The following is a 115,849-nucleotide window of genomic DNA, read 5'->3' on the forward strand; positions in this document are numbered from 1 at the left end:
CTGCCTCCCAAAGTGCTGGGATTACAGGCGTGAGCCACCGCACCCGGCTGATTTTTACATTTTATAAAATCATCTTTTTAAAAATTTTCCCCTAACCATTTAAAAGTGTAAAAGCCAGCCAGGTGCCATGACTCATACCTGTAATCCCAGCACTTTGGGAGGCTGAGGCGGGCAGACCACTTGAGATCAACAGTTCGAGACCAGCCTGGCCAACGTGGCAAAACCCCATCTCTACTAAAAATAAAAAAATTAGCCGGGTATGGGGTGCACACCTGTAATCCCAGCTACTTGGGAGGGAGGCTGAGGCAGGAGAATCGCTTGAACCCAGGAGGCGGAGGTTGCAGTGAGCCAAGATCATGTCACTGCACTCCAGCCTGGACGACAGAGCAAGACTCGGTCTCAAAAAAACACAACAACAAAAAAATTGTAAAAGCCATTTCTAACTCAGTGTACATACTCAGGTCTGTGTACTCCTGCTCTGAGGCGTACCTGAGAAGTAGAGTTGCTTGGTCACGGGGCATATACATTTCTAGCTTAACTAGACACTACCAAGTTGCCATCCAAGGAGGTTTTTTTTACAATCTACACTCCCCCCAGCAACAAATGAGAGTTGCTCCAGATCCTTTCCAAAGATGCTCTAAGCCCAGTACCAGATGAAAACAGGAAGTGGGAGGGGAAGCTGCCAGCCACTTCTAACCATGAAGAAATACCTGGGAGAGCCTTCTGGATGCTGGAAGGATGACTAACGGGGGTCTCTGGAGCCTGCCCCCTGTCAGATCACTGTGGCTTCTGAGCCTCCGGTCCAGCTCAGCTCCATGTATCATGGCTGGTGGTAATGAGCCCTTGCTCTGTTTGGTCTTTATTCTCCCCCATGTGGGGCTGAAGTCTGGATTGAGCCATTATTCAAGATGTACAGCTTTCTTGACAGGAAAGTAGTATCACAGAAACAGCAGGGGCTTGAGAAGATGAGCTAACTGCAAATCCTACCTGGCTCAGCCACCAGCTAGTTCTGTGATCTTGAACAAGTTTTTTCACTTCTCTGAGGCCCTCCCTTGGCTACAATCCACCAGTTGGTTGTACACCTGTAATCCTAGCACTTTGGGAAGTCAAGGCGGGTGGATGGCTTGAGCCCAGTTAGAGACCAGCCTGGGCAACCTGGTGAAACCCCCTCTCTGCAAAAAAAAAAAAAAAAAAAAAAAATACAAAAATTAACCAAGCGTGGTGGTCTGTGCCTGTGGTCCCAGCTACTCAGGAGGCTAAAGTGGGAGGATCACTGGAGCCCAGGAGGTGGAGACTGCGGTGAGCTGTGATTGCACCACGGCACTCTAGGCTGGGGGACAGAGTGAGACCCTGTTTCCCCCCACAAATAAAATGGACAAAAGTGTAATAAAATGTGCCGACACAGTGGCTCATGACTGTAATCCCAGCACTTTGGGAGGCCGAAGCGGGCAGATCACCTAAGGTCAGGAGTTCGAGACCAGCCTGACCAACATGGAGAAATCCCATCTTTACTAAAAATGCAAAGGTAGCTGGCTGTGGTGGCAGTGGTGGCACATGCCTATAATCCAAGCTACTCAGGAGGCTGAGGCAGGAGAATCGCTTGAACCCAGAGGCGGAGGTTGCAGTGAGCCGAGATGGCGCCATTGCACTCCAGCCACTCCAGCCTGGGCAACAAGAGCCAAACTCTGTCTTAAAAAAAAAAAAAAAAAAAAAAAAAAAGTGCCTGACGTGTAAGAGGTATGCGATGCAATGGTTGCCAGGCAACATGTTTAAGAATGTGGAGCTCCTGCCTTCCATGGTCCTATTAAAAACCCACCCTCAAGGCCAGGGGCAGTGGCTCATGCCTGTAATCCCAGCACTTTGGGAGGTTGAGGTGGGTGGATCACCTGAGGTCAGGAGTTTGAGACCAGCCTGACCAACATGGTGAAATCCCACCTCTACTAAAAATACAAAATTAGATGAGCATGGTGGTGCATGCCTGTAATCCCAGCTACTTAGGAGGCTGAGGCAGGAAAATCACTTGAACCAGGGAGGCAGAGGTTGTAGTGAGCCGAGATCGTGCCATTGCACTCCAGCCTGGGCAACGAGCAAAACTCAGTCTCAAAAAAACAAACAACAAAAACAACAACAAAAACCCACCCTCTACTCCCAGGGAGCTGGGCACTGAACTGGGCCCCATCACTGCAAGGTGCTGAGCCATGGAACTGAGGCGGAGCTGCAGGACAGGGGACCAGATGACAGCGTGTAAGCGGATCAGCAGGTGATGTCCCTGCCAGTGGTGACCACCAGGGGGCCCCCAAGCACCAGAGATGGCCCCACCTAGTCACCACGTCCACCATCCAGAGATGTCTGTTTCTTGGCAGGCTGAGGTAAATTAGGACAGAAAGTGACAGTCTTGGGTGTGGTCAGTTAGATTGTCCCAGGCAGGCCCCGTGGCCTGTAGAAAATGTTCAGGCCTAGGCTGGGCACAGTGACTCACGCCTGTAATCTCAGCACTTTGGGAGGCCGAGATGGGCGGATCATGAGGTCAGCAGATCGAGACCATCCTGGCTAACATGGTGAAACCCCGTCTCTACTAAAAATACAAAACATTAGCCTGGTGTGGTGGCGGGCGCCTGTAGTCCCAGCCTCTCGGGAGGTTGAGGCAGGAGAATGGCGTGAACCCGGGAGGTGGAGCTTGCAGTGAGCCGAGATTGCACCACTGCACTCCAGCCTGGGCGACAGAGCGAGACTCCATCTGAAAAAAAAAAAGAAAAAGAAAATGTTCAGGCCTGAGCCAGGGGCCCAGGCTGTAATTCTGTCGCTTACCATGACCTTGGGCAAAGCCACTTCCTTCCCTGGCACAGTTCACAGGGCTGGAATCAACTCCAAGGTCCCTTCCAGCGTGAATGTTGCATGGTTCTAGGATGAGAAGATGGGGACAGTTTCCCCCTCTCAGCCCAGCCCATGTCCACTTCAAGGTAAATGGCCAGGGAAGTCACGTGTCCCAATCCCTCAGTTCCAAAGCCCTTGGGGACCCTGCTGTCAGGGTCGTGCACGAGGAGGTGAAGGTCAGGTGAAAAAATCTCCTAGAAGGGTCTTGCCTCATTTGGGACAGACATCCGGTTTCCTCTGGGCTCTACTGGGATTCCAGGGGCTTAACTGAATGAGTCATGGGGTCAGGAGGGTTTCTGGGGGAGTTCCCAGCTAATCAGCTTGGGTCAGGACAGCCTGGAACTTTCGATGGTGCCTATCCAAGTGTGGGGTGGGCACTGCAGCCAAGACCCAATATCCTTATCTCAGGTAGGGACCCTCAGGAGGTCACCCAGACAGGCAGCCTCTGGAGAGTTTGGGGGTAGGAATGGGGGCAACCAGTTTCTTTCTCTCTTAGAATGTGGGGGCTTCGGGGGCAGGCTTGAGAATCCCAAAGGAGAGGGGCAAAGGACACTGCCCCCCCAAGTCTGCCAGAGCAGAGGGAGACCCCACTCAGCTGCCACTTCCCTACAGGCTGCTGCCGCCTCCAGGCGTCTACCAGCGGCTCAGCCTTTGTTCAGCTGTTCTGTTCAAACACCCTGGGGCCATTCAGGCCTGGGCGGGGCAGCGGGAGGAAGGGAGTTTGAGGGGGGCAAGGCGACGTCAAAGAAGTATCAGAGATTCCACAATTTCACAAAACTTTCGCAAACAGCTTTTTGTTCCAACCCCCCTGCATTGTCTTGGACACCAAATTTGCATAAATCCTGGGAAGTTATTACTAAGTCTTAGTCGTGGCCCCAGGTAATTTCCTCCCAGGCCTCCGTGGGGTTATGTATAAAGGCCCCCCTGGAGCTGGGCCCCAAAACAGCCCGGAGCCTGCAGCCCAGCCCCACCCAGACCCATGGCTGTACCTGCCGCCCAGAGCCCCGTGAAGCTGATGGGTGAGTGTCTTGGCCCAGGATGGGAGAGCTGCCTGCCCTGGCATGGGAGGGAGGCTGGTGTGACAGAGGGGCTGGGGATCCCCGTTCTGGGAACGGGGATTAAAGGCACCCAGTGTCCCCGAGAGGGCCTCAGGTGGTAGGGAACAGCATGTCTCCTGAGCCCGCTCTGTCCCCAGCCCTGCAGCTGCTGCTGTGGCACAGCGCACTCTGGACAGTACAGGAAGCCACCCCCCTAGACCCTGCCAGCTCCCTGCCCCAGAGCTTCCTGCTCAAGTGCTTAGAGCAAGTAAGGAAGATCCAGGGCGATGGTGCCGCGCTGCAGGAGAAGCTGGTGAGTGAGGCAGGCGAGAGGGCTGTAGCGGGAAGCCCAGTGGGGAGAGCTAAGGGGGATGGAACTGTGGGCCGACATCCTCAGGAAGGGACGTGGGAGCATATTAGGAGCGGTGGAGCTGGGGAAGGCTGGGAAGCGACTTAGGGAGGAGGACCCTGGTGGGGACAGTGCTCGGGAGGGCTGGCTGGGATGGGAGTGGAGGCATCACATTCAGGAGAAGGGGCAAGAGCCGCTGTGAGATCAGAGGGTGGGGGTGCAGGGCAGAGAGGAACTGAACAGCCTGGCAAGACATGGAGGGAGGGGAAAGACCAGAGAATCGGGGAGGACCAGGGAAGGAGGAGCGGCAACCTGGCCACGGCGAGTCTCACTCTGCATCCTTCCATCCCCAGTGTGCCACCTACAAGCTGTGCCACCCCGAGGAGCTGGTGCTGCTTAGACACTCTCTGGGCATCCCCTGGGCTCCCCTAAGCAGCTGCCCCAGCCAGGCCCTGCAGCTGGTGAGTGTCAGGAGAGGATAAGGCTGATGAGGAGGGGAAAGGAGAGGAGGGACACCCATGGGCTCCCCCAGGTCTCCAGGCTCCAAGCCGGGGGCCTGATGGGAGGGTCTCAGGCAGCACCCCCTAACTCTTCCGCTCTGTCTCCCAGACAGGCTGCTTGAGCCAACTCCATAGTGGCCTATTCCTCTACCAGGGGCTCCTGCAGGCCCTGGAAGGGATCTCCCCTGAGTTGGGCCCCACCTTGGATACACTGCAGCTGGATATTGCCGACTTTGCCACCACCATCTGGCAGCAGGTGAGCCTTGTTGGGCAGGGTGGCCAAGGTCATGCTGGCATTCCGGGCACCGCAGTCGGGCCTGTGTATGGGCCCTGTCCATGCTGTCAGCCCCCAGCATTTCCTCATTTGTAATGACGCCCACTCAGCAGGGCCCAGCCACTGATCGCAGCTTTCCTCTACAGATGGAAGACCTGGGAATGGCCCCTGCCCTGCAGCCCACCCAGGGTGCCATGCCAGCCTTCACCTCTGCCTTCCAGCGCCGGGCGGGAGGCGTCCTGGTTGCCTCCCATCTGCAGCGCTTCCTGGAGCTAGCGTACCGCGTTCTACGCCACCTTGCCCAGTCCTGAGCCAAGCCCTCCCCATCCCATGTATTTATCTTTATTTAATATTTATGCCTATTTAAGCCTCATATTTAAAGACAGGGAAGAGCAGAACGAAGCCCAGGCCTCTGTGTCCTTCCCTGCATTTCTGAGTTTCATTCTCCTGCCTGTAGCAGTGAGAAAAAGCTCCTGTCCTCCCATCCCCTGGACTGGGAGGTAGATAGGTAAATACCAAGTATTTATTACTGTGACTGCTCCCCAGCCCTGGCTCTGCAGTGGGCACTGGGATGAGCCACAGTAAGCCCCTGGTCCCGAGGGTCCCCACCTGGGGCCCTTGAGAGTATCAGGTCTCCCACGTGGGAGACAAGAAATCCCTGTTTAATATTTAAACAGCAGTGTTCCCCATCTGGGTCCTTGCACCCCTCACTCTGGCCTCAGCCGACTGCACAGCGACCCCTCGATCCCTTTGGGTGTGAGGTCCCTGGACAAGCAGAGGCAGCCAGAGCTGGCACGCATGACCCTGGGGTCCCACGAACTTGCTGGGGAATCTCGTTTTTCTTCTTAAGACTTCTGGGACATGGTTTGACTCCCCGCATGAGGAACTCAGGCATCACCGACGTGTCTCCTGTTTTTCTGGGTGCCCTCGGGACACCTGCCCTGCCCCCATGAGGGTCAAGACTATGACTCTTTTTAGGGCTGGGCAGGTGCCTGGACATTTGCCTTGCTGGACGGGGACTGGGGATGTGGGAGGGAGCAGACAGGAGGAATGATGTCAGGCGTGTGTGTGAAAGGAAGCTCGACTGTCACCCTCCACCTCTTCACCCCCAACTCACCAGTGTCCCCTCCACTGTCGCATTGTAACCAAACTTCAGGATAATAAAGTGTTTGCCTCCAGTCATGTCCTTCCTCCTTCTTGAGTCCAGCTGGTGCCTGGTCAGGGGCTGGGGAGGTGGCTGAAGGGTGGGAGAGGCCTGAGGGAGGTCGGGGAGGAGGTCCAGGGAGAAGGGGGAAGGCTCTCAAGTTCGTCTGACATTCATTCCATTAGCACATATTTATCTGAGCACCCACTCTGTACAGACGCTGGGCTAAGTGCTGGGGACACAGCAGGGAACAAGGCAGATGTGGAATGAGCAGCCACAGCCGCGCAAGGAAGACAGAGGCACTGGGACCGTGGGAACCCGGAAAGGAAGAGGGCATGGGGTCCAGGTGGGCTTAACAGGCCAGACACAGCCAGACAAGATGAAGCCAGGGAGTGCTGAGCATCTGTACCAGGCTTGTCATTTACCATCTTCCATAAACTTGAGCCCATCCATCAAGTTGGAGTTTCTCTCCTCCTCAGGCTTAGTCTCTGCACTTGCCCCAGCTCGTCACTTCCTGCTTACAGCAGCCCCGTAAGCTGAAGAGCGCTAAGCTCACAGCACAGAAGGGTGCGGAGCTGTGGCAAGTAGGGGGGCCAGCGACCACACCGCAGGTGTGAGGCCTGCCTGCAGCCAAAGACTCCTGTGTGGCTTTGGGGTACCCCCACCAGCCCCCAGTCCACTATCTGCCCAAGCCTTGTCCTCCTCAGCTCCTCGGTCCCTCCCACCTCCCCAGCCTGTGGCTCCTCGGAAAGCAGGGTCAGAAGTGTCCACTGCCAGCTCGGAGTCATCCATCTAGGGGCTCGGAGATGTGTGAGGCAGGCAAGGAAGGGTTAAAGGAAGGTCCGGCCCTCATCCCCCCGCTTCCCATCCCCCAGGCTAGTCAAATCCCAGGCTAGTCAGAGTGTGGGTAGGGTTGGGCCAGGTTCGGGAGACAGCAGAGCAGGCCACCCTGCCCCAGCACTGTGGGGCCCTGAGCCAAAGCCTCTCCCCTTTCAGGGTACAGCTGGCTTTGCGGGAGGGGGCAGCAGGCCGGCCAACTTGGCTCCAAGGAAGGGAAGCTGCTTTCCCCTGGCCCTTCCTTAGCTGAGCAAGTCCACATAGGACCCTGAGCCCTGCCACCTCTGCACCTCTTCCTCTTCCTCCTCACCACAGGAGTGAGCTTTCCCCGGCCACAGCACAGACAGTCCAGGGAGAGAGCACTGTGCCCTGCCCCGGGTGACACTGACACCAACAGCACCCACAGTCGCAAAGGGATCCACGAGGAGCTTTATTTACACATGAACAAAGATAGGTTTCCCTCACATATTACAAAACATACACACACACACACACACACACACACACACTCACTCTGCGTCTAGAAAGTTCCTCAGAGGTAAGACTACTCCTGGGCTGGGGTGGGCGCACACCGGGGTGACCACTGGGCTTGTGGTCCAGACTGCTCACACTCCTCAGGTGCTGGCAGACGGAGAGGAAATTTCGAAAGAGGAAACCAGGAGACATCCTGGAGGTCAGGAGTCAGGAGCGGGGAACTGGAAGCTGCCAGAGGCTCTTGCACCATGTGGAGCGGATGTGAGCCACGATGCCTCATCTTTCCTCACTGTTCCCCTTGGAGGCGCCTGGGGCTGCGCCAGTCCCCAGCCCCTAGCCCCCACTGCGGCCATGTCAAGCCCCTCAGAGTGCAGCAATGGCTTTAGCAGCCACCTGGCGGCCCAGGGGCAGGCTGAGGTCCGTGATGGCCAGAACCACCTTGGGGCTGGACATGGCTGACACCTTCACCAGTTCCGACACCTGCCACAGACAGAGATGCTGCTTGCTGGATGGCTGGTGGTAGGCGTGCTGTCCCAGGGGGAAGGAGGCCCCTCCCTGCTCCAAGGGCTGCGCCGAGGCCCCAGCACCAGCAGGAGAGCCAGGAAGGTGGTACTCACGGTGGTGAAGGGCATGAACTGCAGGACACTGCCACGGCCACCCTGCTCCAGGCAGTCCACACACTCCTCCATGAACCACTGCACGAACTGGGTGTGGGGGCCAGCGGTGCGTGACCCCAGGATGGAGGAGATAAGCAGGAAGAGGTTGGCTGTGGAGAGTGACAGGAGGGAGTTCCATGAGAGGGGGTGAGGTCACACTCTGGGAGAAGGTGGGATTGAAAAGGGAAAAGAAATACATGCTGAGCATGTCCCCAAAACGGGGTGTCAGAGAGAGAAAATAGGAAAGGCAACCGGGGAGGGGAGGAGAGGAACTAGACAGGAGCCTGGGAGCCAGGACAGCCAGCAATGAGGGGCATGGAGGGAGAAGGGAGGGGCACCATGAGGCCCTTTCCAGCTGACAAGGTCGCCCAGCCTCCATGAGGAGAGGGACTCATCCAGCTTAGCCCCAGGTTCAGCAGCAGGGGTAGGGAACTTACCCAGGACTCGGTTCAGAGGGTCCCGCATGTTGACCGTGTGGAGCTGAGAGGCTGAGAGGGAGCTGCTCATGGACCGGTCTGCTGTGGGACGGAGCAGATGGAGCGCTGGGAAACAGCCTGCTGAGTGCAAAAGCGGCGCTCCCTGGGGATGCCCCCACCCGACCTTCACCCATCAGGAGGTAACTGGTACATGGAAAGCCCAGAGAAAACCGTGAGATCAAGAGCACAGAGGGAGGCTGGGTGCAGTGGCTCACACCTGTAATCCCAGCATTTTGGGAGGCCAAGGCAGGAGGATTGCTTGAGCCCAGGAGTTCGAGACCAACCTTGGCAACTAGCGAGACCCCATCTCTACAAAAAATACAAAAATTAGCTGGGCATGGTGCTAAAGCCTGTAGTGCCAGCTCCTTGGGAGGCTGAGGCAGACTGCTTGAGCCTAGGAGAACAAGGCTGCAGTGAGCCAAGATGGTGTCACTGCACTCCAGCATGAGCAACAGAGCAAAACCCTGTCTCAAAAAAACAGGCTGAGCGCGGTGGTTCATGCCTGTAATCCCAGCACTTTGGGAGGCCAAGGTGGGTAGATCACCTGAGTTCAGGAGTTCGAGACCAGCCTGACTAATATGGTGAAACCCCGTCTCTACTAAAAACACAAAAATTAGCTGGGCGTTGTGGCAGGCGCCTGCAGTCCCAGCGATTCAGGAGGCTCAGACAGAAAAACTGCTCAACCCAGGAGGCGGAGGTTGCAGTGAGCTGAGATCACATCACTGCACTCCCTCTGGACAAGAGAGGGAGACTCCAACTCAAAAACAAAACAAAACAAAAAAAAGGCACAGAGGGGCCTCGGATACAGAGAGATCCCAATAGAGATGAGAGAGAAAAACTAACGTGTGGCGAGCACACAGCGCCAGGGGCCGGTCTTGGTACTTCCTAAGCCACTTACTCCTCACAACCCCCATTTACAGATGAGGAGACCCAGATGGGGGCTGGCTCAGTCACTAAAGGTCACAGCACTTGCAGCTGGAGCATTTTTCTTCTGATCAAGTGTATTATTTGTCCCCTAGTCCCTAAAAGCCTTCAGAGAAAAGTTCAGGCTCAGGAGAAATCTCTGGAAACAGGAAAAATGCCACAGAAGGAGCCCTTTGCAGTAAGTTTGGCAGGGAGGAGAGGACAGTGAGAAGGATGCCCTCCAGGGAAGAGAGGGGTGGGGGGCTGTGCTCTTTAGGCAGGAAGGTGGGGAGTAGTCCCAAGTCCCAGCCCGGGCCTCTCCGGGCATGTTCGGGGGAAGGAAGGAAGGTCAGAGCTGGTGAGTCAATGGCACAGGCTGTGCCTGAGGCGATGAACTCACTTGGGTAGCTTGTCATCCCCTCAACCCTGGGGTAAGGGAGGGGGCAGGAGGGTTGCGGGGTGCGGGGGGAGAGGGGCATGGGGGAACAGCTGTGGGCTGGGCTGGACCTGGGCAGAGGAGCTTCAACCCTCAGGGAGTGAGAACAGCAACCTCTTCCCTAGGGGCAAGACACAGAGCACCCGCCTGGGGGCTAAAACAGCAGGTCCCTGCCACACCCTCTCTGACCAGCTGCAAAGATGCCCGCAGCTGGGGCAGCGGCAGAGTGGCAACATCGGGGAATGAATTCCCAGGAACGGGAGCGGCGTGCCGCCAGCCCACACACTCACTGGGGCTTGAAAGGATGTTGGCATCATCCTCATTGGAGCTCAGCAGTCGCATCAACTTCGAAGGCTGCACATCGTCCAGGGGAAAGAGGCTGATATAGTCCTAGAGGGTGTGAGAGTCACTGTTACACACTCCTAAACCCCCCAGCTTCCAGCTGTCAGGGAAAAGAGCTGGAGCTCCGATTTGAGTGAGGTCAGCATGGCCAGCAGGGACTCAGTCCCTCTCTGCTCAACCCCTCCCACAATCCTACAGACCCTTTGTGCCCATGGGCAGGCACACAGATCACCCATGCAGATTCCTGACCAATCATGCCCGGGCACAGCTGCCCCAAGGGCAGGGGGTACATCTGCTTCCCTTTGCCTGGGGAATCCTCAGGAAATGCTGAACAAACCAGTGAACAAGTGAAGCCGGCGGGGGCAGTGGGAGGTGGGGGCCTACCTCGATGTCTTCACGGTGTCTCTTCTTTTGGCGGGTGGATGCCTGTCCCTTGTGGGAGGAGTAGGAACTGAGGGCACACCATACGGCCAGCCTGGCAAAGGGTTCCAGAAAAGGGGACAGTGAGAGGCGACCCCGGAGCTTTCTGTGTCACCCCAGGGTGGCACTAGGTGAGGAGTGCCTGACCCTGGGTGGCAGGAGCAGGGCAAGCTCTGAAGAGAATCTTACTTGGCAAGAGCAGTGCCTGGGGGGTCCATGAGGCTGTGCCACTTGGAGGAGTCAGTGAGCAGGCCAGGCAGGATGTGGCCCAGCAGGACCAGGGTCACTTGCTGCATGTCCAGGCAGAAGATGGAGTAGAGCAGTTCCACTGCCCGCAGCGCGTGCTCCTTCCGCGTCTCCTTCAGCAGCTCCTAGTGCACAGGAAGCGGGGCAGTTCAGGAGCTGGGGGCCCGGGATCTGGGGCTCTGACACCCTACCACTCCAGCACTGGTGTGCAGGAAGCGGGGCAGTTCAGGAGCCGGGGGCCTGGGATCTGGGGCTCTGACACCCTGCCACCCCAGCATGGCTGTACAGGAAGGCCCGCAGAAGGGTTCCAGATGTTGTTCCGCCCCTCAGGCTGAATCCCAGTCTCTGGCCAGAGCTCCCCAAGGAGGCAACTCTGAGGCGAGGCATCCCGGGGAGGCCACCTGGTTCACAGCAGCCTCTTAGGGAAGCCTGGCAGACCAGGCCAGGTGTGGGGAGCCAGGGGACAGGACCATGTCAGCCCACAGCCACTCCAGCCCAAGTACCTTAATCAGGTTGTTGCAGAACCAGTAGACGCCGCCCATGTGCAGCAGAGTGTCGAAGATGTGGATGGAGCGGCTGTCCACCCAGCCCTTCTCCAGCACTTTGGCAAAGATGTCCGTCAGCACCTCCTTGATGGGCCGCTTGGGGGGCAGCAGGTTCCAGTAGGGCATTGTGTCCACCCCGGTGGAGGGAAACTTGATCTGCGTGGCTGTCTGCTGCAGCACGTCAGCACACATGCGCTCCAGGATCGAGTTCATGATCACCACCCTAGGAGAGGGCCGAGAGGACCTGAGGCTCAGGTGCCACTGTGGGGTGGGGAGGCAGAGGAGGGAACAGCCATGCCAGACTTTCCCCTGGATTTGGGTTACAGAAATCTCCCTGGAGCATTAACTCAGTTCTGTGCTGGGGGAGGGTACACCCCGGGGTGACCTAGCTTTGTCTCTGCTCCTGGCAGGTCTCTCACCTGGAGGACACAAAGCCTATAAACAGGGACTGGGCAGGGACTTTCCTCCCCCTGGCCATTCCAGCCAGATATTCACATTTTTTTTTATTCTCCAACTTCCCCCATCCCCCAGGCCTGGGCCCTGCCAACCTGCCACATAATAAACACAATCACTTCCTCCTGGGGTGAGTGCTTGGGGGTCCCCGCCCAGCCCTGGCCTCCTCCCAAAATAAACTGTTCCTTCCAGGAGAGGCCCAAGGGCTGCCCCACAGGACTCTTCCCGGCCCCTGGTAGCTGGGCAGATAAAAGTGTATATCCAGGAATTTTCTCGTGGAAAGAGGCTTCGGAAGTGAATACCGACCCAGGCTGAGTGCTGACCGTTCCTGGAATGCAGGGTGGCTCTCGGAAAGTTGCTATGACTTTTAGAGCCACTTTTCCCACCTGCACAATGGAGTCACAGACTTCCCACTACCCCTTACCCAGATAGGACTCAGGGTGCTTAGAATGGGTTACACCAGAACGAGTTCCCTATTTGGTAGGGTGGGGGGGAGGTAGCAGGGAAATGTGGGAAGAAAGGAAAAAAGAAGGAAGCAAGGAGAAAACGAGATGTGCTTTTCCAGACCCTCCAAACCTCATTCAGCTCAATGCTTCCCCTTCTCCCTATTAAGACATCCTCAGGCCCGGTGCAGTGGCTCACACCTATAATCCCAGCACTTTGGGAGGCTGAGGCTGGCAGATCACCTGAGGTCGGGAGTTCGAGACCAGCCTGGCCAAGATAGTGAAACCCCATCTCTACTAAAAATACAAAAATTAGCCGGGTGTGGTGGCACATGCCTGTAATCCTGGCTACTCAGGAGGCTGAGGCAGGAGAATCTCTTGAATCCAGGAGGCAGAGATTGCAGTGAGCCGAGATCAGGCCACAACACTCCAGCCTGGGCAACAGAGCGAAATGCCGTCTCAAAAATAAATAAATAAATAAATAAACAAGCAAACAAATAAATAAATAAATAAAATAAAGACATCCTCAACGTTGCCATAAAGACATGGCAACACCCAAAACGTATTGGCTGGTAAACACCCATGTTCACAGCAGCACTATTCACTATAGCCCAAAGGTGGAAGCAAGTGAAGTGTCCATTGACAGAGGAGGGACCAAGATGTGGTATAGCTACACAACAGAGGTTTTGTTTTTGTTTTTGTTTTGTTTTTTGAGATAGTCTCACTCTTTCACCCAGGCTGGAGTGCAGTGGCACAATCTTGGCTCACTGCAACCTCCACTTCCTGGATTCAAGTGATTCTCCTGTCTCAGCCTCCCAAGTAGCTGGGATTACAGGCGCCTGCCACCACTCCTTGCTCATTTTTGTATTTTTAGTAGAGACAAGGTTTCACCATGTTGGCCAGGCTGGCCTTAAACTCCTGACCTCAAGTGATCCACCCGCCTCGGCCTCCCAAAGTGCTAGGATTGCAGGCATGAGCCACCACACCTGGCCCACAACAGAGTATTATTCAGCCTTAAAAAGGAAGGACATCCTGTCACATGCTACTACATGGATGAGCTTTGAGGACATCACGCTGAGTGAAGTCAGTCAATCACGAAAAGGCAAGGACTGTATGATTCCAGTTAAATGAGGCATCTAAAAAGTAGTCAAATTCAGCAGGGCGTGGTGGGTCACGCCTGTAATCCCAGCACTTTGGGAGTCCACAGTGAGAGGATCACTTGAGGCCCAGAGTTCAAGACCTGGTAATATAATGAGACCCTGTCTCTACAAAAAATAGAAAAATTAGCTGGTTGTGGGCCTGCAGTCCCAGTTACTTGGGAGGCTGAGGCGAGAGGATCACTTGAGCCCAGGAGTTTGAGGCTGCAGTGAAACTCACTCTGGGCTGGGCAAGAATAAGACCTTGTCTCAAAAAAAAAAAAAAAAAAAAGTATCAAGTAGTCAAATTCCTAGACACAGAAAGCAAAATTGTAGTTACCAGGAGCTGGAGGGAGGGGAAAATGGGAAGCTGTTGTTCAGTGGGTACAGAGTTTCAGAGATGTAAGAAGAAAGTTCTGAAGACCTGTTACACAACAGTGTGAATATACTTAACACTACTGAACAGCACACTTAAACAACATGGCTAAGATGGCAAATCTTATGTGTGTTTTACAATAAAAAAAGCAAACAACTTATTGGTTGGGTGAATGAACTCAATGTAGCTGGTCACCACGGAAGTCCTTCAAGCCCTTGAAGAGCCAGGGCAGGAAACTGTCCTAAGAGATAACTGAGGGTGGGGGATGGCCTGTAAAATCTACAGTTTCCTAGCTCCTAGACAGTCATGCAGCTTTCTTCTTTTGGGAGCTAGTTGTCTAGAACTTGAGTCTCTGCGGGCAGACCCTGTTTGGGTCTGCATTTCTGACACACAGCAGGTGCTGGCATATAAAACGCTTCTGCCACAGAGACACAGTACATGTTTGCCGAGTCAGGTAAGTGAATGCATGAATAGGAAAGTGAGTGAGCGAATGATCGAGCAGCGTGTTTGCGAAGGTCAGAAAAGAGAAGGGTGCTTGTTATTGGATGTGCTGACTTCTCACAACACACTTGTAGGGTCTGAGAAGGGAAGGTGGGTTACTGACCTCTCATTGTAGAACTGCAGGGTGTTCTCACTAAACAGCGGCCCTGCCAGCTGGCGGATCATCTGCAGTGACTTCTCACGCTCATCCAGCCCTAGCATCCGGACGTGGGCCACAAGCCAAGCCACAGCACACACCGCCAGACTGCATACCTTCCCTTTGATGTTATCAGTGATTTTCTAGGGGAGAGGGAAAGGTGATGGGCTACCATCTATCTCCCTTTCCTGAACCACCATCACCTTCTCAGCCTCTGTGGGCAGCTAAGTGCAGCGGGTGGAGTCCCGGGCCACACTCCACACAAGTTTGATTTTCCCAGAGCTACCTGGGCCAGAGGGAGTGGCTAAGACTACAATTACACAAAAGATCGATATCAAAACATGAGCTCCTGGATTAAAGGTCTTTTTGCCCTTACGAAATATAACAAGTCGTCACTGGCCGGCTCTGTGTCTCAGGGGAGCGAAGGCTGCTGGGAAGGCGGGGCTACCTGGATGGACTCGAAGGCCAGGACCCCATTCTCCCAGGCATTGAGGATTTCCAAGATGGCGGCTGAGATGCTGAGACAGGCCTCGTGCCACTTCATCTGCCTGTGGGAGTGCAGAGAAGTCAGCACAGAGGAGCAGGGGATGGGCTTGGGGAGAGGGTCTTGACCCTGCCCCCACCGCCACCCTTGGAGTGGGTGCCCGGGCCACTGACACCAGCTTCATCTCCGAGGAGTTGTTGAGCAGGGCCACCAGGGACTCCACTTTGGTGGAGTCGGGGCGGAAGCAGGGGTGGTCAGGGTTCAGGATCTTGCCCTCCTCAGGCATGCAGGTCTGCATCCAGGTCTCGAAGAAGGGCACCTCAGCTCCTGTGCGCGACTCGGACAGAATCACCTGGGAAAGGGGAAGGGGGGCACCAGCCGAGTGGGGATGGCGCGGTGCCTGCCAGCGCTGGATCTGGGGCTGCACCGTTTCCCGCCAGGCTGCTGCTCCAGCCCAGCCCCAAGACTGGGGACGAACTGGTCTAAAGGAGCCAGACGGGGGGCAATGCTGCCACCTAGTGGTCAGTGTGAACATGGGGCTGAAGGGGCCGTCTGGGTGGGCACCTGGTTTCTGAGGCCCACAGAACTAACTGGCTGAGAGGCTGTGGGGGCGCAGGCGGTGAGGTGGGGAGAGTTCCGGGTTACCTTCTTCCCCTGAGCCCCCGTCCTCGTTGCTCCCCTCTCTCTCACCTCTGAACCATAGGTCTGGGCCACATGGCACAGCATGAGGAAGGAGATGTCAAACAGCAGGGCCCGGACGGAGGCCGGTTTGGCTGTGGAAGGACAGGAAGGCTGAGCTCCCAGACGAGGGCATGGGGGAGTCCGTGTCTGGGTCGACAGGGATCGGGATTTGTCTCTAGGAAGGTCAGGGACCAAGTGGCTCCTTCAAAGCTCTGAGGCTCAGAATCCTTTTCTTGAGTCTCAACTGGAACATCATCCCTTCCTTGAAACCAAAGACCCCCAGCACCCTCTCCTGGCATACCCAACCAAGTCATAAAGGGGTGAGGGCGGAAGGAGACACAGGGATGGTCTGGGAAGAATACTTTTCCAGCATTACCCACTTTGAAGCTCTGTGGAAGCTTCCATTGGTCATGGCTCTGAGGAGGGAGCACAGCCTCCCCCTGTTGAGCCTTGGAGCCCTCCTCCCTCCCACACTCTCCGCCACACCCCTCCTCAGGGCCCACTGGGCCTGCAGATGCGCAGGGCTGACTTACTGCTTTCTTCGCTGCCATAGGTTGTGAATTCATTCAAACTGAAAGGAATGGAGACAGGTTGCATTAACCAGGGCATGAGCTGAGCAGTAGCTGGGTGCTGGGGACTACACATGCTCAGAGAGTGGTCGCGAGAGTCTGAGTTACTGGTTAAACTTAAAATGAGACACATTGGTACAGGAAAAAGAAGGATTTTTCTTTTTTTTTTTTTTTTGAGATAGAGTCTCGCTCTGTTACCCAGGCTGGAGTACAGTGGCACAATCTCCGCTCACTGCAACCGCTGCCTCCGTTCAAGCAATTCTTCTGCCTCAGTCTCCCAAGTAGCTGGGATTACAGATGCCCGCCACCACACCTGGCTAATTTTTTATATTTTTAGTAGAGACAGGGTTTCACCAAGTTGGCCAGGCTGGTCTTCAACTCCTGACCTCAGGTGATCCGCCCACCTTGGCCTCCCTTAGTGCTGGGATTACAGGCGTGAGCCACCACACCCGGCCAGAAGGATTTTTATTGCTAGAAGATTTCCAAGGCCTAGAGAATGGCTCACTGAATGGAACCATGTTTTATATATGTCAAATTCCAGGACAACCAAAGGCAACCGAATTTGAGAGCCCCTTATTAATAACTGGGCATACTCAGAATTCCTGCATGCCCAGCATGCCCAGTGTTCAACACCTCAACCCTTACCCTCATCCCTTTACCAAACATGTCCACTCCATCCTCAGCTGAAGAGAAAGGAACACTTAGGTCGCAAGAACAGGCCCTTCCTCCAAGATCTCCAGCCAGGATGCTCTGCCTAGGCCCGTGGGTCTCTGGATGAGACCCAGACCCGTACCTGACTCCTACCCTGCTACCTCCTCCCAACACGCGGCCTCCCTGCACGCCCTGGGGTCAGGGGCTTGGCCTTCCTCACTTGATGAATTTCCGGGCGAAGGATTTCAGCTTTCCAGTGGCAGCAGCGGCAGCCAGCAGCAAGTCCAGACTCTTCCCGGACAGCATGTGGCCCAGGACTCCCAGCAGTCCCTCCGGGGACTTAGAGTGGTCTGCATCCATCGTCTGGGGACAGGACAGGAAATCAAGTCCTGAAGAACACTGAAGACCCCCCACCCAAGATACAGCCTAGCCACATTTTCTCTTTTTCACAACCTGGAATGTAATCTACATCTTTCCAACTTCGATCTGGAAAAGAATTCCTAAAACCCACCCTTGCTCTCCGATCCATCCCTCTCATCTACACTGGCATGCAGGTGGTAAGGCTGGAGTGGGCAAGGTCACAGCTGGGAGCTTCTCTGTTGTTTCCTTTCTTTTTTTTGAGATGGAGTCTTGCTCTATTGCCCAGGCTGGAGTGCAGTGGCGCAATCTCGGCTCACTGCAACCTCTGCCTCCCGGGTTCAGCGATTTTCCTGCCTCAGCCTCCCAAGTAACAGGGATTACAGGCATGCACCACCACATTCAGTGAATTTTGTGTTTTTAGTAGAGATGTGGTTTCACCACGTTGGCCAAGCTGGTCTCAAACTTCTGACCTCAAGTGATGTTCCCACCTCAGCCTCCCAAAATGCTGGGATTACAGGCGTGAGCCACCGCACCCACGTCTCTGTTGTTTCCACGTGAGACGGCCTAAATGAAAGTGCCTACTGCGGTGCCTGGTGTACAAATGAAGGTCCCACGGGTTAGCATTCGGTGGCAGCTGCCCTTGCCTCCCCTTTCACTACCTCCACAGCAACTATGTATAAAAGCTAAAGGAGACAGAGGTCTGTGGCCTGTTTGTTTATCTGCAAGCAGAAGGAGCACTGGGAAGAAGAAAGAGAAGACTGGTGGCCAGGGAAGGGCACACTCACCTTGAGGATGTTTGTGACAGTGGGCTCTGCCCGGAGGATCAGCTGGATGTTGGGCTGGATGTTGGCATTCTCTCCCGATTTCTGCTGGGGTGCGTGCTCTCGGTCTGCTTTGCTGTGGACATCACCAGTTGGCCAAGGAAGGGAAGAGGAATGAAGAGAAATTCTTGACACATTCCCTCGTTCAAGCCCAGAAGGAAATGAGCAGAGGAGGTGGGAAGCATGTAAGAATCTCCAGGTTGGGGTGAAGTTCTTTTTTTTTGAGACAGAGTCTCGCTCTGTCGCCCTGGCTGAAGTGCAGTGGTGTGATCTCAGCTGAAGTTTATGGAAGCATAGTCAATGTCGCAATCACTGATTGATCCTTAGTCCTCTTTTTTTTTTTTTTTGAGACAGGTCTCACTCTGTCGCCCAGGCTGGAGTACAGTGGTGCAATCTCGGCTCACTGCAGCCTCTGCCTCCCGAGTAGCTGGGCACTCACCACCACGCCCGGCTACTTTTTTACATTTTTAGTAGAGACAAGGTTCACCATGTTGGCCAGTCTGGTCTCAAACTCCTGACCTCAGGTGATCCACCCACCTTGGCCTCCCAAAGTCCTGGGATGACAGGTGAGCCACTGTGCCTGGCATTTTATCATTAGTCTTTTGTTTTTTGAGACAGAGTCTCGCTCTGTCACCCAGGCTGGAATCCAGTGGTGCAATCTCAGCTCACTACAACCTCCGCCTTCTGGGTTCAAGCTATTCTACTGCCTCAGCCTCCTGAGTAGCTGGAATTACAGGTGCATACCACCACGCCCGGCTAATTTTTGTATTTTTAGTAGAGATGGGGTTTCACTATGTTGACCAGGCTGGTCTCGAACTCCTGACATCATGATCTGCCCGCCTCGGCCTCCCAAAGTGCTGGGATTACAGGTGTGAAGCATTGCACCCAGCCTATCGTTAGTCTTAAATGTTCTGAAAGCACATTTAAGATTAAAGGAAGATTCAGGATTTTTACTTTTTTTTTTTTTTTGAGACAAGGTCTCACTCTATCACCCAGACTGGGGTGCAGTGGCATGATTTCGCCTCATCGCAACCTCTGCCTCCTGGGTTCAAGCAATTCTCATGCTTCAGCCTCCAGAGTAGCTGAGATTACAGGCACGCACCACCATGCCTGGCTGATTTTTGTATTTTTAGTAGACATGGGGTTTTGCCATGTTGGGCAGGCTGGTCTTGAACTCCTGGCCTCCAAGTAATCCATCTGCCTCCGGCCTAGGATTTTTACTTTTATCACAAAGATGGGCATGAGTTAAAGAGCAATGACTAAGAATGTAAAACTCTGGTCTGAAGATACCCATGCTTCTTTTCTTTTCTTTTCTTTTTTTTTTTTTTTTTTTGAGACAGAGTTTCACTCTTGTTGCCCAGACTGGAGTGCAATGGCATGATCTTGCCTCACCACAACCTCCATCTCCCAGGTTCAAGCGATTCTACTGCCTCAGCCTCCCAAGCAGTTGGGATTACAGGCATGTGCCACCACAGCTAATTTTTTATTTTTAGCAGAGATGAGGTTTCTCCATGTTGGTCAGGCTGGTCTTGAACTCCCGATCTCAGGTGATCCACCCGCCTCAGCCTCCCAAAGTGCTGGGATGACAGGCGTGAGTCACCGCGCCCGGCCGGTACACCTAGGCAAAGCCCCAGTCACTTGCAGCTCAAACTTTAGACAGGAGGTTGAAAGGCACCCAGCAGCCCCACCGTAACGAGAGAGAGGTCAAGAGGCTCTTGGGGTAGCCCAGGCACGCTCACACTTACCGCTTAGCCATAAGGTTGTTGACACTGGCCTCAGACAGAAGCCCCTGCTTGCCACATTCTTGGAGCAGGAAGTTTGTACAGTCACAGCTGTGAGGGAGAAAGATGTGGAGGGAACTGGGCACCTGGCTGGGAGGGCGAGGGGTGGGAGTGGCAGGTCCCTGAGCAGCATCCTCCCTCTTTCAGGATGAGGAAAATCTGGAGTGCCAGAGGGACAGTAGAGGGGTTCTGGGGACTTGGCAACTATGGGCTTCTGCTTCCTGCCCCTGCCAAGGGGAATGAACAAGGAGACAGAGTCCCCTGAGGCTTCTCTGGCACAGAGATCAGGGAAAGAACCCAGAACCCCTTCCAGTAGGGTGGGGGTGACCAGGGGAGCTCATACTTGCAGCGCTGGTCAGCTTTGTCCAACAAGGGTGTGAGTTTCAGCAGGAACTCAAAAGCACAGTTGACATCCTCAGTGAAGTCCTAGAAAGAGGCAGAAGTGTCCACCTGGTTTCTGGGACCACCAGGCCCTGATCATCTCAGGCAACCTTGTCTGCTGGAGGCATCAGCCTGAGCTGCCTGGCTGCCTTCTGCCTGAGCCTGGGTGTATGCTGTGGGTGCACACACATGCTGAAGCACACACACTGGCTGAAGCACATGCACACACTGAAGCACACACATGCTGAAGCACACACATGGCAAAGCACACACATGCTGAAGCACACACGGAAAAGCACGCATACACTGAAGCACACACATACACTGAAGCACACACGCTGAAGCACACACATGGCGAAACACGCACACACTGAAGCACACACATATGCTGAAGCACACACACATGCTGAAGTATACACATACGCTGAAGCACACACACACGCTGAAGCACACACTGAAGCGCACACACACTGAAGCACACACACGCTGAAGCACACACACGCTGAAGCACACACACACGCTGAAGCACACACACGCTGAAGCACACACGCTGAAGCACACGCACACGCTGAAGCACACGCACACGCTGAAGCACACACACGCTGAAGCACACACGCTGAAGCACATGCACACGCTGAAGCACACACGCTGAAGCACACGCACACGCTGAAGCACACACGCTGAAGCGCACACGCTGAAGGACACGCACACGCTGAAGCACACGCACACGCTGAAGCACACACGCTGAAGCACATACACACGCTGAAGCACACACACGCTGAAGCACACACGCTGAAGCACACGCACACGCTGAAGCACACACACGCTGAAGCACACACGCTGAAGCACACGCACACGCTGAAGCACACACACGCTGAAGCACACACGCTGAAGCACACGCACACGCTGAAGCACACACGCTGAAGCACACGCACACGCTGAAGCACACGCACACGCTGAAGCACACACGCTGAAGCACACGCACACGCTGAAGCACACACACGCTGAAGCACACACGCTGAAGCACACACACACGCTGAAGCACACACGCTGAAGCACACGCACACGCTGAAGCACACGCACACGCTGAAACACACACGCTGAAGCACACGCACACGCTGAAGCACACGCACACGCTGAAGCACACACGCTGAAGCACACGCACACGCTGAAGCACACGCACACGCTGAAGCACACACGCTGAAGCACACACACGCTGAAGCACACGCACACGCTGAAGCACACACACGCTGAAGCACACGCACATGCTGAAGCACACGCACACGCTGAAGCACACACACGCTGAAGCACACGCACACGCTGAAGCACACACACGCTGAAGCACATACGCTGAAGTGCACACACGATGTAGCACACACACTGAAGCACACACGGCAAAGCACGCACACGCTGAAGCGCACACACGGCAAAGCACCCACATGCTGAAGCACATACACGCTGAAGCACGCACACGCTGAAGCACGCACACGGCGAAGCACATACATGCTAAAGCACGCACACAGCAAAGCACGCACATGCTGAAGCACACACTGAAGCAGACACACACTGAAGCACACACTGAAGCACACACATGCTGAAGCACACACACAGCGAACCACGCACACGCTAAAGCACACACACGGTGAAGCACACACACACTGAAGCACACACATGGCGAAGCACGCACATGCTAAAGCACACATACACTGAAGGACACACATGCTGAAGCACGCACACACTGAGGCACACATGGCAAAGCACGCACATGCTGAAGCACACACACACTGAGGCGCACACACTGAAGCATACACACTGAAGCACACACACGCTGAAGCACACATGGCAAATCACGCACACGCTGAAGCACAGACACAGCAAAGCACACACACTGAAGCACACACATGCTGAAGCACACAACACAGCGAAGGATGCACATGCTGAAGCACGCACATGGCAAAGCACACACACACTGAGGTGTATACACGCATTCGGCTCTCTTCCAGGCATGAGAACACTGCCCAGCTGGGGCCTGAAGGACCCTCCCCTTGGCCCTTGTTTCTGCTCCCATGTCTCCATCTTAATCCTCAACTCAACTCACCTTGTCCCCATGAGAGTACTTCTTCAACTTCACCAAAACCTGTGGAATCTAGGGGGTGAGGCAGGGGGAAAAACAGGAAGATCCAGTTCTTTTCTCTTTCATCTACCCCTGAAGGCATCCCCCCGACCCCCTGCTCCAGGAAAAGACAGGAACACTCCTACCCTGCGAGTGAGAGCACACTTAGTGCTGAATGAAAAAGCCAATAGGTGCCCAAGCCCCTGATGCCCCCAGGCCTAGGCACAGGACACAGGGACCCTGCACCTCTGCTAGCTCAACAGAAAAAAATGCCATAAGCAAAAGTGGATCCCCAGCTTCAAGGAGGACTGGGGCCCCATTCCCTGGCTCCCTTCACTCCCCTACACCAATCTGTCTGATGACCAAGCTAAACTGCACCTCTGTGGTAAGAAAAAACGGAGTCTGCCAAATGGGCTAAATATAGCCCTGGCACTTTCAGAGAAAATGATCAATGGGAACTTGCGCTGGGATACCTGGCAGGCTGGGCCCAGCACCCACAGGGAGGAACACAGGGCAAAGGTCCAGGGTGCCGCTGCTCTTCCTGAGAACCATTCCTAGACTGGCTCTGCCCCTCCCACGTCCCCAGTACCTTGAGGAAAGTGAAAGCTGTCCACTTGAGCTCCTCCGTACCCTCGGGAGACTCAATGAGCCCCACGAAGCAAGCTTTCCAGATCTCCAGGACAAAAAGTGGGGTGGGGATATGCTGTGGGAAGAGCCAAGGATGAGGCCTAAGAGGGTGCCCATACCCCGTCATCCTTCTGTGGACTCTGAGGATTTGGCTGGCTCAGAGACTGCATGGCAGAGTCACTGCCCAGCTGTGTGCTGAGAACCAGGAGCGTAAGGTCCAATGACAGAAGTGTGCACGACTAGCACCCACTTTCCATCATGGAGCAGGAGAAACCCCACTTCTCCCAGGGAGGACTACAATAATCCTCCCTCCTGCCCCCAACAGGCTGGCCCGCCTTGGGGAGGGGAGAGCCACTTGGCCCCTCCCACCTGCATGCGCTTCACCATCGTCAGCTGCTCCACCAGGGACTGTGTCTCGCCTGTCAGGTTCATGGTGCCCTCGAGCAGGATCACGGCATGGACGGTGGGGAAGCCGGTCTTATTCATCTGCTCCGCATGCACAGACAGCATCATGGGGATGCTGAGGGGTCACAAACACAGGGGGCAGTGTTTGGGGGGCCAAAGGTGGAGAGGATGGCACCAGGTGCCACATCTTCCCACCCCAGGGCGTGTCCTCCCTCTCCCTCCACCACCATCCCCCAGGGAGCTGGTACCTCCTAATGAGGGTGCCGCACTGCTCGGCCTGGCTCCGGAGCTGGGGGTTGCTGAGATTGGCCAGGATCTCTCCAAGTTTCAAGAGAGAATGCTCGATGGCAGTCCAGGAAGCTGGCAGAGGGAAAGAAGTGCAGAAACGTGATGGGAAACAGGGGAGAGGGAGCGCCTTGCCCCGAACTCCTCGATTTTGGCACCCCCTCTGGCACATGAAACCACACAGGAAGGCTTTCCCTGAGAACGACAGGGAAGGAGGGGCCTGAGGGCAGCATGCACTGTTTCCAGAAGGGGAGTGGGCACCTAGAGCTGGAAACCCCAGAGACCATTCCCAAAGACCTGACTTCCAAGGGACACAGCCAGCTGACTTCAGAAGGTATGGCATCACACAGGCTCAGGAGAGAGAGGCAGAGGGAGGCCAGAGCCCAGTGGCTGGAACAGGGAGGGTAGCCACAAATCACTCGAGGAGTGGGCGGATCCCAAAATCCAGTCTTGCAGAGGCTGTCACTCTCCTCTGGGGGAGCTGGGTCCCTAAATGGCCTTCTCATTCTCAACCACTCCCTCATCTAGGCATTGTGCTTGCTGCCCTCCCCTGCTGAAGGCCTCTCACACACCCTCTCTCAAACTCCCACCATGCTCTAAGCTTCTGTTCAAGCCCCAGTTCCTTTAGCAACTCACCCAACTGGTCTAACTCACTGTTCTGTCTTTCCTTAATGCCCACACTCATGGTCTAAGCCATATCAGTTAGCACTGAATTATGAGTTACTTATCCTAGTTACAATTGCAGAGGGTCAAATGATGAACAATGGCACCAACTAGCCCATTAACCTCCATGGAGCATAAAAGGGGAAAAAAAAGACAAGACCTGAGATCCATTAAAATTCAGTATTCATCCAATTTTCAGCCAATAAACATTTATCAAGGGCCCAAGGTAAGGAAGAGGTTGTCAACACAGTCCATTTTTATATAAAGATTATGTTTTTGGACTTTTCACAGGCAGTAAAACACACTTGGGGAAGAAATAAATATACTAGTCCTAAAACAAGCTCTCCAACCAGGTCCTGAAGTCTCGTGAGTAGCCCATTCTAGCATTCTTGTTCCTGGAGAACAAGAGATCTGTAGGTGGTCCCAAGCCACTTGGGTTTCAAGGAGCAAGACTATGGCCTTAGGACCCCGTTGCTGGAAATACCGGCATCTTCCCTCCCACCAGGTGATCTGTCTGTTCTCAGGCTCTGGAAAGTACCAACACTTAACATCTGAACTTGAGTCAAGAGGCATATGGTACAACAGGCCCAACAGCAGACAGGCACTGTGTTAAAAGGGGCATTTTAGGTAACATTCAAATACAAGAATCATTTGCTTCCAGACGATGAGTAACATGGAGACAAACACAGTAACGGACACCGTGCTTGTCTTGTCCTCTAGTTTTTTCCGCGTCTGTGATGTATTAGTCTTGCTCCCCACTAGCAGCTATGCTTGATGAGGGCAGGGACCCTGCCACATGCTCCTTTGGTAGCCCCCCGCCCCCCGCCCGCAGCACCTAGCACAGTGCTGGGCGTACCACAATGCTCAGTAAATACCTGTTGGTTGATTGGCTCGGGTGCCACCCTGCCCAAGTCCCTGGGATGTGTGCAATGCTTATGGGGAGAAAAAAAAGGAAGTGGGATGGTTTCAGATCCTCCTGGAAAGAGGTGGGATGGCATCCTGCCTCTCCCTTCTCAATTAAAGGACCGGCTACGGGAGCAGCGGCAGGTGGGGCTCAGGGGAATCAAGGGACATACAGGCCTCCTCTAGTTTGGCGATGTGCAGCAGGGCCCGGTTCTTGGTGCTGCTGAGGGTTTTCTCCAGGCGCTGAAGGCACACGGCAAGCTGCTTCTCCCCAGCGGCTGGAGTGCCGGCCTCCAACCCCTCCCGGAGCCGCTCTGCAGAGGCTGCCGTGCAGCGCAGCAGCCAGTGGAGGGCGCTAAGAAGGGCTCGGCACAGTCCGATGCACTCCTCGGCTTTGCCGTGACAGCTACAGGGAAGGATGCAAAATTAGCCTCTGTTCTTCTAATGGCTGAAATCTGACCCACACCAATGTTCCCCAGAGTCCCTGGCACTCCCCTACTAGGGACTAGGGCTGCAAAGCTAGCAAAGTCCTAGGGAAGACGCTTAGCCCCTTTGGCTTCTACTGGACAAGATTTCAAATGAGCTACTCCAGACAGAGAGGAGGCACTCTGTCCTAAGGGAGTAAGAAAAGGAGGGGACGGGTGAGTGTGGATGGGCAGGTGGGGAGAAAAAACATGGGAACCCAGAGTTGGTCTCGGTCTGTGTGCTAGGAGCTGCACCTCGGCACTAAGACAAGGCTAGAACGTTGTGAGCCCCCTTACCCCGTCCTTACCTCAGACGGTCACAAAACATGTCCATGATGTCTAGCAATGCCTGGACACACAGGTCCCGAGAAAAGTCATCAAACTGTGGAAAGGACAGTGGAGATGCTATGGAATGCCCCCGTCCACCCCCAGGTCTCACATGAGGCAGATGGTGTGTTCGGGACTCCTGCTCCTCTCTCCTCCAACCTTGGGTTCCAGACTCAGCATCCTCAACACTGGACATTGGCTCCCAAGCACCAGCTGCTACTTGCCAGGATCCCCCTCCCATGGAAGGCCAGCAATGCCAGCCAGAGGCATCATGTGCTGCCTATCCAGCCTCATGGGTCACAGGATAAGGGCCGTCAAGGTGGGGCCTTGTCTGTCATCCCCAATCTAGCTCCTGAGTGCCTACGGTCATACCTTACTGATGGCTGTGAGGACAGAAGAGTAGGACACCATCTGGAGAGAAGGAAGAAAGATAATCTTTAGGTAACTAGTCTCCTACAGTTGAGAGGAACAAAAACTGAGGCTTCAAGTTGCTGTAGCTCTCCTGAACCTCAATCCCTTCCAGAGGCCCTCTTCAACCCAGGGAAGGAGAGGCAGTGTCACTGTGCACCACCCTGTTCCTGCCTCTGTCAGACTCACTGCAAATGGTATCAGCATAAGCCCATCAAGAAGATGATTTTGGGGATACTCAGAGGCTCCATGTTTCAGGTCAGGTGCGGTGGCTCACGCCTGTAATCCCAGAACTTTGGGAGGCCGAGGTGGGCGGATCACGAGGTCAGGAGTTTGAGACCATCCTGGCCAACATGGTGAAACCCTGTCTCTACTAAAAATATAAAATTAGCTGGGTGTGGTAGTGCGTGCCTGTAATCCCAGCTACTCAGGAGGCTGAGGCAGGAGAATCGCTTGAATCAGGGAGTTGGAGGTTGCAGTGAGCTGAGATCGTGCCACTGCACTCCAGCCTGGATGACAGAGTGAGACGAAAAGAAAGAAGGAAAGAAAGAAACAAGGAAGGAAGGAAGGGAAGGAAGAAAGGAAGGAAAAGAAAGGAAAAGAAAGAAAGAGAGAGAGAGAGGGAGGGAGGGAGGAAGGAAGGAAGGAAGGAGGGAAGGAGGGAGGGGGAAGGGAGGGGGAGGGGAGGGGGAAAGACAGAGTTTTACTGTACAAACTACAAACTCTTTTTTTTTGAGACGGAGTCTCGCTCTGTCGCCCAGGCTGCTGGAGTGCTGTGGCGGGATCTCGGCTCACTGCAAGCTCCGCCTCCCGGGTTCCCACCGTTCTCCTGCCTCAGCCTCCCCAGTATTTGGGACTACAGGCGCCCACCACTACCCCCGGCTAGTTTTTTGTGTATTTTTAGTAGAGACGGGGTTTCACCGTGTTAGCCAGGATGGTCTCGATCTCCTGACCTCGTGATTCGCCCGTCTCGGCCTCCCAAAGTGCTGGGATTACAGGTATGAGCCACCGACAAACTCTTAATTGTTCTCCAGAACTTACTCTCTAGGACCCATCCAGGACACCTTCCTTGATCAACCCCAACCTGTTACCAAGCTCAAACCCTTCCTCTGTGCTCCCAGTAATCACCTTAGGCTCATCATTACATGGCAGGTGTCTGCAGTCCCCACTAAATCAGAAGCTCCTTGCGGACAAGGATGCTTTTACTCAGTGACCACCACAAACTTGATATTTGTAGAATGAATAAATAAAAACACACCTTTAGCTCAGCATGTCTCAGAGTAGCTTCCAAAGCTGCCCTATCCAATAGAGAAGTCACTAGCCCCATGTGGCTATTTAAATTTAAATTAATTAAAGTTAAATAAAATTTGGCTGGGTGTGGCCGCTCATGCCTATAATCCTAGCACTTTGGGAGGCCAAGGCTGGAAAATCATGAGGTCAGAAGATCAAGACCATCCTGGCTAACATGATGAAACCCCATCTCTACTAAAAATACAAAAAAATTGGCCAGGTGTGATGGCGGGCGCTTGTAGTCCCAGCTACTAGGGAGGCTGGGACAGGAGAATGGCGTGAACTCGGGAGGCGGAGCTTGTAGTGAGCTGAGATCCCGCCACTGCACTCCAGCCTAGGCGACAGAACAAGAGACTCTGTCTCAAAAAAAAAAAAAAAGTTAAATAAAATTTAAAATGCAGTTCTTCAGTCACACTAGCCACATTTCAAGTGCTCCACGGCCACATGCGGCCAGGGGCTTCTGTACTGGACAGGGTAGATAAAGAACATTTCAATCACTGTAGAAAGTCCTGTTGGACCATGCTGCTCTAGAGGTTCTCAGGTTGTTAAGAAATGTCAGGCCAGGTGTGGTAGCTCACGCCTGTAATCCCAGCACTTTGGGAGTCCAAGGCGGGTGGATCACGAGGTCAGGAGATTGAGACCATCGTGGCTAACATGGTGAAACCTCGTCTCCACCAAAAATAAATACAAAAAAATTAGCTGGGCATGGTGGCGGACGCCTGTAGTCCCAGCTCCTCTGGAGGCTGAGGCAGGAGAATGGTGTGAATCTGGGAGGTGGAGCTGGCAGTGAGCCGAGATCGCGCCACTGCACTCCAGCCTGGGCGACAGAGCTAGACTCCGTTTCAAAAAAAAAAAAAGAAAGAAAGAAATATCGCACACACACCCTGAGCTTGTGTGTGACATAAATTTGACAAACACTGGATTAAACATATACAGAGAACTTTACCACAGAGCTTCTCAAAACCATGATATACTCATATACAATGAGAATCTCTAAGAAGACTGATGATAAAACAAAGCAATATTCTTTAAACGTATTTGACCAAGGAATCTCATGTACCTAGTATTTCCAAAATACATTTTAGGAAATTCTGCCTGAACAGTAAGTTCCCAGAGGACAGAGATGGTATTGAATTTATATCTGTTTCTCTAGCATCTAGCCCAAGAACTGGTATACAATAGATCCTCAGGAAGTTTTTATTGCTTGGAATAGATAAATTCTACTAACTAGTTGCCTTCTGGAAAAATCTTACGGCCGGGCGCGGTGGCTCAAGCCTGTAATCCCAGCACTTTGGGAGGCCGAGATGGGTGGATCACGAGGTCAGGAGATCGAGACCATCCTGGCTAACACCGTGAAACCCCGTCTCTACTAAAAAAAAATACAAAAAACTAGCTGCGCGAGGTGGCGGGCGCCTGTAGTCCCAGCTACTCGGGAGGCTGAGGCAGGAGAATGGCGTAAACCCGGGAGGCAGAGCTTGCAGTGAGCTGAGATCCGGCCACTGCACTCCAGCCTGGGCGACAGAGCGAAACTCCGTCTCAAAAAAAAAAAAAAAAATCTTACCTTAAAATAAATTTCTGTTAGTAAAACCTATTCGTCACCATCATAAGACTGGAGATCTAGTTCAAAATAATTTCTCCTAACAAATTAAACCCTACATAAAATCTTGTCATATTAAAAAAATTACAGAATGTTGATAAAATATAAATAATACCATAAAAAATAGTTACAGTGGTATACTCAAAATCAGTGGCAAAGCATACCAAAATACAAAAGCAGGATACAATGACAAAAACTATCAGGACAATCACCTCCTAGGCTGTCTCTGCTGGAGGAGTGGAAGCCTCCAAAGATTTAAGAAGAAAGCTGTCGGGCGGGTGCAGTGGCTTACGCCTGTAATCCCAGCACTTTAGGAGGCCAAGGCAGGCGGATCACGAGGTCAAGAGATCAAGACCATCCTGGCCAACATGGTGAAACCCTGTCTCTACTAAAAATACAAAAACTAGCCAGGCGTGGTGGCGCATGCCTGTAATCCCAGCTACTCAGGAGGCTGAGGCAGGAGAATCCCTTGAACCCAGGAGGCAGAGGTTGCAGAGAGCCAAGATCGCACCACTGCATTCCAGCTTGACGATAGAGCGAGACTCCGTCTCAAAAAAAAAAAAAAAAAATGGAGAGGAAGAAAGCTGTCTGCTCAATCACTTGGATATGGCAAACTTTCCGTCCTGTGCGATTTCCTTCTCACCAGAATACACTGCTCTGTTCAGGCATCTTTCACTAGCACACCTCGGTGAACATGAGCAAAACAGAGAGGGCTTAAATACAATCAGTGTTCAGAACCACCATGCTGTGAGGCCAGAGCTAGTGTCTGATATCCATCAGAAAGCTGGGAGGCTGCCTGGGCAGGATGATCGTAACGTTCCGGCGAGTGTTTTGTTTATTTATAACTGATGTCCCCATAGCGAGTGCTTGGCAAAGAACTGAACCTTGCTGGATACCAACCTGCAGGGGGAGCTAGATGTCCCCACTAAACACTGACCCTCAAATGCCAGGAGAGAAATCCCCAATTCTGCATGTTCTGAGGGATGCCATTCATCAAAATGAATTTACGGTCTTCAAATGCTGAATTCTGTTCAGTAGATTTCTGCTAACTGTATTAATAAAGCACGGCTACTCCAGAGAGCTGAAAATGCTTTCTACATGACGAACTGTTTTACAAAGCAGGAACTGGCCTATTCCAGTCTTAATCATTCTATCACAGTAGCTCTGAACCACCATGGCCCCCAGGGTAGGAGACCCTCTGTGTGGCCACGGCGCTTGTGGCTAGCCCCGCCTGACCCCACAGCTGCTCCCAAATCCTCGCTGCTCTTCTGAATATTCAACATCCCAACTAATCCTAAGTGCCCTCTACTCGCATAACATTGGGCCAAAGAGCCTCTTGACTCTGAAGGAAGAATAAATTACTAATTTTGCACAGTACTTGAGAGGTCACAAAGGTCTTTCATATCTATTTACTTCTCTCTGTTACATCAGCCTCTTTCTTTTTCTTCCCTTTCCCATCAGTGTTTACACATTTCAGGACTTTTCTATTGGTTTGTTTGTTTTTTGAGACAGGGTCTCACTCTGTCACCCAGGCTAGAGTGCAGAGGTGCTCCCCGGTTCAAGCTATCCTCCCACCTCAGCCTCCTGAGTAGCTGGGACTACAGGCACACACCACCATGTTTTATTTATTTATTTATTTATTTATTTATTTATTTATTTATTGAGACAGGGTCTTGCTCTGTCGCCCAGGCTGGAGTGCAGTGCCGTGATCTCGGCTCACTGCAACCTCTGCCTCCTGCGTTCACGCCATTCTCCTGCCTCAGCTTCCCAAGTACCTGGGACTACAGGCGCCCGCCACCACGCCCGGCTAATTTTTTATATTTTTAGTAGAGACAGGGTTTCACCGTGTTAGCCAGGATGGTCACGATCTCCTGACCTCGTGATCCGCCCGCCTCAGCCTCCCAAAGTGCTGGGATTACAGGCATGAGCCACCGCACGGGCTAATTTTTTTTTTTGAGACAGAGTCTCACTCTGTTGCCCAGGCTGGAGTGCAGTGGCACAATCTCGGCTCACTGCAACCTCTGCCTCCCAGGTTCAAGCAATTCTTCTGCCTCAGCCTCCTGAGTAGCTGGGACTACAGCCACATGCCACCATGCCCGGCTAATTTTGGTATTCTTAGTAGAGATGGGGTTTCACTATGTTGGCCAGGCTGGTCTCGAACTCCTGACCTCATGATCCACCCGCCTCGGCCTCCCAAAGTGCTGGGATTACAGGCATAAGCCACCGTGCCCAGCTGCCTAACTTTTGTATTTTTTGTAAAGATGGGGTTTTGCCATGTTGTCCAGGCTGGTCTCAAATTCCTGGTCAAGTGAGCTGCCCACCCACCTGGGCCTCCCAAAGTCCTGGGATTAGAGGTATGAGCCTGGCCTAATTTATTCTATTTTAAAAAGAGCTTCCTGTAGACCGCACACTTCCATTTAACCTACCACTCCATCTCTACTGCTCTTCACATATATAAAAGTTCTTTTTTTTTCAATTTTACTTTTTTTTTTTTTTTTTGAAATGGAGTGTCGCTCTGTTGCCAAGGCTGGAGTGCAGTGGCGTGATCTCAGCTCAGTGCAACCTCCACCTCTTGGGTTCAAGCAATTCTCCTGCCTCAGCTTCCCAAGTAGCTGAGACTACAGGCACCCACCTCCATGCCCAGCTAATTTTTTTTTTGTATTTATAGTAGAGACGGGGTTTCACCATATTAGCCAGGATGGTCTCAATCTCCTCACCTTGTGATCCGTCCGCCTCAGCCTCCCAGAGTGCTGGGACTACAGGTGTGAGCCACCGCGCCTAGCCTAATTTTTTAATTGTTTGTAGAGACAGGGTTTTGCCATGTTGCCAAAGCTGGTCTTGAACTCCTGAGCTCAAAGCAACCTGCCCGCCTCCACCCCCCAAAGTGCTGGGATTACAGGTATGAGCCAAAACACCCGGCCAAGAGAATATATTTAAATCTCTGAAGCAGGAAAGTCTTTAAGCAGACAAAAGCCCAGTAAGGGAAAAAAAGGATAAAACTGACAAAAACATAAAAAATTTCTGCATACTAAGAAAAAAAATTACAGGCGGTTCTCCTGTCCAGCCCACCACCCCTGGACTGTCCCTGCATGTAAGTTCCCCCTAGCAAAACCCTATGTGGCATCTGCTGTCTTCAGGTCCCTTCAGCCTCTTGAACCTGGTGCCATCCCTAGCAAATAGGGGTCCAGCACAACAATTGGTGAGCCAGTCAAGAGGCTGTGGAGAAAATCCCATCAGTCTGAGACAATGGGATCCGAGAAGGGGAAATCCGAAGGGAAAATCTCATTATTAACAACAACAGGCTGGGTGTGGTGGCTCACACCTATAAACCCAGCACTTTGGGAGGCCAAGGCGGATGGATCACCTGAGGTCAGGAGTTCAAGACCAGCCTGGCCAACATGGTGAAACCCTGTCTCTACTAAAAATATAAAAATTAGCTGGGCGTGGTGGCAGGCGCCTATAATCCCAGCTACTTGGGAGGCTGAGGCAGCAGAATCCTTTGAACCTAGGAGGCGGAGTTGCAGTGAGCTGAGATTGTGCCATTGCACTGCAGCCCGGACAACAAGAGTGAAACTCCATACATCTCAAAAATTAAAAAAAAAAAATTAGATTTAAAAAGTGATATAAAACTCAAAAGCATATATAACAAATAAGGATTACAAGAGGATTATATTAAATGACACTTAAAAATCAGTAAAAGCCAGGTGCGGTGGCTGAAGCCTGTAATCCCAGCACTTTGGGAGGCCGAGACGGGCGGATCACGAGGTCAGGAGATCGAGACCATCCTGGCTAACACGGTGAAACCCCGTCTCTACTAAAAAATACGAAAAACTAGCCGGGCGACGTGGCGGGCTCCTGTAGTCCCAGCTACTCGGGAGGCTGAGGCAGGAGAATAGCGGGAACCCGGGAGGCGGAGCTTGCAGTGAGCTGAGATCTCGCCACTGCACTCCAGCCTGGGCGACAGAGCAAGACTCTGTCTCAAAAAAAAAAAAAAAAAAATCAGTAAGAATTCTGGTCGGGCACGGTGGCTCACACCTGTAATCCCAGCACTTTGGGAGGCCAAGGCGGGTGGATCACGAGGTCAGGAGATTGAGACCATCCTGGCTAACACAGTGAAACCCCGTCTCTACTAAAAATACAAAAATTAGCCAGGTGTGGTGATGCATGCCTGTAATCCCAGCTACTTGGGAGGCTGAGGCAGGAGAATCACTTGAACCCTGCAGTGGGGATGGGAGGAGGTTGCAGTGAGCCAAGATCAAGCCACTGCTCTCCCACCTGGGCGACAGAGCAAGACTTCATCTCAAAAAAAAAAAAAAAAAGTACATATGGTGTATTATGTAGCAGTGGTTTAGGGGTGAGTCCCATGGCTCACGCCTATAATCCCAACACTCTGGGGGGCCAAGGTAGGCAGATTGAGCTCAGGAGTTCAGGATGAGCCTGAGCAACAAGGCGAAACCTTGTCTCTACAAAAAATGAAAAAATTGGCTGGGGGTTTTGGCGTGCACCTGTAGTCCGAGCTACCTGGGGGGCTGAGGCAGGAGGATGGCTTGAACCAAGGAGGTCAAAGCTGCAGTGAACCACTATTGTGCCACTACACTCCAGCCTGGGCAACAAAGCAAGGATCCTGACTCTAAATTTTTTTTTTTTTGAGACAGAGTCTTGCTCTGTCACCCAGGCTGGAGTGTAGTGGTTCGATCTTGGCTCACTGGAACCTCTACCTCCCGGATTCAAGCCATTCTCCTGTCTCAGCCTCCTGAGTAGCTGGGACTGCAGGTGCATGCCACCATGCCCGGGTAATTTTTACCATGTTAGCCAGGATAGTCTCAATCTCCTGACCTCGTGATCCACCCGCCTCAGCCTCCCAAATTGCTGAGATTACAGGCGTGAGCCATCGTGCCCAGCCTCTAAAAAAATTTTTTAATAAACAAAAAATCTATGTATCAACTGAGAAATACTATTCAGCAATTAAAAATAAGAAGAAGAATGGGGGGCCGGGCGCGGTGGCTCAAGCCTGTAATCCCAGCACTTTGGGAGGCCGAGACGGGCGAATCACAAGGTCAGGAGATCGAGACCATCCTGGCTAACCTGGTGAAACCCCGTCTCTACTAAAAAATACAAAAAACTAGCTGGGCGAGGTGGCGGGCGCCTGTAGTCCCAGCTACTCGGGAGGCTGAGGCAGGAGAATGGCGTGAACCCGAAAGGCGGAGCTTGCAGTGAGCCGAGATCTGGCCACTGCACTCCAGTTTGGGCGACAGAGCAAGATTCCGTCTCAAAAAAAAAAAAAAAAAAGAAGAAGAAGAATGGGGCCAGGCATGAGTGGATCACACCTGTAATCCCAGCACTTTGGGGGCCAAGGCAGGAGGATCGCTTGAGTCCAGGAGTTTGAGACCAGCCTGGGCAACAAAGTGAGACCCCATCTCTACAAAAATGTAAAAATTACCAGCCCGGGCAACATAGAAAGATCCCGTCTTTACAAAAAATTTAAAAATTAGCCAGGCATGGTGGTGAATGACTGTAGTCCCAACTCCTTGGGAACCTGAGGTAGGAGGATTACTTGAGCCCAGCAGGACGAGGCTACAGTAAGTTGTGATCCTGCCACTGCACACTCCAGCCTGGGTAACAGAGCAAAACCCTGTTTCAAATTAAAATTAAATAAATAAAAAGAATGTACTACTAACATATACAACATAAATAATAAATCTCAAAAACATTTATGTTAAACAAAAGATAGTATAAGAAATATATCCCATCTGACTACATTGCTATGAAATCCAAATAAAGGCAATTGTGGAAGAAGCGAGTGGACTAGAAAGCAGTAAAAGGGAACTTTCTGAGAGACCAGAAATGCTCTGTATCTTATTTTGGATGCTGGTGACATGGGTATATACAATTGCTAAAACTCACTGAATAGGCCAGGTGCGGTGGCTCACACTTGCAATCCCAGCACTTTGGGAGGCCAAGGCAGGCGGATCACAAGGTCAGGAGTTCGAGACCAGCCTGACCAACATGGTGAAACCCCGTCTCTGCTAAAAATACAAAAAACTTGCGAGGTATGGTGGGGGACACCTGTAATCCCAGCTACTCGGGAGGCTGAGGCAGGAGAATAGCTTGAACCTGGAAGTCGGAGGTTCGAGTGAGCTGAGATCGCCCCACTGTACTCCAGCCCAGGCAACAGAGTGAGACTCCATCTCATTAAAAAAAAAAAAAAAAAAAAAAAAAAAAAAAAAAAAAACCCTCACTGAATTGATCTTAAGATCTTGTATGTTCTTTTTGAGATGAAGTTTCGCTCTTGTTGCCCAGACTGGAGTACAGTGGGGCGATCTCAGTTCACTGCAACCTCCGCCTCCCAGGTTCAAGCAATTCTCCTGCCTCAGCCTCCCAAGTAGCTGGGATTACAGGTGCCCGCCACCACACCTGGCTAATTTTTGTATATTCAGTAGAGACGGGGTTTCATCATGTTGACCAGACTGGTCTTGAACTTCTGACCTCAGGTGATCCACCCATCTTGGCCTCCCAAAGTGCTGGGATTACAGGATTGAGCCACTGCACCTGGCCCAAGATCTTTGCATGTTATTCTATGTTAATTAAAATACATGTATCTTTAAGGAAGTCTTGTCATATGACTCCTCCACTTAACACCCTTTAAATGATTACTTGTCACCCTAAAATAAAGCCCAAATTCCTTAGCATCACTCAAAAGTCTTTTATGACCTTATTGTTCTCTCTCTCTAAACCACTCTCCTCCTTAAAGTGCCAGCCTAGCAGTTCTAAAGGTATGCTCCAGGAACTCCTCAGGGTCCCCAAGACCTTTCAGGGGGTCTAGGAAGTCAAAATTATTTAAAAATTACTACTAAGATACTGTTTACCTTTTTGCTCTTTTTCTCTCACAATTGTACAGTGGATTGTCCTGGAGGCTCCATAACATGTGATGATATTATATTATGAAATGCATCAACAATTGAAATGCATCAACAACTATATAACTTAGTCATGGATATTTTCCAAATTACCAATTCATGATGTGACAAAAATCATGCATAGATAAAAGATCTATTCAAGGTACAACAAAAAGAGATCAATTAATTTTATTTCATTTTATTTTTTATTGAGACAGAGTCTTGCTCTGTCACCCAGGCTGGAGTACAGTAGCATGATGTCGGCTCACTGTAGGCTCCACTTCCTGGGTTCAAGCGATTCTCCTGCCTCAGCCTCCTGAGTAGCTGGGATTACAGGCGCGCACCACCACGTCTGGCTAATTTTTTGTATTTTTAGTAGAGATAGAATTTCACCATGTTGACCAGGGTGGTCTCGAACTCCTGATCTCAGATGATCCACCCACCTCAGCCTCCCAAAGCGCTGGGATTACAGGCAGTAGCCACCACACCCGGCCAATAATTTTTTTCTTTTTTTTTTGAGACAGAGTCTCGCTCTGTCGCCCAGGCTGGAGTGCAGTGGCCGGATCTCAGCTCACTGCGAGCTCCGCCTCCCGGGTTTCACGCCATTCTCCTGCCTCAGCCTCTAGAGTAGCTGGGACTACAGGCGCCCGCCACCTTCGCCCAGGCTAGTTTTTTATATTTTTTAGTAGAGACGGGGTTTCACCGTGTTAGCCAGGATGGTCTCGATCTCCCGACCTCGTGATCCGCCCGTCTTGGCCTCCCAAAGTGCTGGGATTACAGGCTTGAGCCACCGCGCCCGGCCAATAATTCTTTTTTAATATTTGAAGAAATTTATTCTGAGTCAAATATGAGTAACCATGGCCCTTCAGGAGGTCCTGAAAGCATGTGCCCAAGGTGGTCAGGTGCAGCTTGGTTTTATCCATTTTAGGGAAGCATGAAATCAAATACAATCAAATATATTTAAGAAAAGTCTCAAAATTTTTAAGAATGTAAAGGGGTACTGGGACCGGGCACAGTGGCTCATACTCATAACCCCAGCACTTTAGGAGGACAAGACGGGAGGACTAATTGAGGCCAAGAGTTCAAGACCAGACTGGGTAACAGAGTGAGACCCCATTTCTACAAAAAATACAAAAAAAGAAAAGGAGAAAAAATAAAAGAAAAAGGAGTCCTGAGAACAAACTCCTTTTCTCTAGCCATACCAAATTATTTTCAGTTCCTGAACAACATTATGTGAGTTTTGCCGCCCACCCTGTGCATATGCTTTTCTCTGCTTTGCACACACACTCTCCTCAATGTGCCTGGCTAACTCCTACTCAACATTCAGGTCTTGGTTTAAATATCACTTCCTCCACAAAGCCTTCCTTGATTTTCAGACTGGACTGGGTGCCTTTCCCATGTATTCCCAAAGCAAGGACAGTCCCAACTTAACAATGGTTCACCTTACAATTTTTCGACTTTATTTTTTAATTTATTTTATTTTATTTTATTTTTTGAGACGGAGTCTCGCTCTGTCATCAGACTGGAGTGCAGTGGCACAATCTTGGCTTACTGCAACCTCTGACTCCCTGGTTCAAGAGATTCTCCTGCCTGAGCCTCCCAAGTAGCTAGGATTACAGGCACTCGCCACAATGCCCAGCTAATTTTTGTATTTTTAGTAGAGACAGGGTTTCACCGTGTTGTCCAGGAGGGTCTCGATCTCCTGGCCTGGTGATCCGCCCACCTCGGCCTCACAAACTGCTGGGATTACAGGTGTGAGCCACCGTGCCCCGCCTTAATTTTTCGACTTTATGATGGTGTAAAAAAGATACACGTTCAAGCTGGGCACAGTGGCTTAAGCCTGTAATCCCAGCACTTTGGGAGGCTGAGGCAGATGGATCACTTGAGGTCAGGAGTTCGAGACCAGTCTGGCCAACATGGTGAAACACTGTCTCTACTGAAAATACAAAAATTAGCTAGGTGTGGTGGTGCACGCCTGTAATCCCAGCTACTCAGGAGGCTAAGGCAGGAGAACTGCTTGAGCCCAGGAGATGGAGGTTGCAGTAAGCCGAGATCGTGCCACTGCACTCCAGCCTGGGGGACAACAGTGAAACTCCATCTCAAAAAAAAAAAAGAGAGAGAGATATGCATTTAGGTCAGGCACGGTGGCTGATGCCTATAATCCCAACACTTTTGGAGGCCAAGGTGAGCGGATCACCTGAGGTCAGGAGTTCGAGACCAGCCTGGCCAACATGGTAAAACCCCATCTCTACTAAAACCATAAAAATTAGCTAGGTGTGGTGATGCATGCTTGTGGTCTCAGCTACCTGAGAGACTGAAGCAGCAGAATCACTTGAGCCCAGGAGGTGGAGGTCGCAGTGAGCAGAGATCACACCACAGCACTCCACCCTGGGTGACAGAGTAAGACCGTGTCTCAAAAAAATATATGAGATACGCATTCAGTAGAAATTATACTTCAAGTGCTCATACATGTAAGCCATTATCCTCAGTGAAATAACTCAGAGATAGAAAGTCAAGGAGGTTGCAGTGAGCTGAGATCATGCCATTGCACTCCAGCCTGGGAGACTCCATCTCAATAAAAAAAGAAAGTCAAATACCACATATTCTCACTGATAAATGGGAGCTACACAACGGGTGTACATACAGAGTGAACTAATAGACACTGGAGAATATAAAAGGTGGGAAGGTGGGAGTGGGGTAAGGGTTGAAAAATTACTTATTGGGTACAACGTTCACTATTGGGGTGATGGGTATACTAAAAGCTCAGCTTTCACCACGATGCAATATATGCACATAAGAAATCTGCACTTCTTGGGCCGGGCGCGGTGGCTCAAGCCTGTAATCCCAGCACTTTGGGAGGCCGAGATGGGTGGATCATGAGGTCAGGAGATCGAGACCGTCCTGGCTCACACGGTGAAACCCCGTCTCTACTAAAAAATACAAAAAACTAGCCGGGCGAGGTGGCGGGCGCCTGCGGTCCCAGCTACTCGTGAGGCTGAGGCAGGAGAATGGCGTGAACCCGGGAGGCGGAGCTTGCAGTGAGTTGAGATCCGGCCACTGCACTCCAGCCTGGGCGACAGAGCGAGACTCCATCTCAAAAAAAAAAAAAAGAAAAGAAATCTGCACTTCTGGCTGGGCGTGGTGGCTCACGCCTATAATCCCGGCACTTTGGGAGGCCAAGGAGGGTGAATCACCTGAGGTCAAGAGTTCAAGACCAGCCTGACCAACATGGAGAAACCCAGTCTCTACTAAAAATATAAAATTAGCCAGACGTAGTGGTATGCACCTGTATTCCCAGCTACTTGGGAGGCTGAGGCAGGAGAATCACTTGAACCTGGGAGACGGAGGTTGCAGTAAGCCAAGATCGCACCACACTGCACTCTAGCCTGGCGATGGAGCAAGACTCTGCCTCAATCAATTAATCAATCAATCAATAAAAAATAAGGACAGGCGCAGTGGCTCATGCCTGTAATCCCAACACTTTGGGAAGCCAAGGCGGGTGGATCACCTGAAGTCAGGAGTTCGAGACCAGTCTGGCCAAAACAGTAAAACCCCATCTCTACTAAAAATACAAAAATTATCTAGGTGTGGTGGCGGGTACCTGTAATCCCAGCTACTCAGGAGGCTGAGGTAGGAGAATCACTTGAACCTGGGAGGTGGAGGTTGCAGTGAGCCGAGATCAAGCCATTGCACTATAGCCTGGGCAACAAGAGTGAAACTCCATCTCAATAAACAAACAAACAACAAATAGGCTTTGTGTTTGATGATTTTCCCAACTGTAAGCTAGAGTGTTCTGAGCACATTTAAGGTAGGCAGATGGCCGGGCATGGTGGCTTACACCTGTAATCCCAGCAGTTTGGGAGGCCGAGGTGGGCAGATCACAAGGTCAGGAGTTCGAGACCAGCCTAGCCAATATAATGAAACCCTGTCTCTACTAAAAATACAAAAATTAGCCAGGTATGGTGGCAGGCACCTGTAGTCCCAGCTACTCGGGAGGCTGAGGCAGGAGAATTGCCTGAACTCAGGAGACAGAGGTTGCAGTGAGCTGAGGTCACACCACTGCACTCCAACCTGGGTGATAGAGCAAGACTCTGTCTCAAAAAAGTGGTAGGTAGATGACCTTTGGCAAGTTATGTGTATTAAGTACATTTTCAACTTATGAGTGGTATATCAGCACATCACCCCATTGTAAGTTGAGGAGGATCTGTACTCTATTCTAACCTTTATCATAAACCCATCTAGTGACTGCTTATTTACATGTCTATATTACCCACTAAATTCTCTGTGTACTGGCATCAAGTCTTGTTCACAGCTATGTCCCCAGGGGCTAGCACTGTCTGGCACATAAAAGTATTCATGAGGCCAGGTGCGGTAGCTCACACCTGTAATCCCAGCACTTTGGGAGGCTGAGGTGGGCGGATCATGAGGTCAGGAGATAGAGACCATCCTGGCTAACATGGTGAAACCCTGTCTCTACTAAAAAAAAAAAAAAATACAAAAAATCAGCCGGGCGTGGTGGCAGGCTCCTGTAGTCCCAGCTACTCGGGAGTCTGAGGCAGGAGAACCCAGGAGGCGAAGCTTGCAGTGAGCCAAGATTGTACCACTGCACTCCAGTCCGGGCGACAGAGCGAGACTCCATCTCAAAAAAAAAAAAAAAAAAAAAAAAAATTCATGAGTATTTGTTGCTAGAACAAGTGAATGTAATCCTATTTTTCTTTTGGTGGTGGTTATTTTTAAGAGATGGAGTCTTGTTCTGTTGCCCAGGCTGGAGTGCAGTGGCACAATCAGTGCTCACTGTAGCCTCAAACTTCTGGGCTCAAGCAATCCTCCCACCCCCGCTTTCTGAGTAGGCGGGGCCACAGGCCTGTGCTACCTGCTACTACTACCAGTAGAATAAGTGAATGTAATATTCATCACAACAAATGAAGTATTATTATTTATGAGAACACTGAAACTCAGTGAAATGATCTGTTCAAACAAATTCATCTAGAAAGTGTAAGCTGACAATTGTAAAACTGCACCCCAAATTTTGTTTGTTTGTTTGTTTCCTGAGACAGGGTCTCACTCTGTTGCTCTGGCTGGAGTGCAGTGGCAGGATCATGGCTCACTGTAGCTTGACCTCCCAGGGCTCTGGTGATCCTCCCACCTCAGCCTTCCAAGTAGCTGGGACTACAGGGGCACCACCACGCAGGACTAATTCTTTGTATTTTGGGGTAGAGACTGGGTTTTGCCATGTTACCCAGGCTGGTCTCAAACTCCTGGGCTCAAGCAATCTGCCTGCTTCAGCCTCCCACAATGCTGAGATTACAGTAATGAACCACTGGGGTCCAAACACACTTCAAGTTTTTTACCCCCAAAACTCTCACTTCTTGGTGGGGGTTTTGGGGGAGCTTACCTGGGAACTAATGGCATACTTTAGGTAGGACAAGATGAGAGGATTGGGGGATGGTCCAATCATGGCCTGCTCTAGTAATGCATCTGCAAGAGGAATAACAAAACACGACTGAGTGATTACAACTTCTTTAGGTTTATCCCTCCCATCTTTCTTTCCCAGTTCACTTGAGACCTGCCAGGTTGAGAATGTCCCAGGTGGCTCCTTTAGGAAAGAATTTCTTCATGTTGATTGCCCATTGGTAGTCACTCCAACGCTCCTTCCAGGCTTGCAAAATGGCTTGCTTCAGGTTGACCACCTTCATGATTTCACTCTGAGCAGGTGGCAGCTGTGGCGGCCAACTTTGAGGTGAAAGAAGTGGAGCTAAAGAAAAGGACACGATGTTCGAAGGAGAACCGGGGAAGGCAGAATTAAATAGAAAGGAGAAGATGCGGTAAGATTTAAGCGAGGCAGAGGAATTTGAAAGAAAAAGAGCTAAAAGGATAAGGTAAGATCCTGTCAGGCTTTCTCCTCCTGAACCGCCCTTCCTTAAACTGGGGCACTAAGAAGAAAGTATCAGCCGAGCGCAATGGGTAATCCCAGCACTTTGGGAGGCCGAGGCGGGCGGATCACCTGAGGTCGGGAGTTTGAGACCAGTCTGACCAACATGGAGAAACCTCGTCTCTACTAAAAATACAAAATTAGCCGGGCTTGGTGGCGCATGCCTGTAATCCCAGCTACTCGGGAGGCTGAAGCAGGAGAATCGCTTGAACCCGGGAGGCGGAGGTTGTTGGGGTGGGCCGAGATCGCGCCATTGCACTCCAGCCTGGGCAACAAGGGCAAAACTCCGTCTCTCAAATAAATAAATAAATAAATATCAAAGGGACTAATAGAGTAAAGAGGGCATCAAGGAGTTAAGCCAGTCCTGGTTGCCTAATTACGCCCTTAGCTCTAAATGCGTCCTTCGGCCACCACTACTCCAAGTCCAGATTTGCTCCCTCATTTCTTCCACCTTCTCCAGTCCTGTAACTATACCTCCCAATTTCCTTTTCATCCACCACCTCCCCAAATTTAAGCCTACCGCACAATCCACTTCTAGGTCGTAGGCATCGCCATTTTGGCACTTGTCAAGAAGTTCACTTTCTATTGGCTGGGAGTAACAAACGCCAACCAATAGGGATGCAGCAAGAACGCCCCGCTGTCTTCTGGGAATGGTAGTTCCTTGGACAGAAACCGTATTTGTCTGCGCTGGCGAGGAAACTAAGGGACTAGTCTAGTCGGCCCGCATTGTTCCTCTCCTTTAAGGGAGGACATCCAGGAGCTGAGACACTACAGAGACTCAGGGACTCCAGGAAGCTCGAAAGGTCGCTTACAACCCAGCGTCGCCCACGACGTCACTGTCGACCGGGCTTCTCCATCATATTCCGACACCCTTTCTTTCGTTGGTTAGCCCCTAGTTAATAGGTGCGGCAAGGGTGTGGCGTTCAGCAATACGGCCTTTCTCTTTTCCTGGGCTCTTTCTTTTCTCCTAAGCTCCTGGGGCTACCAGAGCTATTCTCATTTCCACACCTATATTCTAAAAGCGATACTAAGGTGCCTTAGTTGCACACATATCACCGCCCCCGAATCTGACAGTCCTATCAGCATCTCCAAGCCCTCCAAACAGCTTGGATACAAGGGAGAGTAAAGAAGAAACTAAGGTGAAGGTGATCAAAATCAAAGGAATTCTGAGAAACTGTCACAGCTAAGAGGGCTAAGGAGACCTGATGACTAAATGTAATGTGGTTTTCTGAATGCAATCATGGAAGAGAAAAAGAATACTGGGTAAAAACTAAGGATATCTAAATAAAGCATGGACTTTAATTAATAATAATGTATCAGTATTAGTTCATTAGTTGTTACAAATGCATCATACTAATGCTAAGATATTAATAAAAAGAGAAATTGGGTGCAGAATATGTGGGGACCCTCTATTACCTTCCATTTTTTTCCTGTAAATTAAAAACTATTTTTTTAAGTTTCTTGTTGTTGTTGTTGTTTAAATCTTGCTTATCCCAAAGATCCATAAATAATAATATCCAGTTATTATGCCCAGGGCCTTGGCCATAGCCTTTCCTTCCCCTAGTGAGAAACCCAAAAGCAAATGTTACCCACCTCTGGCTCCAATGTCTGAGCCTTCTTATGCATAGCTCTCATCCTTCCCCATACTATGGACTGGTCATCCCTAACATTTGCAACCAGGAATAAGAGTAAATTACTCATGAGGCTGAGGCAGGAGGATCACTTGAGCTCAGGAGTTCAAATCCAGCCTGGGCAACATAATGAGACTCTCAGCTCTACCAAAAAAATAAATAAATAAACATGGAGGCCTTTAGCCAGGGCCCAATATCCTAGTTCACAAGTTCAAGCTCAATCCATATTCCCCAAAAATGATTCCTTTTTTTTTTTCTTTTTCTTTTTTTTTGAGATGGAGGCTTACTCTGTTGCCCACGCTGGAGTGCAGTGGCGCAATCTCAGCTCACTGCAACCTCTGCCTCCCAGGTTCAGGCGATTCTTCTGCCTCAGCCTCCCAAGTAGCTGGAATTACAGGTGTGCACCACCACGTCAGGCTAATTTTTGTATTTTTAGTAGAGATGGGGTTTTACCATGTTGACCAGGCTGGTCTCAAAATCCTGACCTCAGGTGATCCACCCGCCTCGGCCTCCCAGAGTGCTAGGATTATAGGCATGAGCCACCGTGCCCAGCCTTCAACAACCATTCTTTGCTCACCCTTTGAGTGGCAAAATCAGTCTTTGGGGGGATAAATCTGGGAGAGCAGCCCATTTAAGGCTCTGGAAGTAAAACTGGCCATTTGGGCAGAGAATTACAGTGCCCTGGGTGTCTGGAGCATGGTCTAGACAGGGAGTCAAGGACTTCTGTTCCAAAAGGGAGAGTGTGGCTGAAGGAGGGTCAGATCATGTCCCTCTGCAGTTGGTACTGCCTATGGCCTTTCTTCCTCCCCATACATTCAATCCACACCCCTCCCTTCAGCTCCCTTTGTGCCTGCCCAAGTGACACCACTGGGGAATAGTGTGTATACAAAACAGCTGCCAAATATATGTTGCCAAAGTTTCTAAAGCAGGAAGGAGGGAGAATACGGATTCCTCACCTCACCTTCCAAATGGCCCCCGGCCACTCCGCTCACACTTGAGACTGCCACAAACCCTGCTTCTCCTCAGTCTCTCATGTATCTGACTTCCCCTCTTCTCCCAGGACCCTCACTCTACCTTTGCCTGCTCCCCTGCTGTCATTCTGTGCTTGTTGCCGCATCCTAAGGCCCTCCACCTGGAGCCATTCCTGGATCATCCTGGAGCCCCTGTTGCATACATTAGAGCCCAAACTGCTTCTCTTGGAGAGAAGCTGTCAACTGTGTGTCCAGTCCACACAGGACTGGGAACTATTTGGGCCCTGAGGATGGTGATATTTTGAGCTCAAACTATTCCCTCTGGCAGGGAGCCTGGCAGATTTCTAGGGAGGTGCCTCCTCCCCACTTCGCAGTGACAGGGAGGCGGCTTTTGTAGTCAGGCCATCTGCCTTCTCTGTCTCCCCACCTCCCACCAGCAGCCCTTTCTCTAGGCTTGGCAAGGTTTCCCCAAAGGCTGGACTCCTATGTACAAGGGCTCCCTTAGTTCTGGGCAAGGACCATTTTTAATTTATCCCTTTTGACCTCCCTGCCTCTCTAGTCTGTAAACATCAGAGGCAGCCTTTCCTATACCACCTCTTCCTTCCACACCACAATATCTTCCTAGGGACCCCCTTGGGCTCTCTGGCTCACTGCAAGCACAGGACCCCATGATAATCCTCCAAAGGGTGAAGAGAGATGCTAACATTTCCTTTGGGTGTACAAAAAAATAGCCCCCCAGCCAGGCGCAGTGGCTCACACCTGTAATCCTAGCACTTAGGGAGGCCAAGGCAGGCAGATCACTTGGGGTTGGGAGTTCAAGACCAGCCTGACCAACATGGAGAAACCGTATCTACTAAAAATACAAAATTAGCCAGGCATGGTGGCGCATGCCTGTAATCCCAGCTGCTCGGGAGGCGGAGGTAGGAGAATTGCTTGAACCCAGGAAGCAGAAGTTGCGGTAAGCCGAGATTGTACCATTGCACTCCAACCTGGGCAACAAGAGCGAAATTCTGTCTTAAAAAAAAAAAAAAAAGACCCCCAGCCCATCTCAAAGCCCGGTCCTACTTACCCCACTTTCTTTTTTTTTTTTTTTTTTTTTTTGAGACGGAGTCTCACTCTGTTGCCCAGGTTGGAGTGCAGTGGCCAGATCTCAGCTCACTGCAAGCTCCGCCTCCCGGGTTCACGCCATTCTCCTGCCTCAGCCTCCCGAGTAGCTGGGACTACAGGCTCCCACCACCTTGCCTGGCTAGTTTTTTGTATTATTTTTTAGTAGAGACGGGGTTTCACCGTGTTAGCCAGGATAGTCTCGATCTCCTGACCTCGTGATCCGCCCGTCTCAGCCTCCCAAAGTGCTGGGATTACAGGCTTGAGCCACTGCGCCCGGCCCACCCCACTTTCTTTTGCTGTTCATTTCCTCTCAACAGGGACAGGGGCTGAGCTCCCACCTCTGCCCTCCTAGTCCCGAGCCCCAACCTCTTTCTTCACCTTGTTGGCTACCTTGGCTAGAGAGAGAAGAGGGGCAGGTGGAAGTCAACCAGTCAGAGTGACATGGCAACCCTGGAGAAGTGTCAGAAAAGCAGCTAGGCCAGAGTGGGGTAAAAGGTGGCGAGGGGCCGGGCGCGGTGGCTCAAGCCTGTAATCCCAGCACTTTGGGAGGCCGAGACGGGCGGATCACGAGGTCAGGAGATCGAGACCATCCTGGCTAACACGGTGAAACCCCGTCTCTACTAAAAAATACAAAAAACTAGCCGGGCGAGGTGGCGGGCGCCTGTAGTCCCAGCTACTCGGGAGGCTGAGGCAGGAGAATGGCGTGACGGGAGGCGGAGCTTGCAGTGAGCTGAGATCCGGCCACTACACTCCAGCCTGGGCGACAGAGCGAGACTCCGTCTCAGAAAAAAAAAAAAAGAGGTGGCGAGGAACAGGGTTCTGGGTACCCAAGGGGAAGGGAACATTCCTTATCTATCTAGGCTAGAAAACAGTATAAAGAAAAGTGGCAAGAGTCCAGACCCAAAAACCCAGAAACACCGAAATCGTTGGTAAGCATACAAGGCACAGAGGGTGTCAGCTTCCCTTCTCTCTATAGGGAAACTGAGTCATTCCTTTTCCTTAAGTGGAACATTTTCCTCTGGAAGCTTGCCTGGGTCCCCCCACTATGGGCAGCAGGTGGATGGGAAAAGAAAGACAGTCACTCCCACACACTTATACACAGCTAGCTCCAAACCAGTTTCCTCCTCATACCAGTCATCAAATCAAAATCCCTGCTTTCTGTCTATCTGGGGGAGGGGATGATGGGAAAGAGGCCTGTAAGGTGGCTGCACCTCAGGGACTCAGGCACAACCCCTGGATCCCCCGCAGTTGCCTGTGTCTGTCTTCCTGCTGCCCCAGGACAGTGAAAGGCAGAATTTGAATCAACCCTTGGAAGAGCTTCCCCTCTAACACCCTGGAGGATGTCTTCCCTCTCCATACTCCCAGGACAGAGAAGAGAGGTGCTGTGATCCTGAGGCCCAGACCGGACAGTGGCTGGGAAGGGAGGCCAGCCTGCCATTTCCTTTGTATGGCCCCTCCCTCCAGGCCCTGAGAGGTGCTCTGCTTTTTACTTTTGGCTTCCATATCATACTGCCCTATCCCCTCCTTTAACTGGAGGGGGAGAGCTGCAGAAAAGTAAGCCCCAAACTCTGATGGTAAAGGAGACTTCCCTGCTCCCCCTCCTCTCCTCTCTCCTGTTGGCAAAGACTCTAAGGGAAAGTGAAACCAGAAGCTGGGAGCATTTGGGGAATCTAATACTTGGCACATATTAAATGCTTTAAAAAAAAAAGTGTCAGGCTGGGTGCAGTGGCTTACGCCTGTAATTCTAGCACTTTGGGAGGCCGAGGTGGGCAGATCACGAGGTCAGGGGATCGAGACCATCCTGGCTAACACGGTGAAAGCCCATCTCTACTAAGAATACAAAAATTAGCCAGGCATTGTGGTGGGCACCTGTAGTCCCAGCTACTCAGGAGACTGAGGCAGAAGAATGGCGTGAACCCGGGAGGTAAGCTTTCAGTGAGCCAAGATTGCGCCACTACACTCCAGCCTGGGCAACAGAGCGAGACTCCATCAAAAAAAAAGTCAGATTAATGAATAAAAGTAGGAGAAACCCTGAAAGACAGCCTGGAAAAGGTGTCAGCTTCTTTTTTCATTTCTCATCTCAGCTACCAAAAGCAAGGCTCAGCCAGGCCTGGTCCCTTCCCTGGCTCTCTCTTTTGTGACCTATAGCAAGAGCACCTGATGGGACAAAGGGGAGAATTAAGTGGCTACTTTCTCTTACCAGGGTAATTGCTAATTTGCCAATCTCTCATCTTCTGCCTCAGCCTCCCAAGTAGCCAGGACTGACGGTCCGCACCACAACACCCGGATAATTTGTGGGTTTTTTTTTTTTTTTGAGATGGGGGGGTCTCACTATGCTGCCCAGGATGGTCTTGAACTCCTGACCTGAAGAGATCCTCCCACCTCAGCCTCCCAAAGTACTGGTGATGTCAGCCACCTTGCCCAGCCTGCTCTCCAACTTTCTTTCCTCCATTTGCACCACTCTTTTTGATTCGGAAATCCCTAGGAGGGAGAAACATCTGAGTTTTGAGTTCTCTTGGCTGGTAGTACCTCAGTGTCCTCTGCTGTCTTTCCAGAGCACCCCCAATAAGTCCAGCTCTGTCTGCAGAGTCTAGAGGTGTATGCTGGACATGTCATCACTTGCCGACCTAGGGTCCAGGAGGTCAAGACGAGATAGAGGAGGGGATTTACTGAGGTCCAGGCCACAGAGCTTGTTCCATGGTGGCTGGTAGAGGGGCCTGTCTCCTGTTTCCCCAAACTGCTAGAGATGTGTAAGGCTTTTGAGCAGGGGTAGAGGATGCTGTGTGGAGTTTTAGCTGTCAGACTTTGAAAAAAACCTCTTCAGAAAGATATCTGGATACCTTGGTTCCTAGGGGTCGTATCCTCAAGAAATCTTGGGGTGCTTCCTAGCAACAGTCTGGAAGGAAGGGAGGAGAGACGGAGGGAGAGAGGGAGGGACCTGGGCATGGCTGTTCTGATGAGAGCCCAGAGAACAGGCTGTTCCTGCTACCTCCTTAGAAACGGAAATCTCGGCTGGAGGGGCCATCAAACATATCCCCTTGGAGGGTCTATCCGTCCTTATTCACGCTACCCCTACCCTCCCCATAGATTCGGGGAAAGCTCTGAAGCAGGGGTGGGGAATGGGAGGGGACAGCCCTGGTAGGGGGGTTTCATGACAAGGACGGAACAGGAGCTGAGGATGAACTGAATCTGAGAAGAGCTAGCAGCTTCAAGAAATGGGTGGGCAGGGTGGGTGGGGTGGGAGGACAGATGAGGCAACACAAGGACAGTGGCTCTAAGCCCAGACCTCGGCTGGATCCTAGCACCTGGGGAGAGACCTGCTTTGAAGGCAGTGTGCCCTTCACTTTGCCCTGCCCAGATCTGTCGCCAGTCCATACTAGGAGCCCAAGAAAAAGAGGTAAAGAGAAGATGGGGGTGGCCGGGGACAGTGGCTCATGCCTGTAATCCCAGCACTTTGGGAGGCCAAGGCAGGAGGAGCACTTGAGGCCAGGAGTTCAAGACTAGCCTGGCCAACATGGTGAAACCCCGTCTCTACCAAAAAAACAAAACAAAACAAAACAAAGCCAAAAACCAAAAATTAGCTGGGCATTCTAGCACATGCCTACAATCCCAGCTATTTGGGAGGCTGGGACATGAAAATCCCCTGAACCCAGGAGGTGGAGGTTGCAGTGAGCCAAGATTGTGCCACTGCACTTCAGCCTGGGTAAAAGAGTAAGACTCTGTCTCAAATAATAATAATAATAATAATAATAATAATAATAAATTTTAAAAAGGAGAAGATGGGGCCGGGTGCAGTGGCTCACACCTGTAATCCCAGCACTTTGGGAGGCCGAGGCAGGTGGATCATGAGGTCAGGAGATCGAGATCATCCTGGCCAACACGGTGAAACCCCATCTCTACTAAAAAAAAAATACGGCCGGGCACGGTGGCTCAAGCCTGTAATCCCAGCACTTTGGGAGGCCGAGACGGGCGGATCACAAGGTCAGGAGTTCGAGACCATCCTGGCGAACACGGTGAAACCTCATCTCTACTAAAAAATACAAAAACTAGCCGGACGAGGTGGTGGCGCCTGTAGTCCCAGCTACTCGGGAGGCTGAGGCAGGAGAATGGCGTAAACCCGGGAGGCGGAGCTTGCAGTGAGCTGAGAGATCCGGCCACTGCACTCCAGCCTGGGCGACAGAGCGAGACTCCGTCTCAAAAAAAAAAAAAAATACAAAAAATTAGCTGGGCGTGGTGGCGGGTGCCTGTACTCCCAGCTATTCGGGAGGCTGAAGCAGGAGAATGGCATGAACCCGGGAGGCGGAGCTTGCAGTGAGCCGAGATCATGCCACTGCACTCCAGCCTGGGTGACCGAGCGAGACTCTGTCTCAAATTAAAAAAAGGAGATTGGACTGGTAAATCCTTGTCTTTGAGTGCCCCACTCTGCCCCTCAGAGGAAAAAAAAAAGTGGATCAGGAGGCACCTCATTTTCTATGGCTCTGGGTTTAGGATTTCAGAAAGTCTTCCCCACCCAACACTATAGGGCCTTGCATCAAAGAGAGATATGGTGGGGAAAGCCAGGATGGAAGAGAGACAAAACCATAGCACCTTCCTCCTCCCACTCTGGACCCCATCACTCCTGCCCTGATCCAGATTACTGCTGGCCCTCCCCACTGCCTCCTAGTTCTGCCTTTATGATGCAGAGTGTAAATGTGTCTCATGCATTGGGATTCCCTCCCAGTTCCTTGAGCAGCCCAATCCCAAGGGACTAGTTCCATACAGGGTAGAGTACAGACCCTGAGCACTACACACCGCAGCCTTGCTCCCCAGGGTTCCGGCCAAAACTGATCACCGAGAAGGTGGCATCCACTGGCAGACAGCCACCCTCAGCGCACCTCATTCCACTCACTGCACTGACTCTGCAGGCTGCAGCCTCCTGCCCCACACTGCAGCTGTTGCTTGTCTCCTGTGAGCCCAGACTGAATACAGGTTCGCTTACTGCATGGAGGCTCCGCACGCTGCAGCCTCAATTCCCCATTACAGCTGCCACTACACACCACAGTCTCCCTTCACCCACGGCATGCCCTCAACACCACCACTGCACTCTGCACGCTATAGGTTTCATCCCAGTTGCTTTTCTCATCTCCATAGTTCCAGGGACCCCAAGAGAGGTACCCTCCCCTCCGCGAAGCATTACAAACTCCAGTACCCCCTGTGAAAGAAGTGGCTCCAACAACCCTGAGGATGCAGGTGGCTGAGACTAAGACATGAGCAAGGGCAACCCAACTTGGGTAAGCTGTGGGTCAGAATCCCACACTCGCCAAGTGATTCTGCCCAGTATAAACTGGGCGATTAGCCGAACAGCTCCCCCTAACACACACACAGTCACATACACACACACACCCCTCCCCAAGAGCAGACTGTGTAGCCAGAGCCCCACCCTGAGAGCCGTGGGAAGGCTGTGGCCCCCGCTGGTAAAACTGGGCTAATGACAGCAGGGGAACCGGCGGGGCCAGGGGGGTGCTGGGGTAATTAGGGCTCAGCCTGGTGCTAGGAGATCCTGAGATGAAAGGTGCTCTGGCGTCACTGGGTTGGTTTTATGTCCATGAATGCAGGTGTGTGGTGTGTGTATGTGTGTGCTGGGGGTGGGGCTGGCATGGTGGAGACCTCTCCTTTGGGTTGGGTTAGGGGGTCCATTTGTAGGCAGCCCACCATCTTCCTTAGGTTGACTCTGGTACCATTTGGATTTTTGTGGGAGTAAACATGGGTGAAATACCACCACCCGGGAGCTAGGAATTGAGGGGGTATGGCAGCTCTTGTCCCCTCCCCAGCGCAGGAGAGGGAGCAGATTGTTGGGGAAATGGCTGGTGACAGAGAATAGAAAGAGCCTATATGGAGAAGGGTGACGTTGGAAAGGGGAGGCAGTGGATCGGTATTGATGTTAGAAATGAGAGGGGAGGGAGGTAACGGGGAATGAGCCCCCACAAGGATTAAAAACGTAAGATGATTGAAGTTAAAAGGACATCAGGGGTCACCTGCCCAGCCTTCGCACCTGAAGCTTGAGGAAGCTCTGCCCCCGACAGCAGTGGCGATTTGTCAAGGTCACACAGTGAGTTACTGGCGGAGAAGGGACCCGAACACCCAAACAAACTCTACACCTGCAAGCGTTTGGTGTTTAGACTTTCTCCCCGATGTATAAGGTGCAGGCGGCTCGTCGATACTTCCTCCTCCACCCCCACGGTGCACACCCGAAAACCCCCCAATTCTCCGGCAAGCAAAGGCTATTTTTTAATGACATCTTTTCCAAAATATGTCACCAAGTACCCACTCCTGCGGGAGCCGCCCGGGCGGGGGAGGGCGAGTCAGAGAGGGGCGGGGCAGAAGCGGCCGAGGGGCGGCCGGGCCTCTGGCGGGGGTCCCGGGGCGCGGCAGGGGGCGGGGGGCGGGGGGCAGGGGCGGGCGGCGGCGAGGCGGCCTGCAGGGAGCAGCCGCGAGCCGGCCGGGCGCGCCGAGCCCGAGCCCCAGCCGGAGTGGGGCGGGGGAGGGAGGAGCCAGAGCGGCCGCCGCCTCTGCCGGAGGAGCCGCGGGGCCGCCACACTCGCCCCCCGCCCCCCCCGCGCTCACTCGCACTCACACCCGGGCGCAGGAGGCGGGCGGCCCGGGCCCCACCGGCCCCCCATGGACGCCCCCAGCACGGGGCGCTGAGACCCCCGCGTCGCTGCCCAGCCTGGTCCAGCGCGCCACGCCGAGGTAAGGAGGAGGGAGCGAGGGCATTAATATGCAAATGTCTTGCGATTGATTATGCAAAGCCGCGGGGCTCCGTGGCCAGCTCCCAGGCGGGCTGGGGGCGCCCAGGGGGTGCCCGCTGCCAGCCTCAGCCTTTCCCGGCACCCCAGTGACCCTGTCACGAGCCCGGGAGCGTCAACTGACGCCCTGGGGAAGGGAGGTGTTGTAGGAGGTCAGTGGGCCCCGGGATTCGCAGGCGGAGATGGCGTCCGAGCCTCCCCCTCGAGGGCCCGCCCGGCCTCTGTCCGGCCAGTCTGCTGCGCATTCCCGGGCCGGGCCCCGTTGCCGGCCGCCGGAGCTCCCCCCGCCCGCCGCGCCGCGGTTTGTTTACGGTGCGCCGGAGGCCTGCCCCCCCCCCCAGCCCCCACCCCTGGTCTCTGAGGCCGAGTGGCCTTTGCAAAGCTGCCTCCAGCTGCGGAGGGCAGTATGAATGCGGTGGCGGTGGTGGGCTTGCATGGGTCCTGGGAGAGGGAAGTTCCCCCCCTCGCTTCACCCGCCTCCCAGTTGAGCATGGCTGTCTGGTTGCAACACTCCTAATTGCAAAAACGCGGCTGTTGAGGGGAATGTGTGTGTGGAGGGGGTGTACTTGATGGTGCCTAGATGATTAGGAGAGTTGCTGGCTGGGGAGGACGGGGAGAAATTGACCTGTTTGTGTACCCCACCTTGTTTCCCTCCCCTTGCAACGTGTCTCTGGTGCCCCTTCTGCATCTGGGGCCCTCCCTTGTCCAGCGTGAAAGAAAGGCCTGGGGGGATGACAGGGGCAATTGAAAGAACCATGTTCCAGGGGTGGGGGTGGGGGACACAGAAGGAAAGACAGTGAGATGGGAGCCTGCCCCTCAGTGCTGCCTTTGGCTCCAGGAGGGGGAGGGGATGAAGGGGGCTGTTGTCCAAAATGAGGGGGGGAAGCAAAAGTGACATGCAGGCACAGAGATATGTACACACAGACAGCCACATGCACACCCAGGGACACCCAGGCAGACTCAAGGACAGGAGCTACTGGACACACCCACATGGGGACAAGGGAAGAGGCAGGCTGCTGCTGCACCGTGGAGCTCAGAGAGGTGGGATATACCCACGGGAGACCAAGAGCATGGGGACCGACCCATGCACATACCCACCCACGCACAGGGTCACACGGAGATGCTGTCACACACTGGGGCAAGGAGGAGTTGCTGTCACCCACACATAAAAAGTCGCTGTCACATGCATGCATGCACACAGAGCAATTGCACACAGCCGCACAATTACAAAAGACCCTGTCACTCACAGGCACACACGTGCTCGCATGAGCCCAGTCACACAGACATCATTGCTTGCCGTGACAGTCGCTGTCACTCAGTCAGATGCAAACACAGTTACACATCAACACATGTATACACAACTTAGCAACAAGTATTTTCCTGGACTCTTACTGTGGAACTCTGAGGTTCTGCAGGCAACAAAACCCTTGCTACCAAGAATATTAAATTTGGCTGTATGAAAAGGTGTTCCTGCGTAGTGGTGCAAAGCCTGCATTCCTAATGACATGTTCTTGGTCTCTATCGCTTGAGATACCACCCTACTAGACAGTGAGCTCTTAGAGACCTGGTAGAATCACTTAAAGAGCTCTGGATGCCACCCAGAGCCTAGCACAAGGGCTGCTCTGTAAATACTTGTGAGTTGATTGACTGTGGAACCTGCAGACACAGGTGCACTCATTTGCACATGGTCGCCTGAACTAAGGTACAGAACGAGTTCATGAGGCCCAGGTCCCCACAGTTGCAGGTCCACACCAACAGTCGTGTCCACACAACCCCAGATGCACACAACTGTAGCCTGTGCAGCCAAGCACACACTTAGATGCACACAATCACAGACTTTTCCCCTTCAGCTTCCTCCTCCCTTTTTCCTCTAGGCTCAGCCACTGTGCGGGAATGGGCTGTTTTTTTTTTTTTTTTTCTTTTTTTTTTCTTTTCTCTTTCTTTCTTTTAGAGGGGCAGAGAAACAAGAGCAAAGACAGTGGGTTCAGGGGGGTTCCAGAGGGCCGAGTCATGGGCTCAAAGCAGTATCCAGTGACTTCTAGAAGCTGGGATTCTCTTGACTGCTGGGGGAGGGGAGAGCTGCTCTTCTCCCTACCCTAAAAGCTCTGGGGTATCTAACTGCCCCTGCTCTGAGTCGTTTGCCTGGGCCTTTCTTGGGAACAGTCAGTCACCCCCAGCTGAGTTCCTGCGTCCCACCTTGAGTCTGGCCCTTTTTCCCACCTGGACCCTCCTGTCCAAACTTGGAAGCTTTCCTTAAGAGGCCATCGGCTGGCGAGTGTCTGTATGAGTGATGTGTATTTTTGACTTGGAATTTCTCTCTAACTCTGTCTCTCTCTCTGTTGCTCTGCCTTGCAGTGTCTGATTCTCCCTCTCTCTCTCCTTTTTTCTCTGCCAGTCTGTAACTCTCTCTCACCCTGTGCTACCCCCCGTCTACCCCTGTCCTTGTCTCAGAGCTGGGGACTGGCAGCAATGTTCTTCATACTTTTCCAGTTGTTAATACCCAAGCTCCGCCCATCTGCCCCCCCTGCGCAGCCTCTGGGGTCAGCTTGAGGTTGGGGTGGGGGGCGGGGGGCTCAGCTGGCTGCTCAGGACTTCCTGCACTTCCTTAGTGCTGCAGCTGTGGCCAGCAAGTTTTAGGGGCTGGGAATGGGGGAAGGGGGGGGTCAGCCACTGCCCATGCTGACCCCTCGGGCCTGCATGTCTGGAGACACCAGTTCTGTGGGCACCATCAGGGTGCAGGCTGCAGCCAGCTAGCAGCTCTTAAGCAAGCCAGTTCTTAAGCAAGCCCCCCCACACTGGCCCAAGCTGGAAAAGAACCGCCTCCATGGGCAGTGGGGTAGCTGGCAGGACCCTGCTGAGTTGGGTCCACAGCAGGGCTCACAATGGCCTTTCTCCACACCCCTGGCAGCTGAGGCCCACCTCAGAGATGCCCAACAGCTGTGTCCTCTTTGCCCAGCCTCAGGGCCTGGTTCTGAGGGCACAGCTGCCCAGACTAAGTGTGTGCTAAGCGAGGCCCTCCCACCCATGAGTGCAGGTTCCAGCCTGGAAGGGGTACCTCTTCCGGAGAGGGAATTTGAGGAGGGGGAACTGGGGTAGGAGACACAGAGCCCAGGGGCACCAAGCACTTCTCGCCATGCCCCCCTCTAGCCTTGGCCTATTTGGAGATGGAGGCACTTGGCAGAGAACCCACAGGGCAGCTACAGAGGGGAAGGACTGAGGCTTGGTCTCAGGGAACATATAGCTGGATGAAAGAACAAGGCATTGGGCCGGGCGCAGTGGCTCACGCCTGTAATCCCAGCACGCTGGGAGGCTGAGGCAGGCGGACCACCTGAGGTCAGGAGTTCAAGACCAGCCTGGCCAAGATGGTGAAACCCCATCTCTACTAAAAATACAAAATTAGTTGGGCGTGGTGGTGGGCTCCTGTAATCCCAGCTACTCAGGAGACTGAGGCAGGAGAATCGCTCGAACCCGGGAGGTGGAGGTTGCAGTGAGCTGAGATTGTACCACCGTACTACAGCCTGGGCAACAGAGGGAGATTCTGTCTCAAAAAAAAAAAAAAAGAAAAGAAAAGAAAAGAAAAAAGAAAGAACAAGGCATTACTTCTCAAGCAGGCGATATGCCGCCACAGCCAAGAGCAGGGATGATGATGACGGCGGTGATGGTCATGATTGACCTGGACTGCCTGGGTCTGAATCCCAGCTCTGTCACTCGCTGCTTGTGTGACTCTGAGCAAGTGATTTAACTTCCCTGTTGCCTTATCTGTAAATTGGGGATGATCATATCTACCTCATTTAGCTTTTTTGAGGAAAAATGTTTTTAAAAGTGCCTAGTTCATAACAAACTGTATATGTGAGCGGTTGTGATGGATGCAGGAAGCTGTGGGCCTGGGGTCTCCCAGATTTCTTACAGTAGCTTGGTGGAGAATTGGATCTCCTAGACATCAGTGAGACTGGGGCCTGGGGCAGTGGGTCTCCAATTTCCAGCCTTCTCACCCTCATGTAATCTTTTCCTCCCAGACAAATTTTTGCAACCTGGAATGAGTGTATGGGAAAGAGCCCAAGGCAGGCCCCTCTGCCCCACCCTCCTTTCACCCTCGCCCTTCAGCTTACAAGGAGCCCTTGGCCCCTCAGCCTGGGACACACCCCACCAGCTAGGGGCACCTGCATAAATCTCTGGGCATCACTGCATCTCTGTTCAGAGTCTGAGCTCTGGGGGTGGGAGAGAGAGAAAAGGGAAAGCTGTCCCCTCTCTTTCTTATGTGTGGGCTCGAAGAGGAGGCGGTGCCCTTCCTCCCTCCTGGGACCCCAGCATTGGTCAACCAGGACCCAGCCGTGGCTGATAGGCACCAGATTCCCCTCCCCCCCATGGAGTGGTACTTAGTGTGAAAGGTGGTGGCAGAGAGAAATTGAGGCACTGAGTAAGGACCAGTGTGGTGGGCACAGCACTTTGAGATTCAGCATCTGTCCTCTTTCCCTTTGTGAGTCTGGTGATCAGGATCCCCCCTCCAAACCCCTTTTATTTAGCCCTGCCCTTCAAGGTGAAGCAAGGACAATGGGAGGATACCCTGTAGGGGTGACGGGAAGCCTTTGGAGTGGGAACCAATCTCAACTCTAGTTCTCGGCCGGGTGCAGTGGCTCATGCCTGTTATCCCGATATTTTGGGAGACCAAGGCAGGAGGATCACTTGAGGCCAGTAGTTCATGATCAGCCTGATCAACATAGTGAGACCCCATCTCTAAAAAAACTTAAAAATTAGCCAGGCGTGGTGGCGCATGCCTGTGTTACCAGCTACTTGGGAGGCTGAGGCTGGAGGATCACTTAAACCTGGAAGGTCGAGGCTGCGGTGAGCTGTGATTGTGCCACTGAACTCTAGCCTGAAAAACAGAGTGAGACCCCCCCACACACATATCCTCTCAAAGAAAAACCCCACTTTAGTTCTCATTGCTGTAAAGGTGTCTAGGGGACTTTGGAGAAGTTTTGTGTCTCTTGGGGAGGGAGGCAAGCATGAGCATGGTGGGAATGTCACTGACTGGGAGTTGGGAGGCCTGGCTTTTGACGTTCACTAGTTGTATGACTTTGGGCCTAGGTTTTCATTATCTAGAGACAATGGTTCCTGTCTCACTCAGGGTGAGAGCAAATAACACAAGGTGGGATGACCCCTGTGTTCAATCCATGTTGCATCCTGGCATGGTGAGCAATGCCTGTGGATTCTCCTTTCTTCCCAGAGCCTGGCACATGCCAGGGTGGGGCATACATATGCTGCCTGGAACCAGAGACAGTTCTCAGTCTCTCACTGAAGCATCTGGGGCTGGTGTGTGGTGGGAGCACATGTGGCTGCACCTTGGTGTCATTTGGCAGGCCAAAGCTGGGGTCATAGGGACCTCACTCTGGTGTGCCATTGTGTGAGGTGGTCCAGAGGGAGGGTCAGAAGTTTGCTGGGTAGACAAGGGAAGCAAGATGGGTGTTACTGGTGCGCAGGAAATACTATCCTTGCTTCCCTGTTTTGGGGGTGGGCGTTAAAGGTTGGTACCAAAGGCACAGCCATGCCCCTCAGCAGTGGCTAAGAGCAGAATGATTGAACCAAGCCCCTGGCCCACCTCCTCCTCCTTCTCTCTTCCTCTTCTAAGGAAGAGATCTGCTCTTGGCTCCCAGAGCCCCAGCTGCCTGTTTCTTTTTCTCTTTTACCAGGCAAGGGGGTGGGGGAACAGGGGAACCAAGGCTTTGGTGTCTTTCGGCATTTTTGTACACATCAGTGAGTGGGTGTGTTGTGCACGCATCCATGTGAGAGTGTTTTTGTGCATGTGTGGGCTGGGGAGGGCTCTGAATATCTCCTGGAACGGTACCCAGAGCCCTGTGGCTCTGCGCATGCGGGGTGAGTGTGTGTGTCTGCACGTGTCCGTGTGTGTGCCGGAGACTCAGCTGCATTCACGCGCGCACTCTCTCCCTCCCTCTCCCTCTCTCTCTCTCCCCCTCCCTCTCTCTCTCCCTCCCTCCCTCTCTCTCTCCCTCCCTTCCTCTTCCCTGTCCCTCTTTCCCCCTCCCCCCTCTCTCTCCCTCCTTCTCTCCCTCCCTCTCTCTCTCTCACACACACACACTCAATCTTTCTCTCTTCCCTCCCCCTTCCTCCCTCCTTCCTATTCCCTCCCTCCTCGCTTTCTCTCCCTGTGTCTCTATCTCTGTCTCTGTCTCTCTCTCTCTGCCTCTGCCAGTTCTGCTTGGGTAGGGGCTAGCTCCTGCCTCTGGGGTGCCTGGGAGAACATCCCTGCCTTTCTTTCCCTCTCCACCATTCCCTCCCCTCCTGGGCCATGCTCCTCAAGGCTTGCAGGCAACTTCCTCTACTGCCTTAGATGAGGGAGTGAGGAGGGAGGACCCCAAGTCTTGTGCCCATGGTGCCATCTGCAGCAAGTGCCTTGGCCCCGTGACATTCATGCCTCTAGCATTCAGCTGCCCCAGCTCCCAGCTCCAGTTACCCACTGGCTGCTGGGGGAGGGTGGGGAGAATGTGCCTTGCCCAGCTTGGGGGTGCTCCTGCTTCTGCTTTCTTGGCTACTTGGATCTCCTGCCTCCGCTCCTGAGGGGAATTGGGCAGGGGGGCGTGAAGTTCTATGGGCTGATAAGGAGGGGCTGAGTTCTCCAGTATGCGTGTGGGCATGACCACCCACCAGTGGTCATGGGGGATGGATGTGGCCTGGGACGAGACCTCCAGACCTGGGCACCCACCTTGATGCCTGGCTGGAGCTGGTCCAGGCAGGAGGAGGGAGAGGAGAGCAGCAGGTGGGTGAGGCTGTGGGGGAGCCGGGTGGGAAGCACAGTCTTTGATGTTAATACTGGGCATCTGGCCCAAGTCAAGGCTGCTGTTTATGTCTTTCTGTCTCTGACCTGCAGGGGGGTTTCCTGTTATATTCTTTTGGGGTGGGGTGGGGAGGATCCTTTGTTTAAGTAACCAGTCTCCCCCTTATGAGGATCCCCACCCCATCTCCCATTCTCTAGCCTGTAAGGTCCCACAGTGGCTAGGTGATGAGTCACTGCCCCCCAGCTCCAGACCTGTCTCCTGGGGGCCCAGTGAGAGCTCACCAAGGGGTGCTGCCTCCCCTCCTCCCGTCTCCCCCATGCCTGCCAGGCTGGGGCCCTGAGTCTGTGTGTACTCCTCTGCCACATCACACCTGCCAAATAGTACCTTCCTTCCCGCCTTCACTCCTCCTCTCCTTCCTGGCACTAGGATAACAGAGAGTTGGGTGGGGCAGCTCTGCCCAATCCATACCTGAGAATAGAACGGGGGTATGGGAAAGGAGAGGGAGTCTCAGTCCTAGAGAGGCCTCTGCCCCTCATCGTGGGGGCACGTGTCGCTGCTGCAGCACTGCCACCACCACAGACTCCCAGGGGCCCTTGGTGTGGGTGGCTGCCCGTGATGCCCATGTTGGCAAGGGGGGCAGTGCTACCCACACACGCCTGTGCCCATGCATGCCCATTTATGTGTCTGGGCCACAGCGGCCACCCTGGCCCCTCAGCATCGCCATTCCTGGCTCCCATGGTGGGAGGCTGGGTGATCAGGAGTGGGTGGTGGGGGAGGGATCTCCCCCCACCCTAGCAGCAGGCAGAGGGGAAGGGGAGAGGGAGGTGTGAACCTACCCACAGCACTATTAATAGCCCACATGCCAGGCCACCAACAACCAGCTGTCACCGTGGAAACCATTCCTACGCCCCCCTCCCCCCAGCCTGCATGGGGTGGGACTTAGGGTATGAAGCCCCCCCACCCATCTTTCTTTGTTACCTTTCTCTCTTTGTCTCCCCTCTTTCATGTGTCTCTCCTCCCTTTATCTGTCCTCCTTTCTACCTCATCCCTTCTCCCCATCCCCCATCTCTAGCTCCCCTTTCTTCCTCTCCCTCTACTGCCTTGTCACCCCTAGCTCTACCCCAGCCCTGTCCCATTTCTTTGTTCTTCCCCCTCCTCTCTTCTTCCTTCTTTCCCCCACCAGCCTTTTTACCCCTCCTCTCGTCTTTCTACCCTTTTCTCAGCCACCCTGCCTGTACTGTCCCTGTAGCTGGCAAGGAGGGCTGGGCTTTCTTCAGAGCACTAAGGACAAAGTTCAGGGGCCCCAGAAAGGTGGGGCCAAAGCCCAGAGCAGATATGCAGGAGGGTTAATGCAAATAGTGTTGGGGGTTAGATCCTGGGGACAGAAACTCCCCTCTGGCAGCCCCAGGAGTCCTTTGGGGGTGTCCTCAGATCCACAGGACTGCAAAGTGGGACGGCCCGGCAGTGGGAACCTGGCGGGGCGCCTGTGGATGCTGCATTGGCCCTGTGTCCCTGTCCCCCTATGGCAGAAGCACTTAAGCTTAATGAAATGCTTCCCCCTCCGCAGGCACTTTGCCTACACTGCCACCCAGCAGCTCTCATCTCACAAGGAGGGAGTGGGTGGCCAGGCCAGCCGACAGGTGGGTCTTGCTGTCCTGCTGTCCAGCCTGGGCACAGAACCCCATAGCTCCGCCCCCTCAGCCTCCTTGGGGTGGGGCCTCCCTCACCTCTGCAGAGGAGGTGCTGGGAAGGAGTTTGAGGAGTTAAGCTGGACTCTGGAGGAGGGGAGAGAGGCTGCCCTTCATTGTGGGTACCCCTGCCCCATGCCCCTTACCCGCTGACCTTTTTCTGCCCACTGCTAACACAGGCTCACGTGGTGTATGTCTCCCCGATGTGTGTCTTCCCGCGTGCTGGGCCCTCTGCCTCGCCTCGGTATCACCCCAAAGGCCCAAGTGTGTCCCTGGAGAGATGCCAAGGAGTCCCCAGGGGTTCCAGCCTCTTGCTGGGTACCCAGTGAGGGTGCCCGAGGCAGACAAGGGCAGCACCTTGCTCCTCTGCCCACTACCAGGGGCTGACTGTAGCCTAGGCTGTGCTGACCAGCACCAGGGCACCGTTCAGTTCAACAGAGGGGTAGGGCAGAGAGCAAGCCTGCCCCTCCCCCCAGCGGGCACGTGCAGGCCCTTGGCAGTACCCAGACACATTTGGAGATAAGGCTGGGCAGGAGAGAGGGAAGGGGAAATAAACATGGTGGCTTAGGTTGGCACTGCCCCAGTTCTGCAATGTAGCAACTGGTAAGTGGCAGGGGCCTGGGGGAGGGGGCCCTCAGGAGCCCTGGCCTGGAGCAAGAGCTGCCCATGCCATGTGGTTGCTGCTGGTGTTCCCTGCCCAGCCCGGCCCACAGCAGCCAATGCTCATTCCTGCACACACTGGTCCTCCTCGGCTACCCCCAGGGCCTGCTACCCGGGGCTGCCCCTCTCAGCATGCCCACTCCTGTGCCTGCCTCCTCCCCTCCCCGGGGGCGCTTGGGCCTCCGGCTGGCGAGTGGATTTTTCCAGCTTCTGTAAACAAGTGGTGGCAGTGTGCCAGGCGGGCAGGAGACAGGCGGGGGCAGCACCACAGCCAGGGTGTGCCAAGCACCGAGGCACAGCCTGGGGGGGAGACAGAGACACCCAGACCCAGAGAGAGAGAGACATTCAGACACAGACAGACAGACGTATGCAGGCAGCCTGGCTGGATGTGGAGTCAGAAGATCATCCTCTATTGTCCAGCCCAACCCCTGCAGCGGCCCTCGCCCCCTGCCCCTCACTGTCTGGCTGAGAGCATTAGGCCCCAGTGCCCAGCCCCTGGGCTTCCCCACCCACTCCTTCTCCTCCCCAACCTCCACCCCTTAGGGCTGGCTACGCCATTATAAATTTATAACAGGAATTTCTCCACAAGCCAAGAAAAACTTGACCTACTTTCTTGATGGCTCCCTGGGCTAAGGCTCCCTGCTCACGCCCCCCCACCCCAGTCTCCTGTCCAGCCCCCAGTGCCCAGTCCTGGTCTGGGGTGGGTATCAGAGGCAGAACGGACCACTTTTCTGTGCAATGCCCATGCTGTCCACACCACCGGCTTGCCTGGGTGCAGAGGCCCCATCCTGCTGCTGGCCCTGCCCAATCTGCTGACTTATCTCCCCGCCTCTCTTCCCACCCTGGCTCCTTATCAGCTCCTGGGGTTGGGGCCAGGGGGCCTAGGGGTGAGGTCTCATATGCAGCAGCCACGTGACAGAGGTTGAGGTCATATGTCGGGGAGCTGTACCCTTTGTCCCCCTCCTACCTTCCATACCTGCCTGTGTGCACACAGACAGTAAGCCACAGGTCTACAGCCCAGGGTCAGAGGTGCAATGCTGTGGGAGGTGGGAATGGTGGGCCCAGCTTGGCAGTGCCCTGGACTCCAGGTAGCAGAACAAGGCTAGCATTAGGGCCAGGCCATGAGGCTTATCCGACAGCCACCTGCTTACGAGCTGTGTGAACTTGAGTGAATGATCAAACTTTCTGAGACTCAGTTTCCTCATCTGTGAAGTTCTCCTGCCCACGCTGGATGGCACAGATTATCTCTCCAGTTAACATGTGTTAGTTTCCTTTCCTTTCTCCCTTGCCATCCTGGTTGATAGCAGCTCAGCTAAACCAACTGAGAAGTCTGGTTCTCGGCCTGGGAATTGGGATTCAAGAGCTTGTGTGGGAAGCTCTGGAGTCCCTGAGGGGCCAGAGCTGGGGATCAGAACTTGGCCGGCAGCATGGGAGGTCAGTTCCCCACAGCTTTCAACATTTCTCTCTATTAAGGCACAAAGATGGGGATTCACGCTCACTGTGTGCTGCTCTATGTCCCACCCCGCCTGTGCTCAAAACTGCTTGCCTCTGGTCCCCTCTTACCCCTATAATACAGAGAAATTTCAGGAAAACTTGTCTAGAGGGGTGGTAACAATAGCTAGTGTTTAATAGATGCTCATTAAGGGCCAGGCATTTGTCTGAATATGAAGACTGAGACATATTACCTAGTACGTGAGTGATCTCATTCTCTCCCTCCATTCCTTCCCATGTCTGGGGCTTAGGAGGAGGATCTCTGATATCGCCTGCTGTACCTGTGATCTAAGGGATTATCCTGGTCCCCTCTCTGCGCCTGCCCTTCCTGCCCCCTGCTATCTTGTTATGGGTCCCCAAAGCCCCAAATGTTACCACCAGAGGGATCCTACCCACCTTCCCACCGTGACACCTTCTTACCCCTGCCTCTCTCTTCTGCCCACAGGGATCTCTGGACAGGACAAGACTCCAAAGCTACTCACCCAGCCCACAGCCCGGGACCCACAGACCCAGCTTGCCCCAGCCCTCCCACCTGCCACTCCCTGGCCCCTCCCACCGCCCGCCCCCCTGGGGGCTCAGGGCATGGTGTGAAAGGCCAAGTGCTGAGGCGGGTATCATGGGTGCTGTGCCCTAGGGCCTGGGTGGCAGGGGGTGGGTGGCCTGTGGGTGTGCCGGGGGGGCCAGTGTGCCCACCCCAGTCTCTTGGCGTGCTGGAGGGCATCCTGGATGGAATTGAAGTGAATGGAACAGAAGCCAAGCAAGGTGGAGTGTGGGTCGGACCCAGAGGAGAACAGGTAATGGGTTCAGCAATTAGGTCATGCCAGCTCCTAAGCAGCAGGCATGGGCACCTGGCTGAACTGTCCTTTAGGCACCGCCGTTAAGCACCTCTGTGGGATGGACATGAGGCCAGCAAGCCTTCTGCCTACCTCTGTCTGGCAGATGAGGTCAAGTTCAGATATGACAGGCACTTGGATTGAGAGATGCTCATTTTGAAGTGGGGAGTGATACAGAGCAGAGTAATTACAGGGAGCACATAAGGGGTCCTTCCCTAGACAGTGCTGGGCAATCTCAGATGCCCCCAACATCCCCTCCACCATTGCTGCACTCACCTTGAACATGTGGGATCCAAACAGCCTTGCCATTTTCCTCCTCTCCCTGCCAGCCCATTTACTATCTGACCACAAGTGCGTTGTCCACAGGCTGCGGTTCACGTAGTATGACATTTCAGGGCACATGCACCAGTAACTATTGGTCACAGCCCATGCTTATATTTGGAATCTATTGGGAGCCCCACAAGCTCTTCCTTGTTCATGGCCAAGGGCGGGCACTGCGATGGGGCTCCTCCCAGAAAGTGCAAAACCATGACGGTTTTGCTTCCACGTGGGTAAGGTGTCAGCCTTGCACATACACCAAGGGATGGTTACCTATGATCTGCATTGCCCTGGAGGAGCCCAGAGGGTCTCTGCCTTTTCCATCAGCTCCAAGTGGCACAGAGCTTTGTCCCAGTTGGCACGGTGCCGTGGGAGCTGGGTACAGCCTGTGCCTATGGCCAAGGAGAGGGTAGGGGTAGGGGTGCTCCGGGGAGCAGTGTGGCTGTTTCCTAGGAGATCAGATCCCGAGCCAGGAAGCCAGAGGCCTGGCCAGGCAAAGCCCTAAGGCCCACAACTGGGTCCCTGGAGGGTAGAGGAAGTAGATGGAACTCACAGCTGGGCAGGGCATGGGATAGCCCCCCTCCCCCAAAGCCTCACCCCAGGAAGGACTCTGAGGACGATCTGGCCTGTAGCTGTGTGGCTGTCACTTGCAGCCCCTGTGTCTCCCAGCTTAGGCTTCTGTGGGTCTGCAAGAGTCTGCTCCTAAGGCTTGGAGAAAGGCAGGAATGCCAGTTCGTAGTCCCCTAAGACTGCAGCCCCTCCCCCATTGCCTTCCCCTCCCCCATGTCTATGCGCCACCTTGTGGCTATCTCTAGGACTGCACTCAGAGGCTGTGAGTCTGGTGGTAACTCCTGAAGCTGCCAGCTCAACTGGGACCTAGGTGGCCTGAGTTCCCCTGCACCCAACCCTCTGGAAGGCGTGAGGGAGACCTGACCTTTCAGCCTCGTAGGAAGTAGACGGGAGTAATCCCCAGGGGGCGTGGAGCACAGAGCTGTCTGTGACTGTGACCCTGGCCAAGGTCACTGTGTCAGTGTGTTGGGAGCTGCATCCGGCTCCAGGAGGAAGGGGCCTGCAACATGCCACACACAGGGTGGGTGCGGGAGCTTATACAATCCTTGCATGCATGTAGAGGGTTTATGTAACCTGTGTGCACTGAGGTTATGTAACATGTATGTGGAGAGCCTGGCAACATATATGTGCAGTGGCTGAGGGTTGCTAATAATACCTTGCACGGGGGGCTCAGTCCTGGCTCTGACTCCAGCTCATGGTGTCACCAGGCACAAGTAGGGTCTCAGTTTGCTGCTCTGTTAAATGGAGGCTGTGCAGAGGGTGACTCTAGTGTTTTCTATTGCTGTGGGTTATTTAGCATGTGTGTATGACCTGGAGCTCAAGCAACATGTGCACACTGGCGGGATGAGGGTGGTTTTATGAGGTGCCTGTGCAGAGTGTTGTGTAACACAGGGCCATATCCTAGAGGTTGTATAGCACATTTAAGAATGCCCTGAAAATTTCACAGATATGTCAGCCCTGGTGCATACTCACCATCCATGGGTTTATAGTGAAAGCTGCATGGTTATTCATCTGCGCCAGTGTTATGTTGCATATGTATGTGTGTGTTCTAAAGGTTACATAGCTTTAAGCATATCCTGAGAATTCTTCCAGCGTATTTGTTGTGTACTGAAAGATGAGGATGTCCTGCGGATTATGGGTGCTTCAGGTCTTCTGGTGGGTGTGTTGGGGCTCTAGAACATGCTTGTGCCACAGCCAAGCCCCTTCTCTCTCTCCCCTGCAAATTCCAGATAGCTGGACCCTTTTAAGCATTGTCAGCTGACCCTGGGGGTGGGAGGTGGAATGAGGACACAAAATGGAAAGAATCAGGCCTGGGGGGGATTGTGTAAGCCTCTCGGATGAGAAAGGGGCTACCCGAAGACTGCTCTGTGATTCTGCCCACTTTGCCCATCCAGTGCCAGGTCACCAGATGGAAAGCGAAAAAGAAAGAACGGCCAATGCTCCCTGAAAACCAGCATGTCAGGTGAGGCTGGCTGTGCGCGCCCTTCTCCACGTCCCCGATCCCACCAAACCCAGCCAGGGCTCCCTGAAAACCAGCATGTCAGGTGAGGCTGGCTGTGCGCGCCCTTCTCCACGTCCCCGATCCCACCAAACCCAGCCAGGGCTCCCTGAAAACCAGCATGTCAGGTGAGGCTGGCTGTGCGCGCCCTTCTCCACGTCCCCGATCCCACCAAACCCAGCCAGGGCTCCCTGAAAACCAGCATGTCAGGTGAGGCTGGCTGTCTGTGAGGCTGGCTGTGCGCGCACCTTCTCCACGTCCCCGATCCCACCAAACCCAGCCAGGGCTCCCTGAAAACCAGCATGTCAGGTGAGGCTGGCTGTGCGCGCCCTTCTCCACGTCCCCGATCCCACCACAACCCAGCCAGGGCTCCCTGAAAAACCAGCATGTCAGGTGAGGCTGGCTGTGCGCGCCCTTCTCCACGTCCCCGATCCCACCAAACCCAGCCAGGGCTCCTGAAAACCAGCATGTCAGGTGAGGCTGGCTGTGCGCGCCCTTCTCCACGTCCCCGATCCCACCAAACCCAGCCAGGGCTCCCTGAAAACCAGCATGTCAGGTGAGGCTGGCTGTGCGCGCCCTTCTCCACGTCCCCGATCCCACCAAACCCAGCCAGGGCTCCCTCTGGACCTGGATGTGGAACAGTAGTTCCTGTGTTTCCTGGAGGGAACTTTCTAGAGGGCTTGGGATGGACTTGTCTGGGGATGAGAAAGGTGATGATGGATGTGCCCAGCTTTTGAGGGTGGATTAGGTCAGGAAGGCCTCTTCCCTCCCCCTAGTACTCTCATCTGAGGCCCCACCAGAATCAGGGCCTGAGCTGAAGGACTGAGGGGCTGTATTATCCCCAGTGAGCTGCTGAGATTTATTTTTCCCTCTCCACCATCCTCTGCCTTGTAGATAGAGCAAGAAGAAAGCCCTGAGTGGGCAGTCAGAAGAACTGAGATTCTTCATACTCTTAGGGCAGAGGATGGACAGGTTCACCTCCCGTCTCTCTAGGATTCTACCAGGGAGGCTGGGCTAGGAGAGGGGCCAGAAACAAAAAGTTGAGGGATGGGGAAAAGTGTGAGAGCCCCTCTGCTGGGACTTCAAGCCATGCCTGCCTTCCTCCATCCTTTCCTTCCTCCCAGGGTATATCCCTAGTTACCTGGACAAAGACGAGCAGTGTGTCGTGTGTGGGGACAAAGCAACTGGTTATCACTACCGCTGTATCACTTGTGAGGGCTGCAAGGTATGGAAGCTACCTCCTGCCCCTCCCCTGCCACCTGAGCCCCTGTCTTACTCCCTGTGTCACCTAAAGACCACCTGTTAGGTCGTCACTTTTTTTTTTTCCTGAGACGGAGTCTCATTCTCATTGCCCAGGCTAGAGTACAGTGGCGCCATCTCGGCTCACTGCAACCTCCGCCTTTGGGTTCAGGCGATTCCCCTACCTTGGCTTCCCGAGTAGCTGAGATTACAGGCATGCACCACCACACCCAGCTAATTTTTTTGTATTTTTAGTAGAGATGGGGTTTCACCAACGTTAGCCAGGCCAGTCTCAAACTCCTAACCTCAGGTGATCCACCCGTCTTGGCCTCCCAAAGTGCTGGGATTACAGGAGTGAGCCACCGTGCCTGGCTATTTTCTCTTCTCTTATTCATTCATTTGCTCATTCATAACTCCTCCTCTGCCACTCACAGGAAAATTGCCTAACTTCTTTGAGCCTTAGTTTCAGTTTCTTCATCTATAAAATGGGGATAATCATTCTCTCTACCTTATAGCATTGTTGGGAGAATGAAATAATTCACTTGAAGTGTTGAAAACAGTGCCACCGGGTGCTGTGGCTCTTGCCTAAAATCCCAGCCCTTTGGGAGGGAGGCCAAGGTGGGAGCATCCCTTGATCCCCTGAGTTTGAGACCAGTCTGGCCAACACAGTGAGACCCTGACTCTCCAAAATTAAAGAAGTTAGCTGGGTGTGGTGCCACATGCCTGTGGTCCCAGCCGCTCAGGAGGCTGAGGTGGGAGGATTGCTTGAACCCAGAAAGTCAGGGCTGCATTGAATGGTGGTGGTGCCACTGCACTCCAGGCTGGGTGACAGAGCAAGATTCTGTCTCAAAATAAAACAACAAAATATAAAAAATAAAACAGTGCCACGCCCATAAGAAGCATTTAATAAAAAATGCCAGCCATCACCCATTCATTCAGTGTGTTATTAGGTGTGAGAGTGTAGTACATACCCTGCCTTCAAGCTGCTCACAGCCTGTCAGAGAGACACAACTTGAAACAAGCATCAGCAAACATCAGTGTTATTCAAAATGTGGTTCGTGGACCATCTGCCCCTACTAGTTAAAATGCAGATTCCCAGGCTTCATCTTTTTTTTTTTTTTTTTTTTTTGAGATGGCATCTCGCTCTGTTGCCCAGGCTGGAGTGCAATGGCATGATCTCGGCCCACTGCAACCTCACCTCCCAGGTTCAAGCGATTCTCCTGCCTCAGCCTCCCGAGTAGCTAGGACTACAGGTGCCCACCACCACGCCCGCCTAATTTTTATATATATATATATATATATATTTTTTTTTTTTTTTTTTTGAGACGGAGTTTCTCTCTGTCGCCAGGGCGGGAGTGCAGTGGCCGGATCTCAGCTCACTGCAAGCTCTGCCTCCCGGGTTCACGCCATTCTCCTGCCTCAGCCTCCCGAGTAGCTGGGACTACAGGTGCCGCCACCTCGCCCGGCTTGGTTTTTTTTTTTTTTTTTTGTATTTTTAGTAGAGACGGGGTTTCACCGTGTTAGCCAGGATGGTCTTGATCTCCTGACCTCGTGATCTGCCCGTCTCGGCCTCCCAAAGTGCTGGGATTACAGGCTTGAGCCACCGCGCCCAGCGCTAATTTTTATATTTTTAATAGAGATGGGGTTTCACCATTTTGGCCAGGATGGTCTCGATCCCTTGACCTCGTGATTCGCCTGCCTTGGCCTCCCAAAGTGCTGGGATTACAGGCGTGAGCCACCGCACCCAACCTGCCCAGGCTTCATCTTTTTTTTTTTTTTTTTTGAGACGGAGTCTCGCTCTGTCGCCCAGGCTGGAGTGCAGTGGCGCGATCTCGGCTCACTGCAAGCTCCGCCTCCCGGGTTTACCCCATTCTCCTGCCTCAGCCTCCCGTGTAGCTGGGACTACAGGCGCCCGCCATCTCACCCGGCTAGTTTTTTGTATTTTTTAGTAGAGACGGGGTTTCACCGTGTAGACCAGGATGGTTTCGATCTCCTGACCTCGTGATCCGCCCATCTCGGCCTCCCAAAGTGCTGGGATTACAGGCGTGAGCCACCGCGCCCGGCCCCAGGCTTCATGTTAACCCTACTCGCTCAGAACCCTTTTGTGGGCCGGGCGCGGTGGCTCAAGCCTGTAATCCCAGCACTTTGGGAGGCCGAGACGGGTGGATCACGAGGTCAGGAGATCGAGACCATCCTGGTCTACACGGTGAAACCCCATCTCTATTAAAAAAAATACAAAAATCTAGCCGGGCGAGATGGCGGGCGCCTGTAGTCCCAGCTACTCGGGAGGCTGAGGCAGGAGAATGGCGGGAACCCGGGAGGCGGAGCTTGCAGTGAGCTGAGATCACGCCACTGCACTCCAGCCTGGGCTACAGAGCGAGACTCCGTCTCAAAAAAAAAAAAAAAAAAAAAAAAAAAAAAGAACCCTTTTGTGGAGCCCAGGGATCTTCCTTTTAACAGAATCCTGGAGTGTTTCCAATGCACCTGAAAGAGCAAGAGCCAGTGCTGGGGGTGTAGTGGGAGCTGGGAGCACAGAGGAGAAGAAGACAGCAGGTTCTTCCTGGCAGAGGGGACAACAAGGTCATAGACTTTGGGAGGCCTAACTGTTGTGTTTTGTTTTGTTTCTTTGAGATGGAGTCTTGCTCTGTTGCCCAGGCTGGAGTGCAGTGGTGCAGTCTTGGCTCACTGCAGCCTCTGCCTCCGGGGTTCAAGCAGTTTTCTCTACCTCAGCCTAGGTAACTGGGATTACAGGCCCCCGCCATTAAGCCCGGCTAATTTTTGTATTTTTAGTAGAGATAGGGTTTCACCATGTTGGCCAGGCCGATCTCGAACTCCTGACCTCAGGTGATCTGCCTAATTCTGCCTCCCAAAGTGCTTGAGAGGCCTAATTAGATTTCACTTTGATCCTTTCAGCCTGCATAACCTTTCCAGGATCACCTCCTAAAAATTCAAGGCCTTCCAAGAAACAGAATTATTGAAATCTCAGCACTTTGGGAGTCCAAGGCAGGCAGATCACCTGAGGCTGCACTGTTTTCAACACTTCAAGTGAATTATCTGATTTAATTCTCCCAACAGTGCTATCAGGTAGATAAAATGATTATCCCCATTTTATAGATGAAGAAACTGAGACTCAGATAGGTTCAGCTATTTTCCTGTGCGTGACAGAGAAGGGGTTATGAATGAGCAAATAAATGAATGAGTAAGGTCAGGAATTTGAGACCAGCCTGGCCAACATGGTAAAACCCTGTCTCTACTAAAAATACAAAAATTAGCCGGGTGTGGTGATGCATGCCTGTAATCCCAGTTACTTGGGAGGCTGAGGCAGGAGAATCTCTTGAACCCAGGAGATGGAGCTTGCAGTAAGAGCAGAGATTGCATCACTGCACTCCAAAGTGGGTAACAGAGCAATACTCTGTCTCAAAATAAAAATAAAAAAGAAAAGAAACAGAATTATTTATATGTTAAAGGCCAGGTATGATAGCTCATGCCTGTAATCCCAACACTTTAGGAAGCCAAGGCAGGAGGATTGCTTGAGCCCAGGAGTTTAAGAACAGCCTGGGCAACATAGTGAGACCCTGTCCCTACAAAAAAATGTTAAAAGCAGCCAGGCATGGTGGTGCACGCACACCTGTGGTCCTAGCTACTCGGGCAGCTGAGGTAGGAGGATCACTTGAGGCTGAGAGGTCCAAGCTGCTGTGAGCTGTGATTACGCCATTGCACTCCAGCCTGGGTGACAGAACAAGACCCTGTCTCAAATAAAAAAGGAAAAAAAAGTTAAGGCTTGAAGTTTCTCTCTCTTTCTTGTTGTCAACCAAACCAAGACCATGAGAGATTTAGAGTTCCCTAGCAGTGGCAATACAATGCTGGAAGCAATACAAACAGTGTAGCATAGAGAAAGGATCTTTTACTCTCATGGACATCTGAGTCCCAGGGAAGCGCTCTGAAAAGACAGAGATGCCTTGGCCCCACCCTTGGAGAGTTTGATTTTGTAGTTCTGGGGTGAGACCCAGGAATCTGCATCTTTGGTAGGTGCTTTTGGTGATTTTTTTTTTTTTTTTTTTTTCAAGATGGAGTTTTGCCCTGTCACCCAGGCTGGAGTGCAGTGGCGTGATCTCAGCTCACTGCAACCTCTGCCTCCCAGGTTCAAGCACTTCTCCTGCCTCAGCCTCCTGAGTATCTGGGATTACAGGCACCTACCACCACACGTGGCTAATTTTTTCACTTTTAGTACAGACGAGGTTTCACGATGTTGGCCACGCTGGTCTCGAACTCCTGACCTTGTGATCCACCCACCTCGGCCTCCAAACCAAAGTGCTGGGATTACAGCCATAAGCCAACGTGCTCGGCTGCCTTTGGTGATTTTAATGCCACCTGGAATCTGAGAGCTCAGACCTTGATGTCCCATACCTGAGGCTCAGTTCTGACTCCGCTACCCACTGGCCACATGACTTTGGGCAAATTGCTTCATCTCGCCAACCTTCAGTTTCCTTGTCTGCAAAGTGGAGGCAGTAACAGTTCCTACCCCATAGTGTTGTCCAGAGGGTTCAGAGTGATGTTCCATGAAAGACAAGGCTTATCTTTTGCGAGTTTTCTTGTTTTTGTTTTTTTTTTGAAATGGGGTCTCTTGTCACCCAGGTTGGAGTGCAGTGGTGCAATCATAGCTTACTGCAGCCTTGACCTCCTGGGCTCAAGCAATCCTAAGCAATCCTCCCTCCTCAGCTTCCAGAGTAACTGGGACTATAGGTGCACCTCACAAACCCTGGCCAATTTTTGTATTTTTAGTAGAGATGGAGTCTCACTATGTTGGACAGGCTGGTCTTGATCTTGAACTCCTGGCCTCAAGTAATCTGCCTGCCTTGGCTTCCCAAAAAGCTGGGATTACAGGTGTGAGTCATTGTGCTTGGCCAGCAAGGCTTATCTTTACTAAGTGATTGACACATTGTAAACGTGAAAAAAATATTAATTCTTCATATTATTGGAATCATCTTGATTTTTGAGGTGTTTCCTTTAAAATAAAGGTGGGGATGGGCACAGTGGCTCACGCCTGTAATCCCAGCACTTTGGCAGGCCGAGGTGGGTGGATTGCCTGAGGTCAGGAGTTCAAGACCAGCCTGGCCAACATGGTGAAACCCATCTCTACTAAAAATACAAAAATTAGTCAGGCGTGGTGGCAGGCGTCTATGATCCCAGCTATTCGGGAGGCTGAGGCAGGAGAATCGCTTGAACCTGGGAGGCTGAGGTTGCAGTGAGCCTAGATCGTGCCACTGCACTCCAGCCTGGGTGACAGAGTGAGACTTTGTCTCAAAAAAAAAAAAAAAAAAAATTTAAATTAAAAAAATAAAGGTGAATCCCAATGTAGAGAATTGAAATTTTTCTCTTCCCCTACTAGAGTTCATATTCAGTCCCTTTCCTTGACTTTTTTGGTTCCCCTGTTTTATGAATTCCACCTGCATGGACAACAGGCAACATATATGAGAATGGTTTTTGGGTCAGTGTTGTTTTTAGAGTCATTTAGCAAGATGGAAAATGAGGTTTTACTTGGATTGGATTTCTGTTTTTTTTTTTTTTTTTTGAGACAGAGTTTCGTTGCCCAGACTGGAATGCAATGGCACAATCTTGGCTCACCACAACCTCCTCTTCCCGGGTTCAAGCAGTTCTCCTGCCTCAGCCTCCTGAGTAGCTGGGAGTACAGGCATGTGCCACCACGCCTGGCTAATTTTTTCTTTTTTTTTGAGATGGAGTCTCGCTCTGTCGCCCATGCTGGAGTGTAGTAGCGTGGTCTCGGCTCACTGCAAGCTACACCTCCTGGGTTCATGCCATTCTCCTACCTCAGCCTCTGAGTATCTGGGACTACAGGCGCTCGCCACCACGCCCGGCTAATTTTTTGTATTTTTAGTAGAGATGGGGTTTCACCATGTTAGCCAGGATGGTCTCAATCTCCTGACCTCGTGATCCACCTGCCTCGGCCTCCCAAAGTGCTGGGATTACAGGCGCGAGCCACCACGCCTAGCCTTTTTTTTTTTTTTTTTTTTAAGACGGAGTTTCATTCTGTCACCCAGGCTGGAGTGCAGTGGCGCAATCTCGGCTCACTGCAATCTCTGCCTCCCAGGTTCAAGCAATTCTCTGCCTCAGCCTCCTGAGTAGCTGGGATTACAGGCACACACCACTATACCCGGCTAATTTTTGTATTTTTAGTAGAGATGGGGTTTCACCATGTTGGCCAGGGTGGTCTTGAACTCCTGACCTTGTGATTCACCCACCTCAGCCTCCCAAAGTGCTGGGATTACAGGCATAAGCCACAGCATCCGGCCTCACGCCCAGCTAATTTTGTATTTTTAGTAGAGATGGGGTTTCTCCATGTTGGTCAGGCTGGTCTCCAACTCCCAACCTCAGTTGATCTGCCCGCCTCGGCCTCCCAAAGTGTTGGGATTACAGGCATGAGCCACTGTTCCCGGCGACTTGGATTTCCAAAGCTGCTATTCCTTAAGGCCTCACATTATCCCCAGTTCAAAGCTGCCTGCTCTAGTCATCATTCCTACCTCTGCCACGAACACTACCCAGGCACCTCCAACCCCTCAGCAGCCTGGGGCTGAGGGCATGTATTTCTCAGGTCCTCAAGCCCAGTAATCTTGGACTTGTGGTGTCAGGAGGATGCCAGGTCCCCTCACTGATCTTGCCTTCCTTGCTCTCCACCCCTGACCCCCAGTAAACTGCATGGTTGGTTCAGGAAGGGGAAGCCATGTCATGATCACAGCCTGCTCCATCTCCCCCTACCCCAGGGCTTCTTTCGCCGCACAATCCAGAAGAACCTCCATCCCACTTATTCCTGCAAATATGACAGCTGCTGTGTCATTGACAAGATCACCCGAAATCAATGCCAGCTGTGCCGCTTCAAGAAGTGCATCGCCGTGGGCATGGCCATGGACTGTAAGGGGCCCGGGTGGGGGGAATAGAGCCAGGTGGCCTGGGGTGGGGATGAGTTCCGGGAGGGCAGCTCCCTTCCAGGGTGCCCTCAGGGCCCACAGGGCAGAGTGGCAATCCAGTCTAGGTCAGGCTGAGGGCAGAAGGTTCAGTGTCTTGGTCCCTGCTGCCCTTCTTCCTGCGTAAAAGAAGACAGGATCCTTGTGTGGGCCCCAGTGCCTACCTGCCTTACAACACTCGAGGGCCTTAGAGAGGGGTTGTTTGGTAGAAAGAGCTCCTGGGCACCCACTCTAGCACATTGTTCTTGACTCCCAGCGAAGGAGTCACTTCTAGATGATGCCCACTTCTAGATGAGACAGGGCATCTTCCATTGGCTGGGGATTGGGTGGCAGGATCTTGGAGTAACCACCATCACCATAACCCGTTAGACCAGAACATGATATTCATCTGGATCAGCCCAAATTGTTACTAACATGGTCCTGGGGATTAATCATGATCCAGGTTGTGCTGCCCAACTGCTAGGTCATTTGGGAAGTCACTTAGCCTCCATGGCCCTCGGTTTCCCTAACCTGTACTCTAGGAAGAGTACTTTCCGGGAGCATTATGGAAAGGGGATGGAGGGTGCCATGCATCGGACCTTGTGCCTCTCTGTTAACAGTGGTTCTAGATGACTCGAAGCGGGTGGCCAAGCGTAAGCTGATTGAGCAGAACCGGGAGCGGCGGCGGAAGGAGGAGATGATCCGATCACTGCAGCAGCGACCAGAACCCACTCCTGAAGAGTGGGATCTGATCCACATTGCCACAGAGGCCCATCGCAGCACCAATGCCCAGGGCAGCCATTGGAAACAGAGGCGGAAATTCCTGGTAAGGAGAAAGGGGGCATGGGAAGAGCAGCAGCCAGGTGGCAGGGAGAGGAGATTGAGCTCAGAGTCCTGTCTCCTCCAGGAAGTCTTCTTAGTGTAATCCAACCCAAAATACATACTCTTCACACTTGTGCTGTCCAGATTTTATACACTTGCGTTTGTGTCCTTGCTGTCTGGACCCTGTCTACTCCATCCAATTGGGAGCTCCATGAGGACAGGACCTTGCCTTCCTCATTGAATTTCCAGAGAGCGAGGGTGACCTTGCTTCTTTTTCCTGCCCCTAGTGACTGGGAGGAGATGGTAAGGATACAGTTATGTCACAGTATTTTTGAGTGCCTGCTGGGTGCCAGGCATTGTGTTAGGCCCTGGTCAAGCTAGTTGCTAAGTAAATGATTAGTTAAGGACCAGATGCAGTGGCTCATGCCTGTAATCCCAGCAATTTGTGAGACCAAGGTGGGAGGATCACTTGAGCCCAGGAGTTCGTCTGGGTAACATACAGAGATCCCACCTCTATGAATAATTTTTTTTTTTTTTTTTTTGGTACGGAGTCTCATTCTCACCCAAGCTAGAGTGCAGTGGCATGATCTCGGCTCACCGCAACCTCTGCCTCCTGGGTTCAAGCGATTCTCCCACCTCAGTCTCCTGAGTAGCTGGGATTACAGGCACCCGCCACCATGCCTGTCTAATTTTTGTATTTTTAGTAGAGACAGGGTTTCACCATGTTGGCCAGGCTGGTCTTGAACTCCTGACCTCAACTGATCCACCTGCCTCGGCCTCCCAAAGTGCTGAGATTACAAGGTGTGAGCCACCATGCCCAGCCTCTACGAATAATTTTTTTTTTTTTTTTTTTTGAGATGGAGTTTTGCTCTTGTTGCCCAGGCTGGAGTGCAGTGGCACAATCTTGGTTTGCCACAATCTCTACCTCCCAGCTTCAAGCGATTCTTCTGCCTCAACTTCCCAAATAGCTGGGATTACAGGCATGCGCCACCATGCCTGGCTAATTTTCTATTTTTAGTAGAGACGGTGTTTCTCTATGTTGGTCAGGCTTGTCTGGAACTCCCAACCTCAGGTAATCTGCCTGCCTTGGCCTCCCAAAGTGCTGGGATTACAGGTGTGAACTACTGTGCTCACGCTCTCTACAGATAATTTTAAAATTAGCTGGGCATGGTGGTGTGTGCCTGTGGTCCCAGGTACTCGGGAGGCTGAGGCAGGAGGGTCCCCTAAGCCCAGGAGGTCGAGGCTGCAGTAAGCCATGATTGTACCACTGCACTCCAGCCCAGGCAACAGAGCAAGACCCTCTCTCAAAAGAAGTGGTCAGTTTGGGAGGAGATGGACAGTTGACTCTGTGTGGTGAAGGAAGGCAGAAAACCAGCTCCTGGTTCATGGTGGAGCATGCCAGAGGGTGGCACAGTGCACTGTTAAGGGCACGGGCTCTGATTCCAAGCAGATGTATAACAGTCAGCAGTCAGACTGCCCAAGTTCAAACCCTGGTCCTACCAATTGCTGGTCATGTGACTTTAACCTTATTACTTAGCTGCCCTGTGCCTCAGTTTCCACATCTGTGAAATGGTGATTATTATAATTATTCCTTTTAGGATTACGGTCAGGATGAAATAAGACATGTAAAACATGTAGCCTGATGCCTGATCATATATTAAGTATTTAGTCATTATAGCTGCTACTACTGTTATTACCATTGTTATTAGTAGCTTACTCTGGCTGTGGTCTATCCTTGGCTCAAGGTGAAGGAAAAGCTGTGGGGCTGGGACTCAGGCACTTGCGGCCCTTCTTCCCCAAGCTGCCTTGGAGCTCCCCCTGGTGGGCAGGCAGCCTCAGTGAGAGGCTGAAAGGGGTCTGCGGCCCCAGCTGACCCCTGTCTTTCTCTCTAGCCCGATGACATTGGCCAGTCACCCATCGTCTCCATGCCGGACGGAGACAAGGTGGACCTGGAAGCCTTCAGCGAGTTTACCAAGATCATCACCCCGGCCATCACCCGTGTGGTGGACTTTGCCAAAAAACTGCCCATGTTCTCCGAGGTGAGTGGCAGAAGGGAAGAGAGACGTGGTGCTGTGCTGGAGGGAAACCTCCCCCGGTCACCCAGCACAGGCTCATCTGAGGCTCTCTGGACAAGGAGCAATTCCTGTAGGTCAACACACACTCGGCACACAGGCACACATGCAAACACAGACACAGACACACACACCTAGCACACAGATACAGACACAGACACACAGACACACACATATACACGTACACCCAGCACACAGGCACACATGCAGACACACAGACACACACACCTAGCACACAGATACATACACAGATGCAGACACACACACCTAGCACACAGATACATACACAGATGCAGACACACACATATACACATAACACCCTGCACTCAGGCACACATGCAGACACATACACAGACACACACACCTAGCACACAGATACATACACAGACACACACATATACACATACACCCAGCACTCAGGCACACATGCAGACACATACACAGACACACACACCTAGCACACAGATACATACACAGACGCAGACACACACATATACACATACACCCTGCACTCAGGCACACATGCAGACACATACACAGACACACATCTATCACACAGATACATACACAGACACACACATATACACATACACCCAGCACTCAGGCACACATGCAGATACGTACACAGACACACACACCTAGCACACAGATACATACACATACACAGACACACACATATACACATACACCCAGCACACAGGCACACATGCAGACACAGACACACACACCTAGGACACAGACACACACATATACACATACATCCAGCACACAGGCACACATGCAGACACAGACACACACACCTAGGACACAGACACATACACAGACACACACATACACATACATCCAGCACACAGGCACACATGCAGACACAGACACACACACCTAGGACACAGATACATACACATACACAGACACACACATATACACATACATCCAGTACACAGGCACACATGCAGACACAGACACACACACCTAGCACACAGATACACAGACACAGACACACACATATACACATACACCCAGCACACAGGCACACATGCAGACACAGACACACACACCTAGGACACAGATACATACACAGACACAGACACACATATATACACATACACCCAGCACACAGGCACACGTGCAGACACAGACACACACACACAGCACACAGATACATACACACACAGACACACACATATACACATACACCCTGCACTCAGGCACACATGCAGACACATACACACCTAGCATACAGATACATACACAGACACACACGTATACGCATACACCCAGCACACAGGCACATATGAAGACACATACACAGACACACACATACACATACACCCGGCACACAGGCACACATGCAGACACATACACAGACGCACACCTAGCACACAGATACATACACAGACACACACACACATACATATACACCCAGCACACAGGCACACATGCACACACACACACACCTAGCACACAGATACATACACAGACACACACACACCCAGCACACAGGCACACACACACACACCCCTAGCAAACAGACACACAGATACATAGACACACACACACACACACATACATATACACCCAGCACACAGGCACACATGCAGACACATACACAGACACACACCTAGCACACAGATACATACACAGACATACACCCAGCACACAGGCACACACACACACACACCTAGCAAACAGACACACAGATACATAGACACACACACAGACACATACAGACACATACACACCTAGTGCGTGCACACACGCATATATACCCCTAGCTGTTACCATTATTAGCTGACTTGGAGCTCAGGCTCTGGTCTATACTCTGCTCACACAGACACACACACACATATATGCCTAGCACACACACACACACCCAGCACACAGGCACACACACACACAACCTAGCACACAGACACACACATAGATACAGACACATACACACAGACACACAGCATATAGGCACACACACAGACGCATACACAGATACACACCTAGCACACACACACACCCCTAGCACAGACACATAGACACACATACACCCAGCACACACACACACACATATAGACACACACACACCTAGTACACAGGCACCTTCACACCCCCCCCACACACGGAGACACACACATAGCATACAGACACAGATACGTATACACACACACCTAGTACAGAAACATGCAAATACATACACAGACACACCCTCCCAGCACACACACACAGCACACAGACACACGTATACAGATACACACAGACACATACACACCCAGCACACAGACACACCAAGGTCTAACTGCTCTAAGAAGTCAGCCAGCTCCAAGTGCTCCCCTCCGAAGCCCCTCATCCCTCAAGTCTATGCGGCCACCCAACTCCAGGCAGCCTGAAAGTTCTCATTTTCCAGAGCACTAGTGCTGGAGACAGGCTGCCCTACTAGCCGTGTGACCTGGGTCGAGTTACCTCCATCCCCTGTGCCTCAGTGTTCTCATCTGGAGTGGGCTGGGGATAATGATGGACACTACTCACAGGCATAATTTTTTTTTCTTTTTTGAGACGGAGTCTTGTTCCATCGCCCAGGCTAGAGTGCAGTGACGTGCACTGCAACCTCCACCTCCTGAGTTCAAGCAATTCTCCTGCCTTAGCCTCCCTGGTAGCTGGGACTGCAGGCGTGTGCCACCACGCCCAACTAATTTTGTATTTTTAGTAGAGATGGAGTTTCACCATGTATGTTGGCCAGGCTGGTCTCGAACTCCTGACCTCAAGTGATCCGCCCGCCTTGGCCTTCCAAAGTGCTGGCATTATAGTCATGAGTCACCACGCTGGGTCTCACAGGCATCATTGTGAGGCTTAAATGAAATAGGGCATGCATGTGGCCCAACACAAGGTCAGCCATTCGGAGTCCATGGGGGCCTCGCCGGCCTCACTGCTCCCGGAGGACACTCTAGGGGAGACTCAAGGACACGGGGAGGGTATGCTGAGTGCTCCTGTGGCCCTGCCTCTCCACAGCTGCCTTGCGAAGACCAGATCATCCTCCTGAAGGGGTGCTGCATGGAGATCATGTCCCTGCGGGCGGCTGTCCGCTACGACCCTGAGAGTGACACCCTGACGCTGAGTGGGGAGATGGCTGTCAAGCGGGAGCAGCTCAAGAATGGCGGCCTGGGCGTAGTCTCCGACGCCATCTTTGAACTGGGCAAGTCACTCTCTGCCTTTAACCTGGATGACACGGAAGTGGCTCTGCTGCAGGCTGTGCTGCTAATGTCAACAGGTACCTGCTGATTGGCCGGGAGGGCTCAGAAGCTTCCAGGGGTCCCAGAGATTGGCTGGACCCTGGGCCTGTTGCTCAACTCCCTCCTGAATCTTCTTCCGGGCTACCTCTCTGTCACCTAGGCCATCCCCTGTCCCCTGTCCCCTGCTCTGTCACCTACTTCTCACTTGTTCCCCTTGCCTCCCCATCCCTGCTCTGTGCCTTTTCCTATCTTGCTTCCTTCCTCCTCTCTGCCCCCATCCTCTGTCACTCGCATTCCCCTTTGTCCCCCACTCCCCACTTTGTTCTCAACCACCTTCCATCCCCCATCCCTCCTTTGTCCCCCAGTCCCATCTCTTACCCCTCAGTCCCCTCCCTACCCCCATCGGCACCCCGCCTCTCTAACCACCAACCCTAGTCCTCCCCTCTCCCAGGCTCTTCTCTCTGCCCCAGCCCCCGGCCTGTCCCTCTGTCCTCCTTGCGTTGTCCCATCCCCCCAGCTCCCCCCTGCCCCTCTCCACTTCCCAGCTGCCTCCCTCTGCCTGTGCTTCTCCTGCCCATGTCCCTCAGGGGGAGCTTCTCCCCTCCCCTCCCCCAGCCTCTCTGCTTCTGTCTCCCCTCTAGTCCTTTCTTCCCCCACAACACCTCACCCTCCCCATCTCCAGGCCTTTGGCCGGCCCTACGTCCCTCACGGCCCTCTTCTCCCACAGACCGCTCGGGCCTGCTGTGTGTGGACAAGATCGAGAAGAGTCAGGAGGCGTACCTGCTGGCGTTCGAGCACTACGTCAACCACCGCAAACACAACATTCCGCACTTCTGGCCCAAGCTGCTGATGAAGGTGACTGACCTCCGCATGATCGGGGCCTGCCACGCCAGCCGCTTCCTCCACATGAAAGTCGAGTGCCCCACCGAACTCTTCCCCCCACTCTTCCTCGAGGTCTTTGAGGATCAGGAAGTCTAAAGCCTCAGGCGGCCAGAGGGTGTGCGGAGCTGGTGGGGAGGAGCCTGGAGAGAAGGGGCAGAGCTGGGGGCTGAGGGAGACCCCCCCCACACCCCTTCTCTCCTTCCTCTCGTCCTTGGATAGATTCAGCTCCCATACACACACCCGCACTGCCCAGGTCCCTCCTCAGACCTCCAGCCCTGGGACAGGGCAAACAAATGAACTTGCTATGGAAAGGACAGTGTGGGAGGCTGGGGGAGCCGTGTCCTACAGTTCCCAGGACCCCGTCCTCTCAGAAGGTAGGGGAAGGGTAGGAGGACTGAGAAGAGACAAGCCACCTTGACTGTAGGGGAAGGAGGAATGTGGGCTGGGGGAAGATGCCCTCAACTCACCCCCTACACACACAAGAGAGAGCCCCCACCCAGTTCCTTGGCCTAGGTCTCCCCTCCAGGCTGAGGGCCTCTCTACTTCCCCAGATGCCTGGGTGCAAAGAACCGCTTGGCTTGGCTCCTCCCCTGGAGGTTAAAATTTATAGTCATTCTAACTGCACTTTGGAAACCAAGCAAGGGGAGAAGACAAATGAAGAAAAACTAGACAGAGAAAAATACGAAAAAGAGAGAGCGAGCGATAGAGAGAGATGATATTAAGTTATTAACTGAGGCTGACCAGACGGGAGAGACCCCCCCCTTTACCACCCCATGCACTTTGTGAGCTGCCCTCCTTCCCCCACATCAGAGAGGAATGCCCCCACACCAGAGCCCCAAGGGTAGGGCTGCCGATCAGAGCTGTGAGTTAACACAACAGGGTCCTGGCCACCCCCCTTGCCGTACCCCACCCTCTGTGCCCCTTTGGCACCCCCCGACCCTAATATGTCCTCTGCTTTCTGCCACTCGTGCCCGCTGAGTTCCATCTACCTCTCATGCTGGATGCCAGCTGGCCCCTCACCAGCCTGCCCTGCTGCCCACACAGCTCCCCTTTAAGTGCCCAGCCCTAGGGGCCTCTCCCCATCCACCTCCTCCTTCCACACCTTGGCACCCACCCAGGAAAAACTGTGGCTCCAGCTCCTACCCTCCTCATATCCTGCAGTATTAGCTAGAAACCGGATGCTGCTGCATTGGGTGGTGGCGGGGAGGGCAGGAGGGCTGTGCGTGAGCGTCTCCCAGAACCCTCCACCCTTTTAGCACTCTGTTTCCCTGTTTCCCATCTGTCTTCTGGGCTCTCTCTAACCTCTGCCCTCTCCCCTGCTCCTACTCACTGCACTAACTCTGGGCGGGCAGGCATCGGAATAGGGGTGTTTAGATAAGTGACACTTAGTTGGGGCCCCATGGGAGGGGGTGGTTGGTGCTCCTTTTTCTTTAAAGCTCTTTTGGCCAGCTGCCCCTCTGCCCCAGGACCCCTTCCCCTCTTCTTTTCTCTAATTCAGGGACTTTGGCTTGAGCCCCTCTCACCCTCCTGGTGAGGGTGCTCTGTTGGTCTGCACTTGGGTGAGCTGCCCTCCTCCCCCTCCCTGTGGCTGCCACCCACTCCTCAGGGGAGAGGGAGAGAGAGGAGGTGGTCCTCCCATGGGAGCAGGAGGTGGGGGTGGGACAGAGCAGACCAGAGGGCGCTGGGCTCAGGGCTGCATGTCGGCAGGGATGGATGGGTGGACACAGATGCCCCCGGAAGCCATGGGGATTGGGGCAGGGGGTGGGGGGAGGGGTGCCAGGGCTTCCTGCGCTTTGCACTATTGGGGCAAAAATGTCTTAAGCAGTGGGGAACCTGCCACCCCACCCTGACTCTCAGCCTGCCACAGCCCCCTACACACACACACACACACACACGTACGTGCACACACGGACATGGGAAGGCAATGCTATGCTGCCCATTAGGGCACTGTCCTTTCCCCATCGGTCAGGTGTTCCAACAGGGGTGGAGGGCCTGGAGGAGCACCCACTGTCACCTGTGCATGTTCCTGTCCCACCCTGCTGGGGCCTCGGGCTGCCTGCACTGTCTTTGTCTCTATCCTCTCTCTCTCTCCTGGAGTACTGATTCCTCTTATTACTCCAGTTCCATGGGTAGGCCCTCTCGTACCTTCCTCCCACACCTGGGGGCCCAGTGGAATTCCTGACCTGTCTGCTGTCTTCCCCACCCCTCCATCCCCACCCCAACCCCTCCATCCCCATTCTCAGCCATGGACACGGCAGAGAAAAGGCCTTGAAGAGCCTTGGCCTCTTATAGGACACTTGGGACTCCCCCACCCTCCCCAATCATATGAGCTGTGATTCCCCTCCCCCTCGGTGATGTGGGGTGTATGTGTGTGTTGCTCTGCGTGAATGTGTGAGTGAGTACACATGGTAGGGGAGGAGCCAGGGCGACTCAGGAGTGCCACGCACCTGCTCTAGAGCGGCAGCTGTCCCAGTCCCTGCTGTGGAAGTGGGGGACAGGGCCCTCTCCTGGGGGCCATTGGTGCTAATGAGGGGGATGGCCTTGATGTGGGTGCTCAGCATGCCTCCCCCAGTATTGGCCCGGGGCACTAGGGCAGGCAGGGTGGAGCAGCAGGTGCAGTATCGGTGGGAGGACGGGTTGCTGGGAATAGGACGAGGGGGCCAGGCCAGGACAAGGGGGTGCCAGAGCCATGACCACTACCCCACCCCCACCACTCGCCTCTCCATCTCAGTATTGCCCCTCCCATCACTCATAACACACATACCTCATCCAGCCTCCTCCCTGCTCAGACTTGGGGAGGGTGGGGGAGGAGCCCCTACCCCTTCTCCTGGTGGCGGGTCTGCAGAGCTGGGAGAGGGCAGGGCGTGTGACAGAGACACCGTCCATAAGGAGGACAGTAACTCCTGCCCTGGGAACTCCTGGGCAGCGGGGAGGGGGATACTGCCCAGAGGCGCTACTGAATGTATGAGAAGCTGGTGCTGGGCTGGGGGGAGGGGAGTTGTGGCCAGACACAGGGAAGGAGGTAGGTCTCTTCCCCAGGGAGGGGTGGGACCGGCAGGGGTGACTTGAGGGGCTCCTACTCCTGCCCCACATTGACAATCAGTATGTCTGTTATGTGCGATTTTTCACCCCGTTGTGTTTTGGGTCAGGATTTTAAAGAAAGATATTTTTATGGTAATTGTTGCTCGTCTATTTTACTATATATTTATGTAATAAATATATGATGAAAATAACCCCCTTGGGCACCCCCCTTAGACTTGTGTGCTGTTTCCCTATATCCTCCCATCTGCTGGCAGAGTCCCCACCCCACAAACTGACCAGATGGAGAGGTGGCCCCCCAGCCTTGGCAGTATTTCCACCCCACCCCCCAAACGAGCACACACCACAGAAGCCAGCTCAGCTGTGAACTCTTGGATTTGAGACAGGAACAGAACAAATCAGGGGGCCAGGGGAGGGCTGTGGGGGAGAGAGAGTGGTTTAAATAGGGGAGGAGGGGAAGTTCGGTGATGGGGGAGGGAGGCAGGTATTTACAAGAAGGCTCAGGGGGCCAGAGGCTCATCTTGGAATATTTTATAACAATATAAATAAGATTCTGGTTTGCTTTTCCTTTTCGTCTCGTAAAGGAGAGAGAAGTGCAGAGTTCGATTCTGTACAAGGGGGCAGCGGCAGAAGGCCGGCCGGGCGGGTCACTGGGCGTCCACCCGGAAGGACAGCAGCTTCTCGGAATGCATGTTGTTCAGGGTCCGCAGGTCCGGCAGCTTGAGCAGCAGCTTGGTGAAGCGGGAAGTCTCCAAGGGCCGGTTCTTCAGCACCAGAGCCCGAAGAGCCCGCAGCAGCGTCTCCTGGAGCTGCTCCACCGAAGCGGAATTCTCCATGCCCGAGCGGTCTGTGGGGAAGACGACAGCAGTGAGGTGGACTCCCCGAGCTCCTCTGACGAGGAACCGGAGGTCTGCGAGGACCTGGCAGGCAATGCAGCCTCTCCCTGAAGCCCCCCAGAGGGCCGATGGGTAAGGAGAAGGAGTGCCATACCTTCTCACAGGCCTCTGCCCCGAGAGCAGATGCCTGAAAGCTGGGAGCGTGGGCTCAGCAGGGCTGGTCACCTCCCATCCCGTAAGACCACCTTCCCTTCCTCAACAGGCCGAACATGGCCAGGCTCCCTTGCTTTTTGCTGTGTAGTTCCCTCTGCCTGGGATGCCCTTCCCCCCTTCTCTGCCTGGCAACATCTTACTTGTCCTTTGCGGCCCCAACTCAAGTGTCACCTCCTTCCCCAGCTCCCCCAGGCAGAAATAGTTGTCTGTGCTTCCTTGGTTCATGCTTCTACTGTGACACTTATCTCACTGTTTTATAATTAGTCGGGCATGAGTCTGTTTCCCAAGCTAGACTGTGTCTGAATCATGTCTGTATCCCCAGTGCCCAGTGCAGGGCCTGGCATAGAGTAGGTACTCCATAAAAGGTGTGTTGAATTGAACTGCGTCTGCCTCCTCCCCCGGGTCAGGCGAGAGCCTGACCTACCTGCAGAGACAAGCACCACCGCGGTGAAGAGGCCCAGCTCCTCCTCGGTAAGCGCCAGGGAGTTGAGCTTCTCGCTGAAGTCGAACATGGCATTGAGCAGGTCTCCCATGCCCATGGCACCAAGCTCTTGCAGGCTGTAGGTGGTGCGGCTTAGGAACATCACTGTCTGGTCCTTCACGTTGAACAATGATGCAAAGCGCACCATCAGCACCTAGAGGGGGAGTGGGAACAGTCAACCTGGGTGGGGTGGGAGAAGCACTGACCAAATCGCCCCTGTAGTTTGCCAAAGGGTTTAGTGGTGCTGCCTTTGATTTCTCAGTAGAGTGGGGGTTGTTTCTGAATGGGCAACGACGGAGCCCAGGTGGAAGGATGGCTTTGGGATCCAGTAAGCCTGAATCTGAGTGTCAGCTTTGTTATTACCTGTGACCTTGGGCAAGGCATTCACCAAAGTTAATCTGCTCTTGTCTAGAATGGGGGCAGCACTGTACCCAAGGCATTATTTCAGTGTAATGGGTTGTGATTAAATTCCAGCTGAGATGACAGAAGTCCCAGCCATCCAGAGACAGCAGCAGGAGCAGCTCAGCCCCTTCCACCAATCAGAGGCTATAAGGACAAAGATACTGGGTTCTAAAACCTTTCAGAGGTCCTGCCCACCCCAGACACCAAGGCCTTCTGCTGGATCCTTCCCAAGGTCAAAACAGGAAGTGGCTGGCTGCAGTGGCTCACGCCTGTAATCCCAATACTTTGGAAGTCCGAGGAGGGCGGATCACCTGGGGTCAGAAGTTCGAGACCAGCCTGGCCAACATGGCGAAACCTTGTCTCTACTAAAAATATAAAAATTAGCCAAGTGTGGTGGCGGGCACCTGTAATCCCAGCTACTCGGGAGGCTGAGGTAGGAGAATCGCTTGAACCCAGGAGGTGGAGGTTGCAATGAGTGGAGGCCGCACCATTCCACTCCAGCCTGGGCAACGAGCGAAACTCTGTCTCAAAAAAACAAACAAAAAAACCAGGAAGCATAAATGGTCACTCACCTCAAAAGTGCCAGCCTTAAGCAGGGTGACTTGGTCGTGCTGAGAAAGGTCACGGAAGCCCGGGATGTGCTTGGCAAACTCTACCACCTCCCGCACAGCAGGCGTGAAGCTCATGGAGAAATCTTCCCAGATCTCCTGCACCGTTCGTCCACTGCGTCCATGCGGGTACATGTTCATAGGACATGCCTGGGGGAGGAAAGGATTGAGGGACGGGAGTGTCAGCCAGTCTGAGTCAGATGAATGCCCCAAGCAGAGCTGGACCCCAGATTCTGCCTGGGCTAGGGGCTGTGGCCCTGGAGGATGGGTCTTTAAGATAAAGTAGCAATTAGGTGCCAGGTGGAGATCAGGGATTCCCAGGCAGAGCCCAGACTGCAAGGCAAGACATTCTCTCCTGGGAAGAGGCTATCCCCACATTTAGCCTCCAGGAACCCCCAGCTGCCCTACACTAAGTCCATTCTGCCAAGCACCCCCCGACCTTCTTAACGCACCCGCCCGCCCCCATGCCCTTACCAGCAAAACATTCTTGGAGTTAGCCTGCCGGGGACTGTTGGCAGGTGCCTTGCCTTCTGGGGCTGCATACACGTGGGTGGGGCATAGACGGTGCCCGTTGCTGTTGGACTGGTGGCAGCTGTGGTGTGCAGGGCCGGGAGGCCAGGTGGGAGGGTAGGAGGGGGCCTGGCGCAGACCATTTAGGGCCTCGTTATGATGCTGGGCGGCCAAGGTGTTGTTGTCATTGGGGACAGGTGGGCAGCCCTGATTTTCCCAGCGATGCGGGGTGGTGGCTGGAGGGCTACCTGATGCATGGTTGGCATTGAAGTTGCCAGGTGAGCTGCCCAGCTTGTCATGGGCGTAGGTGAAGATCTCTCGATGGGCCCGGGCCACCTGGGATATCACATCCTCCACTGTGGGCTCGGGGCTTGGGGATCTGGGAGGCGTCAGCTGTTGCGGGAACTGGGAGAAGCCCACCAGGGGTGAGGGGACTGGAGCAGGGGGTGGCGAGGGGCCCATGGAGCCTGGGGTGGGGTGCTGGGTGGGTGAAGTCTCCAGCGGGCACTGGCTGCTCAACTGGTTGTTGGCCAGGTTCATGGCACTCTGCATCTCAGCAAGCATCCGCTGCTTCTCTCGTTTGGGGATGCGCCCAAAACGCACAGCTGCAACAGGATGAGAACAGCGTCAGGAAGTTCTCAGCCACACTCACGTGCTTCTCTTCCTTCCTTCCTCCTGAAAGGGCAAGGCTCTGAAGGCTTGGGGTTTCACATCAAAACTAAAACCAGCAAGGCCACGCCCATCAAGGGGGTTTCCCTAGAAGGGATTGTTGGTAGGAGGTGACCCGAGGGACCAATGGGATAGAAGTGTATGTTGACCCAAGCAGATGAAGGATGGACATCCCCTGTTCAAATGTGATTCACAGTATGATGTGTCTCCATTTGTGACTTTTTTAAAGGGAAAGATTAATTCAGAAACTTTGGGCGGAAGAAAGGGGGAGGATGTGGGGATGCTGCCTCACCGTCTCGAGACATGCCCACGGAAAGACACTTCTTGAAGCGACATTGCTGGCAGCGGTTGCGATTGATGCGGACGATGGAGCAATTCTCATTCTTCAGACACCTTTTGTACTGGATGTTCTGCTGGATGCTCCGACGGAAAAAGCCCTGGAGGGCAGGGGCGGTTAGTGACCACCTCCATCATGGCTGGGCCTCTGTGTCCAAGGGGGAGGGGGCCACCTGCCCCTGCCCTTACCCCCAGTCCGCCTCACCTTGCAGCCCTCACAGGCGTGCACGCCATAGTGGAAGCCCGAGGCAACGTCCCCACACACTTTACACAGTAACACCATGCCATTCAGCTCTGTGAAAGACACGGGCAGCAGGTGAGCAGGAGAGGCCAAGCTGAGTGGCCAGAGGTGTGGAAGGCTTTCTGGGCTGGAGATCCGGGGAGGGAAAAGCTAAGGAGGAACTCCAGCGTTGAGGGGCACTGGAGTGACAAGACTGGGCTGAAGAGGGGCTGGTGCCACTCTAGGAGAAATCCCTGAAGCCAGAATAGGCCCTGGCAAGACTGGTGTCACGTAAAAACCCATTCCCAATCTGGCCGTGGCCTGCTTCCGTTCCCCCGAATCAGCTGGAAAGGTACTCACTGGTGATGTTGCTGCTGCTCTTGCTGGGGGACACTCGGCTGCTGTCCTCCATGGCCACTTGTAGACTCCCTGGGGGGCTCCCATTATAGAAGGAGGAGGAGGATGACGACGAGGAAGATGAGGAAGAAGGGGAGCCATCATCACTCAGGCTGGGTGCAATGCTCCCAAAGGAGCGAGCTGGGTCTTGAGTGAGGGAGCCAGTGGGGGACGGTGGGAAGTAGGTGGGACAGCCTTGGGTCAGGGACTGGAAGCTGCCATTGGAGTTGTCACTATAGAGGGATTCAGGGCTGGTGCGGCTCGGGGAGGAGCCACTGGAGCCAATGTAGGTGATGACGCCACCTGGAGGGAGAACAAAAGGGAAGGGGGTGTCAGCCACCATGTCTCTGGACCTAGGATGCCACTGTGCTCATCCCCACCTGTCTGCCCAAAACACTGCTGGCCACTCAGTTCACCATGTGGAGCCCCTAATCTTGGAGTAAATAAGCAATTCCCCAACACACAGTAGACATGGCATGGCCAAGCAACACCCACAACCATTTGCAGGACACGTTCAGCTTCTGCTTTGAATGTGAGGTGTGACCCCTGTGGCATAACGCGTATGTGCCCCCTTCCCTATATGCCTTCCTTGGGAATATCGACTGCAGCTAATGACTTAGTTGTCAATTGAAGATTGGGGGATGGGCAGCTGAGCGCCATTCAAAGTGCCCAGTCCTCCAAAAACAAAAACCCAGCTGCTGATTTTAATACTAAGACCATTCCAGGAATGAGACCATGGACCACGGAGGGATAGCTAGCCAATAGTAAAGAGAATGGAGATCTTACAAAAGACAATCACATTCCCCCCAGTCTGGGAGATATATTCTCTGAAGGAACTGAAGGGAAGGAATCTGCCCGCCTGGTTCCCCTGGCCTCTAAGAGAGTGAGCCACAGTGGACTCTATCTCTGTGTCCAGAAAGGACTTCGCGGTGCGAGTTGCAGGAGGCGGAAGTACAAACTGTCCAGCCTAGGGCTCTAAAATTCCCCCTTCAGATCTCAGCCTGGTAACAATGACCTTGGCTCTTTGGCCACTCAGGGACTTTGACCCTCTGGTTACGTTGCCAACGAGGTGGCTGTGCTCCTGTGGTATTAGCAGGAGAAAAAGGTGACCTGCCTGCCACACCTCTGCCAAGCACCTAGACTGGGCTGCTACAGGCGGGGTGGGAGAAGGGAGGATCCCAGGACACGTGTGAGCTGACACATGCCATGCCACTGTGTCTGCAGAGGCACATGTCTTGCTCACCCACTGACACACACTAAACTGGGCAGGGCGGCCCTAAAATAGCTCAAGGTTGGTCAGGGTGAACCCAGCTCCTTGGAAAATAGTTGCACAACAGATCAGCTCCCACGGTTTCAGGGCTGAGGTGGGGGATGGAATCATTAGGTGACGGTAAATGAAGTTGACCTAGTTCACCCATCCACCCATCCCCCAAAAGAGAGACCTTCATGCAGAGGATTCCAACGTGGAAGTGAGGAGCACACTCAAAAGAGTCTAGGTCCAGGTCTAGACCCATCACTACCAACTTATTTTGTGACCTAGAGGATATCAACTCCCCTCTTTGGGTCTCAGTTTTCCTTTTTGTAAGAAAAAAGGACAATATCATTTCAGCTATGAGTGTGGGGTGCAGCTGCTTTGGGGAGCCCTTTGTAGGCACACTGCAGCTTGTTTGGTGGAGATGAGGGTAAGACAGTGGTCACAGAACTAAGGAAAGAAGCTTGGGGAACAGAGAATTTGGAATGTGGGGAAGCTGAGTCTAAATGAAGTGCAGTGAAGTAGGTGCAAACAAAAGTGAAGGCGAAAGGAGTGAGAAAGGTGGTTGGGGTGAGGTCTCTTTAGGGAGTGTAAAACAGAAGGCCATGAAAGGTCAGAGATGGCTCCATGTTACTTTGTTTTGGTGATGAGGGGGAGGGGGCCGGGCAGGCGGACCGGAAAAGGAGGCAGGCGGGGGCGGTGAGTCAGCCCAGCTTCACCCAGATCTCGGCGGGGCGGGGCAGGGCGGGAGCTGGGCCCTCAGCCGGCCTCACGTCCCCGCTCCACGTGTGCCTCTCGCACGTGGCTCCCCAACGAGGAACCCCGGAACTCGAGGCCCCGCCCTCCTTGCTTCCCGTCAATCGAGAGCAGTAGCCCCACCTCCTCCCCGCCTCTCCCCGGCGACCGGGTCGTGGGCTGGACCCCGAACGCTAGCAGGACCTGGACAACCTAGGGGAAGAGAGAAGGGAACACGCGTTGCCGGGGCGACTGGGGGGCGGAGCTCATTATGTAACGAGGCCGGGAGGCAACAACCAATGGGGTGGCGGCCACGGCTTCTGCTGAATGAAAACAAACGCAGCACGTGGGCCCGGCTCTCGAGCCATGTGAGCCCTCCAGGTGGCCGGGGCCCTGTAGGTGTCCTCCCTCGGGCCGGGCACCACGCTCTGGACTCCTCAAGTGTCGCTCCCTCCTGTCACTGAGGATTCCCCAGTGAGATCCGAACGATTCTCCCAGCCCCTCCTTCCCTGAGCCCCGATCGAGCCACTGCTTCTCAGATTCCCTCGCGCCTGCAGGAACTAGAGGAGGGGGAAGACAGGAGGGGAGGGGGTCCGTTTTCTGAGGCCAGGCATACCACAGCTGCAGGTAGTGGACAGATGGGGCCGTTTCGGGGCACTGTTCCAAAGCTCCCAGTCCCCCTAAATTTTTCGCTTCACCACCCATACCTCCTCTTCATTTCCACCCGCCCCGGGATTCGAGGCTCAAGGGAGCTTTGGGACTCTGAGGGGTGGTGATGGGGCGTTTCTGAGAGCATTCCCAGCCCGAACAAGTCACTCTGGAAATCCCACATTAAAGCCCCGCAGCATGTTAGCAAATCTCCGGGCCAAGGGACTCCCCGGTCCCTTACAAAGTTCCTCTTGTTATAAGGCGTAGATGGAGGTGGGGAGACAGTGACAGGGAAAAGATGATAGTAAAGGAATCTCAGTACCTGTGTTGTTGTTGGAGTCCAGGGTCGTCATGTCTTCACCGGCTGAGAGCGGTCATTCAAACTGGACCTTGACTCAAACTAGAGGTTGCGATCGCCGCTGTTGCCCCCTGGGCACTGGCTAAGGGCGGGGAGAGGACCCCGCGACTCACGATCAGGATCCGAAGCACCCTGCAGCAAGGTCTCGGGGTGGCCGGACTGCAGCCCTGCAGAAGGGTTGGACGTTGAGGCAACGAAGTTCTGCTTTGCATGGGAAGAGCAAAGAGAGTGTGTGGGGGGAATCAGCCTGCAGTAGTTCTGGCTAGAAGGTAGCAAGGAGCGTCGGGTCTCTGCAGTGTACGGGGTGCCTCTGCCTGCCGGCTCCGCAGCGCTGTGGGGTAGCGAATCCCAGTGCACAAGTCCCAGAGAGAGAGAGGTTGCAACCAGGAAGTAAGTAGGTGATGGGGAGAAACGGGGCACCGAGTCGCAAAGAGGCGAGACGTGTGCCCTGCTACGTTCCCTCGGCAGTAATATTTCACTCTGCCAATCTCAGCCGCCTTTTGCCCGAGCCTTTCCCTGGGACAGAGGGCTCTGCGCAGGCGCCAGCAGCCCAGGGTTCCCGGGCCGCACGCGGCACTGGAGCAAGTACCATGTGATCCCAGGGAGCGCCTCGTGCCCCAGTGACACACTTTTCCAACAGCCGGCACGTTGAGCTCTGTGCGCCTGCGCAACGACAAGACTGTCGGGATTTGTAGTCCACTGACAAAGTGGGCGGACTGCGTGCCTTTCCCCTTTCTGCCTGGCAAAGCGCTTACCGGGACCTGGGAGGAACTGAGAGTGGGGTGGGGTGCGCTGAAGAGTCAGGGTGGCGTGTTTAGAAAGCCTGTATGGCAGGGGCATGTGAATTTCTGGGGAGGGACTGGCAAGCTTGGCTGCTCTCTGGGAGATCAAAGCTAAGAGGCCCTTTCTGCAAACCTTGCAAACGTGAGGGCTTCACGTGATTGCGGGACTGACCTCGTCCTGAGGTTACTGGTGACCGGGAGAGAGACAAGCCAGGGAGGGAGATTTCCCTGGAGTCAGGAGCTTAGGCTGCCCTCTGCTTCGGGGCAAAGTCCAGAGAAGGAAAGGAAATGTGACCCCCTTTCCCTTCTACTCGTCCTAGAGAGAACACCTCCAGGGGAAGGAGTTGCCACAGAGGTAGGGATGTCTGTAGGGACTCCCTGTTTGCTTGTATGACACCATTCCACCCACTCCAGTTGACTTTGGGGTGAGTCATTTCCCTTTGGGAAATAAGAAAGACAACAGAGGGGAACTAATAGTGAAAGTGCTTTGAGATCCTAAAGTAATGAGCAAGATGTGAGGCGGGGGTGGGGGCAGAGTAATACCCCTGCCCCTCGGTGCTGGAGGGTAGAATATGAATTCCACAGAAGATTACTACTCAGAGGGGAACATGTAGATCATCTTAAGCCCCCCTCTTTCTACTATTGGGGAACAGGAGGCTTAGGAGAAGTGATTGGCCCAAGGTCAGACGTCCATTGCTAGTTTCATCGGCCCACCCCCAACAGGGAGGTGGGTAGATGAACAAGTGAAATACTGAACAGGGGTTAGAAACAGCCAGCATTGCTGGGCATGGTGGCTTATGCCTGTAATCGCAGCACTTTGGGAGGCTGAGGCGGGTGGATCACTTGAGGTCAGGAGTTCAAAACCAGCCTGACCAACATGGTGAAACTCTGTCTCTACTAAAAATACAAAAATTAGGCAGATGTGGTGGTAGGCACCTGTAATCCCAGCTAGTCAGGAGGCTGAGGCAGGAGAATCCCTAGAACCCGGGAGGCGGAGCTTGCAGTGAGACGAGATTGCCATTGCACTCCATTGCACTCCAGCCTGGGGGACAGAGTGAGACTCTGTCTCAAAAAAAAAAAAAAAAAAAAAAAAAGAGAAACAACCAGCATTTCCCTTCAGAGCAACTGTCCCATGAGTAATAACAGATCTCAAGTAGAGGAGATCTATCATGTTAGAGGGCTTGGGACATGGAGCAGATGGAAACTTCTTCAGGCAGCGAAGAGAGGGAGCCTGAGCCACCTGCTGTTCCTGCTAAATTCTTCCCCAGGCCCAGTGCTTCTAGGGAGGGTTTTCTTCATATAGAAAGTCCTTGTCCACAGGCAGCCCCTGGGATGGTATTGATGGATGCCTGGGAAACATGAAAGTCACCAAAAAGGTAGAGAAAAAGAATACGAGAGGCCAGGGGTAGTGGCTCACACCTATAATCCCAGGATTTTGGGAGGCTGAAGTGGGCAGATCACCTGAGGTCAGGAGTTTGAGACCAGCCTGGCCAACATGGTGAAACCCCATCTCTACTAAAAATATAAAAATACTAGCCGGGCATGGTGGCAGGCGCCTATAATCCCAGCTACTTGGGAGGCTGAGGCAGGAGAATCAGTTGAACCCAGGAGATGGAGGTTGCAGAGAGCTGAGATCATGCCACTGCACTACAACCTGGGCAACAGAGTGAAAGTCCATCTCAAAAAAAAAAAAAAAAAAAAAGTCAAGTGCAGTGGTGGCTCATGCCTGTAATCCCAGCACTTTGGGAGGCCGAGGCGGGTGGATCACCCAAGGTCAGGAGTTTGAGACCAGCCTGGCCAACATGGAGAAACCCTGTCTCTACTAGAAATACAAAAATTAGCTGGGCGTGGTGGTGCATGCCTGTAGTCCCAGCTACTCAGGAGGCTGAGGCAGGAGAATCGCTTGAACTTGGGAGACGGAGGTTGCAGTGAGCCGAGATTGCGCCAATGCACTCCAGCCTGGGCAACAAGACCGAAATTCCGTCTCAAAAAAAAAAAAAAAAAAAAAGATGAAGAATATGGACACAGGAGTAAACAGGGTAGTGAGGACAGTGAATTTGACTGCAGGAGCTTGACCACTCACCCTCTGACTCCTTGTAGAAGATGAGCTTCCTAGAATGGGCTAGGCTTTAGCTTTGTTCTCCTGCTCCCAAGAAAAGTGGGAGAGAGAGGGCAGTGGGCTCTTCTCTGGCCCTTTGGCCCAGAGTTGGGAAGCTGCAGCAGAGCGTGGGAGGGACTGGGAGGGACTGGGAGGGGCTAACAAACAAGGAAAGAGGCTTTTCAGGAAAACTTGGTTCTGAGCTCAGCCTCCACCCCCTCTCCCTCCGCCCTCTGGGCTCTGGAGGGAAAGCTAGGAGGTAAGTTGCCATGTCTTGCTCCTGCCTGCTCTCCGTGACCTTGACTCCAAGTCAGAGCCAGGCCAGAGCCCAGGTGTCTGTCAGGACTGGACTCAAAATCAGGACCCCTGGCGTGCATCTAGCTCCCCACAGCCCAGCACCACCACTAGCACCCTCCCTTTACTTGCCCTGGGTCCTCCCCAAGGCCCACAGCTCTATTGCTGCTGTGGTGGTCCTGCCCACCCCCTGTATACTTGCTGGGTGTTTGTTCCTCTAGGAGGGGGAGCCGGGGTGGGTCAAGACTCCTTCCCGGCTGCAACCAGTGAGAAGGAGGAGGGAGCAGAGATAGAGCTGAAATTCAGTCAGCCTGACGTTCCTCTTGGCAAAACCTGGGTGGTTCTGCAGTCTGTGTGTGGTGAGAAGGCAGAGGCCTGGGAGGGAGGGGGCACAGGAGAGGGGTTACCCCCTGCTCCTTCCTTTGCATTTCTTAAAGGGCCCCTCCTTTTCTCCCTGACAAATAAATCATTCGGGTGTCTTTCTTCTACAGCTGGTGAGAGGAATACAGAATGAAAAGGCAGTGTTCTCCCTTGGCTCCAGAAGCTTCTAGTCAGTCTGTGCCTGCTTCTTTCTCTGTCAGCAGCTGCTGGGAGAAGGGCAGAAACTATGTGACCCAAAGCGACCAAAGGGAGGGGGGAAAGGCTGGGTTGTCTGGTTCTGGGGGATCCGGAGTAGAATCTTGGCTTCTCTTTGACCTCAACTTTGACCGTACGACCTTAAGACAACAGGTGCATCTCAACCCAATCTTCCTCCCCTGCCCCTCCAGCTGGATGTTGCTGTTCACTTCTTTTTTTTTTTTTTTTTTTTTTTTTTGAGACAGTCCCACTCTATCACCCAGGCTGGAGTGCAGTGGCTTACTGCAACCTCTGCCTTCTGGGTTCAAGCCATTCTCCTGTCTCAGTGTCCCAAGTTGCTGGGACTACAGGCACACGCCACAACGCCTGGCTATTTTTTAAATATTTTTAATAGGGATGGGGTTTCACCATATTAGTCAGGCTAGTCTCGAACTCCTGACCTCAGGTGATCCACCTGCCTCAGCCTCCCAAAGTGCTGGGATTATAGGCGTAAGCCACCACGCCCGGCCTGCTGTTCACTTCTACACACACACACACACACACACACACACACACACACCATTTCTCCCATAGCCCAGTTCAACTCAAGAAAGGACTGAACTCTTCATAAATAGTACTCAGATTGGATCCAGGTAGAATAGATGCATATTCACAATCTGGTACAGCAAGGCACTGCCCTGGTTCTGCATACACTTCCACTTGGATTCCCGAGTCTGGGATTCTGGGGACGAACCTTCCCATTAAGGGCCGTGTTGGATCCTGCCTGTGTGTTTCCAAATATGTCTTTAATTTTCCTTGATTTCTTTGGACTTCAGAGGACAGCAGACACAGAGGAGAAGAAGGAAAGGTATTGAGAACACTAAGCTCTGGTCAGTTATGTATTTGTGCATGTGTGTGTGTGATTGTATGACTGTGAGTGAGACTGCATGTGTGTGAGTTGTGAATGCTGTGTGTGTGGGTGTGTGTGTTTGATCTGAGATCTCTTCTCCCTGTCAGAAGGTTGTTCTGGGTAACAGGGCAACACCCAGTGCAAATTCTGGGTGGCCTAAATCTTGGGCCAGCTGCTTGACTGACTGACTGACTGACTGACTGAGGGCGGATCCTTGCTGGAAACAGGTCAGGCTTCTGTAGGTGCCTTCCCATCCCCCTCCTTTCTCACCAAGGAACCATTGCCCAGAGTAGAAACCTGTCTGCCCAGGTGATGCAAACCTGGTATAGAAATGCTGGGGATGCCCCTGAATCAGGGAACCAACCATGTGCCTGGGAGAGACTCACTCCCTGCCCTCCTAAATCCTTTTCCTTGTCTCTAAAAGGCCAGCTATCTTTCTCTACCCCACCCAAAGCCTGGATGTTTTGGGGAGAACTTTAAGAACATGCTACAGGAAGGCAGAGTCTGAACTAACTTGCTTCTCTGTGTGGTGGGGGGAGGGGGATGGAGAAAGAAAGGGCGAGGCATGAGCCAGGGCTGGGTTCCATGGATGTGCTTTGCCTCAGATTCTATCTTTACCTCACTACTGCTTTTTCCAAGGAAAGGAAACCATAAATATGTATTAAGTACCAACCGTATGCCAGGCACTGTGCAAAGTGCTTTATACACATTATCTCATTTAATATTCACAACAACCCTATGCTGTAGATCTCATTCTTATTTTAGAGATGGGGAAACTGAAACTTAGAGAAGTGTATTAACTTGCCCAGGGTGCCAGAGGGTCTAAGTGATTAGTCTTGAAGTTGTAATTTGCATAGCACTTAAGACTGAAAAGATGTCACATCAAAGAATGATAGCGCTGATGGAAATTATTGGCGGGGGCCTAAAGCCCCCTCCAGCTATCTCTTGGAACTACCACTGTCAGTGTCACAATGAAAATGGCAATGCTGGGGATTCAACCCCAGTCCTGAAGATGAAACTCTTTCTACTAGCAAGACTGCCCCTCCTAGAGAGAGAGATTACTGCCACCCTAGGGGAATGTCTGAGCAGCAAATTCATCCTGGTGTTTCCCAAGCAATGATGATGTTTGGAAGTGGGATATATCACCAAGAACAGAAGCCTGAAGCACCCCCTTGTTCCTGTCCCGGGGAGTACCTTGGCTTTCCAAAATCTCTCTTTTCTGTAATCCCAGCACTTTGGGAGGCCGAGACGGGCAGATCACGAGGTCAGGAGATCGAGACCATCCTGGCTAACATGCTGAAACCCCGTCTCTACTAAAAAATACAAAAAACTAGCCGGGCGAGGTGGCGGGCGCCTGTAGTCCCAGCTGCTTGGGAGGCTGAGGCAGGAGAATGGCGTAAGCCCAGGAGGCGGAGCTTTCAGTGAGCTGAGACCTGGCCACTGCACTCCAGCCTGGGCGGCAGAGCGAGACTCTGTCTCAAAAAAAAAAAAACAAAACAAAACAAAATCTCTCTTTTAACCCCAGGCACATTTCCTCGTCCCCTAAACTCTTCCCACTCCCCATCCTACATTTCCCTCATCTGGTTCTAAAAGTAGAAGGGGCAGGAACAGGGTGCACAAACCACAGACTGCTACAGAGGTGACTTAACAGAAGCAGGCATCTGAACTCTGTTCTCGACCCAAACCGTCGGGATTTGGGGTCTGCTGCTGGTGGTGAGGAGAGTGGGGCAAATTAGGTCAGGGCCCTCTAAAGTCCCATGGTGCTTCCTTCCAGGGGCTGTATTAAGAAGATTGGTTGGGCCGGGCGCGGTGGCTCAAGCCTGTAATCCCAGCACTTTGGGAGGCCGAGACGGGCGGATCACGAGGTCAGGAGATCGAGACCATCCTGGCTAACATGGTGAAACCCCGTCTCTACTAAAAATACAAAAAAAAACTAGCCGGGCGAGGTGGCGGGCGCCTGTAGTCCCAGCTACTCAGGAGGCTGAGGCAGGAGAATGGCGTGAACCCGGGAGGCGGAGCTTGCAGTGAGCGGAGATTGAGCCACTGCACTCCAGTCTGGGCGACAGAGCGAGACTCCGCCTCAAAAAAAAAAAAAAAAAAAAAAAAAAAAAAAAAAAAAAAAAAAAAAAAAAAAAAAAAAAAAAGAAGATTGGTTGAGGGAGTGTGTGGAAGGCCAAGGACCGACAGAAGTTGTGTCCAAAGCCTTAAGGAAACAGCATCCTACTTCCCTATTTACCTGCTTTGAGGAACGTGTACCTCTAAAACCAGCCCTTCTGAAAACCACTGTCCTGCACCAATGCTTCTTCAGCAGATCCTCTGAAGAACCTAAAGGAGGGTCCCCTCTCTCTGAGCCCAGGATCTCACCCACATCACAGGATCCTAGAGGAGGCATGGATTGTCCTTGGCAGTGGAGACTGAGCCCCAGATGACCCTTTTTCTGGCATCCAGTACATGCTATGCTAAGGCCTCCTGTCCAATCTTTGCCATGCTGCTGGAGCCACTGTGGTGTCATCTTCCAGGCCCCTGCACCTGCCCATTGGCTGCCCTTGAGCCTCTGTAGAACTCAGATGCAAGGAGAATGTGGGGGAGGCGGGGGCAAGGGAGAGGGGGTGCTCTGCATCTACTTCCATCTCCACCCTTTATCCCAAGCTCCATCTCAAACCCTTTGCTTATCCGGTGTCTCTCCATTCTTTGGGTCTCTTCAAATCGCCATGCAGCTGCCTGGGGAGACCAGAGGCTCATGACAGTCCTCGTGAGCAGGATGGACCTCCGAGGAGCTGTGGCCTGGGCAGGCATTAGGGGCCTTGTGTAGTTTCTGGGAGGCTTACATAAACACTGGCTGGGATGGGGAGGAAAGGGGGGTTGCAATGGGCTGCCCAGGGAAAAAAGCAACCCCCGCCCCGCCAGCTCAGCTTAAGTGGAAAGAAGGAACAAGGCTTACTTTCCCTCCTCCCACTCCTCTCCCCTGGTCTGCAGCTGTTAGTCGGGCTGGAAAGACTGCGGTATCTTGGGGCGGGGGGGGGGGGGCGCGCAGGAGAAGGAGAGAGAGAGGGTGCGTCTTCACAAATTTGGGATCCCTCCTCCTCTTCTAAATTGGGGGGAGGGCGAGTGGGGAAGAAGCAGTTTGCCAAAGAGATTTTCAATGCCTCAGGAAGGAGCTTTGGCTCATTAGAATGCGCAGTTTGCACCCTGAAAAAAAAAAAATCTGTGCTGGTTGCAAAAATGCAGACGTGTGTAGGGGCCCAGCGGAGATTAAAAAAAAAAAAAAAAAAAAAGCGCTAGCTCTGCAATGCAGGATCTGCGAAGTTCTGGTGCGATGAGGAAATGTGGGTCGTGCTCATTTCATTTGCTTGTTCCTGCTAACCTACTGTCCCCCTGACTCTAGCATAGTCTCATATCCCAGCAAGAGGCACTGCAGCTTAGAAATGGGGTCACGAGTAGGGGGCAGGAGCAGAGGGCCAGAAGTGGGGGTCTGTGGTTAGCGTGCCCAGAGAAGGACCCATGGGGTTTAGAGGGCCAGGCAGATGGAAGGGGACACTTCAATGAGGGATGGAGGCTGAATTTGCCTTTTGCACTCACATTTGTTCTCCAGCTGCACAGGGGTTAGTGGGAAAGCCCTTCTAGACTTCCTCCAGCCCTCTGCTCTTCCCCATCCCCAAGTAGCAGAGGGACTTTCCCTTTCCGGTCCACCAACCTCACAGAACACTGTTGCAGAACCTTTGCTTCATGTCCCCAAACACACAAATCCCTGAACTGTCCTTGTTCTAATCCTGGAGTGGGCACTTGTGTGTGTGTGTGGCATCCTCCTTCCTAGAAAGAGGGGACAGGGTAGCCTCATTTGGGGAGCCCAGGCTACAGGGAAGCCAACTCTTGGCTCTGAGCTGACATCAGCACATCACCATGAGGGCTGGGGTGGGCTGTTCTGTGTTCTTGGCTTGGGAAGGTCCTTTGTTCTTTTGAGGCTTAGGGTTCTGGGTTGTGAAAACACCAAGGGGCTGCCTGGGAGGAAAATATGCTTGGGGAGACCATGTTTCTTTTCTGGGTGTTTGCTCCCCTGGTGGCTCAGGAGAGACAAAAGGAGACAGAAGCAGGATAAAGAGCAAGGAGACAAGAACGGAGCCCCTCGCGCTTTCCCTCCTTCCTCATCTTGCCTCCAGTTTCTTTGGCCCATGGAGGAAGGGGCCCAGTGTGCTTGTGCCGGCTGGAGGCTCACGCGGGCTGCCGGGGTCACATGGCCCGGGCATGTGCAGCCTGCTCCATTTCTACCACAACAACTCGCTCATAAACAGCCCGGCTGCTGCGGCGGTGGCGGTGGAGACATGTGCAAGCGAGGGGGTGGGGCACGTGGCCCTGCCCGAGCCAAGGGAAGGCGCTCGCTCAGCACTGCCTCCACCCCTCCCCAGCGCTGGCTCTGCCTCGTCACAGGAAATTCCTAGTGCTCCTGTTGCTGCTGCAAAACATGTTTTGGGGAAGTGACTTTCAATAAGGATGGAATCAATGGACTATTTAAAAAAAGGCAGAATGGATAATCAGAGACCAACTTACGCTTGCCCTTACCCTCTGTAAGATGTCTGTACTGGTTAGCGTGGTACCAATTCCTTCCTCCTATATAAAATTGGAACCATGTAATCCCAGCACTTTGGGAGGCCAAGGTGGGCGGATCATTTGAGATCAGGAGTTCGAGACCAGCCTGGCCAACATGGTGAAACCCTGTCTCTACTAAAAATACAAAAAAATTAGCCAGCCCTGGCGGCGGGTGCCTGAAATCCCAGCTACCTGAGAGGCTGAGGCAAGAGAATTGCTTTAACCCGGGAGGCAGAGGTTGTAGTGAGCTGAGATCACGCCACTGCACTCCAGCCTGGGTGACAGAGCGAGGCCCTGTCTCAAAAAAAAAGAAGGAACCGATCAGGTCCTCATGGTAAACATTGGGGTGAGGGGCTGGGGTTCTCTAAGACAGTGGTTCTCAAGATAAGCATAGGGATCCGGATCACCTGGGGAACATGTTAGAAATGCAAATTCCCAGGCCCCATCCCAGGCTGACTGAATCAGAAGCTCTGGGAGCAAAGCCCAGCAATCTGAGTTTTAACAAGGCCCTCGGGATTCTGGGAAGCCTGAGACCCACTCTCTATGTCTTTGGTCCCTAGCAATCAGTCCTCTAGGAGAATCTAGCCCAAGATCTGGGGACATGTCAGCTGGGCGTGGTGACTCATCCCTGTAATCCCAGCACTTTGGGAGGCTGAGGTGGGCGGATCACTTGAGGCCAGGCGTTGGAGACCAGCCTGGTCAACATGGTGAAACCCCGTCTCCACAAAAAAATACAAAAATTAGGCAGGCGTGGTGTGTGCCTGTAATCCCAGCTACTCGGGAGGCTGAGGCAGGAGAATTCCTTGAACTGGGAGGTGGAGGTTACCGTGAGCCAAGATCGCACACTGCACTCCAGCGTGGGCGACAGTGAGATCCTGTCTCAAAAAAAAAAAAAAAATCTGGGGGCATATCTACTTTCCCCCTTTGTGCTGCTTCATCTCAAAGTCCAGCCACAGGGCATATTCAGATTTCGTTTGATTCAGCGTGAAAAGCATTTATTGAGTGCCTCCTGTGTGCAGATTCTGGAAATGCGGGCAAATAATACAACAGTAGTAGGCTAATGAGTAGCTGAGATCTCAAAGAGGAGTGAAAGGTACTGGGTGAGGGAAGAATGAAAGAAATAAAAGGTTAGAATTTTATTTGTTTATCCTTTGTCCATCTTACCCACTTCCTGTCCCAAGGCTCCTATTAGAACAAATGATTGTGGCTTAAATTGTTTTGAGGCTGGAGGTAGAAATTAAGCCTTTATCTATTTTGCTGGCCATGGGGACCCCAAGTTAGTTACAGACATAGGCTCTTGACTTCCATGAGTAACTAAAAGAATATGAGGACCACGCACACAGGCACACACAAACACTCACTCCTTAAGATCTTGGATGCCAAGGCAGGAAGACCAAGGGAAGGAGTGAGGTCCCAGAAGGTTGGAAGTTCCCTGGGTAAAATGAGTTTAGCAGATAACAAGCAGGAAAAGTCTTTCAATAGGGGAGGGCGGGGTCATCCCTGGCCTACTCCACCTTCCTGAGACCCAGAAACTGTGGCCAGAGGAAACAAAGGATCCCTAAGGCAAATCACAAAAGCTCCTGAGAATGAAACCTGAGCCTGGAAAGAGAGTAGAGAATGAGGGACGGACACCAGATCCAGAGGGTTCCCTTACACAGGCAAATGGGGGTTAGGAGATTGGGGGGGATGGGAGCCATGCCCAGCCCCTCCCTTCGGGCCTTCTCTCCATCACAGGCAGTTCTCAGGAACAGAACTCCTGTTACTGTCTCAGTCTGAGCAGCTGACTCCTGGCCTCTCCTTGCTTCATTTTTTTGAGGAATAAGCTTTTCTCTGATTCTCACAGAGCCCTTTCTTTTGCTTCTCTGCAAGGCTTTCTCTCTGTGCCTGAAAGGCTCTGGGCTCAAGGAGCAGACAGCCCTGCAGGCTCAGCTGCAGTGACCTACATTGGCTCTCCCCTAGGCCCTGGGTGCGGGGGCTGAGATTTCAAGATAGGAACTTGGGAATCTGGCACAGGTCTACAGATGATGACATCAGGCAGACAGGCTGCAAAAGTGGCGTTGAGGGACTGGGCCCTAAGGCAGGGGATGCCACAGGACTATGTTCTCACTTTGTCATTTTAGGGCTTTTTGTGGACAAGAGATCAGAAGACTCCCATCTCCGAAATGCAAAAACACCTGAGCAGTGACCCCCTGGAGAGGAGCCAGTGGTCCCTGACAGGCCCAGTCTCTATTAATGAGATTTGGGAGTGGTTTCTGCCTGCTCCGTGTTCTTGCTGAACCTACCCTGTCTGCTGCAGGGGACTGGAAAGATGATGTGGAAGAGCGAGTTCAGATTTCAGCTGATTTATTTCAGGAAATGAAGGCTGTGTAAAGGTCAGATATGCAGAAATCCACTTACTCCCAGGCTTAACTATATAGAGACCCTGTACCTCTTTAGACTCAAGGGTTCTGAGAAGGATCCAGAAGGAACCCCCAATATTAATTACCATTTACAAAGTCCTTACCTCAGGACCCTGGCAACTGAATCCCTCCTTCCAGCTACTGGCCCTCTGGAACAGAGAAGGCAGCTTCTGAAATAGGTGCTTTCCCTCTCTCCCACTATAAGCCAACAGTGTTTAGGATGACCACTGCTTCCAGATTGTGTGATTTGCCCTGGCAAGGAAATCCAATTGTGGGGGGAGGAAATGAGGCAGTGGTGACACAAAGTGATGCATGAGCCTTTTGCTTAGCAGAGAGGCAGAGAAAGCCAGCAGGCCGTGCAGAACTGAGTGGCTCTTGGGTCCAAAGGGCTTCCCCTTGGCCAAGCCCCACCCCAAAGCCCAGGAAGTTCACAGCTTGGCGCCCAGCCAAGGCAAAAACATTCCTCAGGACTCTGACAGGCTGGAGGATGGTTCCCACCATGAGGATGGGGGAGGGGAAGGAAACACGGGGGGGAGGAAATGACCACAGAGAAGTGGGTAAGGGTAAGAGGTGGGGAGTGAGTTCTCAGTGCCCTAAGTCCCTTTTAGAAAGAAAGGTTGAGGCTGGAGGCCTTCTCATTGGCTTGTGACAGGCTTGCAACTTCAAAGCACATGACTCCTGGGTCACCCCTCTGCTCAGGGTCATCACTGATGACCCAAGGTGTCCTCTGGAGGCTTGTTAACTCAATCTCCCTCCTTACTCTGGGGCTGTGGTTGAGCTTGGGAGCCCCTGAGTGGCTAAAAGCAGGAATTGCAGTTGTGCTGGGGGAGGAGCCCATCAGGTCTCCCTCTGCCTCTCCACCTCCGCCCCTCCCTTTCCCTCTCCCTAAGCCCAGGACTCTGGAAATAGCACCTGGTAATGGGAGCGCTGACAGATGCTGAGTTATAGGAGAGCAAATGTCCTGGCTAGAGTCCTCAGCATTCTAGTTTGATCACTTTTGGGCTGTTTCCCTTGAAAACAGGTGCGCCAGCAAGGATTGAAAAACTACCTATTGGGTACTGTGCTCACTACCTGGGTGACAGGTTCAATCATACCCCAAACTTCACCATTACACAATATACCCTTGTAACCAACCTGCATATGTACCTCCTGAATCTAAAATAAAAGTTGAAATTAAGACACACACACACAGAGAGAGAGAGAGAGAGAGAGAGAGAGAAATAGGTGCCCTAGGACTCCTTCCATTGTCTTCCACAAATTACTGTTTAACATGCCCCTGGGTAGTGTGCTTCCTGGCTACAATGAGATCCCCCTCCTAGGGCTCCCAGGCTTGTAGCTTCTGGACCATCCACTATTCATGGCCCCTATGACCTTGGAGGGAGAAATGGCCCCACAGTAATCCTGATTTTTAAATTTACCCCTCCCTACCTGCACTACTTAGTCCTACTCTTCCTTCTCTGAGCCTTGCCCACAACTCCTCCCCCAAGTCAGCCTCCAACTTTGCACGTTCCCTGACCCCTAGTTCCCTACCCAATCCCCCAATCCCACAACATCTGTAGGGGATAGGAGTGAGGTGAGAAATGGACAAAGCTTAGAATTTTTTTCCAAGGAAACTAGTTCCCTCTGCGTGACTTCCTTTGACCTATTTTCTAACTTTCCCTGGTTAGCCCCCTTGTTCCATGTACCAGGGCTTCCCACTGGACTAATTTTTGCTGCCCCGCCCTTCTCCTTCCTCCAACATGATCTCCTGGGGCTCTTCCCATCCAGGGAAAATGTTCCCCAATGCTGAGAAAGAGAGATTCCGTTTTGGAAACTGTCAGCTTGAGAAGTCAGAGCTCATAAAGAGACAACTAGAGTGTTGCTGGGGAAGGGGGTGGTGGTAGTGAGCAAAAAGCAGCTCACCCACCCAGAGGAGGCCCCGTTCCCATCACCCAGCCCATAATTAGGGCATTCTTGGCTCTTGTCTGGAATGGGAGGATCTGAGTGCTCTGCCAACATCATGAAGAACTCTAGGGGAAATGGAGTTGGAGTAGAGGTAACCAACTTTGCAGCTGGAAATTAAAACTTTATCCAACTCCACCCCAAAGTAGTTTTATTTGATGACATCCTTCTCTTGCGTTTGTCTCATCGTTTGATTGTGTAATCCTTAGTTATTAGCCAGGGAGCTATGTAGATACGAAATCATTTTAAGCAGAGGCAGCTAGCTGCATTCCCCTATTGTACTTGAGCCCTCATCAGCTTTCCTCCCCTCAAGCTGCTGCCCCACATTCACCCTGAAGGGGGCACTTTTGTTCAGTCGTTAGCTGGTGCCAGCTGAAAGAGAGTTCCAGGAAGGAAACATAACAATTGGTCACATGTTGGGGGTGAGGGTTCTCGCAGGGGCTGCTGGGACAGGGAAGGGAGGTCCACGTGGAGTGGGCGGAACGCGCTGAAAGTTTTGGCGGGGCTAGCAGAGGGAGAAAAATACCCAAATTTGAGTTGTGATTTTTAATGCGGGGGCGCGGGGGGAAGGAGGGTGTGTCCTACCCTCTGAGAGGCCCCCGCAGAGGGGAGCAGGAGAGCAGCACACTAGCATCCTGCTCGAGGAAGCCTGGAACGCAGGGCATGGTTTCTGCCAGAAAGAGCTGAGCCAGGCCGGGCTGCAGAGCTGGAAGCCTCTGTGGCTCGACGCTTGTTTCCCATCCCTCGTCCTCCCAGAGAAGGCGGAGGTGGTCTCTCCAACCGTGGTGTGCTTTCGGTGCCACAGGACTGGGCTGATACCAGCCACGCAACTCCAGTCTCTACCCTTCTGAGAGCTTCAGGAAACTGCCCAGATGAGTCCTCTTTCCCTGGGGAGTGGCCAAAACAAGTCTCCTCTTTTTACTACCTAGTTCTGCCCCACTGTTAGCTGAAACACGTAGCTTTATACAGTCATAAAGCTGCAAGGGACCTTAAAGATGATTTATTTCCATTTTATTTTTTGGTCTGGGAAAACCAAGCCCAGTCAAGTGAAAAGGCTTGCTGCATCCTCTTTTCACAACATAGGCATTCCCTTCAAAGAATGTAGGTCCTAGAAATGGAATTCTACCATTCTATAAGCCTTAGAGGGATGGTGAAAGTATTGGCTTTAACTCTTTCCATACCCTTAGCAGAAGGCTAAAAGAATGGTCATTATCTCATTAGGGACAGAATTGCTTAGGGAGGCCTGACACAGTGGCTCAATCCGGACACGGTGACTGTAATCCCAGCACTTTGGGAGGCTGAGGTGGGTGGATCACCTGAGGTCAGGAGTTTGAGACCAGCCTGGCCAACATGGTGAAACCCTGTCTCTACTAAAAATACAAAAACTAGCTGGGCGTGGCGGCAGGCGCCTGTAATCCCAGCTACTCGGGAGGCTGAGGCAGAAAAGAATTGCTTGAACCCAGGAGGTGGAGGTTGCAGTGAGCCGAGATTGCACCACTGCACTCCAACCTGGGTGACTGAACAAGGTTTCGTCTCAAAAAAAAAAAAAAAAAAAAAGACCAAGAAAGAAAAAAAAAGACTTCAGGACTTGATTTATGGTCCTAAACAGTTTTCCTAGGCTTCCTCACAGCTGGCAACTCTACTTTGCCCCTCTTGGCCGTTGAGAGTTCCCTTCTTTATATTTCTTAGTTCAGGGATTACCACAGCTTAAAACCTAATGGTTTGGAAGCAAGAATTCCTTTTCCTTCGTAGACCTTCTCTTCTCAGGTTTCAGTTTTCTGGTGGTTTAGCCAGGTCATCCTGTGTATTGAGATCAAGATCAGACCTCCAATCCAAAAATTCCAGCCTTGGTTTTGGTGGGGAAAAGCATGTTTACTTAGTCTGGAGCAGTGAAATCCTAGACTTTGGATTTCAGAGCTGTAAAGTTTCCAGAAGAAAAAAAAAAAAAAAAAAGTTGGGACCAGGCACAGTGGCTCATGCCTGTAGTCCCAGCACTTTGGGAGGCCAAGGTGGATGGATCACTTGAGCCCAGGAGTTTGAGACCAGCCTGGGCAACATGGTGAGGCCCCATGCCTACAAAATGTAAAAATTAGCCAGGCATGGTGGTGCATATCTGTAGTCCCAGTGACTCAGGAGGCTGAGGCAGGAGTATCACTTGAGCCTGGGAGTTTGAGGCTGCAGTTCAGTATGATAATGACTGTGAAGAGCTACTGGACTCCAGCCTGGGCAACACAGCCAGACCCCGTTTAAAAAAAAAAAAAAGTCAGCCAACCCCAGTTGCAGAGTCCCAAGTAGTGGTTCTCAAACTTGAAGTACATCAGAATCACCTGGAGGGCTTGTTAAAACACCACTTGCTGCATCTCACCCCACAGTTTCTTATTCATTAGGTCTAGGGTGGGAAGCCAAGAATTTGCATATCTAACAAGTTTCCAGGTGATACTGAAGGTGCTGGCCTGGAACCACAGTTGGGCTAGAGAGGAAGAAAACAGGTAATTTATTCATGGAATTGCCATCTGGTTAGTCTTAGAAATTTGATAGTAAAGCCCTCCTTCTCCCTTACCCCCCTTTCAATTGATCAACAAATGCTGCAAATTAGTAATAATGTGATAACTACATTATCAAGCATTACTAGGTGCCACATGCTATGATAAACATTTTACATGGATTATCTCATTTAATCCTCACAATAACCCTGTGAAGTAAGGTATTAGTATAGTCATTTTACAGATAAGCAACCTGAGGTAGAGGTTAAATAACACACAGCCACTAAACGGAAGAATTGTGATTGCTGTTTGCAGTTTCACACCAGAAACTTTGCTCTTAACAGCTGATTAAAGTTGTCATTCCCTCTATATCCCCATACCATCAGTATCTTAACCACTCATCATCTCACACCTGCACTAACAGCCTTCAAGTTGGCCTCCAGTTTTTGGTGCAGAGACACAAATATTGAAGTTAGCTTTCAGATACACAAATCTAATCATTCTATGCGTTGGTGGAAATCCTCTGATGTTTCACCAAAGCTGATACATTATACATTCCTTAATTGGGCCTTCAGACCTTCATAATCTGGCCTCAATCTGTTTTATCCCCTACATCCCCCACTATCCAGAACTACACTCCAATGAACTTCTCCCATTTTCTACAATTACACCCTTTTTTTTTTTTTGAAACAGAGTTGCGCTCTTGTCACCCAGGCTACAGTGCAGTGGTTCGATCTCGGCTCACTGCAACCTTCGTCTTCTGGGTTCAAGCGATTCTCCTGTCCTACCTCAGCCTCCCTAGTAGAAGACAGGCACACGCCGCCGCGCCCAGCTAATTTTTATTTTATTTTATTTATTTATTTTTTTTTTGAGACGGAGTCTCGCTCTGCCGCCCAGGCTGGAGTGCTGTGGCCGGATCTCAGCTCACTGCAAGCTCCGCCTCCCGGGTTCACGCCATTCTCCTGCCTCAGCCTCCCGAGTAGCTGGGACTGCAGGCGCCCACCACCTCGCCCGGCTAATTTTTTTGTATTTTTTAGTAGAGACGGGGTTTCACCGTGTTAGCCAGGATGGTCTCGATCTCCTGACCTCGTGATCCGCCCATCTCGGCCTCCCAAAGTGCTGGGATTACAGGCTTGAGCCACTGCGCCCGGCCTTATTTTATTTTTTATTGAGACGAAGTTTCGCTCTTGTTGCCCAGACTAGAGTGCAATGGCACGATCTAGGCTCACCACAACCCCTGCCTCCCGGGTTCAAGTGATTCTCCTGCCTCAGCCTCCCAAGTAGCTGGGACTACAGGCGCCCGCCATCAAACCTGGCTAATTTTTTGTGTTTTTAGTAGAGATAGGATTTCACTGTGTTAGCCAGGATGGTTTCACGCTCCTGACCTTGTGATCTGCCTGCCTTGGCCTCCCAAAGTGCTGGGATTATAGACGTGAGCCACGGTGCCCAGCTGCAATGTTCTTACCTCTGTCTGAAATGTCCTGTGATCTCAACCTTCAAGGCCCACCTCAGTTGTCACTTCCTCCTTAATACCTTCCAGATGGTATGTTCAAATTTGTTCCTAGACAAATTTATTCTTCTGTATGTTTCACTATTTTTTTAGAGACAGTCTTGCTCTATCAACCAGGCTGGACTTCAGTAGTGTGATCATAGCTCACTATAACTTCAGCCTCTTGGGCTCAAACAGTCCTCCCGCCTTAGCCTCCCAAGTAGCTGGGACTACAGGCATGCACCACGACACTCGGCTAATTTTTTTTTTTTTTTTAGAGACAGCCTCACTCTGTTACCCAGGCTGGAGTGCAGTGGCTTGATCTTCGCTTCCCGGGTTCAAGTGATTCTCCTGTCTCAGCATCCCGAGTAGCCGAGATTACAGGTGTGGGCCACCACTTCTGGCTTTTTTTTTTTTTTTTTTTTTGAGATGGGAGTCTTGCTCTGTCACCCAGGTGGGAGTGCAATGGCACTATCTCGACTCACTGCAACCTCTGCCTCCCAGGTTCAAGCGATTCTCCGGCCTCAGCCTCCCGAATAGCTGGGATTACAGGCATCCACCACAATGCCAGACTAATTTTTGCATTTTTAGCAGAGAAGGGGTTTCGTCACATTGGCCAGGCTGGTCTCAAACTCCTGACCTCAGGTGATCCGCCCGCCTCAGCCTCCTAAAGTGCTGGGATTATAGGCATGAGCCACCGCACCCGGCCAAACTTTATGACCACAAAGGGACTCAAACCCTCAATCTTCTGATCCAAAGTCAGACCCCCTTATCCATTAGGCCACACGGTCTCCTACTCTAATTTTTGGATTTTTAGTAGAGACCAGGGGTTTCACCATGTTGGCCAGGCTGGTCTCAAACTCCTGACCTCAAGTGATCTGCCTGCCTCGGCCTCCCAAAGTGCTAGGATTGCAGGTGTGAGCCACCACGCCCAGACATAATTTTTAAATTTTTTGTAGAGACAGGGTCTCACTATGTTGCCCAGGCTGGTCCTAAACTCCTGGCTTCAAGTGATCCTCCTGCCTTGGCCTCCCAAAGTGTTGAGATTACAGGCATGAGCCACCACACCCAGCCCTATTTTTTAATAAAACTATCACCCTCAGTCAAGTTAAAGGTCAAAGGTAGATAGATGCTTTCTCTTAATATATCTAAATAGCCCATTTACTCATTTAACCAGTATTTAATAAATGCCTACTTTGTGGCAGGTATGGTTCTAGGTGCTGAGGATACGGCAATAACAAAACATGAAGGAGCCCGGCGCTGTGGCTCACACTTATAATCCCAGCACTTTGGGAGGCTCAGGCAGGTGGATCTCTTGAGGTCAAGAGTTCGACACCAGCCTGGTCAACATGGCGAAACCCCATCTCAACTAAAAACACAAAAATTAGCCAGGCATGGTGGTGCACACCTGTAATCCCTGTTACTCAGGCAGCTGAGGCAGGAGAGTCGCTGAACCTGGGAGGCAGAGGTTGGGGCGAGCCAAGATTGCACCACTGCATTCCAGCCTAGGTAAGAGTGAGACTCCGTCTCAAAATACAAACAAACCCCCCAAAACCATGCAGTTCACATTGCAGTGGGGGAGGATAAGGTAATAAGGCAAATTAGAGGTAATACATAAGGAGAAAAATTAAGCAAAAAAAGGGAAGAGGCAGTTTGGAGAAGACTGTGTATACATAGGGGGGCCAAAGGTCTCAGCTGACATACAGTAAAGAGCTGAAGGAGGTGAGGGAGGAAGTCATATGGACATGTGAAGGAGGAAGGATCTAGGTAGAGGGAGCAACTGCAAGGGCCTGAAGACCAACAGAAAGGAGTGAATAACAGTAGGAGCTAAAGTCAGAGAGCAGTACCGGGGAGCCAGATCCTACAAGCCTTATTATTTTACTTTTCCTCCAAGTGAGATGGTAAGCCATGAGAGGGTTCTGAGTGGAGAAAGATCGTGATCTCACTCCCGTTTTACCAGGACCACTGTGGCTGCTGAGTAGACTTAAGTGATGGAAGGCAAAGGTTGAAACTGAGAGACCAATTACAAGGTTACTGCAATTAAAACAAGTGAGATAGGATTGTGTGGCAAAGGCCAAGGTGGAAGTTGTGGTGGTGTTGAGAAAGTGTGGGATTTTGGACTAATATATATATATATATATATATATATTTTTTTTTTTTTTTTTTTTTTTGAGATGGAGTCTTCCTCTGTCACCCAGGCTGGAGTGCAGTGGCACGATCTCAGCTCACTGCAAGCTCTGCCTCCCGGGTTCACCGCATTCTTCTGCCTCAGCCTCCCAAGTAACTGGGACTGCAGGCACCTGTCACTATGCCCAGCTAATTTGTTTTTTTTTTTTTTTTTTTTGAGATGGAGTCTCGCTCCCGGGTTCATGCCATTCTCCTGCCTCAGTCTCCCGGGTAGCTGGGACTACAGGCGCCTGCCACCACACCTGGCTAATTTTTTGTGTTTTCAGTAGAGACAGGGTTTCACCATGTTAACCAGGATGGTCTCGATCTCCTGACCTCGTGATCCGCCCGCCTCGGCCTCCCAAAGTGCTGGGATTACAGGCGTGAGCCACCGCACCCTGCCTTTTTTTTTTTTTTTTTTTTGAGATGGAGTCTCGCTCTGTCGCCCAGGCTGGAGTGCAGTGGCACGATCTGGGCTGACTGCAAGCTCCGCCTCCTGGGTTCACGCCATTCTCCTGCCTCAGCTTCCGAGTAGCTGGGACCACAGGCACCTGCCACCACACCTGGCTAATTTTTTGTGTTTTCGGTAGAGACAGGGTTTCACCATGTTAGCCAGGATGGTCTTGATCTCCTGACCTCGTGATCCGCCCGCCTCGGCCTCCCAAAGTGCTGGGATTACAGGCGTGAGCCACTGCGCCCAGCTGTATTTGTTTTTGTAGTAGCAATGAGGTTTCACTGTGTTAGCCAGGAGGGTCTAGATCTCTTGACCTCGTGATCCACCCGCCTCGGCCTCCCAAAGTGCTGGGATTACAGGCATGAGCCATGACGTCCAGACTTGGACATAAATTTTGAAAAGCAATAGGATTGGCTGACTAATCAGATATGGGGTGACAGAGAGGAAGACGGGGCTGGGTGCGGTGGCTCATGCCTGTAATCCCAACTTTGGGAGACCGAGATGAGCGGATCACTAGGTCAGGAGTCTGAGACCAGCCTGACCAACATGGTGAAATCCCCGTCTCAACTAAAAATACAAAAATTGGCCGGGCGCAGTGGCTCAAGCCTGTAATCCCAGCACTTTGGGAGGCCGAGACAGGCGGATCACAAGGACAGGAGATCGAGACCATCCTGGCTAACCCGGTGAAACCCCGTCTCTACTAAAAAATACAAAAAACTAGCCGGGCGAGGTGGCGGGCGCCTGTAGTCCCAGTTACTCGGGAGGCTGAGGCTGGAGAATGGCGTAAACTCGGGAGGCAGAGCTTGCAGTGAGCAGAGATCTGGCCACTGCACTCCAGCCCGGGCGACAGAGCGAGACTCCATCTCAAAAAAAATAAAATAAAATAAAAATAAATAAATAAAAATACAAAAATTAGCCAGGCATGGTGGTGCAAGCCTGTAATCCCAGCTACTCAGGAGGCTGAGGCAGGAGAATCGCTTGAACCCAGGAGGTGGAGAGGTTGCAGTGGGCCGAGATTTAGCCACTGCACTCCAGCCTGGACAACAGAGCAAGACTCCGTCTCAAAAAAAAAAAAAAAAAAAAAGAGAGAGGAAGACTGTAGAAGTGTTATTTGGGTGGTGGGAATTCGGTAGCTTGATTTTTAGATGTACGTTTCAAATACCTAGGCTGGGCACGGTGGTTCACGCCTGTAATCCCAGCACTTTGGGAGGCCGAGGCGGGTGGATCACGAGGTCAGGAGGTCGAGACCATCCTGGCTAACACAGTAAAACCCCGTCTCTACTAAAAAATACAAAAAATTAGCTGGGCGTAGTGGTGGGCGCCTGTAGTCCCAGCTACTCGGGAGGCTGAGGCAGGAGAATGGCGTGAACCCGGGATGCAGAGCTTGCAGTGAGCAGATTGTGCCACTGCACTCCAGCACTCCAGTCTGGGCGACAGAGCGAGACTCTGTCTCAAAAAAAAAGGAAATACCTATTAGACATCCAACTGGGTATGTATACTAGACGGTTGGATATATGATTCTGGAGTTAAGGGATGAGTCCAGAGAGAAACATAAATTAGGGAGCTGTCAGCGTAGAGATAGTGCAGAAAGTCTTGACACTGAGGGCTGGGCACACTCCTATAATCCCAACACTTTGTGAGGCCCAGCTGGGAGGATCGCTTGAGCGAGTTCAGTGCCAGCCCGGGCAACAAAGGAGACTCCATCTCTACAAAAAATAAAAAGTTAGCCAGGAGTGGCAGGCCAAGCATGTTGTCCCAGCTACTCAGGAGACTGAGGTGGGAGGATCACTTTGTCCCAGGAGGTTGAGGCTGCAGTGAACCGTAATTGTGCCACTGTACTCTAGCCTTGGGGACACAGCGAGACCCAGTGCCACTAACACACAAGAAAGCCTTGACATGGAAAGCGATCACCACATTCTATGTGCCATCTCATCCCTGCCCACTCCGTTAGTTGGTGTCCCTAAGCTCAATACTTCCCTTGCGGATCTGAGGCCATACAGTCTGGTGAAAGAGGGCTGGGCTCTCTTGGCTTTGTAACATATTCACACCCATCTGTTTGTTTGTTTTTGTTTTTGAGACGGAGTCTCGCTCTGTCGCCCAGGCTGGAGTGCAGTGGCCGGACCTTAGCTCACCGCAAGCTCCGCCTCCCGGGCTTACGCCATTCTCCTGCCTCAGCCTCCCGAGTAGCTGGGACTACAGGCACCCACCACCTCGCCCGACTAGCTTTTTTGTTTTTTAGTGCAGACGGGGTTTCACCGTGTTAGCCAGGATGGTCTCGATCTCCTGACCTCGTGATCCACCCGTCTCAGTCTCCCAAAGTGCTGGGATTACAGGCTTGAGCCACCGCGCCTGGCCCCCATTTGTTTAAAATTTCCAGGGTTTCATGATTCGGGCTCACAAAGCACAGACAATTTTTGTTGTTGTTGTTTTGAGACGGAGTCTTGCTCTGTTGCCCAGGCTGGAGTGCAGTGTTGCGGTCTCGGCTTACTGCAAGCTCCGCCTCCCGGGTTCACGCCATTCTCCTGCCTCAGCCTCCAGAGTAGCTGGGACTACCGGTGCCCGCCACCACGCCCGGCTAATTTTTTTGTATTTTTAGTAAAGACGGGGTTTCACCATGTTAGATAGGATGGTCTTGATCTCCTGACCTCTTGATCCGCTCGCCTCGGCCTCCCAAAGTGCTGGGATTACAGGCGTGAGCCGCCGCGCCCGGCCGCAGACACAGTTTTAATGAGAGGTTTTCACATCAGGCCAGAGAATGTCAGTCTTCTCCATCTCCATAGAGATTTTAAAAAGCACACCTCAGACAGAAAAGAAAAACAAGCAATTAAGACTATTTCAGGGCTGGGCATGGTGGCTCACGCCTGTAATCCCACCACTCTGGGAGTCCCAGGCGGGCGGATCACCTGAAGTTGGGAGTTCAAGACCAGCCTGACCAAGGAGAAAGCCTGTCTCTACTAAAAATACTAAATCAGCTGGGCGTGGTGGCGCGTGACTGTAATCTCAGCTACTCGGGAGGCTGAGGCAGGAGAATCGCTTGAAGCCGGGAGGCGGAGGTTGCGGTGAGCTGAGACTGCACCATTGCACTCCAGCCGGGGCGACAGGGTGAGACTCCGTCTCAAAAAAAAAAAGTTTTTTTCACGAGGAATTCTGAGGACTTGTTGGCTCAATTGCTTGGACATAAAGACGCACATACATGAAGCTGGAGAGATAGGAAGAAGCGCTCAACATAGAACACCCTAAGTATCCCTATCCCTTTCAAG

At 52.7% G+C, this 115,849-nt stretch overlaps 4 protein-coding genes and 1 non-coding gene across 10 annotated transcripts; 2 read left to right on the top strand and 3 right to left on the bottom strand.

The window, feature by feature from the left end:
* The first annotated feature begins 3,739 nt into the window (after positions 1 to 3,739).
* On the top strand, positions 3,740 to 6,212 carry CSF3 (colony stimulating factor 3). Of its 3 annotated transcripts, XM_010354499.2 has the most exons (5): positions 3,808 to 3,893; positions 4,070 to 4,224; positions 4,614 to 4,721; positions 4,870 to 5,016; positions 5,181 to 6,212. In XM_010354499.2, the coding sequence occupies exons 1-5, from the start codon at positions 3,854 to 3,856 to the stop codon at positions 5,343 to 5,345; spliced, it is 615 nt and encodes a 204-aa protein (XP_010352801.1). In that variant the 5' UTR covers positions 3,808 to 3,853; the 3' UTR covers positions 5,346 to 6,212. The 3 variants fall into 3 exon arrangements, with proteins under 3 accessions (XP_010352802.1, XP_030779427.1, XP_010352801.1); XM_010354500.1 differs by lacking the exon at positions 4,614 to 4,721 and having other exon boundaries at positions 3,740 to 3,893; XM_030923567.1 differs by lacking the exon at positions 4,614 to 4,721 and having other exon boundaries at positions 3,756 to 4,224.
* A 1,212-nt stretch (positions 6,213 to 7,424) lies between these two features.
* On the bottom strand, positions 7,425 to 42,787 carry MED24 (mediator complex subunit 24). Of its 4 annotated transcripts, none has more exons than XM_030922757.1 (27): positions 42,717 to 42,787; positions 41,831 to 42,019; positions 41,660 to 41,742; positions 26,446 to 26,484; positions 26,055 to 26,128; positions 25,456 to 25,688; positions 25,255 to 25,311; positions 23,680 to 23,791; positions 23,396 to 23,546; positions 22,989 to 23,102; positions 22,385 to 22,432; positions 20,249 to 20,331; positions 19,870 to 19,956; positions 18,089 to 18,200; positions 17,164 to 17,306; positions 16,257 to 16,294; positions 15,733 to 15,815; positions 15,216 to 15,394; positions 15,007 to 15,106; positions 14,526 to 14,701; positions 11,472 to 11,736; positions 10,912 to 11,093; positions 10,687 to 10,777; positions 10,251 to 10,350; positions 8,583 to 8,660; positions 8,107 to 8,255; positions 7,425 to 7,969 (listed from the first exon to the last, which is right to left on the bottom strand). In XM_030922757.1, the coding sequence occupies exons 2-27, from the start codon at positions 41,958 to 41,960 to the stop codon at positions 7,853 to 7,855; spliced, it is 3,024 nt and encodes a 1,007-aa protein (XP_030778617.1). In that variant the 5' UTR covers positions 41,961 to 42,019; positions 42,717 to 42,787; the 3' UTR covers positions 7,425 to 7,852. The 4 variants fall into 4 exon arrangements, with proteins under 4 accessions (XP_030778617.1, XP_010352798.1, XP_010352800.1 ...); XM_010354496.1 differs by having other exon boundaries at positions 8,583 to 8,663; XM_010354498.1 differs by lacking the exon at positions 25,255 to 25,311 and having other exon boundaries at positions 8,583 to 8,663.
* Positions 15,892 to 15,995, bottom strand: LOC115895077. The gene has a single exon (XR_004055273.1). It is a non-coding gene; the product is annotated as a small nucleolar RNA SNORD124 (small nucleolar RNA).
* A 9,614-nt stretch (positions 42,788 to 52,401) lies between the features above and the next one.
* THRA (thyroid hormone receptor alpha) lies at positions 52,402 to 84,964 on the top strand. The gene is made up of 9 exons (XM_030922761.1): positions 52,402 to 52,634; positions 63,766 to 64,114; positions 66,436 to 66,503; positions 67,664 to 67,764; positions 74,558 to 74,705; positions 75,358 to 75,563; positions 77,452 to 77,598; positions 80,629 to 80,887; positions 81,577 to 84,964. Exons 2-9 carry the CDS (start codon positions 64,062 to 64,064, stop codon positions 81,825 to 81,827), a joined length of 1,233 nt encoding a protein of 410 aa, XP_030778621.1. The 5' UTR covers positions 52,402 to 52,634; positions 63,766 to 64,061; the 3' UTR covers positions 81,828 to 84,964.
* Positions 84,965 to 85,127: 163 nt separating this feature from the next.
* On the bottom strand, positions 85,128 to 93,068 carry NR1D1 (nuclear receptor subfamily 1 group D member 1). The gene is made up of 8 exons (XM_010354494.2): positions 92,399 to 93,068; positions 89,406 to 89,744; positions 89,031 to 89,119; positions 88,782 to 88,926; positions 87,785 to 88,425; positions 87,275 to 87,460; positions 86,244 to 86,454; positions 85,128 to 85,617 (listed from the first exon to the last, which is right to left on the bottom strand). The coding sequence occupies exons 1-8, from the start codon at positions 92,427 to 92,429 to the stop codon at positions 85,418 to 85,420; spliced, it is 1,842 nt and encodes a 613-aa protein (XP_010352796.2). The 5' UTR covers positions 92,430 to 93,068; the 3' UTR covers positions 85,128 to 85,417.
* Positions 93,069 to 115,849: the final 22,781 nt, after the last annotated feature.

Source organism: Rhinopithecus roxellana, chromosome 19, assembly GCF_007565055.1.
Source record: "Rhinopithecus roxellana isolate Shanxi Qingling chromosome 19, ASM756505v1, whole genome shotgun sequence".
Lineage (NCBI taxonomy): Eukaryota > Metazoa > Chordata > Mammalia > Primates > Cercopithecidae > Rhinopithecus > Rhinopithecus roxellana.

Bases quoted from the DNA above. Each gene is read 5' to 3' on its own strand.
- MED24 (XM_010354496.1), bottom strand. From the start codon at position 41,960: ATGAAGGTGGTCAACCTGAAGCAAGCCATTTTGCAAGCCTGGAAGGAG. The intron at 23,792-25,254 runs GTATTTACTGAG...TCCCTCTGCCAG, and splicing joins CCGAGCCAATCAACCAACAG to CTTCCTGGACTGCCATCGAG. The intron at 14,702-15,006 runs GTAGCCCCGCCT...CCTCTCCCCTAG, and splicing joins TGGCCTTCGAGTCCATCCAG to AAAATCACTGATAACATCAA.
- NR1D1 (XM_010354494.2), bottom strand. From the start codon at position 92,429: ATGACGACCCTGGACTCCAACAACAACACAG. The intron at 89,745-92,398 runs GTACTGAGATTC...TTCTCCCTCCAG, and splicing joins GGACTCCAACAACAACACAG to GTGGCGTCATCACCTACATT. The intron at 86,455-87,274 runs GTGAGTGACCAT...CTCCCCCTCTAG, and splicing joins TTAAGGCTGGCACTTTTGAG to GTGCTGATGGTGCGCTTTGC.
- CSF3 (XM_010354499.2), top strand. From the start codon at position 3,854: ATGGCTGTACCTGCCGCCCAGAGCCCCGTGAAGCTGATGG. The intron at 4,722-4,869 runs GTGAGTGTCAGG...TCTGTCTCCCAG, and splicing joins CCAGCCAGGCCCTGCAGCTG to ACAGGCTGCTTGAGCCAACT. The intron at 5,017-5,180 runs GTGAGCCTTGTT...TTTCCTCTACAG, and splicing joins CCACCACCATCTGGCAGCAG to ATGGAAGACCTGGGAATGGC.
- THRA (XM_030922761.1), top strand. From the start codon at position 64,062: ATGGAACAGAAGCCAAGCAAGGTGGAGTGTGGGTCGGACCCAGAGGAG. The intron at 64,115-66,435 runs GTAATGGGTTCA...TTGCCCATCCAG, and splicing joins TCGGACCCAGAGGAGAACAG to TGCCAGGTCACCAGATGGAA. The intron at 67,765-74,557 runs GTATGGAAGCTA...CCCCTACCCCAG, and splicing joins TCACTTGTGAGGGCTGCAAG to GGCTTCTTTCGCCGCACAAT.